At 38.0% G+C, this 144,179-nt stretch overlaps 1 protein-coding gene across 1 annotated transcript; it reads left to right on the forward strand.

The window, feature by feature from the left end:
* Window positions 1-41,726: 41,726 nt before the first annotated feature.
* Window positions 41,727-93,805, forward strand: HNMT (histamine N-methyltransferase). Its single transcript, XM_030326791.1, has 6 exons — window positions 41,727-41,976; window positions 54,613-54,665; window positions 81,905-82,012; window positions 83,055-83,185; window positions 85,626-85,719; window positions 93,083-93,805. The coding sequence occupies exons 1-6, from the start codon at window positions 41,840-41,842 to the stop codon at window positions 93,436-93,438; spliced, it is 879 nt and encodes a 292-aa protein (XP_030182651.1). The 5' UTR covers window positions 41,727-41,839; the 3' UTR covers window positions 93,439-93,805.
* Window positions 93,806-144,179: the final 50,374 nt, after the last annotated feature.

Consider the following 144,179-nt stretch of genomic DNA (forward strand, 5'->3'; position numbering starts at 1 on the left):
CCCCTGTACTGAATAGAAACATAAACTGAGTTGGGGTAGGCTGTGCAGAAGCAGGTTTGGTGAGGTGGGGATGAATATTGGAAGTCTGGTTCTAGACTTGCTGAGTTTGAGAAAGCTACTGAATATCCAAGAAGAAAAAAAGAAGTGGTCAGCTGGAACCCTGATTCTGCATCTCAGGGAAGAATTCTAGAGTAAAGTTATACATTAGGGGGTATCACAAGACTAGATAAACTCATGAAGTCAGTGAGGATGGGTGGATGGATGGATAGATAGATAGATAGATAGAAGAGGTTTAAGGGCTGAGCCAGGAATTTTTTTTTTTTTTTTTTTTTTTTTTTTTGGTCAGAATGGAGAGGAACCAGAAAAGGACCTTGAAAAGGATCCCAGGAGAGAAGAAAAACTAGGATTGTGGAGTCCGGGAGGACAAGAGAAAATGCTTCAAGGGGCAGGAAGTAATCAGTTGTATCATGTATCAGTACATGTATCATGTATCAGTAATCAGCTGCTGTATCCATTCTAGATTAGGACTGAGATTGGAACATTGGCATCCATTGCATCGGAGGTCATTGAAGTTGACTAAAAAGGGTTTTGGTGGAGATATGGGAACAAAAGTTTAAATAGAGTGCACTGAACAGGAAGAAGGAGAGGGAGAGGGGAAGGGCATTCAGCAAACATAAACAACTCTTTCAAGCAAAGGGAGAGGGAGAAGCTGAAGAGGGAGAGAGAAGCTGCAAGGGTAATAAAGGTCCAGAATTTAGGACTCTCCCAGTTTCTCAACCTTGCATCCCAACCTCTCATCTTTGGATTTAGCAACGGGTCCTCTGAGTTCCTGATTTTTCGCCAGGCAGGGATTTGAAATAACAACTATTCTGATGGGTGAGAAAAGTTCTAGAAGAGCTTTTTTTCTACCGAGACACATGTCAAAGGAAATGGCAACATGTGGCAGTTCAACTAGGATCAGCAAGTTTTCCTCTGAATTTGTTGATTTGGAAATCATTTGTCTGGCTCTGCAACTGAATCATCATTTGCTCTACCAGTTTTTCTAAACTCTCACATGCTGATGCTGGTTCAGAATAATACATTTTACTCTGTCAACTTTTGCTTACCACTGAGGATCTAAAAGTGTGTTCAGAGGTAATTTGAACAGACTCTTTCAAGATAGTGCATCTTTTAGTAGATCCACAGCACAGTAAATATAACCTGATAATCATGCCAAACATTTCTTTGCTTTGTAAAATTGAATTGGCAGCTTTGCATAATAAAGGGCTAAAATTATGAACCACATAAGATTTGCCTGAAACTTGATTGTTCAGGCTCAAAATTCTCTGCTGAATACTCTTATGCTTGCTTTTGTATTTATCCATTTTCATGTGACTGCTTACAGCATACATTTTATTTTTTAGCTATTTTCCTAAAAATAAATTTTAATAAATATGCCAAAGCCACTCCAATAGAATCCATCATATCACATGTACTATATAGATACATATTTTACCATCACAATTGACATACCAACATTTACGAACTTGGTTCTTTGCAGATGCATTAGAAGTATCCCTTTATACAATGTAATATTTTGCTATCTTTTGTTCCTTTATCCCTTGCTATGCTTTACAAAGTGTTTATAAAATAAGGTGCTGTTTTGGATGCAAAATGGGTAATCATCAGGAAAAAGTCATAAGGAAAGCAAAAGTAGAGTGAGGATCATGGGACATTTCTATCTCTGTCTAAGGTGTGGCTAAATTTAGTCCCATGGAAACTCTTGAGGAATAATCCAGCAAGAGTGAGATCATGGAGTGTTAGCTTTCCCAAAGTAGAAATTATAAACAGAATTATAAAATTGCCACTTACAAATTTAATCCTCTATCTTCTAATTGAAATTAGGGACTTAAGAAAGGACCAAGAGGGACTTCTGAATTAATCTAAGCTGTTTTCATAGTGCAGATGAGAAAACTGAGCAGTGCTATTCTGCAAGTCCCCCTAATGTGGTCTAGAAAATATCGGAATCTAGGTTTCTGTTATTGTTCCAGATATCCATCTATTACAACATACCTTTATGAAGAAACTAGTATGAACAAAGGATCATTCAAACCTCATGTGGAACATACAAGCTTGTGGAAAATACTCCACAAAATCCATAGTCTATTATCAAAGGATGAGATAGAAATTTCAATATCTAAAATATAAGATTCAATTTATTAAAAGCCATGAGGATGATATAAAGGTTTAAGAAAAAAGACAAAATGGAGTTTGGGCAAACAAGTGCAAGTTTCTCAAAGGAATAGCACTTAATTTGTGATGTGAAGGTGAGATTTCAATAAAGAGAGATGGGGAAGAGGACGGTAAGCCTGGCAGAGGGGTGTCATTAGCAAGGACAGGAAAGTACACAGTAATGAAGAAGAGAAAGTCATCTAACATGACTGGATTAAAACTTACATTCACATTTCTTTGTCATGCTACTTCCTGCCCATCAGGTATGGCCACATTTTCAATGAGCTTTATTATCAGATGGAGTAGTCTTATCTTAAATAGTAACTCAGCAGTCCCTAAGCAGAAAATAACTTGATCACCATTCTCTGGATTTTGAGAACAAAATCAAATTGTACATCCTTTACCAAAGTTTGTAAGGCATTTTTATAGGAAAGAGGAAAAGACAACTGATGTCCCCTAACCATTTGTGTTCTTCATTTGTTTTGTTTGCTTTCAAAGATCTCCCTACCCTTCTCCTGCTCTGCTGTGAATTGCAGAGTCTCACCTTCACAAACCAAATTCCCCAGTCTCCCTTTGCCAAATGGTTACTAGGTAGATTCAACTAATGGGGGGAAGAGCACTGGAATCAAAGGATGGAAGGAAATGAAAAGTCGTCTTCTTACTGAGAAGAAGTATTGTCAGTTTCTTCTATTCTGTGCTGAAGGCAGTATCTCCATAGTAGTCACATCTCCTCTCTGGCTTCAGCTCTGGTAGTGCTCGCTCTGCCATGGTTCCAGTCTGGCAGACTCCACATTTTCTGGGCAGCTCCTTCTCCATGGTTTCAGGTCCTGCTGGGAATCTAGTAGTGCCAAAGCATTCCTTTGGGCCCCAATTTGGGCATGGCAGAGACTTCCTACTGATGCCAACCTGTGGATGCTTCATTCCTCCTTGTTTGCCTTTTCAACTCTTCGAACACAGAAAATTAAAGATGTATATTACTGGGATGTTAAAAAAAAGTGAAACTGTCTTCAGCCTCAAACAAACTCATCATGGATCCATCTCTTTTTCCTCATCTCCAGACTCCTCCGTGTTCTCTCTGCATTGTTTTCATTGTCAGGCCAATATGTATTATATGTTATAAGTATTATGTATATAAAATAATATAATATAAATGGGCTATGTAGCCAGGAAGATGATTGTTGGTTGGAATAAATCTACATGCTTGAAGTTCATAATCCAAATGAAAAAGAGGCTCTCTTTTCCAGAAGCCCTGTGTTAAATGCCAAGGTTTATTCTGATTGATTTACTGGAGTTCAGGAGAATGTAATTCTCTGATTGGTCATGGTCATGTGTATTACACATGGTCGTGGTATTACGGGCTTATCATAATGAGTCTCATCAATTTATTGAGGGTGAAGTAGTGGTTACTTACTCAAAAGAAGAGACACTGTCCAGAGACCCTGGACAAACAACAAGCATCTAATATTGGGAGGTGCTGAAAATTTTCCACTTGCCCCTCCACATCTACTCTTCATCACTTTTTTTCTTCTCTTCAACATTTTCTGACCAGAGTTTGTGTCAAGGAACCTGACTTCTTTGACCTCTATTCCCTGTCCTCTTTTGTCTTCTGACTTTTTGCTGAATGCAGCCAATGGAGCACACTGCCAGATGATTGATGAGAAGGCAGAAGGAAAGAGCCTTAGGAACATATATTCCACCTCTCCACCATGCCAGGCAGTGACTTGGCAATGGAAGCATCGCTCACTAATGGTTCTTTGCTGTGCAGTCTTTCCTATTTACAAGTTTCCCTAGTAAGATCTGCCTTCTCCCCTGCCTTCACAGGCCTGAGGAATAATAGCTTTCACCACTGTTAGTCCCTGGGTGCCTCACTACTCCTGGTGGGTTCCTTTAACTCTGTCCACACCCTAAATGAATTCTTCTTTAAAGTCTCTTCAATTGCTCTTTAAAAAAAAAAAAAAAAAGGCTTTATTTTCTTAGAGCAGGTTTAGATTTACAGAAAAATAAAGAGGATCGCACAGAGATTTCCCATACACCCCCTGCTCCCACACATACATAGCCTTCTACATTATCAACATCCCCTCCAGAATGGTGCATTTGTTATAATTGATAGGCCTGCACTGATACATCATCATCACCCCAAATCTACAGTTTACATTAGGGTTCACTTTTGTGTCATATAGTCCATGGGTTTGGACAAATGTATAATTTCATAGCCATCATTATGGTATTATACAGAGTTTTTTCACTGCCCTAAAATCCTATGTCCCCTCCCTATTCATCCCTCCTTCCACTCCCCACCTCTGGCAAGTGCTGTTTTTTTTTTTTTTTTTTAACTATCTTCACAGTTTTGCTTTTTCCAGAATGTCATATAGTTGGAATCATACAATATATAGCCTATTTATACTGGCCTTTTTCACTTGCATTCAACTTCCCTCCATGTCTTTTCACAGCTTGATAGCTCATTTATTTTAAACACTGAATAATATTCCATTGTCTGTACCACAGTTGATTTATCCATTCACCTACTAACGGACATCTAGTCACTTTCAAGTTTTAACAATTATGAATAAGCTACTGTAAATATCCATGTGCAGGTTTTTGGGTAGACATGCATTTTTCAACTTTTTGGGTAAATACCAAGGAATGTGGTTGCTGAATTACATGGTTTTGTAAGAAAGCACCAAATGGTCTTCCAAAGTGGCCATACCATTTTGCATTTCCGCTCGCAATGATGAGTTTGCTCCACACCCTCACCAGCATTTGGTGTTGTCAGTGTTCCAGGTTTTGGACATTCTAATAGGTAGGTAGTGGTATCTCACTGTTGTTTTAATTTGCATTTCCCTGATGACATATGATGTGGAACATCTTTTCATGTGCTTATTTATGATCTGTATATCTTCTCCAGCAAATTATCTGTTAAGCCCATTTTTAATTCAGGCTGTTTGTTTTCTTATTGTTCATTCTTAAGCAGTTACTCTCTTTAGTGTGCTGTCCCCATCAGGACCTGGAACTTGCTGGTAAAATGATTATTTTTACTTTGTAGCTTACCAAGCCAAACCTTCAGCATTTTCAGAAACTTCCTGAAGATCATATAGCTATGTGGGTCTGGGATTGAATTTAACGCTCGGGTTTGTCTGCCTTCAAAGTTTGGATTCTGAAGTGACAATTTCTCTCCTGGAAGATACACTAACCCTATAGGCATATTCCATTGTCATTGGCCTTGTCATCTGATGACTATATACTACCAAATATGGTGGACCAAGCGACAGAGATTTTGGCTCCTACAGTCAAAATGGCTCCTATGTTAAAGAGCAAAGGGGAATAAAACAGAGAATCCAGTCCCATCCAACCCTCACATTGGTGGATAAATCCAGTTTGTTTATTGATAATGCACATACTCAATTTCTCATAGTCTGTGAGGAAATGGGCCCTTCATTAGTAGACCCAATGAGTAAGCTTTGCCATTGTAATCTTCACCCCTCTCCTTGTATCTTTCTTAGAGTGAATACATGAGAGAGTAAATTCTTGGTCTATTTCTTTAGAAATATGTAGTTTTGCATGGAGGAAAATAGGGGGAAAATAGTGGTCTAATGGAAGCTTGAATAAACTTTAGTCATCTGAGGAAGGTCAGCAACAGGGACAGGATTTATGAGAGGCACCCTCTGTGGTCTTCAGCTATAATTGTAAACAGATTTTTTAAGTGGCCTAATTACTGTTGATTCTTTACCACAAAACTTGCTTTAACACCACATTCATGGAAGTATAATTCATCAATGTAAGTACATAACAGCTTGTTGTTTAGGGCTCATAGGTACAAAAATGTAGTATCTGAAAGGCACAAAAAACAAATGTGTAATGGTAAACAAATAAGACCTGACCCAGAGTGCTAAAGTTCATTTCCTTCTCACTTCATTTCCATGATATCTCCTTACCAATACGATGTCCAAAAATACATCATGAAACTAAGAAGCCTAAGAAGTTAAATGAAAAATAATAGCTGGAATAAAGTGCAATTAAAGGCATAGGCAGGAAAGACAAATCCTCTGATGCATCTGAGATTTGACATATTGGAATCCAATTCAACACAGCAAGAAGGAAAATTAGACCAGCGAAGTCCTGCTGAGAGAGAAAGCTCTCTGTGCTTCAGTGTCCTTTTATGTGGAGAATCATACAACGTCCAAGGTCCAATATGCAAGGGAAATGAGCACTGTGGTTTATGGGAAGAATCCAACACAACAAGGCATTTGCATGCACTGACTTTGAAGGGCCAAGGAAAACAGTGGCATTGTTTAATGATACGATAACAAAAATGAAAGAAATTGTACAAAACTATTAAAATCTTGTTTCTTACATATTGGCATGGCCCCAAACTGGGGATATGTCTCTCCAAATGTACAGATTCACAAAGGGTGTAATTTATTTTGAGGAAAGCTTAGAGCCGAGAAGAATAAACAAAGACTCTTTGTGGTCAGAGTCTGCTCTGAGAGGAGATCCTTGTTTCCTGTGGTTGTGGGAAGACATATTGTGGTTCTGGGAAGACACATGGGTACAACAGCAATGACCTCCTTGCATTTTCTTCTACAAAATTCCAACTGCCCCAGAACTTTCCCTATTGATGAAAATGGAAGACCTTTGTAGAGCGAAACATTCCCCATGACTTGTGTTTATTTGTCTTACTATAAAGTTGTATTCTCTTTTGTAGCCTATGAGAAGCTTAAGAGCAGAAACAGCGTCTACTCATCCTTTCTTATTTGTTAGCTCCATGCCTGGACAAATAGCAGGTATTTAATAAAGTCAGTTCTGTTGACCTAATTTTTCAATTTTGGTATTTTTTTCTCTCTAGGAAAAAGACTTACACACACACACACACACACACACACACACCCACACCAGTGGGTGCAAATAAATAAATAAATAAATAAAATAATAATAATACCATTAAAGCATAGTTAACTTACACTAAAAGTAAAAAGTAAGATATGAAAAAAGCTCAAAGATCAAAATATATAGAAGCTACAGAAAAACATAGACCCACAAAGCATATTTCATGTCTTCATGTCTTAATCTTTTCTTCTCTAACATGAGGAATGAGGAAGGGTTTCTATTGGCTGATGCTTTCTGTTGGCTGCTGATGGCTACATTATCTTTTCTAATAAGAAACTCAGTAATTAGCCATAGATGTTCTTGTCCCTAAATAGACCTTAAGCATTATTAATCAAATAGAAATTAGTTAAACAGTAAGGAGGTGTAGTGAGTTGAATAGTGCCCCACCCCCCGCCAAAATTCATGTGTACCCTGATGCACATCACTTGACCTTATTTGAAAATAGAAAATAAAAAGAATCTTGAGATAAAATCATCCTAGATTTGGAGTGGGCCCTAAAATCCAATGACTGATTTCCTTATAAGAAGAGAGAAGGGCACAGAGAAACAGAACAGAAGGCCGTGTGGAGACAGAGGCAGAGATTGGAGTTAGGCTGTCATGAGCCAAGAAACACAAGGAACCACCAGAAACTGGAAAAGGCAAGGGAAGATTCTCCCCTACAGCCTCCCAAGGGAGAGTGGCCCTGCCAGCTCTTTTGTGTTCTTTTTATTTTGGACTTCTGACCACAAGTGTGAGAGAAGAAAATTCTGTTGTTTTATGCCACCTAAAGTCTGCAGTACTTTGTTACAGTTGCCTGAGGAAACTGACACAGGAGTTTTATACTTGGCATTGATTTAAGTAGGAAGGCAGATTCCACACACAGTTTGGTAAATTCTGCATATTAACACCGTATTGAAAATAAACTCTCTAAGTGGGAAATCAGCACTCCCAACAAAAGCAAATATCACATTCCAACTGTATTTATGGTAGTTGAGTCTATGCCCCTTATTCCAAGAGATTCCTTTAAAAACTACTGTAGGTGATGGATAATGCTTTGCCTCTTTTATAGACAGATTTTATAGACACTATATAAATGTTAATTTAATAATTAATAAAAACTATGTTGAACCAATTCCTAAAAATCTGTATTATTAGTCACCTCCTTTAGGTCCTTAATAAAATAATGATATGTATTCACAGCCCTCAGTTTTATAGGATTTCATCTTGATACCTCATTATTTTATCAAACTACAGGTTGAGGAAGACACATTCTACAGCTTTCATTTAGGAGACAAGTTTTGAATCTACCTTTCCAGAAAGGTATTTCAAGGTTTCTGTCTCTAGAATTACTCCTTGCTATTATCCAGGGATAAAAACCATCAGCTACATTAACTGAGGCCTTGAAACAAAAGCTTGGGTCATTACTGGAAGGTATGTAGGCTCTTAAACTTCATTTTACAGACATTGTTTATTATTAATGTAATCATTTACACAGAAGGAAAATGAAGATGAAGGAAGTTAAGTGAATTGCTTAGGGTCACACAGATAGTAAATAGCAGAATCAGGAATTGAACCCAGTGTTTCTAAAATGTCTAGTTCCAGGGCCGTGTACCATATAGCTTCCTTAAAAATGTGCTTAAACCTGTTTGCTTGATTACTCCCCTTCCTGAGTTCAGGAAGGGTGAACACCATGTTCCTCTTGAAAACAAAACAATTACTGAGTACCTATTTTTTGCCAGGCACTGTGAGAGTAAACCGTGGCTTATAATCCAGGCTCCGATAGTACACAGGCTGACTAAAATTTAATAACTCTTTAACTCATTTATATAGTCTAATGGAATAACAGGAGGTAACTTTTCTAAGTTTCTGCTCTTATGTTTGAGAAGTAGTTTGGTCCCGGGAGATGGGAGGGAGTGGAAAGGATGTGGCACAGCTTTTATAACTCTTCTCAAGGTCAGACTTAATGGGCTTACCTTTTTAGAGCAGACCCTGTAAGTGACTTATGCTTCCAAGCTCCCTCATTTTAGTCATCTTTCAGTAGGAAAACAAACCCATGATGCAATAAAATATGACTAAGTAAATAACCTAAAATTCTGCAGTGAAACCCCAAACACTGGCAGTGGGAAGCCATGATTAGCAATACATTTTTATCTGCCATTTTCTTTTACTAATCTTTAAAACTGTAGTAAAATACACATAAAATTTGCCATCTTAACCACTTCTAAGTGTACCATTCACAGGTGTTAAGTGTATTCACATTATTGTGCAATGAATCTCCAAAACCTTTTAACCTTCAAACATGAAACTTTACATCCATGGAATGCCTCCTCCTTTTCCCCCATCCCACAGCCCTTGGCAACCACCAAGGGCTTCTTTCTGTTCCTATGAATTCGACTACTTTAAGCTACCTCAAATGAGTGGAATTATGTACTTTGTCTTTTTCTGACTGGTTTATCATTTAGCATAATGTCTTCAAGTTTCGTCCGTGCTGTAGCATGTGTCATTCCATTTCTTCTAATGGCTGAGTAATATTCCATTGTATACAAATTCCACATTTTCTTTATCTAGCCATTCATGGATGGACACTTGGGTTGCTTCTACCTCTTGACTTCACTGCTATGAACATGAGTATATACTCTGCCTACTATTTTTCTTTCTTTTTTTTCTTTTTTTGTCTACTATTTTTCATCACAGTTTAAGCACTTCTATTTTTTTAAGGTTCTAAATTAATAGAACGTGTTGTATTTGGAATCTAAATCAGTGTTTTATTCTTTTTTTTTTTTTTTCAACGTTTTTTATTTATTTTTGGGACAGAGAGAGACAGAGCATGAACGGGGGAGGGGCAGAGAGAGAGGGAGACACAGAATCGGAAACAGGCTCCAGGCTCCGAGCCATCAGCCCAGAGCCTGACGCGGGGCTCGAACTCACGGACCGCGAGATCGTGACCTGGCTGAAGTCGGACGCTTAACCGACTGCGCCACCCAGGCGCCCCTAGTGTTTTATTCTTAATGCAGCAACAAAAACAAACTATTTCTTCTTCATAGTTCAGAAAGTGCCATTGCATGATTTATGTCTATGTAAAAATACTTCCTGCCCAAGAAATTTCCCATCATCCTCCCCAACTGCCACCAATATCTTTTCATTTTTTCTTCAGATTTTTCAACTCTTTAGAAGTGTTGGATAAAATTTCAGAGTTTAAAAGTTCAGAGCTGCTTTGAATGGAGTTGTGAGCTGGGCAGTATCAATTTCCCCAGAAGGGAAAGAAGAGCTCATGGAGCATGCACACTTCCAAATCTATATGGCCCAGAGATTAATGTTCTGGATTTTTCTGATATGTTTCTTGATGGTGAAAATGCTAAATGTGTCTCATGGGGTCATTACTCATTTCTAAATTAACCAGCTTCATTATGTCTTGGGAATCAAAATTTCTGATTGAGTCTACCCTCTGTTGTTGTTGAATTATGATAACTTTAGAATGACTGCTCCTCTTTGGGATGATTTAATGATCTGATTCTCACTGTGGTAGTGGAGGCTTTAGGCTGGGAATACTGCATACTTATGTTGTGTCTTACTCTTCTAGACAATAAGAAGATAAAATTAATGTTCAGAAAATTTGGTCTTTCAAAAGACATGACTGTCAGCTATAGCTAATCATACAAACTGATTCTTCTTTTTTTTTTTCTTTATATTGAAAGGCAAATACAAAAAGTGTTTCTAGTTAGGTGCTATTGTTTTTGAGACAAAAGATCTATGCTTTAGAAACTGGAGATGATATTGCACTAAGACCAGAGTTACCTGATGGGATGAGCAAATTGTCATGAAAATAAAATGTTTCACTTTTTTTATTTTATTACAACTGTACCACAACTAAGAAATCTTGATTTTTGGAAATATAAGTTCCTGTTGCTCATAAACACACATACACATATCTTATGCATAAATTATATATATAATATATATATAATTATATATATATATAATATATATATATTCATTTTACAGATGAGCAAACTGAAGCCCAGGCAGTTTATGGGACTTACCCAAAGCCACACAGTCTATTAACATCAGTAGTGTAATAACTTAAACTCTTGTTTCTCAGGCTATTTTAACTCATACTTCCTTTTGATAAACATAAAAGTTTTGTGAAGTTGCAAGGAGTTTTTGGGAGATAAACCTTCTCCACTTCCCCATCTTTCAGCCCCTGTAAAATCACTCATATGCTTAGAAGATAGTTTATTATGTACATTTCTACACACTGATTAGGTTGAGCTTTTATTTTTCTGTGGTCAAAAAATATATATTTTTTAAATTCATATATTTTCCCCTGAGCCTCCTTCCATTACTCTCCAAACACCAGTTGGGAACCATTTATTTTTAATTAGAAATTTCTCTGACTACATTTAAAACATGATATTTATGTATTAATATTGAGATGATGGCTCCAACTTGTACAGACCACCTCTGAAGAATGTTACAAACGTGTGAACTATATAAGTATCCCAGCTGCACTTTTTGTTTCCTCATTCATATCTGTCCCTCATCCAGCCTTGTGCTGGAAGTCTCTTCGGACTAAGACAAGTTAACATTAGGCCTTTATGTCAGTGTTCAGAAGTCTGTTGTTTAATTTCACCTATTTTTGAATTTCCCCATCTTCCTCCTATTATTGATTTCTAGTTTTATACCATTATGGTTAGAAAATACACTTGATATGATCTCAATCTGCTCAAATTTGGTTAAGACTAGTTTTGTGAACTATCATATGATCTAATCCTGGAGAATGTTCAGTGTGGTGTGAGAAGAATGTGTATTCTGCCATTGTTGAATAGAATGTTCTGTACATGTCCATTAGGTCCATTTGGTCTACAGTGTTATTCAAGAACACTATTTCCTCATTTATTTTCTGTGTGGACGATCTGTCCATTGTTGAAAGTGTGGTATTAAAGTCCTTTACTATTATTGTACTGCTGTCTATGTCTCCCTTCAGTTCTGCTAGCATTTGGTTTATATATTCCAGTGCTTCAATGTTGGGTGCATATTATATTTACCCAATATATAATCCTCTAAATGAGGATATTATATCCTCTTAATGAATTAGAAGGATATAATCCTCTTAATGAATTAACCCCTATATTATTAAAGGGGTTATATCCTCTTAATGACATATCCTCTTAATGAATTATATCCTCTTAATGAATTATATTCATTAATCTCTTATATCCTCTTAATGAATTAACCCCTTTATCATTATACAGTGATCTTCTTTGTCTCTTGACTCCCTGATTTCAAATTATGTCACAAAACTATAATAATCAAAACAGTATGACCCTGGCATAAAAATATATAAAAATATACACATAGGCCAATGGAACAGACTAGAGAGCCCAGAAATAAACCCTCCTATATATATGGTCAACTAATATTTGAAAAGGGTATCAAAAATACACAATGAGGAAAGGAATGTCTTCAATAAATAGTATTGAGACAACTGGATATATACATGCAAATGAATGAAATTGGATTCTTATACTAAAAAAAAAAAAAAAATAACTCAAAATTGATTAAAGACTTAAATGCAAGACCTGAGACTGTAAAACCCCTGTAATAAAACAGAGAAAAAGTTCCTTGATATTGGTCTTGGCAATGATTTTTTTGGTTATGATACCAATAGTACAGGCAACAAAAACAAAAGTAAACATACGGGACTACATTAAACAAAAGCTTATGTGCAGCAAAGAAAACAACAAAATGAAAAAGTCAGCTTATGGAATGGTAGAAAATACATGCAAGCCATCTACTTGATAAAGTGTTAATATTTTGTTTTTCAAAGAAGGCAAATAGCCAAGTAAAAGAAAAAGTGATTAACATCACTAATTATCAGAGAAATAAAAATCAAAACCACAAAGAGATATAATCTCACACCTATTAGGATGGCTATTATCAAAAAGATAAGAGATAACAAATATTGGTAAGGGTGTGGAGGAAAAAAGAACCCTTGTGAACTACTGGTGGGAATGTAAATTCATACAGCCATTATGGAAAACGGTATGGAGGGCCTCAAAAAAATAAAAATAGAACTACCATATGGTCCAACTATCCCACATCTGGGTATATACCCAAAGGAAATAAAATCAGTATCTCAAAGAGACATCTGTACTCCATGTCCACTGCAACATTACTCACAGTAGCCAAGATATAGAGAAACAAGCTGACTTTCTGTCAACAACTGAATGAGTAAAGAAAAGGTACGTGTACGCACATACACACACATATATATACACAACAGAATGTTATTCAGCCTTAAAAAGGAAGGAAATCCAGCCATTTGTGACAACCTGGATGAACCTGGAGGAGATTATGCTAAGTGAAATAAGCCAGATATGGAAAGACAAATACTGTACAATCTCATTTATATGTGGGATCTAAAAATGTCATATTCATGGAATCAGAGAATAGAATGGTAGGGGTTAGGGGGTGAAAATGGGGAGATGTTGACTTAAGGATACAAGGTTTCAGTTATAAAATGAAAGCTTTTGAGGATTTAATGTACAGCATAGTGACCATAGTTAATAATACTGTGATGTACACTTGAAATTTGCTAAGAGAGTAGATCTTAAGTGATCTCACCAACCAAAAAAAAAAAAAAAAAAACAACAAAAAAAACCCAATAGTAACTGTGAGGTGATAGATGTGTTAATTGTGGCAATCATTTCACAATGTGTGTATAATATTTAACCATCATGTTGTACGCTGTAAACAAAACAAAACAAAAATAAATATTATGCTTTGCTTTTTTTAAAAGCTTTTCTTATTCTTTTTAATAATCTGTGGAGCTGACCCCAAGGGACGTTTTGCACTGAGGTAAAGCTTACATAAATTCCAGACTATGCATTTTGAGAACTGGGATATCAGAAACTTGATTAGCTCTGCTTGGTCTTTGCATCAGAAAAGTAAACACTCGCTGTTGTTGAGAGATAAAGCCTGAAATCTCAGTGGCTTAACACATTGGTTTCATTTTGTAAAACCAACCCACAGCAGGTGTGGAGATGAGAGTGGAATCTATGTTTGTATTTGTCAGCTTGGGCTACCATAACAAACACCACAGATTGGGTGGCATCAACAACAGAAATTTATTTGCCCAAAGTTCTGGAGGCGGGAAGCCCATGATCAAGGTGCCCACGCGTTGGTTTCTGGTGGCGGCCTCTGTCTGCTCTGTAAAAGGTGGACTTCCTGCTGCCTCCTCACATGGCCTTTTCTCTGTGCATGCTCAAAAGAGAAAGAGTGCAAGCAAGCTCTGGTGTCCTTTCCTCTTCTTATAAGGACACCAAGCCTATCAACTTCATTTAACTTTAATTATCTCCTTAAAGGCCCTATTTCCAAATATAGACACATTGGACAAAATATGTCAAAATATGTATTTTCAGAGAAGGACAATAATTGAGTCCATAACCATGGTACACACAGTCTTTCAGAGATCTAGGCTAAATGAAGATTCACTGTCTTCAGCATGGACCTTCCAAGGTCTCCCTGAGTGTCAACATTCAGCAGCAACAAGAAAAGAGAAAGAGTACTGGCACAAGAGGGTAAGGGGGGACACTCATCATTTCTACAGAGGTCTGACTGGTGACGCAATCATATGTCACCTAACTGCAAGAGGGATTGGGAAATGTCTAGAGTGTGGCCAGTGTAAAATAAATGGGTTTGGTGAATAGCTCTCCAATCTGTACCATAGCCCTTGATGCTCCTAGACATGGTAAAAAAAAAAAAAAAAAAAAAAAAGTACCTTTTCTGAGCTCTTCCAGAATGTTCTCTAGCTCACGTTAATTTCAAATTCTTCCCCAAATTCTCCTACTTGCTTTCACCTATGGAGCTATACATAACTCCATAATTGCATGAATAAATAATGCATTCATATACGGAAGAGAGAGTATAAGGCCACATTCAGCATATGTTTTAGATATAAAGAATGAAGGAATAGCCAGTGTGGATCAGTTTGAGAACGTTTGTGCGGTGAATGGGAAGAGCTTCAATCACTTTAAATCTGAGAAGTCTTGAAGCCCTCACACTGCACATGCAGAGTCATGTGATTTGTGTGCAGTATCTCTGTGCGTACAAGAAAAGAGAAGAAGTTCTGTATGTATTTCATGTTTTCTATAATGGTAAGAATGGATAGCAAGAGAAGTAGGATAAAACCCTAGAAAAAGAAGCAATCCAAAGCACAGACGTTTCCTTTCACTTCCTCTACCATCTTTCCAAGAAATCCCATGTAAACCTTAAGCACACTTCAAAACCATGGTTTAGACAGGTTTATCTCCCAAGCACTAAAACCCTATACCATTCCCCCATGCTACTGCACTGGGGTCCTTTTAGGGCACTATTCTCAGCATAAGATATTGAGTGGGTCAAGTGTGTAGGGGACCTCCCAGGGCCACTATGATGAGGTGAGAATCCCAGTCTCCTGGACAAGAAAGCAAGCCAATCTTGATGTGGAAGCAGGATGGGCTGGGTGGGGCATTCATTCCTTGGTGAGAAATTCCTAAGAACACATTTCTCCCTTTTAATTAATTCTCCTAGTAGAATTAAACTCAGTACTTTTTTGCTCTTTGTAAAGGTACAAATGAAGGTCCAATGTTTTTAAAGCAATCTGGGTTTAATAAACTAAAAATTAATTTTTTTAATTTCTTGAAAACAGTAAAATCTCATTGCCATTCTTTTTTCTTTTTTCCACACACTCCTCCTTACTGTACTTTCAAAGTAAGCCTTTTTCATTACTCTGAAGTGCTTTTGTCTTTAGGTTGTCAGTAAAAACAAGCTGGCCTCTTTGACTCAGTTCATTGAGATATGAGTGCACTGAAACGCGTCCAACGGGCCATTGCCAAAGTTGCTGTTTTACAATTTATATCTGAGCCAGAAGAGTCCAAGGAGAATTCCACTTGTGTAGGTTGCATAAGAGCTGGCAAACAAAGCTGAACTGGATAAGAGTTTAAAGAAAATAAGACAAGCATAATATGCGATCGAGGCCACAGATACTGTAGTACAGAGAGTGAGATCGTGACAAGGTGAAAAGAGGCTGCAAATTTATTAAGTGGTTCAATCCTTCCTGAGAGCTCTCTGCCATATCTCCTTCACACAGGTGCAGATTTTGCCTTTATTTTTATAAAGATTAGAGCAAGAAAGAAGCTGCTTTGAAAACAGGAGGAAAAGCCAGTTTCAGAGCACTGGTTTTAGTATAATCTATGGTACCGGTTATGGAATATGCATCATCTTATTCTCACGTTGTGCCATGTATATAGTAGAAGCTTAAAAATGTCTACTGCATTGAATTGTTAAGCTCTGTTCCCTTCTAAGTAAACCAATACCACATGCTGCTTGCTACCTCTTGAGTAATCAATATTTTTGTGGTTTCTTCATTTCAAAAAAGCTCAAACATTAACTCATTTGTGGGGGTACTGCCTACACTCATCTGGTTATGCCACAGTAAACTTCAGAACTACTAGAAGGCAACTGTTCTTCCTTTATGTCTCCCCTCAGGTCCCAATAAGAGTCCCCAAAGACAAAAGTCACATGGAATCCCCACCATTTATTATAGTTATTTTCCTTCAAGTAGAAAGCATCAGATGTTTCTATATTCAGAAAAAAAAAAAAAAAAAAGAAAGAAAGAAAAGAAAATCATGAGTCATCATGAGAAGACCATGGATTTTGGATTCAGACCAATCTATATTCCATTCTACACTCACTCGTAGCTATGAAACTATGAATAAGTAGCATGATCTTTCCCAGTCTGTTTTATCATCTGAACAATAGTGATTCTTACTTAAAGGAATGTTCTAGGAATTCAGTGACAAAACACATGTACAGTAGGGTTGCAAATGTACTCCTAGTCAAACACAGGTGAAGAAATGTAGCTTCCTGTTGTTCTGTAGTTGGTCTACTCTTTGTAAATTCACACTCCAGTTGATAGTGAAGGCGATCATGTGATCTTTGTCTGATCCAGGAACTGAAAGTTATTTCAGTCATAGAATCTGTTCTAGACGCTGCTCAGACTTTTAGATTCCCCTTTCCCTAATCTTCCCTGAGAAGTCACTGGGCATATAAGGGGGTGTACTCTGTCCTTTTGGTGGAAGGAACGGGGGGCAGGCTTAGTTCAGGCAGGGTCCCCTATGCTTTCTGTTGCTTGCTATGGACAGATTGGCCTACCTTCCCCAATACTGGCAATTGCTGGGCTGTGACTAGTTCTCTCTATTTTTTTTATACATTTTTTAAGTTTATTTATTTATTTTAAGAGATGGAGAGAGAATGAGAACATGAGTGGAGGAGGGGCAGAGAGAGAGGGAGACAGAAAATCCTAAGGAGGATCTGCACTGTTAGTGCAGAGTCTGATGCCGGGTTTGAACCCATGAATCATGAGATCATGACCTGAGCCAAAATCAAGAGTCCAATTCTCAACTGATGGAGCCACCCAGGTGCCCCTCCCTATTCTTTTTGGAATAAAACATTGGCACCCACCGCTGGAGTCCATGGCTCCAGGCATTCAAGTGCTCCCCAATTCTATTATCACTTTCTCCTGTTCACTGTGACCCTGTCTTTGCAAAGTTGCTCTACTCCTTTCTCAACACTTCCTCCCCATCTAGGGCACATGGGGACTTCTGGATTCTTGTCATACCAAATGCAGACAAAGAGGAACCAGGCCCATATCTCAGGCTCGTGCATCTGAATCTACCCTGCAGTATCCCCCAGCCCCACAGGATTTCTTCAGTGCTACACGGGGTCTGGCTTTGGCTGAAGTACAAGCCATTTTAGGGGTCTGCAGCCTCCCCAACAGTCTGTCCTGGAAAATAAGCTATTCCTTTGATATTTACATGCTGTCTCACACTCATTTCTATGTTCCTAAAAGACTTCTGCATTTGATGTATAGGATTCTTAGGTGGGGAATTAGAAGTAAGAGCCTTTTTGCTTTACTGCTATATTTTTTCTTCTCCTTTTAGGATCCCTTAAGGCAAGAAGGGGTGAGCTTTTTCCTTTTTTTTTTTTTTTTTTTACTTTTCCTTTCTGAAAAGAACTTGTCCTGTATCATTTTCTCCTCATTCCTAATTTGCTTTAAGACTCCAGTGTCACAGTGTCATGTTCAGTCCAAATGGTGGGAGCGGGTGCAAGAAATCAGTCCACCTACAAGAGAAACTAAGTAGGAAAGGATCTCCAAAGCCTTAAAATTGTTACAGATAAAAAAACACTTGGGGCAAAGCCTGGAATCTTCTTGAATTCACATTAGGTAAATAATCCATACTATATCGTCATTTCTGTGCATAATTTAAGTTATTATGCTTTGGATTGGTGAATCCTAAACACCAGACTCGATAATACCACTCTACATCTCTAGGCATCTTTATGATGGTTGCACCACAACCCTAAGTAACTAATCCTAGTATTAACCAGCAGCTACTCTTAGGAAAGTTCTCCAGAAATTCACCTGGATTCCAAACACCTAATGCCAAAGACAAAGTGTGTGCTTCTCTCATCCTGTTTATTTGTGGATGGTTTTCAGTGATTAGGGAAAGAACCAAACTGTAAATGCAGCTTGTCAACCCCAACAATGTGGCTTTTCAACTTTTGGCTGATCAAAACATGAAAAGGTAACAATTTGACTACTTTTTGTATAAATATAAGTGCATATTTTCACAGCTTTGCTTCCAGACTTAAGCTCCCCCAGCTGATTATTAATTGCCAGGAAATGTCTGCCCAGTCTATCACAGGGTCTTAATTAAGCAAATTCATAGAAATTATAAGGGGGCGGAGGCCCATGGAATTCAGCAGGTGTAATGAATTCTAAAGAAGCAGTAGTTAGAGATTTCCCAGGGTGTGCTAATAATACACACAAGTTGGAGGACAATAGAATTAAGAATTCTTTTTTCTCCTTTCTACCAATCTCCTCCCTTTTTAAAAGATACTAACTACTCAATCTTTAACCCTCAATTCAGTGCCTCTTCTTTCCAGGGAATTTCTTAGTCTCCCTCTTCTGCACTCGATTAGGCTGCATTAAGTGACCCTTCTCCGCACTCCGACTGGTAAACAGCATTGCTATTGTTCTAACCACACTCTGCTTTATCTGTTACGTGTTTGTCTCCCCACAAAAGTCTGTGGCTTTGCCTGTTCCATGCCTTATTCATCAAAATACCTCCTGAATGATATCAAATGTCCAGTCCACAGCTAACTCTCAAAACTTGTGTTGGTTAAATAGAACGTACAAAAATCACCATTTTGAGCTATCCAGAGCACTTTAGAGAGCAAGAGAGCAGAAGGAGTTATTTATTTTTACATTTTAAATATTATGCTTATGAGTGGAGCCCACAGTGAGCAAACCTTTAGTTAATTTACTACCTATTTTTGCCAAGCTGGGAGAGAAAACATTTTTGGATCATATTCCCTGTGAGCTGCTGTGTTTTCCATAATTCATTCCTCCGAGGGCTTTACCAGGGGGCGGGGGCAGGGAGGGGCCCACCAGTAAACAGCAGATGCCCAGCAGGCCCAAGGCATGTCTGACACACGGATGATGAAGGGGAAGGGAGAACGGGAGCAGCAGCTCCTGGGATGACATATTTAGGAGCCTGAGGAGGTGTATTGCTTTAAAATTACTGATCATAAGAAATAGTCCCTGCAAATGGTGTGTGGTATGTGCCCTTCTGTCCACACTAATTCAGGTGGTAAGCACAGGGAAACAGAATTCTTCTTGTTGAAGCTCATAGAAATGTCAAGAGTGAAAAGGATAGGGCCGTTAGAATTCCTTTGCAATCTGAAGCTCTCGCTTGAAGATGAGACAGGAGGAAGGAGCTAAGAGTGAACAGAGGGGCAACACGCAGGAATAATATGTGGTTCAATACTTGCTTAAAGTAAGGGGGATGAAATATTCCCTACCTTAGAAAAAGTCAAGTGATCACTTTTCTGAGGTCGTGCCCTTCCCAGAAGAGAGATTTCTGGGCAGTAGATGAGCACTTTCTCCAAGAAACTGAGGGTTTGACTTTCTTAATCCTGCAAAAGAAGAAAAGTAAAATGCAGTCACTGATGTTTAAAGACGGAAAGGGGAGTCAGCAGTCACTGACTGCAGAACTGTTCATTACAATGACGTTCCTGGATTACATCCTAAGGAAAGGCACTGGCCCTGTTCAAGGGGGACCCATTTGGTTAATAATTATTGAATTTCCATTCACTTTGGAATTCAAAACAGCAAAGTGTAATAGCCACACACTATGAGCAAGGTAGTTAGGGGGTACAAGAAGCAAGAGACATTCTCTGTCCCAAATGACTTTAAGGGCTTGTTGTGAAGATTGTATAAATACATATAAGTGACCAAACAACAGAATATATGCTTGGCATAGAGTGGGCAACAGGTTAATACTGGCATGGATTTCTGTTGAGTGATGAAGTTTGTGGTCTATGTACTAGATACTACTAGATTTTAAGTACATAATATTATCCCAGCTATGCTCATCCCAGACAAATAGTGAGGCCTGGGCTTGGCAATGCCCCCTCCTCAGGCCTGCACACTGAGCCCCTGTGTTTGCTCTTCTCAGGGACTGCTGCCCTTTGGTCTCCTGGGGCTTTTTTCAGGCCCGACCCCCTCACTCTGCCCTTCTCTGCTAGCCTGTGTGACTGTGAAAGTACATACTAATGTACATGAGGGGAATATGGGATGATTTTTGTATTTAGATTTTGTATTTAGACAAGAGATGGATTAGCTCTAACACAGAAGATGCTGCACTTGGAGTCAGAGGTGCAAAGTGTGACCCACGTCTGTCTCTTACAAGCATGTCCCCTTGGGTAGCTCACTGACATACCCAGCCCAAATATCCTCATCTTCACAGGGATCCCAACTGTAGAGAAGGTCACAGTGTGGGCCCACCAGGAATGGAAAGTATTGAGTCCATTAAATGCCTGGAAATACACATGTTCCTGGAAGTCCTTCATGGGTGAGTATAAGAAAAAGTAAGTAAAACATAGGTTATAGCCAATTTTTTAACCTCATTTATGAGTCCTGTGAAAACTGGGAAAATTCAGACTACATATAACAGGAAAGTATGTCATTTTCCTTATAAGGTTTTATGAGAGTCAGCCACCAACTACAGTATCCAAAAGTGTCTAATTGCACTGCCCAAACATTTCTTGAAGCTGCTACTTTGCAACTGAAATTATTTAGTAAAAAAAAAGAGGGGGGGAGCACCTGGGTGGCTCAGTCGGTTAAGCGTCGGACTTTGGCTTGAACTCGTGGTTTGTGAGTTCAAGCCCCGCATCAGGCTCTGTGCTGACACCTTGGAGCCTGTTTCGGATTCTGTGTCTCCCTCTGTCTCTGCCCCTCCCCTGCTCATGCTCTATCTCTCTCTCCCTCTCAAAAATAAGTAAAATATTAAAAAAAATAATAAAAAAATGTTGATAGTAAAACTAGAAGGCTTAGGTCAGAGGCAAGCAATTCAGGGGTTGTATTCTTGTTTTTTTTTTTATTTTTTTTAAGTTTTATTTATTTATTTTGAGAGAGAGAGAGAGAGAGAGAGAGAGAGAGAGAGAATGAGCAGAGGAGGGACAGACAGAGGAGAGACAGAATCTCAAGCAGGCTCCACACTGTCAGTGCAGAGCCTGATGTGGGTCTCGAACTCACAAACTGTTAGATCATGACCTGAGCTGAAATCAAGAATCGGGCACTTAACCAACTGAGCCACCCAGGTGCCCCGGGGGGTTGTATTCTTAATACGAAGGCAATAGTCACACATTCTGTATTTCCTCTGGGGTCACTCCAGCTGCCAGCTTTCAGTACCTTGAGCCACTGACTCCAGCTCATTGATCTCCATGTCCTCCACAACAGCTAATAAAGTGGCTTATTGCACCAGAAGTTCAATATAGATGTGCCAAATAAAAGATGAATAAAATTATAATTAGAAGTTCATGACAGCAAGGAGCCGCAACGCTAATGCAGGCGATACTGTGTTTACCGAGGAATTGTTGAGGAGCCCACCATTGGGAAATGCTATGCTCATGGGGTACACCGTTAATTAATGAACAGCCAAGTGCTGAGTTCAGGAACGAGAAGAGACAATTATAGCTCTGCTGCTGGCAAAGCAGCTCTTTCACTGACATGTAAGCCCTGCATAAAGCCTTGGAAATTTCCATGTTAATAAAAACAACCCTGGAGAATCACAGGAGACAGGGGAATCTGCTTTTTATCCCTGACAGTGTGGTTGTCTCCTAAAATGAGGTTTTGCCAGCCTAATGCAAAATTCTGGTTGCAGGTTTCGTTTACATTTGCAGGCCACCTCTTAGTGCTCTGTAAAGGAGATCAGAGAGAGGTTGTGGATATTAAACTCCTACCAGGCCTCCTCTCATGCTGAGTATAATTAGATTTTAGTCTGAGGTCAGAGGGAAATGGGTAATTGGGGCAAATTGCTATCAAGCCAGGCACTTTCTCATATGACTTAGATTCTGAACTCAAATGAACTTGACCTGTCTTGCACAGTCCTGCCTCTGCTGGGTCTCTCCTGTCACTCCTGGCATCTTCCTCATTACTAACGGCCCTCTGCACACAGCAGGCCTCTTTGGGATCTCTCAGTCATTATTTATGTTCTTGATAGACCCTCTTACTCTTTCCCCCTTAGATCTCTGGCTAAAGATTCCCGTTTTCAGTAGTCCGCAATACTTTGCAACTCTAAGAGAAACGCCCTTACTTAATAGTTCTTTGTGGATTGGCAAGAACTGGACCCCAGCAGGATAGTTTTTCTGGTTGACATCAAGGATTCAGTCAGAGCCGAGCTGGGTAATTGAAAGCATTTTTGTTTAAAAATTGTGCATGGAGAGTTCAATCGAGATAACTATGATTCATCCATGTGCTGAAAACAGTCACCTAAGTGCGTTTGAAAGCTGAAGGGGGAAAAGAAGATACAGTATGCAACCCTCTTTGTCTCTATACAATGTCAAAGATTCTCAGGAGGTTTGGTGTCCTTGTCGATACCCTTTTCCAGGGGCTAACGGTGAGTGTGAGGGAGGACAGCCAGAGCTAACTCAGTGACACTCTGCAGTCCTGGGACTCCAAGCCAATAAGAAGCCAGGACTGGTCCACGTGCAGTATGGAGAGGTGACTGGGTGTTCTAGCAAAGCAGAGGACATATCCTGTAGGAAGAGGGAACCACTCCTGGGAACCAGGGATTAGGGACAAGGACAACAAGACCAGAGTAAATGTCCTAAACTAAAGCAACCAAGCAAGAGGACTTAATAATCAATACAATGTTGTCTTTTTTAGTTTCCATTACTGCTGTAACAAATTACTACAAATTTAGGGGCTTAAAACAATGTGCATTTATTATCTCACAGTTCTGGAGGCCAGAAGTACAAAATGCATCTCGCTGGGCTAAAAATCAAAGTGTTGGCGGGTTGCCTTCCTTTCTGGAGGATCTAGGGTGGCATCCACGCTCTTGCCTTTTCCAGCTTCTAGAAGCTTCTTTGACTCGCCCTTCAATCAAATGTTTCTCATGATGTCGTTTCTTTGGTTCTGCCTCTTCTGCTTCCTTCTCCCACTGTTTTGAAATATTCTGGACATCCTGTGTTGCCTTACTTCCAGAACACTGACTAGCAGTCAGAAGCTATACCCCATGGCAACAGTGAAGTCCTCTCTAGAGAGATGGAAAAGTCCCAGAAAATCTGTCTACATGTTGTCAGTAAAGGAAGGCTCGGTGAAAAAGCCAAACTTGGTAGCAAACTCTACCTATGCACCCCAAGCGAAACCCAAAGAAACTCAGTATTAGGAGCTCAGTATCCATGGGTGTTACAAACATGCAGACGTTTATATAAACTGTTTTCATTCCCTAACCCTCAGAGAACCTGGTGTCTAGATCCATCACACTCTTACTCATTTCCTCCCAGAGTTATCCTCCTGAGATGTGAGAAAGCGGCATTATGTACTCTAGCAGCTGTCAACCAATAGAATATCCAGAACACATAACTGAAACGTAAAGTGTCTGATCTGAAGGCCAAAGTATGGTGACACTCACATGCACTTAAACAGATATAATACACATTATTTTAACAGGAGTAAAATGAGGAGTTGGTGAGAACACAGGAAAACGGAATGCAGAGTGGTGACACAGAGGAGAGAAACACTGTCTCTCTCGGGGAGAGTTTTAGAAGCCTTCCCAAAAGGAGGAACCTTTGAACAAGGAATTTCTGAAAGAAACATGTAGATAGTATGGTTGAATTCCCAAGTAGAAAGAGGCATCAAGTAAGGTATCAGGAAATCGTAAAATCGTCTGTTGTTCTCAGGAAATAAAAAGAAGTTATGAGCGATGGAATGTTGGCCCTGAGAAGAAATATTTCTTCACCCTCAGAATCAAGATGCACAGCAGCTATGCACCTAGACCATGATGTTGTTTCAGAAAAATACAGTTGTTTACTTACTCCTTAAAATGTTTTAGGCTGTCCATTTTCATTGTCTTCCTCACTGTGACTCTGTCTGCCCACCTGTTACTTCCTCTTTCCTTAACTACTTTGGTTCCTGTATGTCTTCCATTACTCAGTAATTCAGTAGAGATACGAGGCTTACTGAATCAAAAGGAAACAGGAGTGATGTAAACATATGTGATGGGAGCTGCAGTTTTAATCCATATCTACTGCTATCAGAAATCTTGGTGGGTTTCAGCTTTGGCTGTGAGTTTTGTAAGAAATCATTAAAATGTAGATATTTATAGCTAGATGACTCTATCTATCTATCTAGATATCTAGATATGTTATAACATTGAACAAGGTTACATGGCTCTTAACCCTTGCACTCCAAAAACTTAGATCTCAGGTACACCATGTCAGCGTTCCTTTTATTCTGCTTCAGCCCTGCCGAAATCAAGAATCAAGTTTCTCGCTTCAGTGGAAACAGGGTCACAAGCCACCAGGTGGCAGTGGTTGTTAAAAGTGGTTACAAATCAAGAATATTCTGTACTCACTGCACCTCTTTTCATTCTGGCCATATGTGAAGAACTTTTACATGTTCTAAAGGTTCATCTAAAACACCATCCAGACATTCTTTTCTATGGGCAAGGCCATTCTCTCGATTTCCTAAGTTTGGAATTTTAAATTATATTATACCCTTCTAATTCCTTAATAGTTATTATCCATTAATCTTTACTTCTTGAGAAAACACTTTTTATTTTATAAAGCATCTCAAATACTCCCAATGGATTCTTTTTTTTTTTTTTTTTAGTGTTTATTATTTTTGAGAGAGAGTTGGGGAGGGGACAGAGAGAGAGAGGAAGACAGAGAATCTGAAGCAAACTCCTCGCTGAGAGTGGAAAGCCCAATGGGGGGCTCAAACTCATGAACCCTAGGATTAAGACCTGAGATGAAGTCAGACGCTCAATCGACTGAGCCACTCGGGCAACCCCCTCACAACAGCTTCTTAACTACTGAGCAGAATCCAAGCATTTCAGGCTAATAATCAGGACTCGAACAATCCATGCCAATCTACTTTTTATATGACCATGGAATCATATGGTATAGTGTTTAGAAGATGCTTAATAGAATTTGTCCTTTGATTGATATTTGTATATAATGATAAATACACAAGTTTATACAAATGAAAATATAAGAGATATTGTCCTTCAACCATTTTAATTACTGCTGGCTCTCTGCAAATAATATACCCAAAGCAAGAAGTCATTCAAAGAATACAAGCCACTGAAGTATAAATATTATTTAAGATTTCATTATCACCTCAAAGTGTAACCACAGACCCATGCTAGAAGACTGTACATCCCCCTGTGATAAGAACTAGCCCTTTCTTCCATCAGATAAACTAGTTCAGTTCATTCATATCAGGAAACAAGCTTAACAACTGATTTAAAATTTCATGGACAGTATTGATAATAATAATTTCATCTTGCATGCACAGAGTGATTTATAAGTACATAAGATGATTTTATTTATTATACCACTTGAATTTATTATATCATTTGAGATATCACATGTGGTTGACAGAAAAGTATTGGTTGTTCTATCTTACAGAAAAGGGAATTTAATTTTAGTGGAAATAATGTATTTGCCTTGTCCTTGTCCTGGTGACAAGGACAAGAAGTGGCAGAAATACAACTTACACTGGGTCTCTAGACCCCTGGTTACAAATATGAACTGAATGGACTTGGAATTCTGGAGGAGAAGCAGGCAGTCACTCTGGCTCACTTTACTACTAGAATTTCCCACCCACGTCTGGAAGAATAGTTCTGTCTTGGTATCTAGGGGAAATCCAGAAAAATTAATGGAATTTGATACACTAAAGAACTTCTCTGCCACCCAAATGTAATTTCTAAACTTTTTTTTTTTTTCTTTCAGAAACACTTTTTCATAAGAAAATGTTAAATTGAGCTGCTCTGGTTGAAGGGGACAAAGACCCCAGGAAACTGCAAGTCTGGCTTACTCTGTTGCTCCTGAGATACTTGCAGAACCAGAAGATTCTAAGAAATAGAGAGAGAGAGAGAGAGAGAGAGAGAGAGAGAGAGAGAGAAACACTTGCAGTATTCAGGGTCTTTCTTTACAAGCAGCACAAACTGGGTCTAGTTAATGTGGGGGGAAAAGACATTACTTTAATACTCTTGAGGACTTTGCTGGTCTCACAGGGAGGCCTGGAGAAGACAGACCAGAACCATGTCTGAGATGATGCACTGGGGTTGACATGGTGAGGTGGCTGCAGCTGCCCCAGAGACATACTACAGTAGACCTGATTTGACTGCTGCCCCAAAGTCATTCTTGGTGTCACAGCCACTGCCAGCAAAGACAAGTCTCGGTGACTCTTGCATCCTGGGGTCTCCAGTTCCCACTCAGAGTCCAGGACTGTGTCTGATTGAAGGCCCTGATGGCTTGGTCCTAGCTTCGAGGGAAGCTGGTGAACCTGGCGGGGGGGGGGGGGAGGGAAGGGGGGAAGTCCTGAACACAGAGGGCGTCACATGTTGGGTGGCCGAAACAAGTGACCAATGCATATTATACGTCTGGTTCATGTTTGTCATTCTCAAACCCAGCCATCCAGATTAATCACCTGGAGAGCTTCAAGGATAAATTAAGTGACAAAATACCACAGAGACCAATTGGATCCGAATCCCTAGCAGCGAGGCCCAGGCATCCATACATTTATATCAGTCTCTACTGGGGAATCTAATACACGGTGAACATTGAAAACCACTGGCTGTGCTGGTCTCTAAAGTAGTTCCAGCTCTGTTTTTAGGATTTGATTACAACAAGCCCAGTGCTCTTTCCACAATGTTTTGCACATTTTACTTTTAGGAAACTGAGTATCTCACACCAAAATAGAGCAGACCCCAGGAATAATCATCCTAAATCTTTTGCCTTCCAGCCTGTCCAAGTTTCACAAGACAAAACCTTTTATCCCTGTTCTTAAGGCATAAAGAGTGACTTTACATTGTCCCAATGCTACTCTTGGGGGGCTGCCCATGTACCCAGAATTAACTGACATGAAGTCCATTCTTCCTACTGACCAAAATGAGGAATGAAAGAGAGACAGGAAAAGTCTTTCTCTGACTTACAAAGGAAAGGAAGCACAGCTGTTCTGAAATATAGTGATGGACACTCCCTTGCAATCCATTCCATCTATTAGTTTAACTTATTATCATGTTCCAGGAACCGTGAGAGGCATTGGGGATCCAATCATGGCTCAAACACATGCTTCCTTGCCCCCGTGGCATGTCAGCCTAATGAGGGAGAGTTTTACAAACACTTTGAAGGAAAAGATCTAAGTTCTATCAGAGAGTAATAGGCTGTAGGAGGCCAGCGAGGGGACTGGATTATGGGGGGTGAGGACCATCCCTCTGATGAAATGACTCCGGTGCTGCTTGATGAGTTACTAGGACCAGGTCAGGTCTCAAATGGAGCCACCAACACTCTTCTACGTTTTTTCTCAAGTCAAAGACAATTTCTTTTTCTCCATTTAAAGAAGAGATCAGACAACCAGATGGGCATTTGCTCAACTGGTTTGCTATTTATACTCTGAAACATATTGAGAAATACTGAATCCACTACAGAAGGCAAAACATACAACATTTGGCAAAACCAGTCTCTTGAGGAAATTTCTCAGGAAGTGCTGGGGCCCATCTTTCTTGAACTATATCTGGTTAATAGGACCAGATTTGTGCTTTCCTAGACAGCTCTCTCCAACCATTTGTGAAACAAGGCACAGAATAAATAAAGATATTTATCTCTAGTTTACCACCTCCTGCCTCATAAGAGAAAGCCTGTCTTACGTGTTCATCCTTGAATTGGTCAAATTTCTCTCCTTCAGCACATGGGAGATGAGATCTCAGGCACTATTTCCTGTGTTTCGATTTTCAGTTTGATGATGCCTACTCTGGAGGTGGTCTTTCACTTAAACAACACTGTCCCACTGGAGCTACCTATTTCTGTGGCTTTTCTACACCCAGTTGAAAGGGTAAGAGTGAGCCCATCAACCCGGAATTAGCTGCAGTGCCATCCCTAAAAGACAAGCCCAAAGTGGAGATCATTGATTCACTTCCTACCCATGTCCTTTGGGCAGCAGACCTCAAGGACCTCAAGGATTTCACTGGGTGTGACACTGCTATCAGGAGCTCTGGACAGCAGGGGCTACCTGTGGTTGGTTGTAGCCTGACACCAGTGCTTAGAACCAGGAATCCCAGCTCAAGTATAAGCTTTTTCATGTACTAGCCTTGTGACCATGGAAAATTCATTTTTCTAGGCCACAGTTTTCTCATCTATAAAATGGCGGCAATGACTCCACCTACATTAGCAAGGTGTCAGAATATTAAAGGAGCCAGTTTCAGATTATCATAAACCATGACACACTTTACAAATAGAAGGCAGGGTTATCATGATAGCCTTCTATTTATTTCTTCCCTATTCCCCACCCTTTGGTTTTGCAATTTGCCCCCGTCAGACCAACCTGTCTAGACGCCCTGTCCCTGCCAACGTTCTATAAATTTTTTCCCAGAAGCACATTTTCTCCACTATCAGATTTCTCTTGCCCAGGTCTGAATTCTTTTCATCATCATTAATTTGAGGACTTGGTCCGCAAAGGTTTTGTTTTGTTTTGAAAAGAAGAGAAATCAGGAAATCATAGCAAACCCTGGGAAAGAGGTGAAACTAAGGAGAGGTGGAAGGGAAGAGTCTTTGAAATAGTAATTAGGGAGGCAAAGAAGTACTGGGTAAATGTCAAGTCGACTGGTGCACACATATAACATAAAACCAAACTGATGCACTTTTAAAAAATGTCAAAGTTGACCATGTTTGCTTGTTTGTTTAATTTTTAATTTACAAAGAGTAAAATCCCTCTTCCTGGCATACAGTTAGTTCCAAGGGTTTTGATACATGCACTACCATGGCACCCAGAGTACAGAGTTCATCACTCCAAAAGGAGTCTCTCTTGCTTCTCCTTTACAGTCTGCTCCTCCCCTGACCTTTAACCCCTGTCAACCACTGAGCCAGCTCTATGTTGCTACTAGAATTTTAAAACGGGAAATGAAAATCTCCCATCTGGTCGGTAAATGTAGTTTCCTTCCTATCTCAGCATCGCCCTTGGTCTGGAGTTTTGTTGTACTGTAGCTCATAGTAATAAAGTTCAAAGAAGAGCTATTGTTTTCTAAGCATCCCTATCATTGTTTTGGCAAATGCTCTCCTGTCTGGGTGCCAGAGAAAGGTCCTGGGGGTGGGGATATATTGTGTTTGCAAAAATGAACACGATCTCATAGAAAGGCCATTTTCAGCACAGAAATTGCAACCCTGGTATAAAATTAGAATTGCTTCTCAAGGAGAAACAGCCTTTATTAAAGTAAGTACAAATTCTTTCTGGAGAATCCCAGGTTTGATATAACTTTTAATTAAGTTTCTCAAAAGCTGGAGCTCATTTATTCTTCCCTCTGTCTGCCACCTAGCAGCAGTATGCAGGGCCCCGTATTCACTGAGACCTTGCTTTGAATTCTAATTCCAATTTGAGTTTTCATATATAATTTTGGCTCATTCCATGAGTTTTCTAAAATCATTTGTTTGAATATCATCAATATCTCCCTCCACTTTCACTATGGAAATCTCTCTGGATTTGGCTATTAAGGAGTTTGAGCTATCTGTTCTCAATACTGGATTGCCATGAGTGTTTTAGAGCCAAATTAAACAAAATGAATTCCCTAAACAAATTAAATTCCAATATGCATTCATTTCTTATCCCGACTAGAGATAAAAAGGTGATAAAATGAACTTCAGAAAAATGATTCTAACAGCAATATTATGAAGAACAGGTGAGCTTTTTGTTGTTTATCTGAGGAGTGAAAGGGCCAAATACTGCAAATACTGTGAAGTTTTAACCAAATTTGAAATTCCAAAGAGAGCTTCCTTTGGCATCCAAAGTTAAAAGCAGACTATGTAATACACAGCAGGCATGTGTGGGAGGCAAAACTCACTCTGCCTTTTTTTTTTTTTTTTTTTTTTGGTGGCATGACATTCCAGAGGCAAGAGAGCTCACATACATATTCAGAATTCCCAAAAGCAAATTTTCAAAACTTAACAAGTCAATGCCACATACCTTCACCATCCTTGACCCAATCTGCATTTCATTTCTGCTAGAACTGGATCAATGGAAGTATTTATTTGCACTAGGCAAATAGAGAAGTTTTGTAGGCACTTTGTACATATCATGCCTCCTTCTTTAACCCTGTGTTTATTGGCTGCAAGTTTCACTTGACTGCACAAAATGGATTCACAATTAATAACTCTGAAATGTAAGGGCAATTGTGTTTATGGAAGACCATCTTCTAGCTACTGAAACTGGCTGACACCCCCTGTATAATGTCTGATTATAGAACATGCTGGGAAAGGAGCTTATTCTTCAGGTCCTATAGGTATCCATGAAAACTCTTAGAGGCCTAAATAGGAAATAATAAAACAAACATTGACACATATGCTTTTTGTTTTTAATTAGCCATACTGATAAACAGATCTTAATTATTTTCCACTGCCTGAGAGCATATGGGTAATTAGAATGATTTCCTTCTGTTTTCCAAAGAGTGCATTCTGATGGTATAATCTGTGCTTAAAAATGGAAAATAGCTTTGGATTTAGAGAAGGGGTGGTACCATAGAATCAGAGAATGAGGTATACAGAGTGCCAAATTTCTGAGAAGAGGCATCCTGCTTCCAACCGGAAATACTAGCCACATCTCTGAATACCAGGTTTAAACTCAAGTATCCTTAGAATTTTAGAACTGGAAGTGAGATGATGGGATCTAGTTCTTCACATTTGAAGAAACTGAACTCCCACTGACTTAAGTACTTACCCAAAGTCACACAGGGAGCTGGGGAGTAGAACTGAAGAAGAACCAGGGCATCACACACTACTCCACTTAGTAACTTCCTCCGACTGTCTGAGACAGGGACCTCCTGACTTTGCCGTGGCTAACTCTGCAACTTTCAGAGGCTAGAGGAGTCCCAGGTGCCCACTGATGGTTCTTCCTCATGAATTTAATGAACTTCGATGAATTCCGAAGAGATAATTTCCCAGCAAATACCTTCCTCATAAACAAAGCCAATCTTCCTGATGCCTAAGGGAGTTAATGATCATAGTCAATCGTTTCCACTCTTTAAGATTTCATTAATACCAGCCTTCTTTTGACCCTATAGCTATCATATTAACTATAATAATATCATATAATATGCAACATGCAATAATATCATAATAGCTATAATAATAACATAATACAGTGAAAATACCTTTATTTTCACTATTTTACTGTGATTACCTGGCATTCATTGAGCATTTAATATGTTCTAGGTGTTTTGCTTTACACTTTTATACTTTTTTAATTTAATTCTCACAACAAATCAGCATGGTAAGCACTTGTGCTGGTCACTAGCTGCTATCAGATCCACTTTTGGTCCTTCTCCTGCTCTGTTCAGTATTACAGGGGGCTGAATCTTGCAAGTTACATCACTCATGCTTTCTTGCCAACTTAGTTTTCACTCAGCTTTAGTAAAGAGGGACACTGGCAAAGATGAGAGCATAAGAAGAGGGAAGATGCTGGGTATTTCTGTCCATTTCCTTTGGTTTCAGGCAGCATCTCCAAGAGTAGCTGTGTCTCGTCCATTGTTCTAGCTCTTACTGGGTAGCCCAGGCTCCAGAGCTTTGGTAACACATGTCCTCCCTTTATTCCTCCAGCCCTACAGGTGGTGGGAGCTTCCTGATAGGTTGCCTCAACATCTCTGTTTGCCTTTTCAGCTCTTTCAAGACCTTTTAAATTGGTTGACAGTATTAAAAATTCCCTCTGAACCACCTCACAAGAATTCTGCAATTTGGACTGAAACCTGGCTAATAGAGTATTATTGTCCTCATCCTATAAATGAAGAAACTGAAGGTTAGAGAAATCTGTCTCACTCCAGAGAGATTACTATGGATTAAATACTATGCCGGACATTTTATACACATTATTCCATTTAATCCTCACAAAAATATTATGAGGTAATATTATTATTCCTATTTCACAGATTAAAAAAATGAGGCTCAAGGAACATAAATTACCTATCCAATTTCATACTAGTTAGTGGCAGACCCAGGAGTAATGCTGAGATCAGTTTCTAGATCATAGTAAGAGAATAACCAATTAATTAAGAGATGCTGGAATAGGGTACCACTTCTTCCAGAATTTGAGTGGTCAAACTCTTTAGCAAGGTCATGCTAGAAAGTTGAAAAAGGAGGCCTCTGTCACATTGCCATAGCTCAGCTGTTTTACCAGAAGGCTCAGGGCCACCCAGCAGCTTTGCAAATAATCACAGGGCTAAAAGCATCTGTGTACTGCTGTTTAACAATCTGCCCTCCAGGAAAAATTAAAAAGTCCTGATTCATAGTGTTTGCCCATCTCCATAGTGTAAATATTCTCACCACAGCTGATTTCAAGCTATTGATATGATATCCACCAGCTCCCAGAATTCCTGAAACTCCACCATACTACTGGCTAAAGGTCTAAAAGGCACATGATTGGGGTGCCTGGGTGGCTCAGTCAGTTAACTGTCCGACTTTGGCTCAGGTCCTGAACTTGCAGTTTATGAGTTTGAGCCCTGCGTTGGGTTCCATACAGACAGCTCAGAGTCTGGAGCCTGCTTTGCATTCTGTGTCTCCCTCTCTCTCTGCCCCTCCCCCACTCACGCTGTCTGTCTCTCTGTCTCTCTCTCTCAAAAATAAACAAAGATTTTCAAAAAAAGGCACATGGTTAGTTTTTGTTGACCTGATTATATTAAATAAATACACTTTTAGATTAAGGATTTAAAAACTGTAAGTTGATGAATTTCTGTTTTTCAAAAGACATCATCAAAAACTGAACAGCATGCCACAACGTGGAAGATATTACATATGTGTATGTATATATATGTATATAATGTGTACATATGTATACATACTCACACGTATATGACAGGACTCATCTAGAATATATAAAGAAATCTTATATAAATCAATAAGAAAAGAAGCAAACAATACAGGCTTTTAAAATGGACAAAAGACTTTAACAGACCCCTCACGAAAGACTACACACTTTTTATGGCCCACAAGTATTTGAAAAAACACTCAAAGTCACTAATCAGTTGAAAATGAAAATTGAAACTACAAAGACATACTGCCATATATGCCCAGAAGGGATGAAACAAAAGTGATTGGCAGTATCAAGAATTGATGAGGATGTGGCACCTAATATCTTTATATTTTGCTAGTGATTGTGGACATTTGCAGATCTTGTTTGCAATATCTTCTAAAGCTAGATATTTGTTTATCCTATGACATAATTTCACTCATGGCAACAAAAACGAGTGTGGCAAAAGACATGTATAAGAATGTTTCCATCAGGTTTATTTATAATAGCCCCAAACAGAAATGGCCCAAGTGTCCATTAGGAGAAAAATAGATAAAAAAAATAATACATTATAATAATATTCAACAATAAAAAGAATTAACTGCTGATGCCCCACCCCACCCCCAAAATTATGGGAATATCTCAAAAATATTATGAAGAGAAAAGAAGCCAGACACAAAATTATACATTCTGTATGCCCCTTTTATAGGAAGTTAAGAACAGGAAAAAGTAATCTATGGGGATAAAAATCAGAATGGTCATTATCTGAAGGGGGGGGCTGTATTATTAATTGCAGACATAAATTAGTCTTCTAGGGTTCTAGGGTGTATCACATATAAACCTTCCTCAAGCTGTACACTTGAGATTTGTGTACTTTATTATATATAAATTGTGCTTTGATTCTTTTTAAGTAATATCCGAGCCTCATAGGCATGTGCATCCTTTTAGTCTCTGGATCATGTACAAGCAAGGCTTCTCAGATGGGAGAATGTTTTAACCCATCATATACTTGAACAAATGCCTCTGTACCAAATCCCAGAGTAGTCTGTTTACCATTAACACTCTCTTTATAAAAATTTTCTTACATGAACCCTTAAACTTCACAGACCCCTAATTCAACACTAGACTTATAGTCACTGAGACAGTATCTGTCTTATACACTGATCTGTATAATGGACTTAGGCAAAGGTTGTTTGATGAATTGCATTCTTTTATGTTTGTTTTGTTTTCATAATTTCCCAGTTCCTGATAATATATCAGGTTCTAAATATTTACTGTCTTCTATCTTTGGAAGGGGATCTAGACCTTTCCAGTTTACTTTAAATTTTTGGATTATTAAATAGGAACTAAGTTCTCTGTTTCTTTTTTGTCTTGTCTCATTACTTATTCCTACCCTTAAACATTTCTTAAGTCTCTAGAATATCATTGGTTACTCTTCTATATTTTTTATTTTCTGTCTACTCATCCACCCTCTTACCTCCCAAGTAATTATTCCCCAAATATTTATTCTGCATTATTTCATTTGGTTTGTCTTCTCTCTTATTGGGTATTTTGGACCTTTTTAATTTTTCTGTTCTAAGTTAATTAAAACAAAAGCATAAACTCCAGGCTAAAAAAGAGCAATTGAGGGGCGCCTGGGTGGCGCAGTCGGTTAAGCGTCCGACTTCAGCCGGGTCACGATCTCACAGTCCGTGAGTTCGAGCCCCGCGTCGGGCTCTGGGCTGATGGCTCAGAGCCTGGAGCCTGTTTCCGATTCTGTGTCTCCCTCTCTCTCTGCCCCTCCCCCGTTCATGCTCTGTCTCTCTCTGTCCCAAAAATAAATAAACGTTGAAAAAAAAAAATTTAAAAAGAGCAATTGAAACAACTATGCCATTAAAAACAAGACATAATGGCATTATTACCAGTTGTGTGAGTTTAAGAAACTTCCATTGATAAAATGTGGCCAGGGATATTTCACATAAAGTCAAGGGGCTGCTTACCCAGAGATTATCTTCAGGTTATCATTTATGATTCATTGATAGTCTTTATAGACGGTGGCTCTGCTAGCTATGAATACATCTAACTTTAGTTTCATAAGCCCAAAGTAATTTATCTTTTTTAAAAGATGAAGACTAATCAGAACTTCAAGGAACCTTAAAGGTCATCTAGTCTACCTTCTTTCCCCATATTTATATATAGTAGGGGTGGTAGGGGATGGGGGAGGAAGTTTAAAGCAGTTACATCATTTACCTGATGTTATTTACCTAGTAAGAGGCTAAGCTTGTATATAGTGCTCAAGTTTCTCGCTTCTTAGCTTGTTTCTACACTTACGAGAAACTTAGCTAAATGTCCTGTTAAAAGTAGGATTCTGATATCTATCATCTGTGCCTGATGTTACCAATCAAATTGAGCTCTAATATTTTATGTACTATGATTTCAAACCTCCCTTCAAGACCACAGTTGGGCTAAACTGCTTGTTAAATTTCAAGTAAACTAGCACATCAAATAAGCCAACCAATTTGTATAAAATACCTTCCTCCTCCATGTTTGTCAAGAGAAAATAAAGTGGGACTCTTGTAACTATTTGATTAAGATAATTTAATAATATTGTCATTATCATTTACATATATGTTATGCTATGGGGCATATAGCTAAGGATAAGAATAAGGCCAATAAAAACAGTGTTCAAAAGACTACAGACCAGAGTGGAGACTGCTGAAGAATGTTAAGTACCATGAAATGGGTCCTTGGGATTTTGCTATCGTTTATTCCTCTTTTGTTCATTTGTTTGTTTTTTGGCATAGCACATTCAAAGCAATAAGAATAAAAGGAAATTTAAAAAAAAAAGCAGAATCATACCTATAAATAGAGAATAAATTGATGATTGCCAGAAGGGAGCGGGGTGGAGGTTGAAAAAAGTGGGTGAAGGGGAGGGGAGATACAGACTTCCAGTTATGGCAAGAATAAGTCACGGGAATAAAATGCACATTGTTAAGAATATAGTCAATAATACTGTAATAGTGATATATCAGGACAGACGGCAGCTACACTTGTGGTGAACACAGCGTAATGTATAAACTTTTCAATTCACTATGTTGTACACCTAAAACTAATGAGACATTGTGTGTCAACTATACTCAAATAAAAAATAAAAAATAAATTAAAAAAAAAGAATAGGGGTGCCTGGTAGTTCAGTCAATTGAGTGTCCGACTCTTGATTTCTGTTCAGGTCATGATCTCATGGTTCGTGAGTTTGAGTCCTGACTCAGGCTCTATGCTGACGGTGCAGAGACTGCTCGGGATTCTCTCTTTCTCCCTCTTTCTTTTTCTGCCCCTTCCTCACATGCACTCTCTCTCTCTCTCTCTTTCTCTCTCAAAATAAACAAATAAATTTTGTTTGTTAAGAATAAACAAGAGAAACCCTTTCCTTTATGACCTAGCATGGACATTATTATATTAATAGGTGATAGGAAGAATACAGAATTGCTCCACTTTTTGTTGGTTCCAGAGTTTTCTAATATGGAAAATAATCTTCATGTTGATAAGGTATAGAGTGGTAAGAAGTAGTATGATATAATTTTTAAAAATAGTCCATGGAGTTAAACAACAGGAATTTGAATCCAGATTCTTCTCTCATGAGATATATGATCTTGTACAATGTATTTGTTCTGAGTCTTGCTTGATGATATCAATAGTTCCATTCCCAGAGGATTAGGAGTATAATGAGATAATGTGTGAAAGGTACTTTGACACAGAAACAGCTTAATATATGGTAAGTAATAGAGGACAGAAACCCCAATAGGTAAGAGAACATCTAAGAATTCTAATTAAGACAATCTTTCACAGCCTAGAAGAATCACATTGGAATATACCAAAATAATTTATAAGAGCAATGATGTTATTGCCAGTAAACTTTGAGAAGTCATGGCAAATGACAGATGTGCCAGACAGTTGCTCCCATTTTCAAAAAAGAGGGGGAAAGAGGGCTCTTAAAATTTAGTTAATTCCTACCAGCCAGCTAAATGTTTAATCCCCAGGGACATTCCAGATGCATTTTGGATTATGAAACAGATATTCTATTTGCAATTTTATTTTTTTAATGTTTATTCACTTTTGAGAAAGAGAGAGAGAGACAGTGTGTGTGTGTGTGTGTGTGTGTGTGTGTGTGTGTGTGTGTGTATGCGTGGGGGAGGGGCAGAAAGAGAGGAGGACAGAGGATCCAAGCAGGCTCTGAGCTGTCAGCACAGAGCCCAACGTGGGGCTCAAACTCCGTGAGATCATGACTTGAGCAGAAGTCGGAAGCTTAACTGACTGAGCCACCCAGGCACCCCTCTATTTGCAATTTTAAAAGGAAGTTGTGATTGCTAAAACCAGCATTCAGTTAAGTGCAAGTCATGCTGAAAGCAACAAGATTTCCCTTTTTTGAAGAGGCTGAAAGATTAATCAGAGAAATGCCAAAATGCCATAGACATGGTGTATCTGCATTTTAACAGGGCATGTGGCAAAGGTTTTATAAACCTTTCTTATGTTAATGTGAATTATGACTGTCCAGAGGAATCTGTTGAACTCGGGGCTTTTTTTGTTTTTGGGGTTTTTTTTTTTTGGAAAGCAGTAGTAACATCTGAAAGAACTTGGATTGGACAGAACATGGTTGGGAAATATTAATCTGTACTGCTTAGGCAACTTTTGGGAGACTGTGTTTATTTCCAAACACCATTTTTTAAAAAAATATTTATTGGGGGGGGGAGGGGCAGAGACAGAGAAAGAGGATTTAAAGAAGGATCTGCGCTGACAGCCCGGTGCAGGGCTTGAACTCACGAACCCTGAGACCATGACAGAAGTCAAATGCTTAACCTCTTAACTAACTGAGCTACCCAGGCGCCCCCACAACACCAATTTTTTAAAGAAAACCTGACAAATTCGTTTGTCCAAAGGGGGAAACTAGCATAATGGATTATATAAAGCTATACTGGAAAGGAATGATTAGTAACTGTTACGGACCAAGTATTTGTGTACCCATCAAATCACATGTTGAAAGCTTAAGCCCCAATGTTATAGTATTAGGAGGTGGGGGTCTTTGAAAAGTGATTAGTTCATGAGTGTAGGGCCCTCATGAGTAGGATTAGTGCTCTTAGAAAAGAGATTCCAGGGAGCTTTCTTGTCCCTTTTAACATGTGAAAAGGCAGTGAGAAGATGACTACGCAAAGAAATGGGTCCTCCCCAGACACCCAATCTGCCAGCACCTTGATCTTGGCCTTCCCAGGCTGTAGAATTCTGAGAAACAAATGCTCCTTGTTTAAGCCACTTAGTGTATGGCATTTTTGTGATAGCAGCCCAAATGGACTAAGAATTACGGAACTACGAAACAGACACCTTTGAGAGTAGGGCTATCCTATGAACCGATTTCAAATTTTTCAATAAGTGTTATATGGGGAAGAAACTAGAATCCTTCCATTCAGTTTAAGCAGTACCCTGTATAAGTTACAGGGAGGCAGATTTGGGCTGAACATAGTTTGTGAGAGCACTGGTTAGGGATTTGAAATATTAGAATTACATTCCCAGTCCTGCCCCTTCCTTGCTAAGCATGCTTGAGCAAAGGACCCAACCTCTCAGAATCTCAGTTTTCTCATCTGTAAGATAGGCAAGCCCACAGAGGTGCTTCAAAGTGAAAAATCCTCTACTAAGTTAGAAAAGATCCATATAATTCCTGGCACATAATAAGAACTCGATAAATGGAATCATAGTTGTATATTAACAGAGTCCCCCAATAATGTAAAGGATGAAGAGTATCTGACGGTGGAGAGTAGCTCAATAGTGAAAATGATAAAGTACAATTTTAGTCATTTAAAATAACTGAAAGCCTACTGTGGGCAGCACACATCATGGAGAGTTGTGATTCAATTCCTGTCTCTATTAGCTAGCAATCACATAGAGACTAGCAGGGGGGACAAGGCAAGTATGTTAGTAAACCCTAACATAAGGACAAAGGCCATCAAAGTTGTAAGAGGCTGAAAGTTAAGAGCACAAGTGCTAATCCTTTTGGGGGGAATATGGAAGGCTTAATGGAAGTGGTAGCCTATGAAGAGTAGGAATATTTTCAGTGGGTGGGGTAAGAGGAGGAACTGAAGGAGGGGCCGTTATGTGGAGAGGGGTAGGAAGGAAAGCACAGGGATACATCCAGAGAAGCAGCACAGTTGGAAGGGACACACTGGCAAGTTCAAAGGAAAATGAAACAGAAGTCTGGATGATTTGGGGCAGGGGGAGAGGGTGGTGGGCAAAGAGTGAGTCTTGGACTTAACTTGGGGTATGGTGGAGAGACAGTACACATTTTGCAGGGAGAGGAGTGACTTTATCATTACTGTGCTTTAAAAAACTGAATTTGGCAGTGGCAATAAAATTGGCGAGGATCTGTGTGACTCCTAAGGCACGAAGGCCAGGAAGAAAATAGCAGAGTAGGTCAACAACAACAGCAACCAGAATCTCAAGGATAGAGGCCCTGAGAACGGGGAGGAAATCCTTAATGAAACATAAATGAAGGGCTGACTCTTGGAGAAAATTTGACAAGGGACGCAGGTGATGGTCTCAGGTGAAGAATGAGTTTTAATTAAAAGCAGGTTTTAGTAGGCACTTTTGAAGTTAAGGTCAATGACATTTCTTCACAGCTGAATATACCCTTACTAAATATTTGTTTAGTAGATGAATATGTAAATGAATGATTTGGATTGAGTGCTTAAGAAAAGAGCAGAGGTGGTAATGAAGAACCAGAAGCTTGTGAGAGTCAGTTTGAGGAAGACAGGGCTGGTTGGATAGACATGGCAGTTGAGTAGCCTATATTTGTATGTGTGTAGCCCTAGGGGCTAAGTTAGCGCCTGGTGGTCAAATCCAGCCCGGCAACTTGTTTTTGTGCAGCCCATGAGCTAAGAATAACTTACATCTTTCCATGACTGGAAAAAATCCAAAGAAGAGTAATATTTCATGACATGTGAAAATGACATGAAACTCAATTTCAGTGTTTTTGTTTGTTTGTTTGTTTTGTTTCTCATCCAGAAGGGACCAGCTTGCATTTTATGGGAGCAGTAACAATGTGCTAAGCGTAAGGTACTTGTTATCCACATAATTCTCACTAAAACCCTATCAGATTTTAATTCATTGTTCCCAGTTTACTGATGAGCAAACAGAAACTTGTCTTTCAGCCAAGGACACATAGTTACACACTACACCCACATGTATCTGCTTTTCCGGGTTTCCCATTTTCTCCTAGGATAAAAGCACAGTTCTAAGAGTAGTGGGACCATGAGTGCTTAATAAAAAGGGTTTGTTGAATGCTTGAAGGGCAGTTTTGGAGCTGAATCAGAGCAGAGGAATGGCTTAGGCAGATACATTTCTAAGAGAGGCATATGAATTCACTCATTAATTCTTACAACTCTTCCATGAGTTGGATACTATTATTAACATCCTGTGCTGGAGAAGGAGTGGTCTTCTTCAACACCACTTCCCAAGTAAAAGCTCTGGCACATGAACACTCTAACACTGTGGGTCTCTGATAGGTGACACCACTAGGCTGCCAGAGGTTCATCCAACCCTAAGTATCTAAAATCTCATGTTCAGAAGAATTTGGGGAATGATTTTTAGGGACTTGGCTTTTACCCCTTCTCCTGCATTTTGTGCCCTAAGACTACTCTCATTCCCCTGATTCTTCCCCATACTCCAGCAGGCTTCTCACACCTTCCAATTAATAGTTTCCAGGTCCCTCCAGGATGGTTTCTGCTAAGGAGACTTCCTGAATCACAACAAACCAGCATTTGAAGAAACGCAGCGGAGGAGTGTAAAAAGTTCATCTTCTGAGAAGGGTGAAGGCAAGAAATTCTCCTGTAGAAAGCATGGAGGCGGACATCCATCTTCTGTCAAAGATTTCAGCAGGGGTATATTTCTGAAAGTGGTTTGTAGCCTTGTAACTGGCTGTTTACCCTGTGTTTGTCGCCTTTGGCCCTTAAAGCAGCCACTGTCCCACTTGGAATTCACTCCTGGCAAAGGCTGACAAAACAGGAAGTGATTAGAATGGGATCAGTTTTTATGACTTTCTGAACTTCAGACGTTTAAAAACAAGTTATAACAGTGGATTTATTGCTTTGCTTTACCACCTCCATTTCTTATAAAGGAACACTGCAGGGGTTAAAGTATCAGCTCAAAGTCCTGCACAAATAACTGACGTAAGAATGTGATTTACACCAGCCTTCGTTGCATGTTAAAACTCAAAGCAGGCTTTTCTGGCATGGGGGGTGGAGGGGGACTGGTGCGAGAAGTGGGGATAGGAATTGGTGGGGGTGAGTAGAGAGAAAAGGAACTGGGAAGAGGAGGGGAAGCTAAAGCTTCCCCTCCTTCTCTGCCTTCCATCAGAAACCAAACATGGCATCTTCCATGAGGAGCCTGTTTTCTGACCACAGCAGATACGTTGAATCTTTCCGGAGGTTTCTCAGCAGTTCCACGGAACACCAGTGCATGCAGGAATTCATGGACCAGAAGCTGCCAGGCATAATAGCAAGGTAACAAAAAAAGGACGTTTTTGTCAGAGCCAAGCCTCGGGCTCTTTCTATGCGGTGATAGATGGGTCGAGCCCAGCCCTGCAGGCTGGGCGAGGGGATAAGAAGGAGCTACTGATAGCAGCTGCCGCCTGGCGCTCCTCGCCCCCCTGGCGCCCCTTCTCCTGCGGCGCTTTAGTTAGACGCTCGCTTTCAACGTTCACAGGCTCTGATTTGTGCAGTGTTTCCAGCCGCGCCGAGATAAGCGTTAACCATTTGAAGGCACACATCCATATGTTCATTTGGGAAAAGATACAGATCTTTGAGCTCAGATTTTTCAGCCCTCCTCCAGATTTTACGTGTCTCAAAAAAAATCCCAAACAGAGAGTCTAGTATTCTTTTCATTAGAATCAAATATAAATAATTACCAACTCCTGTTTGCCCCTGAGGATTGAGTGAGTGCTTCTCAGTTCTCCTAATGTCCATTTAAATTCACTTCTGTACTCATTATTATAGTTATCACTCCAAAAAAAAATTGTCTTTTCCTTTCAACTTAATATTAGCAATGTGGTTCTTAAAAAAAAAAGCATTTTTCCATTATCAGTGAAACTCACTAGCTCCTATCCTTCTTGCAGACTTCTTTTTTTGGTGATTAATGTGTTCAATTTGTGCCAGAGCTGATAAGCATTACGAGAGTAAAAGATTCCACATGCTAAAGATAATCAAATCACCTATCTGGAGGTGGATTGCTGTAACTTACTCTGCTTCAGGAAATAATGATAGAAAACTGGGAAGAAATGACTGACTATGGATCCAATTTACAACAGCAACAGAAACTGATATTTTATCTTTTGCTGGATTTCTCTATTGTAGGCCTGACATTCTTTCACCAGGACAGTACCTCTGCCTGATCAGAGCAGGCATTGCTGGATGTGTAGGGGATTCCATTCCCCTATTTTTCTTTTTACTGTTAAAATTTTTTTTAATGTTTATTTATTTTTAAGAGAGAGAGACAGCCTGACAGAGTGTGAGTGGGGGAGGGGCAGAGAGAGAAGGGAACACAGAATCCGAAGCAATGTCCAGGCTCCAAGCTGTCAGCACAGACAGTCATGGGGCTCAAACTCATGAACCTCAAGATCATGACCTAAGCTGAAATAGGATGCTTAGCCCACTGAGTCACCCAGGCGGCCCTCCCTTTCTGTTTTTTTGTGGTTCAGTTTTTACTTTTTTTTTTACGTTTCTTTATTTATTTTGAGAGAGGGAGAGAGTGCATGCTCAAGTAAGCAGGGGAGGGGCAGAGAGTGAGGGAGAGAACCCCATGCAGGCTTTGCACTGTCACTGCGGAGCCCAACACCTGGCTCAAACTCACAAACTGTGAGATCATGACCTGAGCCAAAACCAAGAGTCAGACACTTAACCTACTGAGTCACCCAGGTGCCCCATGGTTCAGTTTTTAAATGTTTTTTTTAATAGAGTATTATATAATTTATTACTAATTAATAAGTAATAGATCATGATGCCAAAATCAAAGCATACAGTACATTCAGATAACTTCTTCTCTAGGAACTAATAATTTACTTTTTTGGGTCTTTTTGCTCATTTATAAAATTAAAGATAATGACTTAATTTCCGAATTCTTTTGTAGTACTAAAGGTCTGTGTTCATGTCTGTAGTTTATCCAGATCCTTGGTTTTGTTAGGTCATCAGTGGCTTGAATAGGTACCATGGATGGTTATAACATAATGAATGATGACCCCTATCTTCACAGGGTATACAATCTAGTTGGAAATCTTGAATATAGAATTTCTGAAAGACTGTAGAACTTTCAAAGGCATAATTAAATTTGCATTGCAGTGGTAAAAATACTGAAAATATTGCAGAGGTAAAAATGCCTAGCCCTACTCACTCCCATCTGACTCCCACTCTCCAGAAGCAACCACCTTCAACACTTTGAAATATTTCAGTTGTTTCTTATGAAATTTTCTTTCCTAATTCTAAATAACATGTTATTCTTGTCTTTCTTAATTTTACTGCATTAAAATAGCTAAATACGCACATTTCCTCCCCTATCATGTCAGTATATTTATTTTTTTAATTTAAAAAAAAAATTTAATGTTTATTTATTTCTGAGACAGAGAGAGACAGAGCATGAGTGGGGGAGGGACAGAGAGAGAGAGAGACACAGAATCCGAAGCAGGCTCCAGTCTCTGAGCTGTTAGCACAGAGCCTGACGCAGGGCTCGAACTCACAGAGCGTGAGATCATGACCTGAGCCAAAGTCGGTCGCTCAACTGACTGAGCCACCCAGGCACCCCTCATGTCAGTATATTTATGTCAAAATTTTTGGTTAAATAATTTGAATGTTTATATCATTTTGCCTATGTACATATTATTCATAATTGAATGATGAGTTATACTACAATCACATTTCCTTTCAGGTATTTTTTTGTTTTTCCTAGAGATAACTATTGTTTTTATTTTAGTTTCTTTTCTTAGTTTTCCATATATCTACTGATGTGAAAATGTTGGGGTTTGGGAAGGAACAGATAAGAAAGAATTCTTGAGACGTCTTTGGTGCAAAAGGTGTTTTTTAAATTTTTAGTTATTTAATTTTTCATATTTACTTATTTTGAGAGAGAGAAAGAGGGGTGGGGAGGGGCAGAGAGAGGCGAGAGAGACTCCAGAGCAGGTTCCGTGCTGTCAGTGCAAAGTCCTACACAGGGCTTGATCTCACAAACCATGAGATCATGACCTGAGCCAAAATCAAGAGTCAGACACTTAACCAACAGAACCACTCAGGTGCCCCAAAGAAGGTGGTTTTATTAAAGCACAGGGACAGGACCCATGGGCAGAAAGAGCTGTACAGGGGTTATGAGGAGTGGCTGATTATATACTTTTGAATTGGAAAGGGGTTAGAGATAGCATTAAGTGTCTAAAAATTTGGAAGCAATGTTTCCAGGACCTTGAGGAACTAGCTTTTGTTAGGAAAAGGTCATTTACTACTATTTAGTTAAACCTTAGTCAAGAGACCCTTCAGATGTATATCAAAGGACCATCTGCTTGGAGGATGATTGCTAACATATATCTGGGGAGAGTAGAGAGAAAGGAAGCTTCCAAAGCAATTTTTACATGTTAAAGGAGACTTCTAGAATCCTGAAGTTCAGGCTAATGTTAAGCCAAGGCTGCCTTTTGCCCTTAGCAAAATATTAACATCGAGGTAGCTAAGCTCCTTGAGGAAGGTCACTCTGTCTCAAGGACATGTCAATGGGCTGTAAGTTGTAAGGAAATTTAACTTTTTTCTTTTGTTTCGTTCTCCACATCACTATCACTACTTATACCGCAAGCAGAAGTATTAATCCTCTCAATACAGTCCAGCAGATCAAGACATCTGTTAACTTTTCCCCATGGGAACATCTATTCTGGAGCTCTGTTCATTTTTTCAGTCTGTGGTGATTTGCTCTCCGTCTGCTATACAATTATTAAGATAATTTATTTCACCTTCTAGATATTCTCTTCCCTTCTCTGCAATATTGGATTCCCTAATTCTAGATCTCATGCCATTCTTTTCTTGATTTCTTTTGGATTGGAAACAATCCCCTATCTGTAGGTGAAGCATGGCGTGGGGAGAATTCCAGTATAGTTGTAAATAATAAAGTTTTTTGTTCTTGCTATATGTAATGCATTTAGAGCCTTGACACTAAAGTCAAGTAGTAAGTAGTAAGTGGTAAGTTTTCAATAATTATTAATCATTACAATATATGAAATGGGATAATAATAGTGTCTAACTCATAGAAGAGTTGTGAAGTTTCAGAGTGAAATCACTTAGCTGTGCCTGGAATAATAATAATTGCTAATATTTTGTTGAGTGCTTGTCACGTACAGACATATTTCTAAGAGATTTACATGAATTAAATAATATAATACAACTCCTCCTTAAGCCAGCTACTATTATTACAGTCCTACACAGTAGATGGTATTATTATCCTATTTCATAGGTAATAAAGATGCAGAGAAATTAGGCAATTTGCTCAAGGTAACATATCAGTAAGCTGGGATTTTGACCTTGGTACTCTGCTTCATAGCTTCCCTGTGCTATCTACAATATAAAACAGTTTTAAGAATTAACCAAGAGCATAGATAGAGATGGGTGTATCAGGACTATGATTATGAATGGGAAGATAATTAGAACTAAGAAAGGCAACTCATTCATATGTGCTCTTGACTCTATCCTTTCCAGTTTTCTTAAAAACCTTGCTTCAATCTCTGTTTTTGTCATACTACTCTGTGTAGGCTCTTTCACTTCAGGGGGAAAAAAAATCTAAAGTGCAAAGAAACAAGCACTACTCTTTCAGTTCCTGCTTCCTTTTCCCATTCTTACTCTTTCGTCCTATGTCAACAATCTCTAGCTTCTTCCTCTTTATTTAGTTTGCTTTTAATCTCACTGCCATCAGACTTGTGCCCTCAACCTTCTTTTAAAACTATTATCAAAGATATTCATATTGCCAAATTCATTGGAGATGATTCCTCCTTTATTTTTTGGTAGTACACTCGGCTACTGTTGACACTACCTATGGCTTTCTCAGAGTTTCTCTAATTCTATCCTCTATGAGCTTTATTGTTTTCCTCTTTATCCCCTTTGTGGGTTCCCCATAATGCAGTGACTTTTAAAAGTTGACATTGCATATCATCCCACTGATCATCTAATTCTTTGTAATATGCTTGGGTGATAAAATCTAGTCTCCTAGTTTTGACCATTAGCTTTATGATGCTAATTCTCCAGAATAAATCATCGACCCTGATCTCTCTCCCACTCAGCTTAAATCTTGCATATCCAAATGTTTGTAGATACATATTTATTAAAAACATTCTTGAGGGTTTTTATCAAGAAAGGATGCTGTATTTCGTCAAAGGCTTTTTCTGCATCTATTGAGAGGATCATATGGTTTTTATCCTTTCTTTTATTAATGTGATGTATCACGTTGATTTATTTGTGGATATTGAACCAGCCCTATAGCCCAGGAATAAATCCCACTCGATTGTGGTGAATAATTCTTTTAATGTATTGTTGGATTCAGTTTGCTAGTAGCTCGTTGAGAATTTTTGCGTCCATGTTCACCACGGAAATTGGTGTGTAGTTCTCCTTTTTAGTGGGGTCTTTGTTTGGTTTTGGAATCAAGGTAATGCTGGCCTCATAGAATGAGTTTGGAAATTTTCCTTCCATTTCAATTTTTTGGAACAGTTTCAAAAGAATAGGTGTTAACTCTTCTTTAAATGTTTGGTAGAATTCTCCTGGAAAGCCACTCAGCCCTGGACTCAAGAAAGTAGGGAAAGAAACACCTCATGATAATAAAGGCCATATACAAGACCCACAGCTAATATTATCCTCAATGGGGAAAAACTGAGAGCTTTCCCCCTAAGGTCAGGAACACAACAGGGATGTCCACTCTCACAATTGTTGTTCCATATAGTAATGCAAGTCCTAGCCTCAGCAATCAGACAACAAAAAGAAATAAAAGGCATTCAAATCAGCAAGGAAGAAGTTAAATTTTCACTCTTTGTAGACGATATTATACTCTACATGGAAAACCCAAAAGACTCCACCAAAAAACTTCTAGAACTGATAAATAAATCCAAAAAAGTCACAGGATATAAAATCAAGGTACTGAAACCTGTGGGCATTTCTATACACCAATAATGAAGCAGGAGAAAGAGAAATGAAGGAATCAATGTAATTTACAATTGCATCAAATACCACAAAAAACCTAGGAATAAACTTAAGCAAAGAGGTAAAAGATCTATACGTTAAAAACTACAGAAAGCTTATGAAAGAAATTATGGAAGACACAAAGAAATGGAAAAACAATCCATGCTCATGGATTTGAAGAACAAACATTTTTAAAATGTTGATACTGCCCAAAGCAATCTACATATCCAATGCAATCCCTATCAAAATAATACCAGCATTCTTCACAGAGCTAAAACAAACAATTCTAAAATTTGTATGGAACCAGAAAAGACCCCAAATAGACAAAGTAGTGTTAAAAAAAGAAAAAGAAAGCTGGAGGCATCAGAATTCCAGGCTTCAAGCTGTATTACAAAGCTGTAATCATGAAGACAGTATGGTACTGGCACAAAAACAGATACATAGGTCAATGGAACAGAACAGAAAACCCAGAAATGGACTCACAAACGCATGGAAAACTAATCTTTGACAAAGCAGGAGAGTATCCAATGGGAAAAAGACAGTCTCTTCAGCAAGTGGTGTTAGGAAAACTGGACAGCGACATGCAGAATGAACCGGGGTACTTCCTTACACTATACACAAAAATAAACTCAAAATGGTTGAAAGACCTAAATGTAAGACAGGAAACCATCAAAATCCTAGAGGAGAAAACAAGCAACAATCTCTTTGACCTCGGCCACAGCAACTTCTGAGTATACCTGTCTGCAGAGGGAAGGGAAACAAAAGCAAAAATGAACTATTAAGATCTCATCAAGATAAGAAAGCTTCTGCACAGCAAAGGAAACAATCAACAAAACTAAAAAGCAACTAACTGAATGGGAGAAGGTATTTGCAAATGACATGTTGGGTAAAGGGTTAGTATCAGAAAATCTATAAAGAATTTATCAAAATCAACACCCAGAAAACAAATCATCTAGTGAAGAAATGGGCAAAAGACAGGAACAGATACTTTTTGAAAGAAGACATCCAGATGGCTAACAGACACATGAAAAGATGCTCAACATCACTCATCATCAGGGAAATACAAATCAAAACCACAATGAAATGCCACCTCACACCTATCGGAATGGCTAAAATTAACAACTCAGGAAACAACAGATGTTGGCAAAGATTCAGAGAAAGGAGAACACTTTTGCAGTGCTGGTGGGAATGCAGATTGGTGCAGCCACTCTGGAAAACAGTATGGAGGTTCCTCCAAAGAGGAACTACCCTATGACCCAGCAATTGCACTACTATTTATCCAAAGGGTGCAGGTGTGCTGCTTCAAAGGGGCACATGCACCCCAATGTTTATAGAAGCACTATTAATAATAGCCAAATTATGGAAAGAGCCCAGATGTCCATCGACCAACAAATGGATAAAGAAGATGTGGTGTATATATATACAATGGAATATTAGCAATATAAAAGAATGAAATCTTGCCATTTGTAACAACATGGATGGAACTAGAGTGTATTATGCGAAGCAAAATAAGCCAAAGGAAGATAAATATCATATGATTTCACTCATATGCGGAATTTTTTAAATTTTTTTACTCATATGCAGAATTTAAGGAACAAAAGAGATGAACATATGGGAAGGGAAGGAAATATAAGATAAAAACAGAGGGAAGCACACCACAAGAGACTCTTAAATAAAGAGAACAAACTGAGGGTTGCTGGAGGGGTGTGAGGGAGGGATGGGCTAAACGGGTGATGGACATTAAGGTGGGCACTTTTTGGGATGAGCCCTGGGTTTTATACATAAGTGATGAATCACTAAATTCTACTCCTGAAATCATTTAAATGAAATCTTGGATTTAAATAAAATTAAAATGATTTTTTAATCATTTAAAATGCAAATGGATTGGATTTAATCCAAGTGCTGCAAGTATTTTATTCTTTTTAATGTGGTTGTAAATGGGATTGCTTTCTTGATTTTTCTTTCTGCTAGTTTGTTGTTAGTGTACAGAGATGGTATAGATTTCTGCAATTAATTTTGTATCCTAAAATTTTACTGAACTTATACTTTTAATAGTCTTTTAGTGGAGTCTTTAGGGTTTTCTATATATAGTGTCGTGTCCTCTGTAAATAGTGGCAGTTTAACTTTTTCCTTACCAACTTAAATGCCTTTATTTCTTTTTCTTGTCTGATTGCTGTGCCTAGGACTTCAGTATCGTGTTGAATAACAGTTGTAAGAGTGGAAATCTTTGTCTTATTGCCGACATTAGAGGGGAAGCTTTCAGCTTTTCACGAGAGTATGATGTTAACTGTGGGTTTTTCCTATTTGGCCTTTATCATGTTATGGTATGTTCCCTTTAAGCCCACTTTGTTGAAAATTTTTATCATGAATAAATGTTTAATTTTGTCAAATGTCTTTTTTTTGCATCTAATGAGATGATAATATGATTTTTATCCTTCATTTTGTTAATGTGGTATATCATGTTGATTGATTAGCAGATATTGAATCATCCTCATATCCCAGAATAAATCCTACTTGATTGTGGTGAATGATCCTTTTAATGTATTGTTGAATTCAGTTTGTTGATATTTTGCTGAGAATTTATGAATCTATTTTGGATCTTGGCCATTTTGTTTTGTCTTCTTTTGTTTTTGTAGTGTCTTTGTCTGATTTTTATTTTGGTATTAGGGTAATGCTGGTTCCGTAGCATGAATTTGGAAGCATTCCTTTCTCTTCCCTTTTTTGGAATAATTTGAGAAGTATAGGTATTAGCTCTTTAAATGTTTGGCAGAATTCCCCAGTGAATCCTTCTGGTCCTGGACTTTTGTTTGTTGGAAGTTTTTTGATTACTGATTCAGTTTTGTCGATAGTAATCTGCCTGTTCAGATTTTCTATTTCTTCCTGATTCAGTCTTAGAATCTTCTATTTCTTGGTGTATGATTTGTTGGTATATAATTTTTCATAGTAGTCTCTTATAATCTTTTGTATTTCTATGGTGTCAGTTGTAACTTCTCATTCATTTCTGTTTTTATTTGAGTCCTCGCTCCTTTTTTCTTAATGAATCTGGCTAAAGTTTTATGAATTCTGTTTATCTTTTCAAAGAATCAGCTCTTGGTTTCACTGATCTTTCCTATTGTTTTTTAAGTATTTAATTTATTTATTTCATCTCTGATCTTTATCATTTCCTTCCTTCTACTAATTTTGAATTTTGTTTATTCTTTTCCAAGTTCTTTTAGGTGTAAGATTAGATTGTTTGAGATTTTTCTTGTTTCTTAAGTAGACAAGTAGCACTATAAACTTCTTAGAATTGCATTTGCTGCATCCCAAACACTTTGCACTGTCGAGTTTCCATTTTTATTGTTTCCAGATATTTTTTTTATTTCCTCTTTGATTTCTTAGTTGATCCATAGGGTTTTTTAGTATCATACTGCTTAGCCTCCATGTTTTTTTTCCCCATTTTTTTCTTGTAATTGATTTCTAGTTTCATATGGCTATGATAAGAAAAGATGTTTGGTATGATTTCAGTTATCTTAAGTGTATTGATACAAGTTTTGTGGCCTACCATGTGCACTTGAAAAAAAAGGGTATTCTGCTGTTTTTGAATGGAATGTTCTGTATATATCTGTTAAGTCCATCTGATCTAATGTGTCCTTCTAAGCCATTGTTTGCTGATTAATTTTCTGCCAGGATGATCTATTCATTGATGTAAAGGTGTTGTAAAGTTCCCTATTATTATTGTATTACTGTTAATTCTTTATGTCTGATAATATTTGCTTTATATATTTAGGTGTTTCTATGTTGGGTGAATAAATATATATAGTTGTTAATTGTTTTTGTAGTTCTTTTTCTCTTGCTCTATTGCCATGTGATTTGATGACTTTCTTTAGTGTAAAGCTTGGATTCCTTTTTCTTTATTTTTTGTGTATTTATTACAAATTTTTGGTTTATGGTTACTATGAGACTCATATATAACATCTTATGTATATATCAGTCCATATTAAGTTTATGGTTGCTTAAGTTCAAACATATTCTAAAAGAAAAACATTTTTACACCCCCCTCCACATTTTATGTATATGATGTCATATTGTATATCTCTTTATTCTGTGTAATCCTTAACTAATTTTTGTAGATATAATTTATATATATATATAATTTATTTCACTACTTTTGTGTTTCATACTTCATTTTAGCTTTATTTGCTTTTACCAGTGATTTTTTTTCCTTTCATAATTTTCTTACTTCTAGTTATGGCTTTTTATTTTCCTTGTAAAGAAGTCCCTTTAACATTTCTTGTGTGTCTGGTTTAGTGGTAATAGACTCCTTTAATTTCGGTTTGTCTGGGAAATTCTATATCTCTTATTCAATTTTGAATGTTAACCTTGCAGCTAGAATATTCTTGGTTGTAGGTTTTTTCCTTCTGGCCTGGAAAGTTTCTGGTGAAAAATCAGCTTATAGCCTTATGAGATTTCCCTTTTACACAACTGTTTTCTTTTCTCTTGCTGCTTTTAATATTTTCATCTTATCTTTAATTTTTTTATATTGTAATTATTATGTATCTTGAGGTAGACCTCCTCTGGTACATCTTGTTTGGGGCTCTCTGTGACTCCTGGAGCTGTTTCCTCCCACAGGTTGGGGAAATTTTCAGTAATTATTTCTTCAAATAAGTTTTCTGCCTCTTCTTTTCCTTCTGGCACTCCTGTAATATGAATGTTAGTACACTTGATGTACAGAGGACCCTTAACTTATCCTCATTTTTTAAAAAATTATTTTTTCTTTTTGCTGTTCAGCATTGGGGCTTTTCACTATCCTGATTTCCAGATTGATCTGTTCTTCTGCATGCTCTAATGTGCTGTTGATTCCCTCAAGTATATTTTTCATTTCAGTTACTGTGTTTTCAAACTCTTATTGGTTCTTTTTTACATTTTCTGTCTCTTCACTGAGGTTCTCATGGAGTTCATCCACTCTTCTTCCAAATCTAGTGAGCATCATTATAAACATTACTCACATTTCTTCATCAGGTAGTTTATTTAGTTCTTTTTCTGATGTTTTGTCTTCTTCTTTTGTTTGGAACATATTCCTGTGTCTTCTAATTTTACCTGATTCTCTGTGTTTATTTCCACACATTAGGTAGATCAGCTATATCTCATAGTTTTGAAAGTAGTGGCCTTGTGTAGAAGGCATCCTGAGGGAGCCAGTAGTGCAATGCCCCCATTCACTAAGGGTACTCTAGGGGTATCCCCTCTGTGGGATACATATGTATTCCTGTTGTGACTAGGCTGAAACTACTATGGGCACACTGATGGGTGGAAATAGCCCATAGCCTGGCTGGCTGAGAGACCAAGCTATAGCTTCTGTGGGCTCACTGGTCAGTGGTATGAGCTCCCAACACAGCCCGCCGAGAGGCCCAGCCACAATTACTGCAGTCATACTGGCAGGTGAGGCTGCCCCCAGTATCCTTGGCACAGAAGTCACTTTGGAGGAGAACTGATATCAGCTGGGGTTGTCTTCTGGGTGTGGTGGGGTATGAGCCGCTTTGTAGGAGTATCTGATGGGGCAGGTCTGGTGGGGCATGCCGGGCAGTGCAAGCAGTAGATGGAGAGTGTCATCATTGGCCCCTACCAATATCCAGCAAGCTAGGCTGAAGAAGGGCAAGAAAAATGATGCCTTCCAGCATTTCCACTCCTGGAGAAAGCTTCTAAAGGTCCCTGCTCCTCCAACACAAATCCTAAAATTAGTCAAGAAACTTCCTTCCTATATGGTTCAGGCACTTTTCAAATTTCAGTCTCTGTACTGGGTCTCTGATTGAGTGATATTAGGAGCAGAGTCTTGGAGAGCCTGGGTGGTTCAGTCGGTTAAGCGTCCAACTTTTACTCAGGTCATGATCTCACAGTTTGTGAGTTTGAGCCCTGCATCAGGCTCTGTGCTGACAGCTCGGATTCTGGCGCTTGCTTTGGATTCTTTGTCTCCCTCTCTCTCTGCCCCTCCCCACTCACACTGTCTCTCTCTCTCTCTTTCTCTCTCTCAAAAATAAATAAACTTAAAAAAAAAAAAAAAGAGCAGAGTCTCAGGTTCCTATAGCCCTCCTGGCTCTCCTGGAGTTGAGTCCTACTGATTTGCAAAGCAAGATGCTATGACAGCTTGTCTTTTTGGTATAGGTTCCATGACGGGGGATGCCTCAGGTGGGGCTTGATCTCCTCACTCCTCAGGAAGGATCTCCATGCCTTTGATGTCCTTCCAGCCTGTAGTTGCCATGCTAGGGTGTTGGTTCCCTAACACATCTCTGCCCCTCCTACCCTTCTCCAAAGGGCTTCTTCTTTATGTCTTTAGCTGTAGAAAATATGTTTTGCTAGTTCTCAGGTTGTTTTCAGGGTGAGTTGTATTATATGTCATTGTGACCTCAGTGTCTCTGTGGGAGGAGATGAGCTTGGGGTCTTCCTACTCTGCCGTCTTTCCCTTCTCTTAATATTGGGCTTTATTATCTCACATTTCAACTTTAAAGCAAAGTAGTGTCTTATTCATTTTTATATCCTCAATGCTAAATATAGACACATAATAAATGTTTAATAAACATTTTTTCATTGAAAGGAAGTTAGCAAGGAAGAAGGAAGGCAGATATACAGTATGAATCTCCTTAGCCTTTTTCCCATCTATAATGAATGGCTTATTAGATCACTAGAATCAAAGGCCCGCTTTTTCTGTTCTTACTGTCCAAGCAATCTCTAAACAAATGGTGTTTCCTATTTCTGAGATGTTTATAGTAATGTTACTAAAAGTCTTCCAATCAAGATCATTAATGAGTGGGACATATTTTCTAAAGATTTCTAAAGACACTAGCGTAATCACTGATGTGAGTGTGACCTTTCATGTTGGCCTAGTTTTTGTTCACTATAAATTTTTCTCTTCCACTAGAGTTGATAATCAGATTTTACAAGGTACATGGAAATCTTTTTCTTAAACTATATAATTTTTTTTTTCAGGATTGGAGATACAAAATCAGAAATTAAGATTCTAAGCATTGGCGGAGGTGCAGGTATGAATAACACATTTTTAAAATTTGTATTTCACCCCAAACATCATGCTTTTTGATGGCATATTGTTCATTCTTTAAGAAAACTATTTTTCTTTGCTCCTGGAAGAGATTAGCTTATTAAAACTAGTAAGAACAGGATCACTTCAACTAAGATTAAGGCCCCCATCATTTTATAACACTTAGGACTTAAGCCTCCATTAGTATCCAGAATATGGATAAGATATGGCTTTTTAATTCTTTTTTATAAGTGGAAAACCACATAGGATGGCTTTGAGGATAACTTTTGTGCAAAATGATCTAACTGTTCACAGTAAAGGGAAATTTCATTAGACATTCCTTAAGCTTGTGCCACTTAAGTGAGGTCCATGGACCGCTTGCAGCTTTGCAAACTTACTGGACCAGGAGGAGGTAAGAATGCACTGGAATGAAAATCAGTGCACAGCTCCCTTCATTGACAAAGTATCACTATGGGGGAAAATATGTTTAATGACATAGTTAACTTATACTGTTGTGCCAACTCTGAGTTGCACTGGCTAAAACTATTTCCTTCCTCTGATTCAGTTCCAAAACTGCCCTCCAAACATTCAGCACACTCCCAAACCCACTTTTATAAGCACCTCATGGTCTCTCTACTCTTTGACCTGTGCTTTCATCCTAGGAGAAAATGGGAAATCCGGAAAAGCAGATTGATGTGGGTGTGGTATGAAATGTTGTGCCCTTGGCTGATACATAACTTCTATATAATCATCAGTAAAATGGAAACAATGAATTATATCTTATAAGGTTGTAGTGAGAATTATATAGATAACATTTATATCATGGTTAGCACATTGTTACTACACTTGTAAGGTACAGGCTGGTCCTTCAAAAATAAAACAAAACATTTCACGTGCAGACTTCGCCTCATATCAAACTCCTGAGTAGCATTTGTTTTATTTTTAACTTGCTAGTCATCTGGAGATCTGATTTAATATATCAATATATAAAATAGAGTTACATATATTATTCACATATTTATATCTTTCTTTATTTTCTTTTGACTGAGCAATGGCTTAGTATTGGTTACTTCTTGGTAACAAGTCAACAGTACACTAAACTTTTTATATAGTGCCAAGTGTTAATCTCTTTAGTTTCGTAAGTACTCTAGTGACACATGAATGAGTTAAATTGTGGCCCATGTTTACACAAAGATAACCAGGAGCCCTCTAATGGAATAGAATTACTAGTTTTATGTAATCATTTGTTCATTTTTTTTCATAAAATATACTGTGTGTGACATAATGTAATGAGGGCTAACTCTTAAAATAATTTTTCTTTATTATCATCTTTCACCAAGAAAATAAAAACCAACAAGGACAAATAATGAAAGATATTATCATGAATGATATTATAGAGATTGTTTAAGCTAAAGTACCCTCTCGTTGCCTACTGATATTCTAAGTCCTAAGGATTATAAAAGGGAATTCATTTCACCAAGACAGTCCTTTCCAGTGAGTTTTGCATATTAGTTTCAGGCATCCAACAGTCACTGAAACTATCGTTTGATAGTGTCACTTGTGCTTGGACAAGAAGTGAAGCCCCACAAGGAAAAGTAATTAAAAACAATCTCTATCATGGCCAAGTTAATTGACCTTTTAATATAAAGTTAATTGAATTTCTAATGTAAATTTATCCAGATGCTTATAAGCTATCTAGAGAAAGGAACATTTGGCCCGCACAGTGATTCCTTACATAAAGGTGCACATGGAGCTAATATAGAGAACTTACCAAAACAAAGGTAGCAACACTTGGAGTTTTTCTGACTGAGCGCTAACACTGTATTAGTAACAGGCTCTGCCTTGGATAGAATATGGGTGCCTTTTAAGGTTATTCTTCCTAAGAAGCTGATCAGAAATATAAGAAGAACTCCAAGGGAAATTCAAATTACAGATAACTTAGTTTTCTCTGCTCCAGTAAATAAGCTACATGAAATTAAAATTGATTTATTTAAAATTCCTAGGTCTACATGTTCCTGGCATGAAAGAAGCAGTGTGTTGTAGGGAAAGGACCCGGTTAAGTTAGTTTGAGTGCTCACATAGAACAGGGAGATGCTCATCTGATAACCTGTCATTGCCTAACTGCAAGCACTGTGCAAAAGAACAGTGTATCACTTTACAATGAGATACCTTCTGTCTTTGCCTTAGAGAAATGGTCTCCCCACATGTTCTGCAATCTATAGCATGCCTGAGAGTTTTGCATTGTCCTGTGGCTTCAATATCCTTTCAAGTCAGTCACTGAATTCCAATCCATGGCAAACAAGATCATTGGCCCTATCTAGTACTTGTGCTCAACAATGTATCTTTTTTTTTTTTTTTAGTTTATTTATTTTGAGAGAGAAAGAGAGAGAGAGAGAGAGAGTAGGGGAGGGGCAGGGAGAGAGAGAGAATCCCAGGCAGGCTCCACAGTATCAGCACTGTTAGTGCAGAGCCCTATGTGGGGCTCGAGCTCGTGAATCATGAGATCATGGCCTGAGCTGAAGCCAGATGCTTAACTGACTAAGCCACCTAGGGGCCCCTCCCATAACATATCTTACAAGGTTCTACTTCGTTTTTAGCTTAGGGACCTCTCTGGTTTCAGTGTTTAAATGTTCTCTTCCTGGTTGTCCAGATACCTGCAGATCATTTTCTGTATATCTTTGGTGCAAATATTTCCTCTGCATTCATAATGGTGCTACCACTTGTTCCCATCACAACAGAAAAACAAATCAAAAGCAAACAAACTAAAAACCTCTCTAAATGAAATTGATGCTTTTATATCACTTAAGGCTCATGTTCTTTGACAGCCTATCTTTATTTTTCAGAAACATGAGCAGGGGGTACATATGCACCCTTTCTGTCTTCTGCCTCTCTTCTGTAGAGGTTGGTGATTGTGTAGAGAGAGATTCCATAGTTTAAGAGAATGTAACATTTTTGAAAAAGGTGTTTGGTTATTCATTTCAGAAGCTGAGAAATTATTAGGGCTCTGAGCACTTCAAAAGAGAGGAAATTCATGGCAAACTTTTTAATGCCATTTTTAATCTTCCACATCAATTAAATACAATTGATAAATCGCACTGCTAGCCATAGATTATATATTTAATATTAGGAAAATGTATGAAATACGTATGTGAACCTAAAAATAAAGAGAGAAAATCTGGAGAAAAACATCATGAAAGGAAATACAGACCATGTAGCTTTTACAGAGCCCAAATGGGAAGTATAAAGTTGTGTTGTGTACATTGCATGAGTTTGTGCTTTAATGAAACACGAGGTATCTGCAATTGCTTTATTCAAGGTCTTGAAGTACTCACACTATGTTCACTTCAGCAGTTGTTTTTAGATATTGAGAACAACTGCACTGTATTCTAAATCTCGTAGAATATGCTTTTTGGTTCATCCTCAATATTGATAGTTCTTGAAATTAACCACCCAATGCAGCTTCATTATTATTTGTTTTTTAATGAATATTGTGTCTTTATGTTACATAGTACATGGAGAAAAAGAAACCCATATTCTTTTTTGGTAAAGGAGAATGCTAGTTATTTATAGTGCATGCATTTATTCCTGGAAAAATGTTCCAAAAGGCAGTAATGGGCAATGTATTCTCCTTGCCCTGGGCTCTGCTTAAAGGAGAATCTGTGTTCAGTTCCTATGTTCAAACACCAGAAAGTTTTATAAGGATTAGACAAAATGATAACTCAAATAATCTAATTTTACCTAGCTTTCTACTTCTATTTTTATTAACCTTTTGTGTACTAACTCAATTGCCATAACATGTATAATAGTATATATGTTAATAGATAATTTTCAATCAAGGTAAAACTCACATATGAAATACAGGTAGTATGAATGCTCTCATAACAGTTTTTTTGGTAATAATTTTGATGACATATATTGAGAGCAGTTAGGTAGTTTTATTGTTCTGCCACATACAGACATTGGCATTCCTACAGAGGTTAAAAAAGAGAAAGTTTGGAGACCATCAACATCTAATTTTAAAGATGTTGAAACCTGAGAAGCACCAAGGCAGAACAAAATCCAAGTCTCTTGACTTTAGTCCAGGTCAACAAATTATATTAAACAGATATAAAAGTTAATTATTGACTTGAAAAAGGAGATATTAGGTACTTAGTAATAACCAGCTATTTGAAAGTTTAATCTTTTCAGATTATTGATTTTGCCTCTGTTCATAAATGACATGTTAAGGTGACACAGAAGTTTAATTTTTTAAGCTAGTTGGATAGAAGTGAAACAAATATAATTAGGGCAGGAACTAAACAATCCACTGTGTCAGGTTAGAAGCCAGGAGGTGGCAAGAAGCAAAAATTAATGTTTTCCGGTGATTCGGAGTAAGCCAACAGTCTGTATTAGCAAATTAGGAATAACTGGGGAAATGCAGAGAATCAGGGATTTTTTTTTTTCTTGGCCCAGAGAATATTTTTTTTAATGTGCATATTCCCATCTTCATATATTTCCTGTTGATCAAACTACAGAATATTTGCTGCTAAAGAACCAATGATTGTAAGAGAGAAAGATTTCTTGATTCAATATGAGAATTTAGTAATGATCAAAACTGTCCATAAATGAAAGCACACATCTTGAGAGATAAGGTATTATCTGTGACTCTAGGCAGCAGCCTAGGCCAGAAAGTTACTTTTCAAACATGCTGTGGAAAGGACTTAAGCACTGATTTCTTGGATGGTGGGGCCATTAAAGGTGCTTTTGGTCCAGAAAATCTATGGTTTCATGAGTAACCTTCTAGAAAAAGGTAGGCATTTCTCCAGAGTGGAATGGCTAACACTGTGTTTGGCTATATTAAGGAGGTGGAATTTAACTGTGACTTGTAGATACCTAGATAATTTTTAATCTGTATTCTTATTGCTTATAACTTAAAATGAGTAAGTACTATTTTACTAATATGCAGCATGCTAGCAGTTAACTCGATAGAAGGATAGAGACTCTACTGATTGACTAGAGAATTTAGGACTGTCTACTTTGTGTAATCATAGTTTGGGGCCTCAGATATAAGGGCATTTTTTAAAGGCATCCATAACTATATCATTCAAAAATAAACTTTTCTCCATATATAATTTAAACAAAATAATTAACCCCATTGTATTGTATTTAAAACTTTCAGTGAACATAGAAGTATTGTTAACAACAGATACATTACCAATTTGAGAGAAGCAAACTAATGCTACAACATTGGAACCATTGGCATTGAAGCCAGAGTAAACAAGAGTGTTTTGACTAAGTCAATAAGGCTTGAAACAGGAAAACAGGATAATGAGCAGAGTGAAGACAAAACTACCATTATTTGCAGATTAAATGACTGTATACTCAGAAAAGCAAATAAACTCAGTTGGACAGCCTTAGAATTAAGAATTCAGTAATGGCTTGATACAGGTAAAATAGATAAAAAGAAGTATGGCAGATCCACATTCTTTTTTGTTAACACATGAATGTTTTCATTCAGAGTTTGGAGTATCTACAATGTACTTGGAAGTCCTTAGCATGTGCTTATCTGTAATTACCCTGAAGAAAAAATTTGTATCTTGCCAGTCCTTTTATTGACACTTTAGGACAATCTCTTAATTAGTGAATAGGCTTCCACTTGACATTTACTATTGAATAAAACTTTGTGATTTAATATACACCCTCATGCAACCCTGGTGCAGGGGGTCTGTTATCATCTTCATTTTATAGATGGTAAGCCTAAAATATAGAGAGACTGGGATCAATGCACAGGGTCTTCTGTAGCTTTGTCTCTATTATCAATAACAGACTGATAGAAATGATGAAAAAATGTTGGATTAGTTAGCTAATAATTATATTTAATACAAAAATAAGCAACCTATCTGGAGAAAAGTTCAAATTTTTTACTGAGAACAGTTTGAGAAGATTTAAAGAGCCAATATGTAATACCAACGAGATGATAGGGATATGGAAGCTTTCATGTACAAAAGGTAAAAACATGAAATGAAATGAAATTTTCCTGAAAGAAATGTGACATTATGTATCAAGAAGAGCTCTGATCTTCATCTAAAACACACAGGCCTGGTCATGCTGGTGGTGAAAATATTGACATACTTAATAAATAGCCACTCCCCTGCTGTCCTAACACACCCTAGCTGCTGCTTCAGCCCCTCCTCATGGACTCCTGGACATCCCTGCATCCATTCTGTACCCCTGCCCCCTTACCCCCCCATCTCCAAGTGCTCCAGCAATTAGATTGGTCTTATCCAATGAGAGGGCCTCTAAGAATGTGTGACAGGTCATCAGTCTGCATCCTTTCTCAGCATCTGGCACCTTTGTCCTTAAGTTTTTTTTTGTTTTATATTTTTATTTTTAATACCACCAAAGATAAAGGGTCTCATTCTAACCATTAATTCTGGTCCTTGGAATTAAACTGAAAAAATTAATATTTTTTTCACAAAAATCATGGTTTATTGTCAGGTTCTTCATAATAGTGAAAAATTTAAAACTAACTATATAGTAACTATATGTAAAAATATATTTACATATATAAATGTTTTATATATTTCCACAAATAAATTTATACATTTATATAAATTTATATTGTATTTATATTATAATATCAAAGACAATAATTAAATCAATCATTCCACATACCCATTTTAGAGGATATAGTGTTGCTGCCACAAATAATTACTCATTTAAACAAATTCTTGATATATTAGTGGTTTAACCCTCAAGTAAGAAAATCAAAATAACTCATATGCATAATAATCTCACCTGGGTAGAATAAAGAAAATTGTTTGTTTAAAAGTGAAAAAAAAAAAAAGGAAGAACTTACAAGGAAATAAACCAAAATGTTAACTTTTGTTTTCTCTGGTAGTGAGACATTTATTTTATTTTCTATTTTATACCTTTGTCTATTTCTCAAGTTTTCTACAGTAGTTGTTTATAGCTAGGTGCAGGAAAAAATAAACCTAGTTAAAACTATAATCTTATAGTTGATGAGACATGATGGTAAAGAGTAGACTGACTTCTGATAGCAACTTTAGCTATGTGGCTCATGTCCAAAGCACTGCTCCCACACATATGTTTTCAGGACAGTTTTCCTTTGGCCATTTTTTACCCACTGGCGATAGCATTATACCTGTATAAATATCTGAAGAACTATCTCATCTGTGTTGTAGGTTAGCAGATATTTTCTTCAGAGTACACAGATTCTATCATGCCTACTCAAAGTGCATGTTAGCCATGATGATGAGGTAAGGTTGGACAAAAAAGAAGGTGGCTGTCCACTGTCTCTTCCTTAAGATTCTGGATAATACTGATTGTTTCTTGCTTTTTATTCCATGAGGACAGCAGGTCCTCAGTCTCTACTCATAAAGGGTATAAATCACTGATAATTTTCCTCAACATTTGTGTTCTAACAATCATTAATGTTGCAGGCTCTTATGAGAGCTTATGAAAGTTATTTGAGAGAGAGAAGAAGAATGAGAAAGCATGCATGCGTGCCAATATCAATGAAATCACACCATCTACCTGATTATCTTGGACTGTCTTTGCCAGTCCAAGTACTTTCATCTTATAAATCCTGTCTTTGGGCTTGAGGAAGGTAGGAGAGAGTTGGCACTTCATTAAGGGTAACTCAGTATAACTTTTAAACATTATAATATTCTATAGATAGAACTTGCTACTTTCTATGTATGTGCTAAAGTAGCAGTCAAATATCTATATGTTTAAAATTTAAAAATTAAAAGGCAAAATTCAGTCTTTTATGTGAGCTGTCTATTAAATATCTCTACACTTCAATGTTCAACACCCTTTGGGAAATTTTCTCTACGTTTGTATTTCATGCAACATTTTGGTAGCATGGCTTTTCTTAGGCTTCCTGCAATTGCAAAACATCCAGGCAGTTTTATTCCTGGGCTAACAGCCAGAAGACACATGAAAGCAATGGCAATGCCCTTTTGACTCAGAATTTATGTTTATAATCCCCTTCCTGAGACCCTATGGCTATTTTAATATTCTACTCTCATATTTCCATACTGACAGAATTGTCTCAGTGGTGAATACTCAATACTTACCCAGGAAAGAGAGAAAGAGAGATTGAGAGAGAAGGGGAGAGAGATGAGGTGATCTTGTCAACAATCTTCTATCTTTCCCATTGCTGCTCAAAATCAGATTGTTCTTGCTCTGGTTGCAAACCCATAGCTGAAATTATTTTTCATCACTAAGCACAGAGTTATCTGGGCAATTTTTCTCCCTACAAACAATTTTATTTGTGCTCGATATTCTGGTAGAGAGAAAAGGAAGATAATAATCTTAATGCAACATATAATAGAATAAAATTTTTCCTACTGATAATCTAAAGAATTCACACGTATTTCGATATGAGAAATGAAGCAATAATAGACGGAAATCAAATGGCAAGAGATATCTCCACAGTTATTAATACTCCATTTTCTTGATCTGCAGATTTTCTCATTTGGGGAAGACCCAGGGTTCTCAGGCTGGGATCTGTGTTTCATTTGATGTAGGCTAAGATAGAAGAAAAAAGCAGACAATATGAATATGTGATGTGCACTCTTCCAAGTTGTCATTTTATTATGGGGCTGCCCATTTAGAAGACAAATCTTCATTCCCTCATTCCCAGCCTCCTTCAACTTTCTCTTAAGTGTCACTTTTTCCATGGAGCCTACTTGACCATGCAGTTGAAAATCACAAACTCCCCACTATGGCTTCCCCTCCTTCCTATTTGCCTTGGTTTTCGCCATGGGGCTTATCACTATCTGCAACAGTTGAATGTTTTCATCTGCATTATTCATTACTATATACCCATTGATTAGAACCTGGCAGTTAGTAGATGCTCAAAAATATTTGTTGAATTAATGTCTAATAGTTTCAATTTATTGAACAATTACTATATAATTATGAACTGAAGTAAATTACCTCCATATAGTGCCTTCAAACTTTACAATGACCCAGTAGCATAAACCACATTATCCCTAATTTACAGATATGTACTTTAAAGGGCAGAGATATTAATAAATTTGTATAAAGTAATTCTGGTAAATACTAAATTTGAGCCCAGTTTTGTCTGTCCATAACCTCTAACTTTTCTTTTCATTTTGTTTCCATTGTTAATCAGCTGACCTTGGGTTTAGAGCAAAAATACAACATTCCTCTGCTATCTCAATATATCATGGAAGTTTAGGGTGAGAAAAGATGTCTAGAAGATGAGATTCCTTCCTTTCCTTGTTTTTGAGCTTTTTATAAGTTCCACTGTCATAAGTTTCAAATATATATCCCTCTAAATATAGGCATGATTAATTTAAAATATGGCTCATGTGAAATCAAGATATTTGACTGTAAAATTAAGTAAAGCATTTAACATAGCCCAAAAGGAACCATGAGAAGTTATTTTATACTTATGGCTGATTTGAGGGACAGGGTGGTACAAAGGAAAGAGATTTGCAAGGAGGGGGATTTTAAGAAATGACTTTTCATTTAACTTTGTAAATCAAAATCAGCATGTTTTTTTGACAAAAAATAACACAGGAAGAAGAGAGAGAGAAGAGGGCAGAAAATTTATGTGAAGATATAATAGCTGAAAACTTCTGTAACCTGGGGAAGGATATTCATATCTAAAAGCACAGAGAACTCCCATCAAAATCAAGAAAGGCAGATCCAATACCAAGATATATTGTAATTAAACTGGCAAAATATAGTGATAAGGAATTTTTTTTTAAAGTAGAAAGACAAAAGAAGACAATAACATGCAAGGGAAAACCTATAAAGCTAGCAGGAGATTTTGCAGCAGAAAGTTTCTTAGCCAGAAGGGAGTGGCATGATATATTCACGGTGCTGAATGGGAAAAATCTGCAGTCAAGAATACTCTATCCAGCAAGGCTATCATTCTGAATACAGGAGAGATAAAGAGTCTCCCAAACAAACAAAAACTAAAGGAGTTCATGACCACTAAACCACATTGCAAGAAATATAAAAAGACTCTTTGAATAGAAAGAGGATACCAAAAGTAACCATATAGAGCTAGGAAACACAAAAGCAGTAATAATCAATATTTCTATAAAAAGTCAGTCAATGAAGTCACAAAATGAAAGGATGTAAAATATGGCAACATATACCTCAAACATGGGGAGGAGAAAAGTAAAGAATGGGTTCAAACTTAAATGGTTATCAACTTAATATAGACTGCTATATGCAGAAAAGGCTATATACAAACCTAATGGTAACCATATGTTAAAAACCACTAATAAATATCTAAAAAATAAAGAGAAAGAAATCCAAATATATCACTAAAGAAAATCATCAAATCATGAAAGAGAGAAAGACAAAAGTTCAGAGAAACTACACAGAAACAATCACAAAGCAAATAATAAAATGACAATACATATCTATCAGTAATTATTTTGAATGTAAATGGACTAAATGCTCCAGTAAAAATACTTAGGGTGACAAAATGTATAAAATTCCAAGACCCATCGATATGCTGCCTATTAGAAACTAGTTTCAGACCTAAAGACACATGCAGACTGAAAGTGAGGGGAGGGAGAAACATGGATGTCAAAAGAAAGCTAGAGTAGCAATACTTATATTGGACAAAACAGCCTTTTTAAAAATGTTTATTTATTTTTTTTTAAATTTATTTTTTTTTCAACGTTTATTTATTTTTGGGACAGAGAGAGACAGAGCATGAACGGGGGAGGGAGACACAGAATCGGAAACAGGCTCCAGGCTCTGAGCCATCAGCCCAGAGCCCGACGCGGGGCTCGAACTCACGGACCGCGAGATCGTGACCTGGCTGAAGTCGGACGCTTAACCGACTGCGCCACCCAGGCGCCCCTGTTTATTTATTTTTGAGAGAGACACAGAGTGCGAGTAGGGGAGGGGCAGAGAGAGAGGGAGACACAGAATCCGAGGCAGGATCTAGGTTCTGAGCTGTCAGCACAGAGCCTGACATGGGGCTCGAACGCATAAACTGCAAGATCATGACCTGAGCCAAAGTCACATGCTTAACCAACTGAGCCACCCAGCCACCCCCAAAACAGACTTTAAAACAAAGACTCTAACAAGAGATGAAGGACACTATATAATAATAAAGGGGAAAATCTAAGAAGAAGATATAACAAATTGTAAATATTTATGCACCCAACATAGTAGAACCCACATATATAACTGTTTTATATAACAGTTAATAACAAATATAAAGGGACTAATTGATAATAATATAAGAATAGTAGGGAACTTTGACACCCCACTGGCATCAATGCACAGATCATCTAAACAGAAAATCGACAAGGAAACAATGACTTTTAATGACATACTGGAACAAATGGATTTAACAGAGATATTCAGAACATTCCATCCTAGAACAGCAGAATACACATTCTTTTCAAGGGCACATGAAACATTCTCCAGAATAAATCACATAAAAGTCCAAAAAACAAGCCTCAAAAATTCAAGAAGATCGAAATCACATTCTGCATCTTTTCTGATTAACACACTATAAAACTAGAAGTGAACCGAAAGAAAAAATCTGGAAAGACCACAAATACATGGAGGTTAAATAACATGCTACCAAACAATAAATGGATCAACCAGATAATAAAAGAAGAAGTAAAAATGTACAGGGAAACAAATGAAAATGAAAACATAACAGTTCAAAACCTTTGGGATGCAGCAAAAGCAGTTCTAAGAAGGAAGTTTATGGCCATACAAGCTGACCTCAAGAAGCAAGAAAAATCTCAAATAAATAACCTAACCTTACACCTAAAGGTGCAAGAAAAAGAACAACAGACAAAACCTAAGAACAACAGAAGGAAGGAAATAATAAAGATTAGAGCAGAAATAAATTATATAGAAACTAAAACCACAACAGAATGTACCAATGAAACCAGGAGCTGGTTCTTTGAAAAACCTCAATAAAATTGATAACCCCCTAGCCAGACTTAGGAAGCAAAAAAGAGAATGACACATATATATAAAATCACAAGTAAGAGAAGAGAAATAACAACCAACACCCAGAAATACAAACAATTAGAAAAGAATATTATGAAAAACTATATGCCAACAAAATGGACAACCTAGAAGAAATGGATAAATTCCTAGAAACATATAAACTACTAAACCCCCCCCAAAAAAGAAGTAGAAAATTTGTAATAACCAGCAAAGAAATTGAATCAGTAATAAAAAAACTACCAATAAACAAAAGTCCAGGCCCAGATGGCTTCACAGACAAATTATAGCAAACATTTAAAGAAGAGCTAATACCTAGTCTTCTCAAGCTATTCCAAAAACAATAAAAATAAAAAAAGCAAAGAAAACTTTCTAATTCATTCTATGAAACAAGCACTACCCTGACACCAAAACCAGATAAAGACACCACTAAAAAGGAGAACTACAGGCCAAATGTCACTGATGAACATAGATGCAAAAACCTCAACAAAATGCTGGCAAACAGAATCCAACAATACAATAAAAAAAAAAAAATCAACACAATCAAGTGAAATTTATTCCCAGGATGCAAGGGTGGTTCAATATTCACAAATCAATCAGTGTGATGCATCAATCAAGAGAAATAATAAAAACCATAAAAACCATATGATCATTTCAGTAGATGCAGAAAAAGCATTTGGCAAACTACAACATCCATCCATGATAAAAATCCTCAACAAAGTAGGCTTAGAGGGAACAGACCTCAACATAATAAAGGGCATATATGAAAAACCCACAGCTAATATCATGCTCAATGGGGAAAAACTGAGAGCTTTTCCCGCTAAGGTCAGGAATAAGACAAGGATGTCCACTTTCACCACTTTTATTCAACATAGTACTGGAAGTCCTATCCACAGCCACCAGACAACAAAGAAACCTTAAAGGCATCCAAATCAATAGGGAGAAGTCAAACTTTCACTATTTGCAGATGACATGATACTTTGTACAGCAAACCCTAAAGATTTCACCAAAAATATAGCTAGAACTGATAAATGAATTCAGTAAATTCATAGATACAAAATCAATGTACAGAAATTGATTGCATTTCTATATGCTAATAATGAAAGAGCAGAAAGAGAAATTAAGAAAACAATACCACTTACAATCGCACCCAAAATAATAAGATATCTAGGAATAAACCTAACCAAAGAGGTGAAAAACCTTTACTCCAAAAAATATAAAACACTGATGAAAGAAATTGAAGACAACACAAAGAAATAGAAAGACATTCCATGCTGATGGATTGGAGGCAACAATATTGTTAAAATGTCTATACTACCCAAAGCAATCTACACATTTAATGCAATCCCTATCAAAATACCAAAAGCATTTTTCAAACAATTAGAAAAAAAATTCTAAAATTTAGATGGAACCACAAAAGACCCCAAATAGCCAAAGCAATCCTGAGAAAGAAAAGCAAAGCTGGAGGCATCACAACTCTGGACCTCAAGTTATATGACAAAGTGTAGTGATCAAAACAGTACAGTACTGGCACACAGTGCCACAAAATAGACACATAAATCGATAGAACAGAATAGAGATCCCAGAAATAAACCTACACTTATATGGTCAATTAGTTGACAACAAAGGAGGCAAGAATATACAATGGGGAAAAGAGTGTCTTAGGTAAATGGTGCTGGGAAACCTGGACTACATGCAAAAGACGAGCCCCTTATTACACCTACATAAAATTAAACTCAAATGGATTAAAGGTCTAAATGTGACACCTGAAATCCTAAAACTCCTAGAACAAAACATTGGTAATAATCTCTTTGACATTGGTCTTAGAAATATTTTTCTGGATCTGTATCCTCAGGCAAGGGAAACAAAAGTAAAAATAAACTATTGTGACTACACCAAAACAAAATCTTTTGCATGGTGATGGAAACAAAAAACCAAAAAGGCAACCTACTGAATGGGAGAAGAGATTTCCAAATCCTATATCCGATGAGGGGCTAATATCCAAAATATATAAAGAACTTTTACAACTCAACACCAAAACAAACAAACAAACAAACAAACAATTCAATTAAAAATGAGCAGAGGATCTGAATAGACATTACTCCAAAGAAGACACATAGATGACTAACAAACACATGCAAATATATTCAACATCACTAATCATCAAGTTAATGAAATTCAAGACCACAATGAGATATCACCTCACAGTAGTCAGAATAGAGAGTATCAAAAAGACCAGAGGTGGCTCAGTCGGTTAAGTTCTGACTTTGGCTCAGGTCATGGTCTCACAATTTGTGGTTTTGAGCACTGTGTCAGGCTCTGTGCTGACAGCTCAGAGCCTGGATCCTGCTTCAGATTCTGTGTCTCCCTCTCTCTTTGTCCCTCCCCTGCTTGCACTCTGTCTGCCTCTCTCTCTAAAATAAACATTAAAAAAAAAAAAAAAAGACAAGAAATAACAAGTGTGGGCAAGGATGTGGAGAAGAAAATGCACCTGGGTGGGAATGTAAATTGGTGCAGCCACTGTGGGGAACATTATGGAAGTTCCTCAAAAAATTAAAAATAGAAGTATACATACAATCCAATAATTCCACTTCTGAGGATTTACCCAAAGAAAACAAAAGCATTAACTTGGAAAGATATATGCACCCCTATGTTCATTGCAGCATTATTTACAATAGCCAAGATATGGAAGCAACCTAAGTGTCCATCAATTGATGAATGGATACAGAAGATGTGGCGCGCGCGCACACACACACACACACACACACACACACACATATTACTCAGCCATAAAGAAGAATGAAATCTAGCCATTTTGCAACAACATGGATAGACCTAGAGGGTATTATGCCAAGTGAAGCGAGTCAGTCAGCAAAAGACAAATACTACATGATTTCACTTATAAATGAAATCTAAAAAACAAAACAAACAACCATCGGGTGCCTGGGTGGCTCAGTCGGTTAAGCGTCCAACTTCAGCACAGGTCATGATCTTGCAGTTCGTGAGTTCAAGCCCTGCATTGGGCTCTGTGCTGACAGCTCAGAGCCTGGGGCCTGCTTCGGATTCTGTCTCCCTGTCTCTCTGCCCCTTCCCCGCTAGTGCTTGCTCTCTCTCTCTCTCTCTTTCTCCCATCTAAAAAATAAACATTACCAAAAAAATTTTAAAAATAACAAAACAAACAACCAAATGAAGTAGAAACAGACTCATATATACAGAGAACAAATTGGTGGTTGCCAGAGGGGAGAGGGTTGGGGGTATGGACAAAATGGGTAAAGGTGAGTGGGAGATACAGGCTTCCAATTCTGGAATGAATAAGTCACAAGAATAAAAGGTAAAAAGGGTAATAATGAAAAATAACCTATAATTCCATCACCCTGAAATAACCAATGATTGTAAATTGGTGTGTATGTTTCCAAACACTGTATATTGAAATGAAATACTCTGTAACATTTTGACATGTTTGGATTTTACCAATTTTGCTAAAATTTCACATATTAACCAACTGAGAAAATCAGTTACATCAGAATAACATGCACAGACTCCAAAGAAGGATGGTATGTTGAAATAGAGTTGTTTGATCATTATAATTTTTCCATTTGTCGCAGGAAACTGCAGATTTTCTTCCAAAACTTTAAGGGGAAACACATAATAAGGCTTTAGTTAATCCAAACAATTGTTGGCATTTATTTATCTAAAGGTTAGGATATTAAAAATAGTCTACTGGGGCACCTAGGTAGCTCAGTCGGTTGAGTGTCTGACTTTGGCTCAGGTCATGATCTCACGGTTTGTGGGTTTAAGTCCTGCATCAGGCTAATGTTGTCAGTGCAGAGCCTACTTCAGATGCTCTGTTCCCTGCTCTCTCTGCCTGTCCCCTACTTGCACTCTCTCTCTCTCGAAAATAAATAAACATTAAAAAAATAAGTAGCTTACTCTTGTCAGAACTATAATCAAGCAATGCCTAATGAGAGATCATATGTAAAAGGAAACTGACTTTGAGTTAGACATGCATGCCTTCTTCCCCTTAAATGCTGTGTTTTGGAACTCAAAGTTAAGATTCCCAGGAGGCTTTTCAATGCACAATACAAATAGGCTACTGGCTTCCACATTTCTTCTGTTTACCCCTGAATTTGCTGACAATTTCTGAATTATTTGATTGATTCGTTTCTAGTTTACTTTTGGCACATTAGTTTGGCTTGTGTGCTCTCTAAAAGCATTTATAGGGTGCTTAATGCCTGATACTGGAACACATTCATAATGTTACAGCTCCTACTCAGGAGAACTCAGTTAAGAAAGAACAAATGGTCTCCTTCTCTCTCTCTCTCTCTCTCTCTCTCTCTCTCTCTCTCTCTCTCTCTCTTTGCTTTTGTTTGTTTGTTTGTTTGTTTGTTTGAATCTCTTTACTGCTGGCTCATGATACTATAGGGTCTGATAATCTCTCACATGCTTTTCAGTGATTGATGATCAAACCTGCTCAGTTGTTCAATCTAGCATTTTAGAGTCCTTGATACTTTTTAACAAACTCATTGGAATCAAGCCTTTGCTAGTGAATAAAATAAGTGAAGTAAAGCAATAATTTATATCAGGGCACACAAGGTTTTATCTTTGTTGCCAACTCTAGTCAAATGATGGGTAGTTTCTGTCTGAAGGATTTTGATGCTATCCCAGACTCTGTGGGAAAGACCACCAAGGTAATTGGTCATGTGTAGAAGAGTTCAAGACACATAGGAGTTAGATGATATAAGGAAGTGAAGGGAGAGGATTCCTGGCAGAGAAGCAAACATGGGCAAAAGACTAAAGGCATGGAAGAGCATGGTGTATATGGAGGGCAGAGAGAAGGGTAAAAATGCAAGAAATTCAAAGTTCCTAGAGCTAAAAGTTTCAAAATATGAAGCTGTGAGAGATGAGAATAAGGAATCAGGCAGGGTGGTCCATGCTCAGTTAAGGAGCTTGGACTTTATCCAGTTGATTAGTCTTTAGGTTTTAAGCAGGGAAATGATGGGTTTGCTTAGCATAGAGTTTTGGATAATTGTTGTAGTGATGGCTTTGGAGGAACATAAAGTTCAGCAAAGATAGGGTGGATTTTTAGGGTATTTTTTGCAGTATTCCAAGACAGATAATTTTGGCCTGAACAAGGATTGCTAATAGGAGTAAAAAAAAAATAAAGTAACATTTGGCAGGAAAATTTACACATGGCTAGGGAAGGATGAAGCAAAGAGCAAAGCTCGAAAGACTCGATGGATAGTGAACAGCACTGGTGATTTGTTAAAAACATAAAGAATTGCTAAATGTTTAGGCTAGACTATAGGACATAATACTGTAGGTCATCTGTTACTCACTTTTTGTTGAAGATGTTCATATAAATCATTTTTTAAAATGCATGTCTCCTATTTCTGAGAGATACCAGAAAGCAAACTATGTAGGGTATGAGATCAAGGAATATTTTATATTTTGGGTGATCTCTATATCTATCTATCTATCTATCTATCTATCTATCTATCTATCTATCTTTTGCAGTAAGAAAAAAGAGTCCATTATAAATAATCAACATAGCACAGAAAGTAAGTGTCCCCATATCACCATAAGCATGATGGTATTACTTACTGTCAAACTCAGGATGCTTTTATTAATAAGAGTTGTAGTGAGTAAAGAATTAAAATTATAAAGCATAAGAGACTGTTAAAAACTGAGAACAGAGTGGGGAGGGAAGATGGCGGCGTAGGAGGACGCTGGGCTCACCGCGCGTCCTGCTGATCACTTAGATTCCACCTACACCTGCCTAAATAACCCAGAAAACAGCCAGAAGAGTAGCAGAACGGAGTCACCAGACCCAAGCGCAGACGAGAGGCCCACGGAAGAGGGTAGGAAGGGCGGCGAGGCGGTGCGCGCTCCACGGACTGGCAGGAGGGAGCCGGGGCGGAGGGGCGGCTCGCCGGCCAAGCAGAGCCCCCGAGTGTGGCTGGCAAAAGCGGAGGGGCCTGACGGACTGTGTTCCGACAGCAAGCGCGACTTAGCGTCTGGGAGGTCATAAGTTAACAGCTCTGCTCAGAAAGCGGGAAGGCTGGAGGACAAAGGGAGGGAGAGCTGCTGAGCCCCCGGACGACAGAGCTCAGTTTGGCGGGGAACAAAGGCGTTCGCCAGCGCCATCTCCCCCGCCCATCCCCCAGCCAAAATCCCAAAGGGAACCGGTTCCTGCCAGGGAAATTGCTCGCTCCGAGCAAACACCCAACTCTGTGCCTCTGCGGAGCCAAACCTCCGGCAGCGGATCTGACTCCCTCCGGCTGCCACAGGGCCCCTCCTGAAGTGGATCACCTAAGGAGAAGCGAGCTAAGTCTGCCCCCCTGCCGCCGTGCACCTTGCCTACCCACCCCAGCTAATACGCCAGATCCCCAGCATCACAAGCCTGGCAGTGTGCAAGTACCCCAGACGGGCCACACCACCCCACAGTGAATCCCGCCCCTAGGAGAGGGGAAGAGAAGGCACACACCAATCTGACTGTGGCCCCAGCGGTGGGCTGGGGGCAGACATCAGGTCGGACTGCGGCCCCGCCCACCAACTCCAGTTATACACCACAGCACAGGGGAAGTGCCCTGCAGGCCCTCACCACACCAGGGACTATCCAAAATGACCAAGCGGAAGAATTCCCCTCAGAAGAATCTCCAGGAAATAACAACAGCTAATGAGCTGATCAAAAAGGATTTAAATAATATAACAGAAAGTGAATTTAGAATAATAGTCATAAAATTAATCGCTGGGCTGGAAACCAGTATACAGGACAGCAGAGAATCTCTTGCTACAGAGATCAAGGGACTAAGGAACAGTCACGAGGAGCTGAAAAACGCTTTAAATGAAATGCAAAACAAAATGCAAACCACCACAGCTCGGATGGAAGAGGCAGAGGAGAGAATAGGTGAACTAGAAGATAAAGTTATGGAAAAAGAGGAAGCTGAGAAAAAGAGAGATAAAAAAATCCAGGAGTATGAGGGGAAAATTAGAGAACTAAGTGATACACTAAAAAGAAATAATATACGCATAATTGGTATCCCAGAGGAGGAAGAGAGAGGGAAAGGTGCTGAAGGGGTACTTGAAGAAATCATAGCTGAGAACTTCCCAGATCTGGGGAAGGAAAAAGGCATTGAAATCCAAGAGGCACAGAGAACTCCCTTCAGACGTAACTTGAATCGATCTTCTGCACGACATATCATAGTGAAACTGGCAAAATACAAGGATAAAGAGAAAATTCTGAAAGCAGCAAGGGGTAAACGTGCCCTCACATATAAAGGGAGACCTATAAGACTCGTGACTGATCTCTCTTTTGAAACTTGGCAGGCCAGAAAGACTTGGCACGAGATTTTCAGGGTGCTAGACAGCAAAAATATGCAGCCGAGAATCCTTTATCCAGCAAGTGTGTCATTTAGAATAGAAGGAGAGATAAAGGTCTTCCCAAACAAACAAAAACTGAAGGAATTTGTCACCACTAAACCAGCCCTACAAGAGATCCTAAGGGGAACCCTGTGAGACAAAGTACCAGAGACATCACTACAAGCATAAAACATACAGACACCACAATGACTCTAAACCCGTATCTTTCTATAATAACACTGAATGTAAATGGATTAAATGCAACAACCAAAAGACATAGGGTATCAGAATGGATAAAAAAAAAGACCCATCTATTTGCTGTCTACAAGAGACTCATTTTAGACCTGAGGACACCTTCAGATTGAGAGTGAGGGGATGGAGAACTATTTATCATGCTACTGGAAGCCAAAAGAAAGCTGGAGTAGCCATACTTATATCAGACAAACTAGACTTTAAATTAAAGGCTGTAACAAGAGATGAAGAAGGACATTATATAATAGTTACAGGGTCTATCCATCAGGAAGAGCTAACAATTATAAATGTCTATGCGCCGAATACCGGAGCCCCCAAGTATATAAAACAATTACTCATAAACATAAGCAACCTTATTGATAAGAATGTGGTAATTGCAGGGGACTTTAACACCCCACTTACAGAAATGGATAGATCATCTAGACACACGGTCAATAAAGAAACAAGGGCCCTGAATGAGACATTGGATCAGATGGACTTGACAGATATATTTAGAACTCTGCATCCCAAAGCAACAGAATATACTTTCTTCTCGAGTGCACATGGAACATTCTCCAAGATAGATCATATACTGGGTCACAAAACAGCCCTTCATAAGTTTACAAGAATTGAAATTATACCATGCATACTTTCTTTTTTTTTTTTTTTTTTTAATTTTTTTTTTCAACGTTTATTTATTTTTGAGACAGAGAGAGACAGAGCATGAACGGGGGAGGGGCAGAGAGAGAGGGAGACACAGAATCGGAAACAGGCTCCAGGCTCCGAGCCATCAGCCCAGAGCCTGACGCGGGGCTCGAACTCACGGACCGCGAGATCGTGACCTGGCTGAAGTCGGACGCTTAACCGACTGCGCCACCCAGGCGCCCCTACCATGCATACTTTCAGACCACAATGCTATGAAGCTTGAAATCAACCACAGGAAAAAGTCTGGAAAACCTCCAAAAGCATGGAGGTTAAAGAACACCCTACTAACGAATGAGTTGGTCAACCAGGCAATTAGAGAAGAAATTAAAAAATATATGGAAACAAACGAAAATGAAAATACAACAATCCAAACGCTTTGGGACGCAGCGAAGGCAGTCCTGGGAGGAAAATACATTGCAATCCAGGCCTATCTCAAGAAACAAGAAAAATCCCAAATACAAAATCTAACAGCACACCTAAAGGAAATAGAAGCAGAACAGCAAAGGCAGCCTAAACCCAGCAGAAGAAGAGAAATAATAAAGATCAGAGCAGAAATCAACAATATAGAATCTAAAAAAACTGTAGAGCAGATCAACGAAACCAAGAGTTGGTTTTTTGAAAAAATAAACAAAATTGACAAACCTCTAGCCAGACTTCTCAAAAAGAAAAGGGAGATGACCCAAATAGATAAAATCATGAATGAAAATGGAATTATTACAACCAATCCCTCAGAGATACAAACAATTATCAGGGAATACTATGAAAAATTATATGCCAACAAATTGGACAACCTGGAAGAAATGGACAAATTCCTGAACACCCACACTCTTCCAAAACTCAGTCAGGAGGAAATAGAAAGCTTGAACAGACCCATAACCAGCGAAGAAATTGAATCGGTTATCAAAAATCTCCCAACAAATAAGAGTCCAGGACCAGATGGCTTCCCAGGGGAGTTCTACCAGACGTTTAAAGCAGAGATAATACCTATCCTTCTCAAGCTATTCCAAGAAATAGAAAGGGAAGGAAAACTTCCAGACTCATTCTATGAAGCCAGTATTACTTTGATTCCTAAACCAGACAGAGACCCAGTAAAAAAAGAGAACTACAGGCCAATATCCCTGATGAATATGGATGCAAAAATTCTCAATAAGATACTAGCAAATCGAATTCAACGGCATATAAAAAAAATTATTCACCATGATCAAGTGGGATTCATTCCTGGGATGCAGGGCTGGTTCAACATTCGCAAATCAATCAACGTGATACATCACATTAACAAAAAAAAAGAGAAGAACCATATGATCCTGTCAATCGATGCAGAAAAGGCCTTTGACAAAATCCAGCACCCTTTCTTAATAAAAACCCTTGAGAAAGTTGGGATAGAAGGAACATACTTAAACATCATAAAAGCCATTTATGAAAAGCCCACAGCTAACATCATCCTCAACGGGGAAAAACTGAGAGCTTTTCCCCTGAGATCAGGAACACGACAGGGATGCCGACTCTCACCGCTGTTGTTTAACATAGGGCTGGAAGTTCTAGCATCAGCAATCAGACAACAAAAGGAAATCAAAGGCATCAAAATTGGCAAAGATGAAGTCAAGCTTTCGCTTTTTGCAGATGACATGATATTATACATGGAAAATCCGATAGACTCCACCAAAAGTCTGCTAGAACTGATACATGAATTCAGCAAAGTTGCAGGATACAAAATCAATGTACAGAAATCAGTTGCATTCTTATACACTAACAATGAAGCAACAGAAAGACAAATAAAGAAAATGATCCCATTCACAATTGCACCAAGAAGCATAAAATACCTAGGAATAAATCTAACCAAAGATGTAAAGGATCTGTATGCTGAAAACTATAGAAAGCTTATGAAGGTAATTGAAGAAGATTTAAAGAAATGGAAAGACATTCCCTGCTCATGGATTGGAAAAATAAATATTGTCAAAATGTCAATACTACCCAAAGCTATCTACACATTCAATGCAATCCCAATCAAAATTGCACCAGCATTCTTCTCAAAACTAGAACAAGCAATCCTAAAATTCATATGGAACCACAAAAGGCCCCGAATAGCCAAAGTAATTTTGAAGAAGAAGACCAAAGCAGGAGGCATCACAATCCCAGACTTTAGCCTCTACTACAAAGCTGTCGTCATCAAGACAGCATGGTATTGGCACAAAAACAGACACATAGACCAATGGAATAGAATAGAAACCCCAGAACTAGACCCACAAACGTATGGCCAACTCATCTTTGACAAAGCAGGAAAGAACATCCAATGGAAAAAAGACAGCCTCTTTAACAAATGGTGCTGGGAGAACTGGACAGCAACATGCAGAAGGTTGAAACTAGACCACTTTCTCACACCATTTACAAAAATAAACTCAAAATGGATAAAGGACCTAAATGTGAGACAGGAAAGCATCAAAACCTTAGAGGAGAAAGCAGGAAAAGACCTCTCTGACCTCAGCCGTAGCAATCTCTTACTCGACACATCTCCAAAGGCAAGGGAATTAAAAGCAAAAGTGAATTACTGGGACCTTATGAAGATAAAAAGCTTCTGCACAGCAAAGGAAACAACCAACAAAACTAAAAGGCAACCAACGGAATGGGAAAAGATATTTGCAAATGACATATCGGACAAAGGGCTAGTATCTAAAATCTATAAAGAGCTCACCAAACTCCACACCCGAAAAACAAATAACCCAGTGAAGAAATGGGCAGAAAACATGAATAGACACTTCTCTAAAGAAGACATCCAGATGGCCAACAGGCACATGAAAAGATGTTCAGCATCGCTCCTTATCAGGGAAATACAAATCAAAACCACACTCAGGTATCACCTCACGCCAGTCAGAGTGGCCAAAATGAACAAATCAGGAGACTATAGATGCTGGAGAAGATGTGGACAAACGGGAACCCTCTTGCACTGTTGGTGGGAATGCAAATTGGTGCAGCCGCTCTGGAAAGCAGTGTGGAGGTTCCTCAGAAAATTAAAAATAGACCTACCCTATGACCCAGCAATAGCACTGCTAGGAATTTACCCAAGGGATACAGGAGTACTGATGCATAGGGGCACTTGTACCCCAATGTTCATAGCAGCACTCTCAACAATAGCCAAATTATGGAAAGAGCCTAAATGTCCATCAACTGATGAATGGATAAAGAAATTGTGGTTTATATACACAATGGAATACTATGTAGCAATGAGAAAAAATGAAATATGGCCCTTTGTAGCAACGTGGATGGAACTGGAGAGTGTAATGCTAAGTGAAATAAGCCATACAGAGAAAGACAGATACCATATGGTTTCACTCTTATGTGGATCCTGAGAAACTCAACAGGAACCCATGGGGGAGGGGAAGAAAAAAAAAAAAAAGAGGTTAGAGTGGGAGAGAGCCAAAGCATAAGAGACTGTTAAAAACTGAGAACAAACTGAGGGTTGATGGGGGGTGGGAGGGAGGGGAGGGTGGGTGATGGGTATTGAGGAGGGCACCTTTTGGGATGAGCACTGGGTGTTGTATGGAAACCAATTTGTCAATAAATTTCATATATATATATTAAAAAAATAAATAAATAAATAAATAAATAAATAAATAAATAAATAAATAAATAAAATAAAATAAAAAATAAAAACTGAGAACAAACTGAGGGTTGATGGGGGGTGGGAGGGAGGGGAGGGTGGGTGATGGGTATTGAGGAGGGCACCTTTTGGGATGAGCACTGGGTGTTGTATGGAAACCAATTTGTCAATAAATTTCATATATATAAAAAATAAATAAATAAATAAATAAATTTAAGTTATCTTTCAATGGAAAAAAAATAAAAAAAAAATTGCAGCCATTAAAAAATAAAATAAAATAAAATAAAATAAAATAAAATAAAATAAAATAAAATAAAATAAAATTGTAAAAAAATATTTATTGATATTTTTATTATAAAACTTCTTTATAAAAAAGTTATGTATAAAATACTATAAGTACAATGAAATACTAAGAATACTATCACTATAAAATAGTTATTTAAAAAACTATTTACAAAAATAAAACTCTAACAATATTTGTTTAAAAATAATAATTAAAAAAATCTTAGAATAAGAAACAAAACCAGATGGAACACCAGCACAATAAGCATAAAATGGAACTGTCCCTGGCAAACGAGAAGTCTGGTTGCTCAACTTATGAAGTCAGAAATGGACTTTATGTGCTAATTCCTGATGTAATAGTTTCATTATCTCCTTTTGTTGTTCATTCATTTCTGCTAGGGATCCAGCAGTGAATGCACAAATGTTCATGGGCTCACATTCTAGAGGCTGTCATGTAAACCCATGCTTTCCATGTTTCAGTTGTAATTCTAGCATTGTCTCTTCCATCAGTGCCCTAAAAAGAGACATTGGCTGGCTCTGACTGTAGTAGAACATTCTGCTGGTTGGGAAAGTAACAATATAGGAATATACCGTGGATATATGCTGGATACATTCTGACATTTGGGCAGATCCAAAATGTTGGGGTCCATCTTAGGAGAAGCAGCTCATCAAGGCCCAAGAGGAAATTACTGCAACGTTCTGAGTTTCAAGGGATCCTCAGAATTGATGAATCCTCAGAATTTTTTTGTTTAAAATATATGGCTAGTTTGATAGAGGCAAGAATAGAATTTTGGGCCTCTGATTCTTTGGGGCAAGGTGGAATCTGTTTCTCATTAGTCCACAGGTTTTGCTCTAGTTATTATTATTTTTTATCTTTCAAAAATAGTTACTGGAAAGAAGGGAAAAAATTTCTTAAGCCCTTTTAGTATTTGGTGTCCTCCTATTTCTTAGTATGAAGTAGAAGAACTAACACTTCAGAGTCAGAAAAGTGTGCCTTAACTTTAGGCATATTAATATCCCCTGTGTGTCAAATTACTCAAATCACCTTATGTGGTTGGGAATAATATTTTGGAGTGATGACATTGTGTGCAGGATTAAGTGAGATGATGCAAGTAAATTGCCTAGCACAGTGTTTGACAAATAGTAGGTGGCCAGTAAGTGGGAGCTAGAAGAATTATTAAGGAAAGTATAAAAGGCTTCATGTTGGTGAGGCCAGGAAACTGTCACATAGGCTCCTTTATCCTCCATTTCAGCTTCCTTCCCGTTCCTTCCCCTCCCGACCCGCACCAGCTCCTATTACCAGTACTTGGGGCTTTCATGATATGGTTAAACTATCCTCTTTTCCTGGTCTAGCATCTTTTGTTCTTGATTTATCTTCCTCATTTCCCTCCTTCCAGATTTCCTAGTCTTATAACTTATGCTTCTGCTGCTGCCTGCTATATCTAACCTTGTAAAGGTTCTGTTAATGTCATTTATGCCAAAATGTTAAAGACTAACATCATTTTCATATGCTAGTCTTGCCAGCACATAGGTCTACTTTAGTAAAGGTCAACATCATAACCTTAGAGAACAAATGCAGAACATAAGTTGGAGGTATCAGCAATAGGGACAGAGGAGATATTTTCAAAGAGAGGAATGACACTCAAAGATAACAATAAAACTAATGAACAGCTAACATTTATTGGGTGTCTATTTTGCACTGAGTTTTTATATGCATTGCCTCACTGAACTCTCACAACTAATAAATTCTGTACTATTATCATTGCTATTTTTCTGATGAGGAAAATGCAGCTTGAAAGGGTAAAGCAAATTGATGAAAGTTATATACACCTAGTAAGTAGAGAAGACAGGTTTGGAATTCAAGTCCATCAAACATCACTATCTCTCTCATGCAATCACTTACAAGCTAAATTTTCATGAAGACAGATAGCTCTGTGCTCTTCCTATCATTTGCTAGAGCCTAGTGCAGTGCTTGACACATAATAAACAGTAATTGTTGGTGCATGAATTAATGAATAGGTATCTATTCTATCATAGCCTCCTCTTTATTTACCTCACTAGAATCACCTTTTGCTTGGAGGCTCTCCCTTGTCCAATATTCCAAAACTCTGAGCTTCCAGTAGTCCATGTACACCATTCTGTTTCCTGATTTCATATCTCTAACTTGCTGTCCTATCCACCTGCAATTCTTCCTTTCCCCAGAGGTCTCTCAGTTAACTTCCACCAAGCCTGTAACACAGAGCTCAGGAGTGGTCTACTTCCATAAATCTTTCCATTTCTCTGACCTCTCCTCCTATCCTCTTCCTCACTGTCTCCTTTCCTCTTGCCACCATGGCCCAACTTGACAGGGTTCCTTCCATGTCTGTGTCTTCCACTAGACCATGGTGTATTTGAAGGTAGATGTCTGGCATATTTCTGTATCATTTTTTTGCACCTAACATATTTTTCTTCTGACACTTCTCTAAAGTTTATTTATTTGTTTTGAGATGGGCGAGGGATAGAGAGAGGGAGAGAGAGAATCTCAAGTAGGCCCTATGGTGTCAGCACAGAGCCAGACGCGGAGCTCAAACTCATAAACCATGAGATAATACCTAAGCTAAAACCAAGAGTCAGACACTGAGCCACGCAGGTGCCCCTCTTCTGACATATTTTATATGGTTCTGGCTTAGCCAAGTGTATCAATTCTAAGGTGCTTTTTTTCATATTTTAACATCTTTGAAATTGGGATACATCTTTCAGTTGATGGAATCTTAAAATTACAATTGACAGTGTTTTTTTCTGACTTAGTAGAAAAAGAAGAGTTGATTGAGTCCTACAATCAATGGCAGCTTTGAGTTAACATAATGCAGTACTAGATAATAAATAAAGGTTATACGAATGAAGGAATGAATAGCAATCATAGCCCTCCTCAAATCATATTATTATTCCTACTTACAACCTAGCACCACAGACAGTGTGGCAGGGCCACAGTTGAGCATTGTTCTTTACTTATGCTGAACTTTCCTAGTACAAGTAAGACAGGCAATAAACTACCTCAAATTATTCCTAAGCATTTCTTTCTGGAATTACATGATTTGTTCCATATGCTTGTCTTTTAGGTGAAATTGATCTTCAAATTCTTTCCAAAGTGCAGGCTCAATATCCAGGAATTCATATCAACAATGAAGTTGTTGAGCCAAGTGGTGAGCAAATTGCCAAGTACAAAGGTACCTGTAACCCATGGTGTTGTATGTCAAATCCTATCCCAAATGGCTTATCATTCCAAATATGTCCCCTCAATCATTAACAACACAATTGCTGTGATATATTCTTTGTAAGCTTACTGGGAAAAGAACATATTTAATTTTTTTTCTTGACAGATATGACTAACACCTCAGAAATATGAACAGTGAATAATTAGACTTCCTTTTTTACCGACTTTTCATCTATTCCCTGGTTATCAGCTATTATCGTTGATGTTTTTTCTTAGAGACAGAGTCATTAATTCATTAATAAATATTTAAACAGAATCCTTGCTCTTAAAGAACTTGTGTTTAATGGATTATAACAGGAGTCAGCAAACTTCTCTGAAAAAACACACAGTCAACATCTTAGACATAGAAGGCCACATGATCTCTGTCACCACTAATCAACTCTACTAATCAACTCTGCACAAAGGCAGCCATAGATGATACTGATAAACTGAGTGTTCATATGTTCCAATAAAACTTTATTTATAAACATTAAAATTTGAATTTTATATCATTTTCACATATCATGAAGTATTATTCGTCCTTTGATTTTATTCAGCCATTTTAAAGTGTAACGACATGAGATATAAAAGATAGGCATAAAGTCAGGAAGTACAGTAGTATATATATTTTAGCTTGTAGTCCATTTAGAAATAGGTGGTGGACCAGATATAGTCCACGGACCATCGTCTGCTGACTCCTGGGTTACAGAATCATATCACTTGTTTTCCATTGATAAAATTCACCAGTTGATTCCTCATCAACACAGAGATAATGTAACCTATGTCTGATAAGTGTTCTCATTATTTCTTACTGACTCTTTCTTTCATCTCTAATTTCATTTAACACTAGAAAAAAAATCAGTATGAACTCTGGTCTTCCAGAGCTACATAAAAAAGAAAAATGTGCTTTATATCTGTTATGTATATAACATTGATTGCATTAAAATTCGAAATGGAAATGGATTCTGCATTTGCAATTAAAATTGATGGTGTGCCACCTCTTCCCTGTATTTTAGAGCTTGTAGCCAAGACATCAAACCTTGAGAACATAAAGTTTGTTTGGCATAAAGAGACATCATCTGAATATCAAAACAGAATCACAGGGAAAAAAGAAATTCAGAAGTGGGACTTTATTCATATGATTCAGGTAAGAAATATTTATTGTTGTATATTCTCAGAAAGGAGATTTTTCAGAAATATGTATGAAGAGTGCCTAATATTATACCTTTAGGAAGAAAAATGAAAATCTGATTTCTGATTTTACAAGTGAACATTATCTGTCCAAAATGAGGATAAAAATGTTTATAATACTAAGAGATTCACTCTAACACTCAAAAAGCTAGTTTTTTATACTTGAAATACTTTATAGTTTTTTTTTTCAATGTTGGTTTAATTAACTTTGTAGGATTGAAAGTTCATAGGTAGGTTTGAGGACAGTAGAGTGTAACATATCCTAGCATAGTTGTTCAGTAGTTCTAATGGTCTGGATGGGACTCTGATGTCCCAGAGTTTTTCTGAATCCTCTTGCTTTTGTCTTATGTTGGTGACCTGGCTAATGTGCATGTAACTGAAGGGGCATGTTAGATGATTTGTCATGTCAATAAAGTTTACTAATACAGTCAGCCATTCAGTAGGAATTTATTTCCATAATCCAGCACTGATAGCGTATTTCTTAGAAATACACTAGAGTATGTCTTGGAAAGGACATGACTATTCATTATATGGTATGGGGACACAATTACGAGAATCACTGATATTTCTGGATAGCATATGGGTGTATAATCTTTGGGTGTTGAATACCATTAGAAAATGTGTGTACTTTAGAAATACCAATATTAACAGCAAGAGACTTCTTTCTTTCTATAGTCCATAAGTTCAGTCATCCCAAGGGAATAAACTTATAAGAAACCCAAGGAAGAAATGACTCTAACATTGGCATATCCAAGCAGTCCTACACCTCTGCTCTCCTAGCTGACAAAATCTTTTACCTATAAGGGAGCACGTAAATTGTCCAGCAAGCGTACAATGTTTCTCTATCAGACTTACTTTCCTATTTCCTCATATATCTATTTCATACCTCCTTCTCGCTCCCTACACTTCCTGTAACCCCTCCCTCATGATTCATTCCTAACTGATGACCTTACTTCATACTGTATAGTGAAAAGTGAAATCATTAGATGGAAAGTCATCTTTTACCCTCCAAATTTACAAACATAGCTGCTCCTGTACCTACCATCTTTTTCTTTTATCTTATTATAAAAGTGTCTTTTTATCAAAAGCCAATCTCTCCACTTGTGCTATGGATTCAGTTCTTTACCTGTTATAAAATGTTACAGCTTTAGAGATCATTCTCCCATTTCTCTCAAAATTTGCACATGTCTTCTTTCTTAGAGCAATTCTGCTTGCTCTGCATTACTATACTATTCTATTTCTCTATCTTCTCTGTCTACTCTGCATTTTATGGGTTATATTTTTGTCTCTTCATTGCTCCCTATAGTCTTAACACTCTCATGACATTCTTTCAACTTAATACTCACAGTTAACTTCAGAGATCTTAGTGTCTATTAGATCAAATTTCAAAGAATCTGTTATGGGCCACCTCCTCTTTTTTAGCCAGGTCACATCATAGACTGTTAGGCATCTTATGGATTAGATTATGTATCTGGGTATCTCTCCCCCTGTGAACAGCATGGAATGACATGAGACTAACTATGGCCCCGAAGCAACATTGGCCATGTGCAGGTCCATTTTATCTCATTAATTCATGTGAGAGGGACACAGTTTAAGTTGTATTTGCTTTATGCAGTAAATTCTGTCATGGGCATCTACATAATATATTGAATTCTTGTCCAAGAGAGATGGAGATGAGATATAAGAAGTAAGTGTCTGTGGGAGTAGATTCCCAGGATGCAAGCTCTGGGGAAAATTTTCCACCGTCAGTGTATTCCAAGCTCTACCTGTATTGAATAAAAAGGCCTCTCCCTGTGCTTCACCAGATATATTCCAGAGTTATTTAAAAGTGGTGGGTTGACCCCTAGCACCTTGTGACCAAGCATGTAACCTCATGCTTTATTCAGTCCATTTTCCTAGAGAATCTGTCAACATCAGAGCCTGCCATATTTTCTGTGATTTTAAAAAAGCATTTGTGAGCATATGGTGAAGCTAGTGCAAAGGGCTTAATTTTAAAGCAACGTTCCATGAAATGGGGTCTGTTTTTATGGTGCCAGCACTATCTTCTCCCATAAGAACTATAATTCACAAAATATAGAGTACGCATAGAATCAATGCCCCCATGTGGAGAGGAGACTAAGTATCTCCAGCTATAAATGTCTGTGTTATTGAAGCCAGAAAGAGTAAATTTAAAGCAACTTGACTGTAATTGAGCAAATAGCATAGTTTTCCCTTTTCCCTAATATTTTATCACATTATTACTCTCTCTTTCCATATAACCTCTTTAATATTTAAAGTGTTTTGTTGAGTAAAAATCTACTCAATTTGAAAATCAAACTTTCTAGTGAATATCTAGCCCAAGTAACAAAGACATTGATATAGAAAAGTGTCTAATTTCTCTTTTCCTTCATTTCTAGATGCTGTATTATGTAAAAGATATCCCAGCTACCCTGAAATTCTTCCATAGTCTCTTAGCTACCAATGCTAAGATTCTCATTATTCTTGTGTCAGGTAAATTTTTTACATTCATCCTGAATTTTTAAACAGCAAAAGTGCATATGTGCTTGGATATATGTATTTGAAGGCAGCTGCTATATTTTGTCTTTATTATGAAATTCTTGACTTGGCTTCTGATCATAGTCAATTAATACAGTATTCAGAAAGTCCTTCACGATGGTTCTCAATATAGGGAGTTTAATGGAATTAAATGTCTATTTACACCTTTCTCTTGGGGAAAATTTGTCTTTATTGTCTCTATATAAATTCTTTATATAACATGGAGCAAATAGCACTAATAGGAATTTTTTTAATGAGACCGAAAATAGTAAATATTTCTGTTTACCTCCTTTTTGTTTCTTGAATATCTCTTTTCCTTCTATGGTGTTTATTAATACATAAATACAGGCTTAAATATTTGGGATGCTTTCATATTTGATTAATTTGCATTTCTAGAGCTATTGCCAATATTGTTCATGATAGATTTTCTCAAATAACCAAAAATTGTTCACTTATTTTGTGTTATTATTTTCCAAAGAAGGCATTTGATCATGTCATGTTGCTCCCACTATATAATAAGTACCACACAGAAAATGTAAGCAAACTTGTTAATAAATGAAACACTGACACTGTCGAGTTCATTATTTCACTACTTATTTCATTCAGCATTCTTTGTGGATTGTGCACACAGTGGGAGTCAGGTTGATTCTACATATACAAGAGTCTTTATCTTCCTAAACTTATATCAGACCCCATACTCAAAACCATAACTCACAAAATTCATCTACTCTTAAATATGAGGAATGACTTTAAAGATGGCAAGCTTGCCTGTTGCTTGTAACCCTAGGCTTGAACTCATGTGGCAGTTTTGCAAATGAGAGCTCCGCCATACAATCTCTTCCCCAAAGGAACATTTTGATAAACTATTTTTATCTCTGGTTGGTTAAAAATACCCATTTATGTGGGAGAGTTCTATCTTCCCATTTAGAAGGGCTTATGTAAACCGGATGCTTCCTACTAACCTCTCTCCAAATTAAGACACTTGGATAAAACCTTTATAGTACATTTAGGAAATGTAAAAATTAGTTGTCACCATTGAGGGCAGTCTATTCTTGATAATCTGTGTCAATAGTGAAGAGAAAGTGTTACAGACAGAAACAGCAATTTATCCAGAAGTCATGTATGTTTGATTTTAGGATATATTTCATATCAATAGCATATCCACTCTTATTTATATTTTGTTTACTCTTAAATATTTTCAGAAGTGAAGTATTTTAACGTCAGAAAGCAGTTTTCTATGAGTCTATTTCTACCAATAGGAAAAAAACAGACTAAGGTTTAGAAAGTGGCATGAGTAGTCTACAAGCAACTGAGAATTGACTAAGTGCCCTTACAAATACAGTATTCTGCTCACTATCTCATGAACATATTAATACAATCCATGGCTTGTTGGCATCAAGAAATATGCAAACCAAAACAGCCACAGTGAAATGTATGACGACACATGCAGCAAGAATGCTGAGGCACTTCCTAGCTGTGTGAACTTGGTCTGTTAGCCTTCGTTTATTCCACGGCTATTTCTGGATAATCATACCTACATTACATTGCATCTATGTATATATGTGGTTCATATGTACTATGTGTATGTACATTAATGGGGAAAAAATCAAAGAAAGGGAGTAAAGACTCAACTATCAGTGAGCTTTTTCTTAAAAAAGTATTTTGAATCAAAAGTTACTCAGTCTGTGTAGTTTGATTTTACTAAGTTTGTATTTTACTACCTTTGTCTTTATGCAGTAAACAACTCTTCATTACTGTACCAAGCATGGGAGACAGGTATCCCAAAGAAGAAAAAAATTGTTCACAGATACTGTTCCTAAACATAAGAATGTAACAAATAACAAATGTCCAACTATTAAGGGACTCTAAAGACCCCTACCTCTATCACATACACTTTTTTTTCTTTTTTTCTTTTTTTGTGGCTAGCAGCTAGGTTTGAGAATGCTCAACGGGTCATATGAGGTGACTGAGCAACTTACCCCTCATCCCTGTATAAAAACCATTGCTCTAAACTGCCCTTCTCAGTCCCAAACTATGATTCTTGAAGCCCCACTCTCCATATTTGCCTTATGAAAACATTCATTAAATTTGAATATTGCCCTAAAACTTGGAACACACGCACATCAAAATGGTTCACATTAAGTTCTGTTCTTATCTAGCTTCTTGCAGTCACTTTCTAAGTAGACTTTGCTTCATAATTACCTGGAAGTGAAAAAGCCTGTTTGCGTATTATCTTTGTTTCAGGGCAGTACTATAGCTGTCCATAGTATATCCATAGCTACAGCTCAATGCAGAAAATTGATTGCTCATTATAGACAGATTCAGACAAGCCTGGAACTAGTCACTAAATTAAATTTCTAAGAATACTCATCTAGATAATATCTAGGCAGATAATGGTATGTCTGGATTATTATCTTGCTCCAAAGGGTTGTCTTAAATATGCTACATAACTAAGGCTTTTTCCTGTCTATTTCAGTCAGACAACTGACCTGTTACTAAATTGACAATGTATTTCTCTGAATAGACTGAATTACTGTTTTCTGAGTACCATAGACACCCACCTTTGCAATTTATTAGATCATAAGATAATGAAATATGGTGTCAGTTTCTAGATTTAATTATACAGAGACCTAGGATGGCTATATGCACCATGTGTACCAAGGTGTTATGTGCGTTCAGCCATATTCAAAACAGTACATAGCCTGTGTTCTCAGTTCCTTGTTGGCTGCACAGTATAGCTGTTGTGTAGATTTGGTTCATGCAGCTTGTATTGAGTTCTTACAGTCAGTCACTGGTAGGCTATGAAGGATGCAGATGACTATTACTTTTTTTCTGCCTTTGAATGGCTCCTAACTAATGGAGGATTGAGACATGGAAATACTTGGAGCAGTATGCTAAGTGTGTTATCAGAGACATATGGGGAGTTTCCGGAGAGCTCCTTGAGAGCAGGAGTTCTGTCTCTTTGGCACCTAGAAGACAGACACTCAATAAATATCTGAATTGAACTGAATAAATTATTTTTTTAATGTTTTTATTTTTATTTTTTGAGACAGAGAGAGACAGAGCATGAGCAGGGGAGGGGCAGAGAGAAAGGGAGACACAGAATCCGAAGCAGGCTCCAGGCCCTGAGCTGTCAGCACAGAGCCTGACGCAGGGCTCGAACTCACAGACTGTGAGATCATGACCTGAGCTGAAGTTGGACGCTTAACCGACTGAGCCACCCAGGCGCCCCCTGAATAAATTATTTAATAACAATTTATTAGAGCTGCCTTATAATATTCTAAACTACTAGTTCTGAATGTCTTTCTACAAAAGAGAGTATGTTTTAGCTAAAACCTACTACATGACGGACATGGAATCAGAGGATATATTAAGTTCTGGAGATCTAAACATATGTTTAATAAACAGGAATAAAAGACTCAACAAAAAAGCTACACATACACACATACTCTCACACATACTACAGTGTATGCTGAAACATAAGTGATGAAGGGTAGGCAAGTGAAACTCATTAGGAAAAGAAAGAGAAATTGATATCGTAATTAAATGACAGAGTTTACTGGTCACCCTGTTAGAATACATGTTGCTTGAGGGAAGAGAGGCTTTCCTCTGTGTTCCTTAGTAGCCCAGCTCAATAAATATTCATTTAATTATAAGAAGCAGAAGTTCCTGGTTATACAAAGATAAAATATTTGATTTGGGTATGAAAAGGAAGAGAAATAAGGACAAAGTGGATTTTTAAAGTGAGTATCTCACACTAAAATGATATCGGGGGCACTTGGGTGGCTCAGTCAGTTGAGCATCTGACTTCAGCTCAGGTCATGATCTCACAGCTCAAAGGCTCCTGCGTTCGGGGCCCCCATAGGGCTCTGTGCTGACAGCTCAGAGCCTGGAGCCTGCTTCAGATTCTGTGTCCCTTTCTTGCTCTGCCCCTCCCCCACTCACACATGCACTCTCTCTCTCTCTCTTTCTCAAGAATAAATAATCGTTCAAAAAAAATTTTAATGATATCAGTAGCACAGTTTTCTTCAAATATAGTAGCCAGGCATTAGTTGAGAGAGTTGCTAATTAAAACGCAACTTTTCTGGTTAAGGAGTATTAGCCAGAAGGAGACAGTTTTGGGTTTTGTTTGCTTGTTGTCCTTCCCTCTCCATACCTGACTAAGGAAGGAGGCAAATCATGGTATGTTATTTTTAATACAATGGGGAAAAAAGAATCTCATTTATATCATGTTGGAGACAAAAGTAACACCATATGTTGTGCCCACCAAGAGCCATTATGATAACTCATCAGTTAGAAACTGTATAATTGCTCAGCTCAGAAATGGCATCAACTCACACAACACTGACACCAGCAAATTTTCTGCAATCAGTGTTTGGATTGTTTTGTTTTTTTTTTTTCCTCTGGCAGGTTAAAAATAAAAAATAATGATATAGAGCCTCTCCTCAACCACTGAAATATTTACTTTTCTTGTGAAGTCTTATTGGTAGGCAAATTCTTATTTGGGCAGATGATCATCTCTTTGGAATGAAAGAATTTAATACATAATTGTAACCCTAATTTTTTCCCCACTGGACTGAGGTTTTCTTTTTTTTTTCCTGCTTAATTCCAGTTGTACCCTTGTAGTAGATACCCTGCAATTATTGCTCCCTCTTCTGAAGTATAGTAGAATGTCAACTATCTATGACTATTTAAATTTTACCATTTCCTGCCTTGGATAGTCTCTTTTGTTGAAGTCAGTAGGAGACTTTAGACTAGTCCATTGATGAAGGCAAGGGTCTTTGAGCATCCAATAATTTTATGCAGAATATGCATATATATGTTTGTGTACTTTTCTGGAGAGTTACTATTTCTTAGACCACAAAAGAGGGTTTGGGAACCAAATACCTTAAGCCTTTGAAATCTTCACTAATAATCCTGGAAGCTCACAGAAATTAGGCTTTCCCTTACATTGCTTTGGCCAGGTCCAACTTAAGTTTCCAAACCTTCAGCGATGTTTATTTATGTTATGTTATGTTATGTGCCTGTCATGGTTCTCAGTATCTTTACTTATTCTTGCCCCAATTCTATAAATAAATTCTATTATTATCCCTATTTTGCAGATAATAAAACTGAGGCAAAGTTTCATAAAGCTACTCAGAGGAAGAGCCAGGCTTCATATTTAGGCAGTTGGGCTTTAGAGACCTTCTTAATTACTATACACTGTATCAACTGTGTATATAACATATAATATAACTGTGTATATAACTGTGTATATAACATTACAATGCATGTATTAGAGGCTCCATAAATAGATGCTCATTTGTGTTAATTTATTAGTAGTATAGATTTCCAAAGAGCAAGCTTGCTTTTTCAAGATTACAACCAGTGAAAATACATTATCAAACTAATTCCATATAATATTCATTTATTTGTAAGTACTTATTACTCATCTGCCACGTGCTTAATGTTGTGCAGCAATTCACTTCAATTATCTCATTTAATAACTGTAGTTCCATGTGAAGTAAGTATGGTTATCCCCACTTTACAGATGAGAAAACTAAGGTTCTGAGAGACTAAATAATGAATCATCTTATTCATGAAGTGTCAAAAGTACATTCCAACCTGTGTTTCTCTTTCAGAGGCTGCATCTTTTAGCTTCTACAGTGGGCTGGGTTTTCAATTAAACATAATAGACATTGCTAAAACATCTTCTAAAGCTGGCAACAAAATTTCTAAGAATCAGCCTCATTTTTCACAGTCCAAGGCAGCATCTTAGAAGTGGAGACATGAGAGGCTACCTCATCTTCCTTTTGAGAAAATCATGATTGTATTTATTGTGCTCTTTCTTTCTATTTCAGTTATTAACCTTAGATCCTCTCCTCTGAATGCAAGACTCACATAAACAACTGCCTTCCTCCAATCACCAATGGAATATCCAATAGAGATATCAATAGATATCTCATATTTACATTTCCAAAACCAGACCCTGATGATACATTTTAGACTGCTCCTACTTCAATCTTCCCATTTCCAACAATGATAGTTCTCTCTTTTCAGGTGCTTGGGTCAAAATCATTGGGGTCATCACTGACTCTTTGTTTTCACTCACACCCAGTATCCAAATTGTTGGCAAATCTCACTGGATCTAGGAGCATAATAATAAAAAAAATCGAACCACTTCTCATCGCCTCCAACTTACTATCATCTGTCACCAGATTATTGCCATAGCCTCCTTAACTGTTCTCCCAGTTTCTGCCCATATTCCCCCTATAATCTATTCTCATGTGTGTGACCAGTGAACTTATTAAAATGTAAAATCAGGTTAAGTCACTCTATAGTTGTGTTGTCCAATATGAAAGCCACATTTGGCTATTGACATTGGTATTTAAGTGAGCTGGCAATGCAATAAAACTTAAAATCATTTCCTTGAATCACACTAGCTGCAGTTCAAATGCTCCTTAGCCACAGATGGTTGGTGGCTACCATACTGGACAACACAGATATAGAACATGTTCATCAACACAGAAAGTTCTATCAAACAAGCACTACAATGGCTTCACATCTCGCCCACATGATTTGGCCACTTATCTACTCCCCCGACCACTCATCCCAACCTGTCCTCCTTCTACTCTCCCCCTTGCTCACCTCAATTCCAATCTCACTGGTTCCCTGACTAGTGTTTAACATGCCAAGCATGCTCCTGTCTCAGGTCCTTTGTAGTTGCTCTTCTCTCTAACCTAAAAGTAGAGAGATTATTCCCTCTGATATCTACATGGTTTGTTGTCATGGGGTGCCTGGGTGGCTCAGTCGGTTAAGCATCCAACTTTGGCTTAGGTCATGATCTCACAGTTCATGAGTTCAAGCCCCGCATCAGGCTCTGTGCTGACAGGTCAGAGCCTGGAACCTGCTTTGATTCTGCGTCTCCCTCTCTCTCTGCCCCTTCTTGCTCATGCTTTTCTTTTCTCTCTCAAAATAAACATTTAAAAAATAATATAATACATGGTTAGTTGTCATGTCTCTGCCCAAATGTCACATTATACAGAGACTTTTCTGTGACCACCTATATAAAACAGCAATCCAGCCAACTCTTTGACCTTCCTTATTCCTTGCTCTAATTTGTTTTTTATTAGCACTTAGCAGCATCTGATATGTGATTTATTTACTTGTGTATTTAACTTTCTTTCTCCCTGCTGTGTACTCCTTAAATTAAACTACCCAAAGGAAAGAATATTTGTTTATTTGACTGATTTATTCTAAACATCTACTATACTGCCTGCTAAAGTAGGTAAATGAAAATAAGAATAAATGAAAGCATGAACTTTGTTCTGTCACACAGGAACCAGTGGCTGGGACAAGCTGTGGAAAAAGTACCGATCCCGCTTACCCCAATATGACCTCTGCCAATATGTGACATCGTCTGACCTCTCTCAGATGCTGGACAAATTGGGGATTAAGTATGAATGTTATGACCTTATGTCCACCATGGACATATCTGATTGTTTTATTGATGGCAATGAAAATGGTGACCTGCTTTGGGATTTTTTGACAGAAACCTGCAACTTTAATACAACAGCACCACCTGATCTCAAAGCAGAAATTATGAAAGATCTGCAAGAGTCTGAATTCAGTATAAAGAAAGAGGGAAAGGTTCTTTTTAATAACAGTCTGAGTTTCATAGTGGTTGAAGCATAAATATCAATTATGAAACTGTATTCAAAAAGTTGTATTTCGAATAATGTTGATCACTTATTTCTATATTAAAATTACAAACACATCTTCTAATATAAATAGACAATTTTGTCTTATATATAAAACTTAGAGAGTTCCATGAAATTCTCAGATTTCCATGAAGAATCATATATGATACTGTTGGTCTTACCCCATTCCTTCTCCAGGTCAAGAGGCCACATTCAGGCTAAATATAGGATAAGCTGGAAAAATGAGCCAACTAAGTTTCACTGGCCTATTGACCAGAAAATTCTTTCCATTTGTTGATTGTACTGGAATTTACCAAAATTTTAATAAAACATGTGCTCTGGATTCTTTATATACTAAGAAAGTATATATATTGATATATAAGAAAAAGTATATGTTTATTGATTTTTCCTCTTTTGTGAAGAATTGTCTGTGCACATTCCTCTAGTAGTTTCTATCTTGTTGTTATTGATTACTAAAAGTTAGTACCTTAGGATATTACAAAATTAATTCTTTTTCATGTGTTCTGTTTCCTTCCATTTTGTTTTCTCTTTTATCTTTATTGTTTACCTTTTTATCTTTGATTTTATAGTGTTTTGTTTTTTGAAAAGCTGAAGTTTTTCTATTTTATTCAGTCAGCTTTCAGAGTTTTTTCCTTTCTTATTTTCTGGGTTTCTGACACGTTTTAAAAGGCCTTCTTAAAGCAAGCTTTTGGAATATTAACATATTTAATTACAAAAAATTACAATTTCACTTTTTTTTCTAAAACTAAATCTTTGTGTAGGAAGCTGGGAAGATTGCAGAACAGAAGGACCCTAAGCTCCTGTCATCCCATGGATACAACTAGGTAACATTCAGATTAGCATAAATAACCCAGAAAATGACCCAAAAACTGGTAGAACAAACTCCACAACTAAAGGTAGAGATGAACCCATATCAAGGAGAGTAGGAAGGGTGAATGCAGTGGAGAGCTCAAAGGTCCCTGGCTGTCTGAAGTTTGGAGGGAATCAGGAAAAAAAAAATCAGGAAAAAAAGGTGAGAAATACACTGTCACACTGGGGAACCTGCATGGGAAAGGTGAATCCTCATAACATTTGGCTTTGAAAGTAAGAGGGGCCAAATTTCATGAGTGCTTATAAGCAGAAGGACTTAAAGCCTGGAATTTTAAAAATTAACAAGCTCTGCTCTGGGAGAGCCCAGTGAGCTATAGGAAACTGAGTCCTCACCCCTGAAAAGATAGCACAACAAATAGCCCATGGAAATACAGCATTGAAGCAGCAGTTTGAAATGCACCTGGCCTATGGGAGGGAGAGTTATTTACTAATCATAGAGCATGTCCCAGAGAAACAGATTTCCCTGGGAAACTCCTCCAGAAACAAAGAAGCTGGCAGGCACTATTTCCTCCCCCATGCCTCAGCATAAACACTTGGCCACCTTCAGAAACTAGCAGAGTTCACACTCCTTACCTAACTTGCTTACACCAAGCACCTCTCCATATGTCAGCAGATCCGCCCTTCCCAGTCACTTGCATGCACTGCATGCCCTTCCCTAGAAGACTGGCATAAACCTTGCTAACACCGAGTCTCCCAATCTGCATGTTTTATGGGGCTTGTTCCTGGCAGTGGGTCATCTCTGCACAACCTTGTCCACATGCGCTTGCAGAGCAGCACTGGCCAGTCCTGTACTGGCCAGCTGCTGTACGTACCCTACGGAAGATGACCAGCACCAACTTATTAAAAGTGTATGCCCTGCCCACTACTTTAAAGAGCAGGAGATGTATCTGACTTTCCCAACACAAAGAAAAAGACAGAGAGACAAACTGAAGAGACAGAGAACATGTCCCAAGTGAAAAGAACAGAACAAAACCACAGTAAGAGACCTAAGCAAAATGGATGTAAGTAATATGCCTGATAGAGAAGTCAAAGTAATGATCATAAAGATAGTCACTGTACTATCCTATGTCCTTATAAGTGAAGGACATCGGTGAGACCTTTAACAAAGAGATAAAAAAGAACTAATCAGAGATGAAGAACACAATAAATGAAATTAAAAATACACCAGATGAAATAAATATCAGGCTAGAGGAAACAGAGGAACAAATTAATGACAATGAAGACAGTAATGGAAAAGAATCAAGCTGAGCAGATGAAAGAAAACAAACATACAAAATGAGACTAGACTTAGAGAAATCAATGACTCCATCAAGCATAATAACATTTGCATTACAGGGATCCTTGAAGAAGAGACAGAAAAGAAGAAGGCAGAAAATTTATTTGAGGAACAAATAGCTGAAACTTCCTGAATCTGGGGAAGAAATAGAAATCCAGATCCAGGAGATATGGAGATTCTCCAACAAAATCAATCCAAGGAGGTCCACACAAAGACACATAGTAATTAAAATGGGAAAAGAAGTAATAAGGAAAATATTTTTAAAGCAGCAACAGAGGACATTTACTTATAAGGGAAACCACATAAGGCTATCAGTGGATTTGTCAGCAGAAACTTTGTAGGCCAGAAAGGAGGGCATATATGCAAAGTGCTGAATGGGAAAATTTTACAGCCAAGAATATTCTATCGAGCAAAGGGTAGCATTCAGAAAAGAAGGAGGAATAAGAATTTCTCAGACAAAAACTAAAGTACTTTATGACCACTAAGCAGCCCTACAGGAAATGTTAAAAGGGACTCTATGTACAAAGGAAAGACCATAAGAGTATGAAAAGTAGGAAACACAAAGCAGTAAAAAATATATTTGTAAAATCTAGTCAAAGGATTCACAAGATAAAAGGATGCAAAATGTGATACTATATAACAAAAGTACTAGGGAGAAAGGAATTAAGAATAGGTTTAAGTTTAAGTGACCATCAATTTAATACAGACTGCTATATACAGATGTTATGTACAACCTAATGGTAACCACAAATCAAAAACCACTAATACATATGCAAAGAATAAAGAGAAAGAAATCCAAGTGTCCTCACTAAAGAAAGCCAGAAACTGTGAAAGAGAGCAAGAGAAGGATCAGACAATAAAAAAAAACTACAAAACAAACACAAAACAAGTAACAAATTGGCAATAAATGCATATATATAATAATATTTTGAATGTAAATGTATGAATGCTCCAGTCGAAAGATTCAGGGTGAAAGAGTGGATAAAGAAAACAAGATCAATTTATATGTTGCCTACAGAAGACTAATTTCAGACCTAAAGACACCTATGGATTGAAAATGAGGGATGAAGAAACATTTATCATGCAAATGGATGTCAAAAGAAAATCAGGGTAGCAATACTTATATTGGACAAATAGACTTTAAAAGAGACTGTAACAAGAGACAAAGAAGGGCCTTTATAATAATATTAAAGGGAACAATCTAACAAAAAGATATAACCATTGTAAATATTTATGCCCCCAAGATGAAGGTACCCAAATACATAAAACAGTTAATAACAAACATAAAAGAAGCAATTAATAGTAATATAAATATAGAAAAGGACTTTATCAATCCTTAACAACACTTTAACAATCCTCCTTAATCAATGATGGACAAATCATCTAAACAGAAAAACAACAAGGAAACAGTGGCTTTGAATGCTACAGTGAAATATATGTATTTAACAGATACATTCAGAATGTTCCATATGAGGAGGCCATAAAGCAAGCCTCAACACATTGAAGAAGATCAAAGTCATACTATGCAACCTTTCTGACCATGACCCCATGAAACTGGGATTCGACCACAAGAAAAAATCTGGAAAGACCACAAATACATGGAGGTTAAATAACGTGCTACTAAACAATGAATAGGTAAACCAGGAAATTGAAAAAAGAAAAAGTTCATGGAAACAAATGAAAATGAAAACATAACAGTCCAAACCTTTGGGATGCAGCAAAAAGCAGATCGAAGAGAGGAGTTTACAGCAATACAGGTCCACCTCAAGAACAAGAAAAATCTCAAATAAAAAACCTAACCTTACATCTAAAGGAGCTAGGAAAATAACAACATATAAACTCAAACTCAGCAGATGGAAGGGAATAACAAATATTACAGCAGAAATAAAGAATATAGTAACTAAAACAAAACAAAATGAAACAAAAACAAAACCACCACCACCACCACCAACAACAACAACAGAAAACCCTAATAGAACAGATCAAAGAAGCCAGGAGCTGAATCTTTGAAAAGATCAAAAAAATTGATAAATTTCTGGCCAGACTCATCAAAAAAAGAGTTGGGGGGGGGGGAACCAAATAAACAAAATCACAAATGAAATGGGAGAAGTAACAACTAATACCACAGAAACACAAACAATTGTAAGAGAATATATGAAAAAATTATGTGCCAACAGATTGGACAACCTAGAAGAAAGGGATGAGTTCCTAGAAATATATAACCTACCAAAACTGAGGCAAAAAGAAATAGAAAATTTGAATAGACAGATTACCAGTAATTAAATGGAATCAGTAATCAAAAAACTCCAACAAACAAAAGTCCACCCAAGATCAGATGGCTTCACAGGCAAATTCTACCAAACATTTAAAGATGCATTAATATCAATTGTTCTCATGCTATTCCAAAAAATAGAAGAAAGAAAACTTTGAAATTCATTTTATGTAGCCAGTATCACCCTGATACCAAAATCAGATAAGACACCACCAAAAAAGAGAAGTATAAGTCAATATCTCTGATGAACATAGATGAAAAACCCTCAACAACATACTAGCAAAACAGAATCCAACAATACATTAAAAAAAACATTCAACTCAATCAAGTGAGATTTATTCCCAGGATACAAGCGTGGCTCAATACTCACACAATCAATGTGATACATCACATCAATCAGAGAAACGATAAAAACCATATGATCATTTCAATAGATGCAGAATTAACAACTGCAACATCCATCATGATAAAATCCTCAACAAAGTAGGCTTAGAGGAACAGACTTCAACATAATAAAGGCCATATATGAAAAACCCACAGCTAACATCGTGCTCAATGGGGAAAACTGAGATCTTTTCCCTTAAGTTCAGGAATAAGACAAGAATGCCCGTTCCATTCTCACCATTTTTATTCAACATAGTACTGGAAGTCCTAGCAACAGCAATCAGACAACAAAAAGAAAAGAATTCAACTTGGTAAGGAAGAACTTTCACTATTTTCAGATGACATGATAATTTGTATAGAAAACATTAAAGCCTCAATAAAAAAAACTATTAACTAGAAGTGATAAATGAATTCGGTGAACCCACGGTTACAAAATCAATGTACAGAAATCTGTTTGCACTTCTATACATTAATAATGAAGCAGCAGAAAGAGAAATTAAGAAAAATCCCATTTACAAACATACTAAAAACAATAAAATATTTGGGAATAAACCTAACCAAAGATGTGAAAGACCTGTACTCTGAAAACTATAAAACACTGATGAAAGAAACTGAAGATGACACAAAGAAATAGAAAGACATTCCATGCACATGAGCTGGAAGAACAAATACTGTTAAAATCTCTGTACCATTGAAAGAAATCTTCAGATGTAATGCAATCCCTATCCAAATATCAATAGCATTTTTCAAAGAACTAGAACAAACAATTCTAAAATTGTATGGAGCTAGAAAGGACCATAAATACCCAAAGCAATCTCAAAAAAGAAAAAAAATCAGAAGTATCACAATTCCAGACTTCACATTACATTACAAAACTGTAGTAATCAAAACAGTATAGTACTATCACAAAAACAGACACATAGACAAATGGTACAGAACTGACAAACCAGAAATCAACCCATAATTATATGGTCAATTAATCTTCAACAAAGGTGGCAAGAATATGCAATGGAAGAAAGACAGCCTCTTCAACAAATGGTGTTGGGAAATGTGGACAGCAACATACAAAAGAATGAAACTTGACCACTTTATTACACCATACGTAAAAATAAACTCAAACTGGATTAAGGACCTAAATGTGAGACCTGAAACCACAAAAATCCTAAAAGAGAGCACAGGTAGTAATTTATCTGACATCAGCCATAGCAACATTTTTCAAGATATGTCTCCTGAGGCAAGAAAAATAAAAGCACAAATAAACTATTGGGATTACATCAAAATAAAAAGCTTCTGAACAGCAAAACTGGTTGGAAACAACCAACAAGACTAAAATATACCCTACTGAATGGGAGAAGATATTTGCAAATGACATATCTGGTAAAGGGGTAGTATCCAAATATATAAAGAATGTATACAATTCCACACCAAGAAAACAAAAACAAAAACAAAACAAACAAAATCCAATTAAAAAATGACCAGAAGACATGAACAGATATTTCTCCAAAGAAGACTTACAGATGGCTAACAGACACATGAAAAGATACTCAACATCAATCATCATCAGGGAAATGCAACTCAAAACTACAATGAGATATCGCTTCACACACATATTTAGAGAAAAAGGAATCTCGGTTGCACTGTTGGTGGGGATGCAAACTAGTGTAGCTACTGTGTAAGACAGTATAGAGGTTCCCCCAAAACTTAAAAATAGAACTAACCTGAAATCTAGTAATTGCACTATAGGGTATTTACCCCCAGATACAAAAACACTAATCCAAAGAGATACATGTACCCCTATTTTTATAGCATTATTTGCAATAGCTAAGATATGGAAGTAGCTCAAGTTTCATTAATTGATGAATGGGTAAAGTAGAGGTGATGTGTGTGTGTGTGTGTGTGTGTGTGTGTGTGTGTATAACACACAATGGAATATTACTTAGCCATCAAAAATAATGAAATCTTGCCATTTGCAACAACATGGATGGATCCAGAGATTATCATGCTAAGTAAAATAAGTCAGAGAAAGACAAATACCATATGATTTCACTCATATATGTAATTTAAGAAACAAAAGAAATGAACAAAGAAAAAAAAAAGTAAGAGAGAGACAAACCAAGAAACAAACTCTTAACTATAGAAAACACACCGATGGTTGCCAGAGGGGAGGTGGATGGGTGGGTGAAATGGGTTAAGGGGATTAAGAGTGCATTTACCACGATGAGCACCGAGTGATGCAGAGCATTGCTCAATCACTATATTGTACACCTGAAACTAATATTACACTGTTTGTTAACTAACTTGAATTTAAATTAAAAAATTAATTAAAAAAGGAATGTACATAAGTATAAAATGAGAGTGAAAATGAGAACAAACTTTTTACCCTCAAAAGATAGGTAGCTATAGCAGCATGATTTACTTGGGGAAAAAGAAAAAACTCTGCCGACTTAAAATGCACCTTGTGTTATTTATTAAATTTCCAGAAAAACTTGAATCTATTTCAATACTCTAGAGTCTCTTACATTCCTCTAGTATCTCCTCTGAGACCAAGAGCCATCCTTTGACAGTAAGATTTCAGGGGATTTTTGGAAACTTATTTAATGTTTTAAATTTTATCTTTAATGGTAAACATCCATCATTCTTATATAAAAAGCATGTCTCTTTAAATAAGCAAATAATTCAGTAATTTATAAGAAATCAAAATATATTTAAAGTAAGTGAATAATACTAGTCTATTAGATATAGAACAAAAGTTAGGTTTTACTGAAGGGCTCATTACCCTCATTCTTCCAGCAATGAAGCCTTCAACATAGTGTGGTATTCACTCTTTCATATTACAGAGCCACCACTTAATGCTGCATGATAGTCAGTTAAAAGAGTTAATATCCCTCCCTAATATACTGAAGTGCATAGCCCTTTTTTGCTAACAAAAGACCAACTTTGTTGTTCATTATAAGTAAAACTGACTTGCCCTGTCCTTTTTTCTTGGACAACTTCATCAATGTTTTCTGAATTATCAGTGACAACAAATGAAACGACAGTTATCCAATCAGGTTTCTCATATGAACCCTGAACCATTAATCATACTGATATGTACTACTGACAAAGGAAGTCTGTGAAGCAGGCATAATTGATGGATATGGGCCATGACGACCTTGAACAATTTCCCCAAAAGGAGAGAAATCAAAACTCTACTGAGCAAATTATGGCCTTCTCTGAAAATCACACATGCAAAACAAAACAAGAATAGAATTAACATCCTACTTATAGACAGAGAAGAATAGCACTCCTGTAGATGGATATTTATTAAAATGCATCTCATCTCTCACCCCTATAAACAGGCCTTGCTATAAATAAATAAATAAATAAATAAATAAATAAATAAATAAATAAATAAATTTTCACTTGCTTAAATTTATTAATGTCATGGAAATATTTGAGCCTTAAAAAAATAATCCTCATTACTACCTACCATATAGTGGTTGCAAATTTATTTAGGTACAAGGGGTGAAATTTTGGCTTCTGCCTAAGCTGCATGATACTACAAGGATTTAGGGGCAGTCATATATTAACTTCTCAAGTGTGTTCTTGTGGTTCAGAAAAAAGTCTGCGACATGAATTAGGAATATTGTTTTTTACAAAATTATACATTTCCCAGTGGTTAATATGGTGCCATGCATATGGATACTAAATAACAGGTATTTAGTGAGTTCTTTCTTTCTCAAGCATCCATCTTGTACCTATGTGTTTATATTCTTTTTCTTTGACCTATGTGTTTATATTGTTACTGTAAACATAACTCAAGAACCCATTAAAAGTGTTTGTCGCTCTTAGTATAAACCTTAATTTATTTAAACTAGTTCTGACACATTTTTATTTTGTTGTTAGGGAGTATTGCCAAAATCCAGAGAAAACATTAAGTGGGGCACAGTATTACAGGGCCTTGGTAGTTGCTTATTATAGAAATTGGCAACTTTCTTAGTAAAAAAATTCTGCCAGTCTGGGGGAAAAAAAAGTAATAATTTCTGGTGTATATCCATAAAAACAGATAAAAACGTCACACGGAATACTACATCTTCAGTCAGTGAAACTGCACAGACTTAAATGTATATTTAATGTATTTTAAGTGTTTGCTTAATAAGGATAGCTTACACAGAATATTTTGTCATTTTACATGCATATTTACAAGTGTTTAGCCCATCAGAATGTTATTTCTAAGAAAACAAGGACCTCTTGCTAAGCCCCACAGGGGAATTAATGCATAAAATAAATAGTCTTGATAGATGGAGAGGCAGAACCAGACTTCTGTGTAAATCCCGGCTCTGTTAGTTAGTCACTAAGTGATCTCAGGTAACTTACTTTCTCTCGATTCTCATACTTTTTCACCTTCAAAATGAAGATAATCATAGTTTCTACCTCAGAGGATGGTCATGAGGATTCCAGGAGTTAAGCTACATAAATATGCTCATAAAGTGGCAGACTCAGGTAATTTCAAAATATTAGCAGTGATTATTATTAATTGCTCATAAAAATTCAATATAAAATGCACAGCAGATAAAAAATTAGGAAAATTATGACTGAGGCTAGAGAGCTAGTACCTAGAGAAGACAACCTAATTCTTGACCTTGACTAGAGCTGAGCTGGTACTTCATGAAGTCTACAGTGCCATCAGGGCTGGACCACTCTAGCCCCACTTTGGGATGTCTGCCTGTCTGATGCGTAAGTACCTGTGCTTTGTACCTGTGTAAGTACCTGTGCTTCCATCTGAAGTGGTCCCATCTCAACCCTGTCTGGGGTAGACCCAATGGGTGGACAGCTGACACAAAAAGGCAACTCACCAGTTGGCCAAGAAATTGATTGGAGTGGTTTCTCTTAAAAAATATGAAATTGATCCTCTATAATTCTTCTCTTAAAAATTTTTGAAATTATAAATTTGAGATTTATTATGTCACTCACTCATGAAATATACATTCAACCAATATTTTTTGTGTAAGGCATTGTTTTAAGCAAGAGGAGTACTGCAGTGAAGAAAAGAAAGTGCCCAATGCCACTAGCTTGATTTCTAGTGGGACGGCAGACAGAAAAATAGATACATGTCAGATAGGGATAGGCACTATTAGAAAATAAAAGTCAATAAGGAGAAAAGACTGCCAGAAAGTACAATATTAGCTGGAGTGGTCAGGGAAGGTCTCCTTAAGGGGTGGTGAGATTTGAAGAGAAGTTTAAATGAAGTGCAAGGGCCAGCCATACAAAGAGCTGGAAGAAGCCGCATTCAGAAAGAAGGAACATGTGAGTACAAAGGCCCTGATGTGGGAATGAGCTTGACATATTCAAAGGACTGTCAGGAGGGTAGGTGGCTTTCTGTAGTAGCTGAGATGAAAGGTCTTGAGACAGAGTCAATCCAGAGTAGCCACTTGTGGGCCATGTGGGCTCACAGGCCCTCATAGGATGTTGGTTAGAAAGACAGGAATGGGGCACACACAGGAAATGAGAGATGCCAGGAAGGTAAAATCACATGGCATTTGAACAGGAAATGAGCTTTGTTTTGTCTCAAGTAATGTTCCTTGCCATTTCCAATCCTGTCCATGTCTTCCTGAAAACAAATACCCTTTCCCTCATAGTATCTTGGTGGGTGTCTGCTTCTTGCTGCCCAGATGTCCTAGACAGAACAGCATATAACATCTCATGTGATTCTCACTTAATTGGAAAGATTGGTGAATATTATCCCATTTTGAAGATGAGAAGGCTGAGATACTAATAAGTTAATTTAGCCCACTTCTCAAAGCAAGTTTGTAGCAGGGGGTAAGCTAGACTCTATACCTTCTAACTTCACACTATGTGTCTATACCGTGGACAAATTAAGTTAATGATGTTCTTTTATCTTAGATGCAGTTTGTCATAAAAGGTAAGACTTCATGGAACTAAATTGCCTCTGCTCCCAAATGTCCATCTGAAAATTGAAGGGGATCTTATTGCAGAAAGGAAGAAGCATCAGAGATTCAGAGGGTAGTATAAAAAATAATAACCTCCTTGAATGGTAAAACAGCACTCTTTCTAAACAGTATGCTTCACTAATAAATTTGTTTTAATCAAGTCCCAAACACCTGGGTTCTCCCAACCATTTGCCTTGATTTTTGCCTTCATTTCTCTACCTCTATTCCTACCAGGTCCCAGGCATCACCAATTTCATGTTTAAATTATCCGTCACCCATATCCTAGCTCCCCTATGATTCATACACCATACAATACACATCCATAGTACACAATCAACTAATGCAGGGTAGTTAAAGCTACGGGTTGTGTAATCCATTTCTCAATGTGATATACACCGTGAAGAGGCAACTGCAGTAAAGGGGTAAGGTTGATTTAAGAGGCTCCGTGGGCTACGACAGTCACAGTTTCCAAATGTGCCAAAAATTCATTAGGGCTCCATGTCAGATTGCTGTAATCTCTACAGCAATGGATTAATAAATACAGTGATGCGTTGTTCTGGAGGCTGCAATGACACATTGTGGATATTCTGTATAAGCAGTGTCTTACCCATGATCATATTCTTCTCTTGAAGAATTATCTGTTTTCTGATTCATCTTAATGATACTTGAAGGACTTGCAAACAACCTGCCTAGGGTAGAAAATGTTGAAATAAATCATAGGGGCATCAACTACAGTCCAAGCTGGCGAGTTCTCCAAAGATATGTGATACAGAAGATGCAGGAAATGTCAGTACCTCTATTTATGTCCTACAGCGAACTAATTGTCTAGCTAATTTCATTTCAATACTGTGATTCCTCTTTCTACAAGTGTTGATAGATGGATTTCATGAGTTAATTCTCTAGTTTCCGATGCAGGCAGACTGGACATAAATCCCAGGGTTTTTTAGAAGAGCGGTTTCCATGCTACTTATTATCAGCACAAGCACATTGCAGCCTTGGCTTATTAATCAATATTGCGACCATTCTGCACGCTGTCCCAAGAGGCTTAATCTACTCCACGATAGCTTTTAATGGGAGGTTGCTTACAGTCTTTGTGGTTTGTTTATTATTATTTTATTAGGTTTTATATTTCTCTAGGTCTGATTGGGAGATTTTGGACTTCTTTCTCATTTTATAAAAAAAATCCCCAGAAAGTGAGACAAGGAAATTAGCCAGGGCTTCTGCTTCAGAAGAAACCTCAGGGGATGGATTTGTTTGGGCAAGGTTGGCAACCCATGGGTTTCCCATCTGTGTGTCCTAGGAATGGTGGAGTAACATTGGCTCCCAGGCTTAGCTGCTTCCTGTGTTTTCTTTGGTCTAATTTATAGATTTCCAACTTGAAAAAAGAGTTGATCATGCAGAAAGGATTGTGCTAAATAAACAGACCTTAAAGAGTTTTAAGGACTCCATATTAATAATAGTTAATATTTATTGAGGGGTTACTATGTATTAGACACGGTGTTACATTATTTAATCTAATCCTTCTAACAACTTGATGAGTTAGTTACTATTTTTATCACAATTTCACAAAGGAAGCTGAGGTGTAAATTGCTTGTATCACTTCCCCCACATTCTCACAGCTGGTGGGACCAGAATTCCAAGCACATAGATGAACCCCAGAGAGCATGTTCTTAACCACCAGATCCTAGTTGTTCTTAATGTTGATACTTGTGGATTCTCTGTTCCTGTCTCTCTTAACCCTCCGAACTTCATGATATGAATTAACTCCTAGCTTCTAAATGTTCACTATTATTTCCTGGGGACTGTTCTCACTTGGTATAAAGTGAGTATAAAGGGACTCTGGTATAAAGACAGCACTTGTTGGACTTAGCCAACTTTGAGGCTACAATGTATTACCTTCACAAGGCAAGTCCTATATAACTGTGGCCTGCCCTCTGGGGCAGAGGAGGACAATCCCAGTGAATTGATCTAGTATTCTGGTCTTGTGTAACATGTTATCAGTTCTTGAGTATCCATCACAAAAGAGACTTAGTAATGGCAAATGATAAGGCCCTATGTAACTCCAGCTGAGTGGAGAATTGTAAGGTAATGTGGCAGAGACTATTTCCTAATAGCAGTCCTCCCCTTCTTCTCTGGTAACATAATGCCTAATTTTTAATGAGGTACATGGCTCCCCAGATGAAGACTGTATCTCCTACCCTCCCTGTGAGCTACGTATAGTCATATGACTAAATTCTAGCCAATGGGATGTGAGAAGAAGTAACAGTTTGTGGATTATGCTGACAAAGTAAGACGTATGTTCTCCTCTTCTGCTTCTCCTCCTTCTGGATGACTGGAATGTGGATATGATAATGAGCTATCTAGACTGTTCAGAAAGAGCAGCAATGCCATAGGGAATTCAGAGCAACAGGTAGAAGGAGCTGAATCTTGATGGAGTTACCATAACAGGGTGTACTGTTTATCCTCACACTATTACATGAGATAGGAACAATATTTGACCTTTCGTGTACAATGTTAACTTATTTGGAGTAAGTTAACACCCTAACTACCACAAATAGGTTAATCTAACCAAAGTCTTTCCCATGTTTCTCAGAATCATTTTTCTAATCTGTAAAAGACCAAGAAGAAAATAAGACAAAAAAAATTGAAAAATACAACACAGGGTATATTTTTGAAGAAAAAACATTTTCCCCCAAATAGGCCAAAAAATTAAGGTGAGAAGTGTACCTATTTTATCAATCACCTGGATTCTAGATGTTTAATCAGCACAATGTCAAATCTCACCTACTAGATGATTTAGTCATTCATCATGGTATTTTAGTTCTGTTTCAACAAGTTACAGAGATGTGAACATCAACAAAATCTGTAAGCTATACCTATGCATTGCTTTTAAAATTTCAGTTGGCAGAAGAATCATCTGGGAGGCTTGTTGGATATGCAAATTTATTGGTCCTATCCTAGATCTGAACCACATGTGAGTACCAGAAATCTATTATTTTATGGAATCAACCAGGTGATTTTCTGGCTTACCAGAGCCTCAAAACCTACAAGATCTGGAAACTTGTAAGGAATATTAATAATAATGATGATAGTAATAATTATAGAAATATTAAATCATTCACTGACATATCTAGAACACTATTTCTCTAAATGCTGCAAATAAAATAATATCTAAAATGAATTATGCACTCATTATGTGTCACACACTATGCAAATTTTTTGACATTATTTAATTTTCAAAATCAAAAGGCATTCTTTACTAATTATTCTCATTTTTCAGGTGAAAACTCTGATATTTGATAGGTTTAGATAGACTTGCACACAGTCCAAGCTAAGAAGTGGCAAAGCTAGGTCTCTTCTCCAGAAGCCAAGAACTTAACTCTTGACATGAAGGCCACTCATCATTCTTAGCACAGTCATGGGTCAGAGAGAAAAAACAGTTCAAACTTTATTCAAGTAAGGACAGTAGCGAGTGCAAATGTATTCATTACATGTGTACCTGCCATTTGCAAGATATCACAGAGGACCTATGGAAAAATGATTTCAGGGATTAAAAGAAAAGGTAGAACATTAAAAATATGTTTTCTGAATTTAAGGACCAAGCTTTTTGAAATTCATCTTTTTAAAAACATCTTAGCTTTTACACACACATGCACATCTTATAGATGTAAAACGTTTTCGGTAGGTTCCCAAGACTGTGCCTGCTCTATGTTCATAATTTTATTTTTTTAATTTTTAATGCCTATTATTTCTTTTTATTTATTGTTAACATACAGAAAGAGACGGAAGGCACAAGAGGGAGGAGAGGCAGAGAGAGAGAGGGAGACACAGAATCTGAAGCAGGCTCCAGGCTCCAAGCTTTCAGCACAGAGCCCAATGTGGGGCTGGAACCCACAAACCTGTGAGATCATGACCTGAGCCGAAGTCAGATGCTTAACTGACTGAGCCACCTAGGCACCCCTCTACATTCGTAATTTTAAACTCATTATCATGTAACTCAAAGTCTTTTGGTGAATTGTTTCATTTTTTATTGTTTAATTTTATTGAATTATTTTTGGTCTATACTTGACTAAACTAGCAAGTAGCAGTAGTTCACATTTTTCAATTTTGTCTGTTTCTGTCAAGGCTTATATGTATATAGACTGTATATGTATGTGTCTGTGTGTTTATCCCACACACACGTGCAAACATAAATCATTTATATATGTAGTTCCACACTTATTATCACAACTGTCAATCTCCCTAGTGAGAGGAATCATGATGTGGATTATAAATTCATGTTAACTTAACATGAATACTTGTGGGTTTTCTTAATTTAAAATAATACTTACATAAGAAAGACACCAGCATATATCAAATCTTAACTGGGTCCTTCATTACAGCAGGAAGTTAAACAAAGAAATTAACATACAAAATGTTACATTTAACTCAAATACATCAATATATCTCATATTTTTGTTTTATAGCAAGAATTTTTACCCAACAGTACTACTCAGGAGAGAAAATAGTCTCCATTTTTAATAAAAATAAAAATGCTAAAATTAAATAGATTAATATCTAATTTTATACTTTCATTTATATTATGTGGCAAAATTATCTTGAATATTTGTTATGGATGAAGTGGCTTTCTACCAAATTGGGCCTTTTCATAGCAGAAAATGTTAACATAAATTGTAGCATAAATCATTGCCTTGTAGAATACCAGAAGGCGCATATAAAAACCCATATCTTTACTGCACATATTTCGCATTAACCATAATCTATTAGTAATTGAAGTTCATTACAAATTCTTGTAGACTTTATTGCTATCATGCTGCATGACATACCGAACCTGGCTTGCATAACAAGAAGTCCTTGCTGGGAAATATCCTATTAACAATGACAGTGCATTTGTCATTGTGATAATAAACCCAAGAGCTGCCTGTAGACTATAAATTATCAAGGCGCCATTTGTGCTGCCCTGGCTTGAAGGTTTGTCAGTGCTTCCATTTTAAACCCCTGATTTTCAGTGAGTTGTAACTCAACTATCAGAATCTGCAGTGAGCTGCAACTTTGTGTCCAAGGACTCAGCTCAAGACTCTGTTTTGGAACAATTTTTAAATATGATTTACATTTTCCAATCAAAAAGAATAGAGATCTGCTGGCTTATGCACGATAGTATTGAAGGGAACTGTAAGACATAATCATTTCCCACGAAGAACAATATGTTTAAGTCTGGCCCAGACACAGATGAATATTTAAAATCAGAGTTTTTAGCAGTCCCAGTTTTGTGCCCTAAAAAGACGTTATTTAATTTTTAGGAGGGTAACAAGTAAACTGAAATGTCAGGTTTTCAGGATAATCATATATGTCAATTGACTGGTCCTTTCATGCAATATCCCCCACTACTACCCTCTTCAGATCAGTAATTTGATAAATAAAAGAATTTCCATAGAGCAGTGAGAAAACATTGAGAAGGGAGAAGAGCATTGGAGAAGGAAAAGTAATATTGAAATAAATAGCCACAACTATGTAAATGGGTGTGCCTTTGGCTTGGAAACAAGCTTTACAAGTCTATGCCATTTCTCAGCCAAGGAGCTGGAAGACAGCAGGATCAGAAAGGCCTTTCTGCATTACAGGGTGACTGCACAACCTTTCTTGCCTCAAAATGGGGTTTTAGATCATTACAGTTACCTGAAAAATCTTTCCAATTCCCAAATTAAGCATTTCCATGGATATAATCACAGTACCCAAGGCCCTCAAGGCCTGGGGTTACTGCAGAGAGGGAGTCATTGACAGGGGCTGACTTTGTTCGGACACCTGTGCACAGGACTGGATGCTAGGTACAATGGAAAAGTTGTGGTGAATGAGAAGACAGACTAGCTCTCATAGCAGTTACAGACAGCTAAAAGAGACTGGTAAGAAAATAAACATAATACAGGATAAAGAAAGACATAAGTAAAAAATCAAACAGTAGAAATCACTTGATGAAACATAAAACAATTAATTCTTACTAGATGATTAAAGATTTCTTGGACAGGACACATTTGAGCAAGATCATCAAGAGTGCCATCCTTTTTTTTTTTTTTCTATTTTCTTTCAAGGCTCCTCCCCCACCCCCACCCGCACTGTCCAGTGCAATATCCTTTTTTGTAATACATCACAACATGAGGGGGATAATAGACTCCTATTTCAGGAATGACCATTGGCTTGCAGTGGGATAGACTAATTTATACTTGTCCAACTTCTAATAATGACAAATACAAATCACAGCCAAAACATATCAATTGCTTAGAGACACAGGCAGCAGCAAAAGCATAGCCAGAAGGAATAAATCTGCTTTCTATTTAAGGAAAACTAATACTTAGGTCTTTCTAGCCTTCTTCCCATGGGACTCTAGGCATTAAGTTTTACTCAGTCATTAAGAGGGGAAAAAGCAGAGCAAACGGGCTTCTCTTATTAAATTTATTCTCAAATATCTTTTAAAGAAACATTGAAAAGTTCAGGTGATATCAGTGCAATCTGTTGCACAGCAAATTTACTGGGAGGGACGAGATGCAAAATCCTCAATCTACGTTCCAGACACTATGCTAAGTGATGTATGTATTTTACCTCAGTTCTGCAAATCATGAAGTATATTTTAGTATTTCCATTTTACAGAAGGAGAAACTGATACTTAGGCAGTGGTACAATGGGAGATCAGATTCAGGTCTGATGGTATAGGCTGTGGCACACTCTACCCTTGACACACGACTACTGTCTTTGAGTTAATCTCAAGTAATAAACTAGAACTTTGAGTGAGCCACTTCCCACTCTCTAAAATTTAGTTCATATTACTCATTAAATATGCTTCAATATTTTTCTTTCTTTATTTTTGGTCCAAGTAATTTGATTGATGTTCTTCAGTCATATATCATTTAGCTTTACTTTTATTCTCAAGAGCTATTCCAAAATACAGTCATGTCATATTTAACTAAAGTTTTTAAAAATGTCATTTACTTACAAATATTATTGGTTCCATCAAGACTGCACAATATTCTCTTTGACTTATAATTCAAAATACTCCTGGTCTCTACGACAATGGAGCACATAGAGTTTGCACATTTTGCACACACCTAGATAAAAGCTCTACCACCTTAACTTCAAATTCCACAATGTTCTCAGAATCTTTTCTTTCTCTGTTAGCATCTTTGCCATTTGGTGATGGATATCTGTTCCTTCACTTGCTTTCTTTTCAAACTTCATCCCAGTACTCTAATAAATCACAAATTTTTTTTCCTAGCAAGTTTTATGTCCTTTTATAATGGTGAACATGACTTGCATAGTACACAGAGTACTGAAATATTCTGAACAAATGGAGTAGGGTCATTTTGATTCCAAATATTTGCCCAGGCAATAGTTTACCATTTGGAACCAACCTGAAAACCAATGAAAGCATGACGAGCCATCTGCTCATTCTTTCTTTCTCAGTCTCAAAAATTTAAAACAATTATTTCCATTTCCATAGCACCTTTCTTCCAAAAAGTTCGGCTATTGCTATACATATTATTTCACTTATCAACCCAAGCTTTTCACTAAAGTAAAAATAGATAATCCAGGAGAACATAAAAACTTACTATGTATCTTATCCAGTCATAGCCCTCAAGGCTTCTCTTCATGGGGAACCACACAGTACAAGGGTATCAAGTGTCTTACTACAGGGATAAAGCCTATGACTTCAGTAAGTAATGATTTCCTCTCCCTGCCCTGACCAAGTTCCCATGTCTTCATGAACTAAAGGTGGTTTGAATTCAGAATAGTAAATACAATTATTAGAATAACAGGAATGTTAGACATAAAAGAGAATTCTTCTCATTGTTGAGCACTGGGGAAGAAACACACATGTCCAACTCTATAGCAAATATGTGGGGTAACACAAAAAAAATCCACTTAAATTTGGAGATATGAAAATACAGGGCATCTGGGTCTTCTGTCCTAAGTCAAGCCCAGGGAGAGCAAACCTCTTGGAGAAATCTTTATGCAGTCACAGGTAGCTACTGCAAAGTAAAACTATCACTTCTAGTATAGCATGGCTATGCCTGTAAGGGCAAAGAGAAAAACAAAGGACACCACACCTCAAGATGTGTTCTCATAGACCTATGAGTGGAATGAGCAAACATTTTCAAGATCCCTATCCACCTGCCCACTACCACACAAATGAATGTGTAAAAGCCAAAAGATGGCCACTAGTCCTCATCAGATCTCATGTTTATGACAAGGAGATGTAATCACAGAGGGCAGCTTTGGGCAAGGGGATTAGAAGCCAGTGAGAGCACAGCAGATGTCAGTGATCACACTGCATTGCTGACAGAGACTGTGCCACCATGTTTGATCACCTTCTGTCATGTTACAGATTAAATGTAAGCACTGACCTTCCCCTGAATGAAGATGAATTTCTCTCTACCCTAGACTTACAGTGTTGACACTGGAGAGAAGAATGGGTAGAGAAAAAGTATGAATTTGAGCTTTTACTTGAAAGGACAAAGTGAACCATTATTTATCTGAATTTACCTAAAAGTGAATGGATTATACTCTCCACCATTAGGTGGGAATGAGGTTGAAAGCAACAAAGAGTAAGTCCAATTGATGAAAAAGTACAATAAAAATTTACTTTTGTGGATTTCAAGATATGTATCAATCATTCATGTAAGGTTCAAAATCTATGTCAGTCAGTTTCTTCCTCTTCCCACCCTTGAAATCTATATTACCAATAGCAGGGCATGACATATTGCCTGTAGCATGATAGAGGAAGGAGCATCCCATAATAGTAAGTCAGGGTTGATTTAACATTCTAACAACTCCTTCTTCCCACTTCCATTCAGTTTTTTCTTAATCTGTAGTTATCTCACCATCCTGACCCAAACTCTGGTTTTCACCCAATTTCCATACATTATCTCAAGTATAGTGCATCATAGCACATGGAAGATTATCTCTTAAACACAATCCAGTTCATATGTATTCAAGTCTGTGCACCTTGCCCCATGAGAAGAAATTAGTCCTTCCATAATTAAGCAAAACTATAGGTCAATAGTTTTAAAAAGCTAGTTTCAACAAAAGAAATCCATGTTAAGAAGTCCCAAATCTCCATCATTATAAATATCATATAGAATCCTTCATTGTCTATACTCTCCATATACTTATCACCATGGAATCCTTTTCTGATCACATCTTCCAACTGTATGTAGCCAGTTCCTAAAACTCTTAGGGTATGACTTATAGAACTGCTGGTCCCATATAATGAAAGACATCTTATGTTCTAGTCCCTGACTCTTTCTTGAGAGTGCCACTTCCCCAATAGCCCTTTAATAATAGCTATTGGTCCCTCTGTATTCTCAGACACTGGGCTTGCAGGAGGGAGAGGTGTCCTCTTACCTCTTCACTGCTCCTTCCTTCTCCATGAAAACACTCAGTTTTGAATCTCAAATGATCAGGTGCTTCTACATACCAGTCCTCTTCGTTATAGTTATCAACTCATACTTTGAAGATTTTTGATCCTGGTTCATTGCCATTTTCTTTTATACCACTATTGCTTCTTGCTGATTTCAATGTCTTTCTAATCTAATATGATCCTGATATCCTGGCTTCTCAGTCCCTGACCTCCCCGCTTCCTATGATCTTCTCTTTCTGTGATTATACCATAGATTTTGTTATTACCTGAATTACATCCCCCCCCCCATATTCTCTATTTCCAGCATCCTACTCTTTGACCACCACCTGCCATTTTCCCTTCCATGATCTTCTCTCTAACCTCCCTTTAGACCTGTCAGGACCTAAAATTCATCCATGATGTTTTACTTTTTCTGACCCATCTTGGATTCACTCCCCTTCTTATCCAGCCTTAATTCTGTAACCAATAATTGTAATCCCTCCTTTGCATTTATTAATGACTTATGTGTCCTTCTGTAGCTTCATCATAGGCTAAAACACATCCCTACTTAAATCCAACTCTGTCAACTCTATGCCTGCAACTGTGTAACTGAACTGGACAAAAGAAAAACCTTAAAACCATGATAAAGGCCCTCAATTTAAATTCATGACCACTAATCTCAAGTGGGGTCTTAACACTAACTGGAAATTGAATTTCCACATCTATTTCTCTTCTACTCTTCTAGTGGACTATTTCATACTTGAAACCTCCAATACCTCTTCCCCCAGACTCCTTTCCTAGTTGATGATTTGATTCCTACTCCTCAGCTTCATACTTGACTGAGAAAATAAAAGCAACCAGAAGAGAACTTTACAAACTCCTACCACAACTACTCACCTACCTCCATCTGTGCCCATACACTCTGCCTTCTCTCCTGGTACTATGGATGCACTGTCCATGTTCTTAACTAACTTGTGCCCTAGGCACCAACTCCTCCAGTCTGATCAAAGACTACATAGCAGAAATTATCCCTTTTTTCCCTGAACCGTGATTTTTTCTTCTCTACTACATCTTCCTTGTCAACAAATTAACTAACTGTTTATTCTCCTACCTAAAAAAATTTCTTCCTAACTACCTCTACTTCCTTCTCTAGCTACCATTTATTTCTGTCTTTCCCTTTACAGAAACTCTCCAGGTATTTTCTACTATATACCTCTCCTCTTATTTTCTAATCTGTCCTTCCCTGCCATGTCATTTCATTCTCCCTTGAGCCTACTCTGTGTTGTATCCAGTGATACTACTCCTTTCAGCATCACCAGTGACCTCCAGATGGCTAGATCCAATGGTAAGTCCCTAGTCCTCACTGTATTCTATCCATTAGTAGCATTTGGCACATTCTATCTTCAAACATATCCTTCACTTGCCTTGCACCTCATTTGCCACTACTTCTAAGTCTCTTCTTATGGTTAGTTTTAGTGCCAACTTAATCAGGCTGAAAGATGCACAGATAAATGGTAAAAAATCATTTCTAAGAGTGTCTGTCAGGGTGTTAGCTTCCATAATTGGGGGTGCCAGCCCCTTATAATAAATCCCTTTCAATGTATCTTGTATCTGTATATAAATCCTATTGGTTGTTTTTCTCTGGAGAACCCTAATACAGCTTCTTTTTGATCTCCTCCTCATCTCCCTGACCTCGTAATTTTGGAGTGATGAGGACTCGATCTTCAGCCTTTTATTTTCCTATCTATGTTTATTCTCATTTCCTTGGGGCCTTAAATTTAATTTAAGTACTCTTGATATGCTGACGACTCTGAAATTTCTCTCTGAATTCTAGATTTACAGATGCAACTGCCTATGTGGCATCTCTTCTTTAATGTGCAATAGGCTTATCGTATTTAATATATCTAAATATTAAGCTCCTAATCTCCCCAAACTCAACCCAACCTCCCCCATCTCATTTTTGCTCTGTTCGATTAATAAAAATGCTGTCCTTCCACAGGCTCTGATCAGAAACCTTGAATTCCTCCTTGAGTCTCTCCTATTACTCCCACCTCATCCAAATATGATGCTGTAAGTCCTTTCCCTCTCTCGGCCCATATACTCTTTACTCACAAGATCCATGACTATTTCTTTTACCTCCTCAGGTCTTTACTTAAATAACATTCTATGTGAGGCCCTCCTTGACCTTCCTATTTAAAATTCTAACCCTCTACTCCCAAAACTTACTATTTATTTCCCTGCATTATTTTACTCTATAAAATATATTACATTTTTTACATATTACTTATATATTTTGTTTATGGTCTACCTCCTCTGTCCCTCACCTCTATATTATACACTCCATAAAGACAGAGTATTTTTTTGTTTGTTCACTTACTGCTCTATCCCCAGTACCTAAAATAGCATGGAACATGGTAGTCATTCACTAATAGTAATAGAATGACTGAACAAAACAGCTATCCTTAATGCTTTACTGGATGAACACTGTCACCCTATCATCCTTTCAAGTAAGTATTTTGAATTTTGCACCCCCACCAGCTATCCTGAGTATCAGAAGTTTTCTTATGCACTGCCTTAGTGGCAGGAGTCTATTACTTCCCTGATGATTACAAAGGAATTTTCAGAGGAAAAGCCCAGAACTGTATTCTTGTATGAAAGAAAGCTGTGGTTTTGATGGGTTAAGGTCTGAGTATGATTGTTGTATGGTAGTTTGGTGAGTACGAACCTCCTTTCTTCCTGCAACATAGCATTTACAAGCCAGCAACATCTTATTTTTAATCTGAATCATTTCCCACAACATATGCATTCCTCATAGCATAATCTTTGTTCTGCATACCATATTCATGAATTTATGCTTGATTCTACCTCACCACAACCACCTTTTCTAAAATCAGCCTTTATCAGTCAGGGCCCAACCAGAAAAGCAGAAACCACTCCAAGCATGTAAAACAAACACAGAGAATTGATTCCAAAGCTATACAGGGGACAGGGAACATGCTATAAGGCTATTTGGTACAGAGGAAGCAACCCAGAGATGATCAAGAACAGGAGACCCCTATAATCCCAAATTTGAAGGGACAAGAGAAGAGTGTTGCCACTGGAGCCCTGGGAAGGGGGTGACCCAGTGTGAGCTGGAGCCAAGATGGGTCATTGCAAAGTTTGCTGGAGACACAGAGGAGAAGCAGCTGATATTGGAAATCCTACCACAGGCAGAGAAATGGCAGCTTCTCCCTTCTTCCCACCAATGTCCAGTCTTCCATCAGTGCCTTCCCATCCAAATCCAACCATAAGTGTGTGCCTGCAGAATAGGAGTTGAAAACACAGCCTATGGGGATTAGTCAGCCTTCCCCCGTCAATGCCTCCCCACCCTTCGTGCTGCAGAGCAGAGCAAGGAAAAAGCAGAGAAACAAATCTGAGGCTCCATGAACCTCCAGCTCCATGAACAGCCACACAAGATGGGATTTTGCTCATTCCAAGCTATCAGAAATTGGGGAAGTTAATTTCTCCAAAAGATCTGAAGATGCATATGGGGGCCTTCAGGATACGAACTACAGCCAAGCTTGCTTATGTTTAACAGGCTGGAAGGAGGTGGGGGGTTTTTATTATAGGGGGAGCTGGCAGGGGCATAGTGCACAGGAAGAGTGAGAAGGGAAGATTCTCCCATGTTCTAAGGCTGTTTCAGGTCCCACAGAGGCAATCTCCTATGTCTCTAAGGGGAACATGAAATGAGAAAGAGGTCTGGTCTAGAACATGGACACCAGTTTCCCATCCCATCCCAGGGTTCATAGCTGTTTGCAAACTTTTTTCCCATGACCAGGGCTCTGATTTTCATGAATCCATAAACCCTCAAAAGGGCATAGTTCTAAAAGATTTTATTTTAAAGGCTATAATTACATTAAGTCCCAGATTAGTACACATAACAAAGGATACTCTTTACAAGAAGTTAGGTAACAGAAAGGAAGTGCATACCAAGCAGAATCACATGATTTTCTGAAGGAAACTATTTACATTTTTAAAATTTAAATACAAACAATAGAATGTATGTCTATGCCATTCCTACCAGTAACAGATTATTGCACAGCTACTTTCCATTTGGTTAAGAGTCAATGTTGATGAAGCAAAGCTTTTGATGTTTGACAACAGAACACATGCCCGACCCAGGAGATGTCATGAATCAGGGGCAAGAAGATGAGTGCTGGGGGAGAGAAACCAGACCCAATTCATATCCCAGTTTTTCCTTTTACTATTTGGATATCCTTGGGGAAGCTGTCTAATCAAAGTATATTTTTTCATCAGTAATAATGATTATAATTTATATTTACTGAATGTTTCCTATTTGCCAAGTACCTAAGTACTTTATATGCATTAACTAATTTAGTCCCCAGAAACCTATTATTGGCTTCACTTTACAGAAATAGAGAGAGGTTAAATAATTGCACAAGCTCACAGAGCTAAAAAGGAGCAGAACTAAGGTGGTTTTTATATGTTGTATACCACAAAAGGTGTCCCACCTAAGGGTTTGCCATTCTGATTATAGTCATGGTAGATTTGTGTATTGATAGGGCAATTTTCCGGAAGATGGCAGTACAGTGTTTTATCCTAACAAAATCAGTACATTATGACAGTTTTGACAGATGGAAGTAAAGCATTTTTTAAAAAGTGCACCTTTTTCAAGCCTGCACAAATTTGCCATATGGGCAGCCAGCAAAGGCATTGAGTAGAACCAGGATACAGATATGGGCAGTCAGACTCCAGGGAAATGCTAGAAGTATGTTAGAAAGATGTGTGACTTCAAGTTAAATTGTGAAAACAAAATAAGGTACCATATGTAAAGGATAAACATTTGTTGTTGCCACATATTTTTCAGGGAAGAAGAAACTATCTCTGTACTAATGCAGAACTATAGTGCTCCTTTATTTCTAGATATTTTACCAGAACTCACAGAATTTAATTTTTATGGCCTGGGCACTCCATTTGTTATGGAAGAGTGGTGATTTCCTACCCTTATTTCAGATCTTGCTTGTCCCCCCCTAAAAAAGGCCTAACATTCACTTATGTTGATAATAAACTTGACAGTCTCCACAGATGTCTCTTGAAATAATGTTCCCCTCATTCCTCTTTGAAATAATTCTCCCCTCATTCCTCTTTTTCTTTCCAATAGTTCTGGAGAAACTTGGGGAAAAAGTTCAGAGCTGGGCTTTGTCCTTGTCTTACGTGTGTTGTGTTTAAGTTATTAAACTGTCCACATACTTTTTCCTCTTGACCTTTTCCAAAGCATACAATCACATCACTTTCACCTGCACTGACCTGGCAAAATCATTACTAACACATAAGGAGCCCCTCAGGGAAGCTAGATGTCTTCTCATTAGGTGGCTGACCTTCCAGAGTAGAATCCTCAGTTCTTCTGGACAGACACCCTTCCTTTCATTTCCTTTGCAAAACTTAATTGTTCACTATAACCATGCAAATACACACTAGTTTGCTTAATTAGTTGGAGAAATAAAATGTGTTGACAAAGTGGTGATGACAGGAGGTTCACTAATTGTACTACATAAAACATCCTGGTAGGGTGGCCTGCTAATACATCCTAATGATAGTGACAATTCTTATAATAAGTAGGATGTGTTGATCACCCAATAACAGAAAATTCTCCAGGTATTTCTCTTTTTTCTGCCTCATGTGAAGTCAGAGCTATTACTGAGGCTCTCTGAAGTCCCAGGGGGAGGCGGAGTAGGTGAAGCAAGACAATGTTGGTAAGACCAATACCTGTCTGGTGAGAGCCAGGGCTCTTACCTTTTAGAACTATGCAGGCCATTTTATGTTGAATAGCTCTTCTGGGGAGAGCAAGTGGGGTGATGAGTGACTTGGAAATAATTTACCAAGAACTGAAATAGAAAAAAAAAAAGTACTAGACAGTTTAAATACTGCATTTTAAACAAAAGACCCATGGGCTAACAGTGGGAATTTGTAAATCCCTGATAGTGACTGGTTTCTTAGACGCTTCAAATTCTAAATAAAGGTTATAATCTACATAACAGTCCCCGATTCTTTTCTCTGTATGCTACATATTTTTTCTCTTGTGTCCCTCATGCTGAAAGTTAAGTTGGAAACAAATGTTATAGATAAAGGAACTAAACAACTAAAAAAATGTATATACATAGCAAAGATTAATTTCCTCTGCTAATACTTACTAAGCACAGATTATGGGCCAGGAACTGGGCTAAGAGCTAGGAATTCATCAAAGAACCAGATGGACAAGATCCCAGCTTTCATTGTGTATATTCTAGTGAGGGTTACAGAAAAAAAGCGGGAAAAAATAACAGGGTATTAAATGGGGCTCTCACCATCTGGGAGTTTTAACTGAGTTCCTAAGACTAAGAACAGTAGGTGTAATATACTCCAAATTCTAAATTGAAGTGTTAGATCTTTGAGGTTGCCTATGTAAGAGGATTGGTTGGATAGAATTGGTTCCACCATATATTGCCAAAACTCACCTCCTGGCTATAAAGAGCAACAAGGAATAGAGGCCTGAAATTAACCAGTGATGGACAGGGTGTTGTTAGCAAGCAGCTCAGGGTATAAGGGAGCAGATTATTTCATCCTCAGAAAGTTTAATTCTCATAAAGCAGAAGTCTGGGAGACATAGGGTCTGATATCTTACTAGTCATGGCTGAAAGCCTCCAGCTAACTTTCAGTAACATCTGGTAGCAGGTTTCACTGGAAAGTATTTTCTATGATCTAAATGTGTCTACCTCTTCAAATTCATATGTTAAAACCTAATCCACAATGTGATGGTATTTGGAGGTAGAGATCTTGCGAGGTGATTAGGTCATGAGGGTAGAGCCCTCATGAATAGTATTAATGCCCTTATAAAAGAGCTCCCAGAGAGCTCCCTTGCCCCTTCCATCATGTGAGATAACACTGAGTAGGTGGCCATCAATAAGGAAGAGGGCTCTAGCCAGACACCAAATCGGCCAGCACCATCATCTTGGGACTTCTCAGCTTCCAAATCTGTGAAAAAGAAATATTTGGTGCTTATAAGCCACCCAATTTATGATATTTTTGTTATAGCAGCCTGAATGGACTGAGACCATCCTGTATACCCTCACTTTGGCAATACAAAGCTGAATTATTGTCCCTGCTCCAGATATAGCCTCTGCAAAAGGGATCCGTGTATCATGTTATCTCAAAAGGAGACTGCTCAAAGGATTGAGGCTACCCTAAAATGGTTGTTTGGGGGAGGAAGCCACAAGAAGCCAGGAGTGTAATCAACCAGTATCAAAAGTATTAACTGTGTGAGAAAACTGCAGATGGGGAATCTGCAACTTGAGAAAGAATCAGTAGTTAGGCCTACAACGCAGAAGGCCTGATGCCAGGTTACAATGATTCAAGTGAATTAAGTCTTTTTATATCTCTCCTAGCTCTGCCCTTGTTCCAGTTCCGAAGACTCAGAGAGCCTACACAGTTGGGTGGGAAGAGGAAGGAAATGCAAGTTAAGGGGAATAGTAAAGAAGCTGATGTCCCCCTCTTTGTCCAATGCAGTCTTCCCAGCCTGAGGCAGGCCCAATCTGGGAGAGCTAAAAAGCTTTCAACAGTATAAGTCAAAGAAACTAAAGTGTAGATGCTTCACTGGATTGGAATTTTAATATTTGACAGGAATAGAAGAAGCTATGGGATTATCCATTGTGGAGGATAATGAGTCAAGGGATCGAGGTTAATAGAAAGTTGTTTTCTGCTTATATATACCAAATCCGGCTCATTCAATAGTCAGGATTTTAGAGAACAAATAACTGCAGATTGTGATCAGTGCTGTCAATGAGCTAAGCAGGTCAGGAGAGGCCTCTCTCAGGAAGTGTCTTTGAATCTGAGGCCTGAGTGATGAGAAGGAGCCAACCAAACAAAGAGATCTGGAAGAGCATTCTCACTAGAGAAAACAATGAGAATGAAGGCCATGAGGCAGAAGCTTAAATAATCCAGGCATGGACCAAAGGACAGCATCAAAAACATCAGAGAGAAGAGGCTTGATAGTGTTGGCACTGGAGGCAGAAGCCTAATTCTGAAGTGCCTTTTAGATCTTGGTTTTGAGTTTGAAATTAATAATTAAGGCAATAAGAAGCTATTAAAGGATTTGAAGGTGATCATGTTGGTATTCAAGGAACAACAACAAAGAAAGAAAACAACTCTGGTTTCTGTGAGGACAATGTATGCTGTTGGGTCAAGTTTGACATAGGGGCACCCGTTGGAAGCATTTTACCAGTTTAGTTACGACATGATGGGACCTTGGCCTAGGTATAAGTGGAGTTGAAGTGATGTGGAGAGATTTCAGATATAAGCTGTAGGAAGAACTTAGGCCACGCATTGAGGGGGTCAACTAATCTTTAGTGGCTGCTATTGGTGCCCTGCGATTACCTACTTTATTGATAGATATAGCCATTCCCCAGCTGCCATGAGTGTTAGCCACTAATTGCTCACAGCTACCATCTTCTCCAGAGAATTTTCACAAGTTAAACAGTAGCTGTAGTACTCAGAAAATTATGTCCTCTAACCTCCCATTCGTGGGGATCCAGAAACCTGCCATGTACTTATAAAAAGCCAGCCTCCTTGCCTCAAGATGAAAACAAGTTAGTGTACAATTTGCACTCCAGAGCTTCCCTGTGGGACTGTGCTGAAGCTACTCTCACTGAGCTCTTTTACCCAGCCCTCCCTTGTTTTCCTCCCCTTTTCCTGAGGGCACTCACTAAATAAGTCACTGGACTATCACTAAATCAATACCAATATAATAAATCACCCGAGAATCCCTGTCTGAGGCTCTTCTTCTAGGGAACCAACTTGAGGGAGGATTTAATTTGGAACATGTTACTTTTGATATGAATTTGAGGCATCCCAGTAGTAATGCTAAGTGGGCAGGTTGATACATGACTCAACCTTGGAGAGATGGCGTATTTGGACATCAGTAGCATATGAATGGTATTAACAGCCAGAGCAACGGATGAAATTTCCCAACAGGTATAATTATATAAGAGAGTCTAGGATTGCGCCCTGAGATCAACAACATTTAGAGGCAGAAAATGAAGATCCTGCAAAGAGAAAACATGATATCTTGGAATCTGAAGAAACCGTAACTTTATAATAGGGTTCTAATAGGGTTCAACAATATAATATAATGGAAAGTATCAGACTCCCTAGTGACCACTGACTGTCTCCTTTGCTATACAACATGGAGAAAATTCAAGAAATGTGATTTTCTGTTACAGAATCTTTTAATCATTGGTACCTGCAAACTGATGCTTTTAGAGTCTTCATAATGCTAGGTAAGGTTATTTCATGTTAACTGCACAATTAACTCATGTCATCAATGAAGCTTTTTTCATTTGAATTAAGTCCCAAGTCCCTATAAAATTGGAATTTTCCTCATTTGCTGAAGTCTTCCAATTACTTTCTAAGTTGAATTAGTAGTGCACTAAACTTTTATTTCCAGAGAAATGAGTTCAAGTAGAGGTCATCCATGCAAATGAGTTGAGTGATCTCAAACTGGCATTTTAGTGTGTCAGAAAGTTCTATCTATATTGGTATATTTTTAAAGGCAAATGAAAGATAAAAATATGGATTTTGTGTATTTATTTAAAGACAGATTTTTGAAAGTGACAGTATTTTCATCTAAATCTTCAGCACCCATTAAGTAACTTATCAGGGAGCAAAGTTTATGGCAGGTCAGAGAATCACAAAATGAAGAGACAACAAGCCAAAGAGGTAGGTCTAGTAACAAAGATGCTCTGAGTTAAAGATGTCATGGACAGTTAATCTATAAATAATTAAATTTTATACTAAGTTATAAGGAAATGAATTCTTATGAAAAAGCTCAAAGCTCTCAATTCTCATTTAATCTTTACTGCAATACTTTGAGCTAAGTGGTGTTTTCTTCAACTTAATGATGGCCCAAATAATCAAAAAAGCTAAGCAACTTGTTTAAGGAAGCAAAGCTAGTAAATGGTATATTAAGACTCCAATCTAGGTCCCTCTGCTTCCAAGGTTCATACTTCTCACATACCAAGATCAATCATGATCAATACATGTTCCAAGTTTCTTCAGTGTTGCAACAGAAATGAAATCCAGAGATAACATTCAGTGGAAAAGTGAATTCTACATGCCTAGTCTTTGACTCTCTCCCCATGGTAACACCTCACAGCAAGTCATGATTCACTGGTCCTTGTACTTCTTTTTGTCCCTATAATGTAAAGATGGACTCTTCTTTGTCTAAGCATGGTTTACTGAGACATATATTTTTCCAAGGAATTCACAAGAGGTGCCGGGGATGTGGGTAGGGAATGATACCAAGTGAAGGCATATAACTTTTTTTATGTCTATTTGTATTCCTCTTTTGCAAAGGGTTGAAACAGATCTGGACAAAGGGGAATGGAATTCTGACCTCCAACGCTTTATACCCAGAGATAATAACAGATTGCCTGAAAAGCAGGGAATGTGTTTAAATATTAAATTGCAGAAAAGGAAAACAGTACTCTTTGAGAGTAGGGAGGCTGGATATTTGCATGAGCTTCCCCACCAATACTGAAATTGTTGGAATTAGTAAGTGTGGAAAAAAAGTGTCCATTGATACCAGAACCTTATTACCAATATCTGGTCTGGTAAGCACTGAAGAGCTACAATCCTTGGAAGCTTGGGTTATCTAACTGAGGACCCAGCTGTGGATAACACAGGTGATGCACTCTTCTTCTGCCTTGTTCCAATACAGGAATACTTGCTTCTTTTCACTACAGAGGGGCAATGATGAGGACCCCTAGACCTAGGGTGCAGGGCAAAACAGATGACATTCTCCAATACTAGAACACTCACAAATGCTAGATGCAGTAGTGGTTTTCCCAAGGAACTAAAGTGGAGGCCAATATTTATGAGGTTCAGTTGCTAGCTGCCTGGGACTATTCCTATTAATATTAGTCTTAAGGGGCATCTGATTTCCTGTTTAACTAGCAGGTCTTCAAAATGTATAAGACTGATTCACTGTGTTAGTCAACTCACTGCCATGTCCCCATTCCTACTTGGGGATTTACAGAAATATTTGAGTCAGGATGGTTCTAGGAAGACTGTGCTCACTGCAGATAAGCGGGGGGAAAGTTCAGAGCTAGTCAGACGTGGAAATTAATATTAAAACAATCATATCTGTACTCAGAAAAAAGATTATTTTACATGGGGTTATAATCAATGTCTAGTAATAATCCCTTCACCCAAGCTTATTACAAACTAGGACAATCTTGCCTAAATTCATTCTCTACTATTTTCCTGACCAACTTCTCATTATTATCTCAGTGAATCCACTAACTTCTGTGCTTCCATTCGAGTGATGGTTTCCTTAAAGTTTTTGCCTTATCATCCCATGCTACTAAAGGAGTTTATCTTCTAGATAACTCACTATAATTTCAAAATATATCAGTGCACTGGGCTGAATGGTGGTCCCCACAAAGATAACACTTTACAGCAGGAGGAGACAAAGAGAAGAAGGCCATAGGAAGGCAAAGATTGGACTTAAGCGGACACTAGCTAAGGAACACACGGAGCCAGTAGAAATTGGAAAAGGAAAGGAAAGATTATTTTCTAGAGCCTTCAGAGAAGCCAGGAAAGCCAAGTGTTGTCAAAATCTTGATTTTAGACTTCTTGCCTCCAGAACTGTGAGATGATAAATTCTTACTGTTGAAAGCCACCAAATTCATGGAAATTTGTCACAGTGGCCACAGGAAATAAATAAAACTGGTAGCAACATTGAAACTATACAATAACTATAACACAAATGTAAAATATGGAATACAGACTCTGAGAGTCTGGTTACTGAACAAGAGGTAATGTTACTGAACACCTGCTAACATTTTGGAAGCATTTTGTGCCCAGAACTATCCACAATTTCTCTGTAATGTCAAACTTATAGAACCATATAAGGTGGGAAAGCCCATCCTGATTTTACAGTTGGTGAAACTGGGGTCAAAGAGGTTAAAATTTTTTCCCAAAGACCAGTGCAAGAAAGTAAGAGAGTAAGGGTTTGTGTCCAAGTCTGTCTAACTTCAAAACCTGTGCTCTAATATATCATTCAGCTTGTTCCACATGGGAATCATTGATTTTAGGCCATCTCAAAATTACAGTAAGCTGGTTGTATAGCTGCAGGTAGTCTAACACAAACACCAACCACCAGAGACTTAGTGTCATTAAAGGTACTATAATTTTCATCTTTCGGTTTTAAAATATTTCTTTGGGGAATCTTCATTCTCTTCCTAGAAAAAGGCTACAAATGAAGTATTGGTGAGTCAGAGTTACATCCTCCTTTGCTTAATGTCTTCTGCAAGATTTTTAGAAAGGTAAAAATTACTCATGAGACTGACAGGTCACTCCTAAGTAATTATCAAAAATTCGACAAAAATTATATTTGTTGAATATAAACTATGAGTATAGTAGGGTTAGAGTAAATTTGGCAAAGTCTGACGTTTTGAAAAATTTGGGGGAGGATTCCAAAAGTTTCCATGCGTCTCATGGTCAGAAGAAGGTTATATCTGCATGAGAAATTATGCCCCAAAAAACCTCTTAGAATAACTTTAAGAAAAAGAAAATCATATTGTAACCATCCTCTAGAAGTTATTCTTAAATTGCTAATACACTCCTGGTTCTTTCCTTGGACAAAGTGAACAAACTGCTGAGATTGTGAACATTTGTTATTGTCATAGCAGAAGGTAAACTATTTTCATAAATATGCAAATATCTCCTACTGGGCTTCTATAATATTTCCAGCAACTCTGCTGCAGCGTATGTCTATTTCAAATCTGATGATATTAAAAAAGAGGAGAAAGTGCAGAGCGTGCAGCTTGGAAATATTTCTGCCCAGGAAAGCTAGCAATTAGAGCAGGGGATAGGCGAGCAGCCTGGGATAATGAACAGTACCAAGACAACCTGCTTAATTTGATCTTCCTCCAAGCCTGAGGTCGTTGTAAAGGAATGGGCTTTGTTTCTGTCGGGGAATATAGTGAAACAAGGGCGATGTCTTTATGATCTCACTGCTTATGTACTCAGAGGTCTGTATTCTAGAGAAGAAAAGTAATACTTAATCTAAGACAAGGGCCCCTTATCACACTCTGTTTGCTTGTTGCAGTTTTGGGGACTTTCTCTTCGCCATTCTGTGAGCTTAGGGAAGTCAGGGACCCCTGAGAACAGAGCCTCAGAATGTCCACGTTCCCTGCCATGCTGTTGAAGCAAAGGAGGCTCTCCTTAAGTGTGGATTAAGTGAATGAGTGAATGAATAAGAGGCAAAGATAGACATAATAATAAGAATAAAGGTTTTGGAATCAAACAAGGCTAGGATTAAGTCCTTGCTCCACAAGCTACTTGATCCCAGAAAGGTTCATAACATGTCTGAGCCTCAATTTTCTCATCTGAAACACACCAAGCACTGGGCCTGGCTTATATTAGGCATTTAATTCATGGTAGCTGTTATTAAGTTCTCATGATGGTAAGCTCCATAGCTGACCTTGGGAGAGTAGGCCTAGCAAGGGATTTATTTTTTTCACAGAAAAGGTATTTTGAGCCCCCATAGTATGACAGATGCTATGCCTGGCTGTTGAGATACAGATGAAACACTAGAGTTTCTACTTTTACCACATAGTGGAGACATATATCCTTAAAATGTAAATAATAAGTATAAAATGTATTATCTATTATTATAAAAATGTTACTGTTGGTATTAAAATATGATAAATGTTTTAATAGCCATGCACAAGGATAAGTGGGAACACAGAAAAAATGTCAGAGAAGACAGGAAGACAGGGAAACAGGGATACTTTCATGGGGGGGGTAGTTAAACTTATTAGTGATACCTGAAATTACATAATAATAATAGGAATTTTTGGAAATGGACTGATTTGAAGGTCACAGAGTATTTCAGGGATAATAGCTAATCATTGCCATGACACAAAAGCAATTATCAGTGTTCCTAGAAGGGCTGTAAAAATCTCCTTGATCCCAAATCTTTTCCCAACAGACGGTTCCCTTTCTTTTGAACACTGCCCTATCCCCTGCAAATATCCCTGGAAAGGTAGAACACTAAGCGTCTGAGGCTGCAGTGTCCATGGGTAGTTCAGAAACAGTTTCCCGTGGAAGAGACCAACTCCATGACCCTCCAGGCAAGGCTACATAAGCATACAGCAAGGCAAGCTAGGTTCCGTAACACATTCCAATTTTCCATAAATTTGTCTAAAATAGGCCTACTGAATTTACAACATTTAGAGTAATACATGTTTAAGGGGAATATTCATAGCTTCCTAGAGCATTTCCAGTCTCAAAAGTCTTGGGTCTGGAGCTCTTTTAAAAGAGCTGCTGCCTTTTCTCTTTTACAGCCACATGTGGATTTGCAGGAGAGCTGGAGCAGGAGCTGGGACTTCCCAAGGCACATCTCTGTTACTTTGCACTCCCTAAACCCAACTGCCCCTTCTGATTCTGTAAATATTCAAAAGTCTCTTTTTTTATGTACAGATTTGTGAATAGCTCACCCTAAAACAGCTTCAGGGGTTATAGAAAACCTGAGCGTAAACATTAGTGGCAAAGTATCTTAACATGATGTGAATTGGGGCAGGTGCTTATTAACATAGCATGTCACCAATCCTTATCTGAATTGTATCTCCTGGGGTCCTAAAGGGTCCCTGGAAATGTTTTCAGGTGCTGCCATATGTCTTCAGGAACGAGTAGATCTCTAGGCTCCTCATCTCCATTTCAAGCAAAATGACTTGCACTTGCCTGTATCTATATTGAGCTTTTAGCCAAATTTTGTTTAAAGAAACTGTTTCTGCCACTTCAAAAATTTGAGAACCTTGATCTAGAGAAGTGGTTCTCAAATGAGCAAGTATCCAAGTTACCTGAAGGGACTTTTTAATACACAGATTGCTCTGCCCTACCCCCAATTTCTGATTCAGTAGCTGTGGAATGGGGCTGGAGGATATGCATTTCTAACAAGTTACAGATGACACTGACACTGCTGATCTGCTAATCGCACTTAAAGAATGAATGGTCTAGAGAGACAAAACTGGCTTGGGATGAAGGGACCCTAGGTTCCAAGCTTAGATATGTTACTAACTGGTAGTAAACATTTGAGAAATCATTCTCCCTCTCTGGGCTTCAGGTTCTAAAGTTGGTAGGGATGGGGGGGGTATACTTTTTCAGATGCTAGTGATAGAAGAACTCAGATTGGTTTACTAGCATAATGGAATTTAGTGGTTTGTGAACCTGGAAAGCCCACGTATAGTGTTTGACTTTATACATTGCTGGACACAGGTTCTCAAACAATGTTGTCAGGATTCTGTGCCTCTCCATGTCTGGGTCTGTCTTCATTCTCAGACAGGCTCTCCCTCATGAAGAGAACCCTCATGAAGAGAAGCAATGCCAGACATATATTCTACCAACTTAGTATCCTTAGACAGTATCTTTCTCAATAGTTTGAGCCAAAAGTATGAGGGCTGATGCTCATTTCTTGGAATAAGCCAATTTGGGGCTCTGTTGGCCAGACCAAGGACATGTGCAAATTCATGGAATTAAAGGATAGGATAGACACAGCTCAGGCCACAGGAATGGAAAGAAGGGGTGAGCTGATTTCATGAAGTTACACCTAGATGTTACAACCAGAAGAGCCAGGAATGGTCAGACAGTCAAGATAACTAAGGGGTGAGTAAATCAGATTGATCTTTCTCAACATCTTGTTTTAACCTATAGACAAGCAACCAAGAACACTTTGTAAAACTTTCTTTGAAGGGTTTTATTCTTTGAAAGTCATTGCAAGTTTTTTTTTTTCCTATTTTGTAACATAAAATTTTGTTGACTAGTTTATGTGCTTTTCAAGTATCACTCCCTCTTACATGGTTTAATTCCCTAGATGGGATCAGGTTAGGTGTTGCCAGTGAGGGAGTGGAGGTTTGGGAGTTAGCCACACCTGAGTTGAATACCAGCAATACCACTGACTATCTTTTCCTTCCCATCTCTGTGAATATCAATACCTATCTCCTAGGGTGATGGTGGGCACCAAATTAGGTGATGTCTGCAAAGTACCTGCCCCACTCAAGAGACTCAAAAGATAACTATTTTTATTATTACTGCTAAACTTAATGGAGCCTTTTTCGTCAAAATGGTCTAGATACCAGCTAGAAGCTTGGGGCTATTTTAGTCTACGGTCAAACAGACACAGACAGCCAATTAAAGTAATCAATTTGCCAGACTCAGGTTTGGCTTTTTTTTTTCCCCAACTCTCAGCAAGTCCTGACACCTTTTTAATAAGGTTTCTGGAGCATTTCTGGGAGTTTATAAAATAAGGTAGAAAGTAGCCTGGATGAGATGAGCATAAAAAGTGGAAAACAAAGAGAACCTGGAATCAGTGGGAAACTTCATTTTCTTTAATTAGCATATTTAAGTGAAGTTTAGAAGCTGCTCCTTCCCTGAAACACTGCATTTTATTAAAAGCTGTTTAGAGCTCATAACCATTCTGCTGATTTTCTCAAAACACGTTCTCCTTATAGGCCGGTGCTAAACTGTGCATATGAAATGAGCTCAGCTTAATGTTGTGTTAAAAGAATTTGGTCTCCAGAGCTGTCTCTCTTCTTAATAATATGTAATCATACTCCATCTATTTAGTTTTCATTTAACTTGCCCCATGCAGGCAATGAATCCAGTTTAATTAAATGTGCCTTTAAATAGTTGAACGGCACTCATTTGCACCTAGCAAGCCTCCCTTTCATCCTATTAAGACCCCCCTCAAGATATAAAACCCAATAAAGAAACCATGTAAGACGTGTGTCTGATAATGCAAAGGAAGTCTGACATTTCCTCTGTACTTTAGTGAAACTTGCAGTAGCTTTTAGGCACATTGTCACAGCTGAATGGAGCCAGTGTGGGGCCTCTTGGGATGTGGGGTGGTTATTTGGATCAATCGTCAGACACAGAACATTTGGAAATGAGCTAGTGATTCTCTGTGTTGGAACCAGCCATGCCCAAAGTGAGGCCCACTGAGACACCATATAGCCTCCTTTGGCGACTCTCAGAGAATTTTTGAAGAGGGCGTGGCTCTTGCATTTGGCCATATTCCCCAGGGAAAATGGGTGGGTGAGGCTGCAGTTTCTCCAATTAAAAGATTTGGTAAAAGGGCAGGGCAGTTTGTTCTGAAAATTGAGAGAGGTGAGTTAGTGGTATTTTCCAGTCAAGAATGCATAATATTAGAGAATTGTTAAAGGACCATTCTAAACAGACTCCCTCAGTTAAAGAATGGAATCAGTTCGAGAGGATACCGGAAGATGGCGGAGTAGGAGGACGCTGGGCTCACCGCGCGTCCTGCTGATCACTTAGATTCCACCTACACCTGCCTAACTAACCCAGAAAACCACCAGAAGACGAGCAGAACGAAGTCTCCAGAGCCAAGCGCAGACGAGAGGCCCACGGAAGAGGGTAGGAAGGGCGGCGAGGTGGTGTGCGCTCCACGGACTGGTGGGAGGGAGCCAGGGCGGAGGGGCGGCCCACCGGCCAAGCAGAGCCCCCGAGTCTGGCTGGCAAAAGCGGAGGGGCCGGATGGAGTGTGTTCCAACAGCAAGCGGGACTTAGCATCTGGGAGGTCATAGGTTAACAGCTCTGATCCGAAAGCGGGAAGGCTGGAGGACAACGGGAGGGAGAGTTGTTGAGCCCCGGATGACAGAGCTCAGTTTGGCGGGGAACAAAGGTGCTCGCCAGCGCCATCTCCCTCGCCCATCCCCCAGCCAAAATCCCAAAGGGAACCGGTTCCTGCCAGGGAACTTGCTCGCTCCGCGCAAACACCCAACTCTGTGCTTCTGCTGAGCCAAACCTCCGGCAGCGGATCTGACTCCCTCCCGCTGCCACAGGGCCCCTCCTGAAGTGGATCACCTAAGGAGAAGCGAGCTAAGCCTACCCCTCCTGCCCCCGTGCACCTTGCCTACCCACCCCAGCTAATACGCCAGATCCCCAGCATCACAAGCCTGGCAGTGTGCAAGTAGCCCAGACGGGCCACGCCACCCCACAGTGAATCCCGCCCCTAGGAGAGGGGAAGAGAAGGCACACACCAGTCTGACTGTGGCCCCAGTGGTGGGCTGGGGGCAGACATCAGGTCTGACTGCGGCTCCGCCCACCAACTCCAGTTATACACCACAGCACAGGGGAAGTGCCCTGCAGGTCCGCACCACTCTAAAGACTATCCAAAATGACCAAACAGAAGAATTCCCCTCAGAAGAATCTCCAGGAAATGACAACAGCCAATGAACTGATCAAAAAGGATTTAAATAATACAACAGAAAGTGAATTTAGAAAAATAGTCATAAAATTAATTGCTGGGCTGGAAAACAGTATAGAGGACAGCAGAGAATCTCTTGCTACATAGATCAAGGGACTAAGGAACAGTCAGGAGGAGCCGAAAAACGCTTTAAACGAAATGCAAAATAAAATGGAAACGATGACGGCTCAGATTGAAGAGGCAGAGGAGAGAATAGGTGAACTAGAAGATAAAGTTATGGAAAAAGAGGAAGCTGAGAAAAAGAGAGATAAAAAAATCCAGGAGTATGAGGGGAAAATTAGAGAACTAAGTGATACACTAAAAAGAAATAATATACGCATAATTGGTATCCCAGAGGAGGAAGAGAGAGGGAAAGGTGCTGAAGGGGTACTTGAAGAAATAATAGCTGAGAACTTCCCTGAACTGGGGAAGGAAAAAGGCATTGAAATCCAAGAGGCACAGAGAACTCCCTTCAGACGTAACTTGAATCGATCTTCTGCACGACATATCATAGTGAAACTGGCAAAATACAAGGATAAAGAGAAAATTCTGAAAGCAGCAAGGGGTAAACGTGCCCTCACATATAAAGGGAGACCTATAAGACTCGCGACTCCTGATTTGTTCATTTTGGCCACTCTGACTGGCGTGAGGTGATACCTGAGTGTGGTTTTGATTTGTATTTCCCTGATAAGGAGCGACGCTGAACACCTTTTCATGTGCCTGTTGGCCATCTGGATGTCTTCTTTAGAGAAGTGTCTATTCATGTTTTCTGCCCATTTCTTCACTGGGTTATTTGTTTTTCGGGTGTGGAGTTTGGTGAGCTCTTTATAGATTTTAGATACTAGCCCTTTGTCCGATATGTCATTTGCAAATATCTTTTCCCATTCCGTTGGTTGCCTTTTAGTTTTGTTGGTTGTTTCCTTTGCTGTGCAGAAGCTTTTTATCTTCATAAGGTCCCAGTAATTCACTTTTGCTTTTAATTCCCTTGCCTTTGGGGATGTGTCGAGTAAGAGATTGCTACGGCTGAGGTCAGAGAGGTCTTTTCCTGCTTTCTCCTCTAAGGTTTTGATGGTTTCCTGTCTCACATTTAGGTCCTTTATCCATTTTGAGTTTATTTTTGTAAATGGTGTGAGAAAGTGGTCTAGTTTCAACCTTCTGCATGTTGCTGTCCAGTTCTCCCAGCACCATTTGTTAAAGAGGCTGTCTTTTTTCCATTGGATGTTCTTTCCTGCTTTGTCAAAGATGAGTTGGCCATACGTTTGTGGGTCTAGATGCTGGAGAGGATGTGGAGAAACGGGAACCCTCTTGCACTGTTGGTGGGAATGCAAATTGGTGCAGCCGCTCTGGAAAGCAGTGTGGAGGTTCCTCAGAAAATTAAAAATAGACCTACCCTATGACCCAGCAATAGCACTGCTAGGAATTTACCCAAGGGATACAGGAGTACTGATGCATAGGGGCACTTGTACCCCAATGTTCATAGCAGCACTCTCAACAATAGCCAAATTATGGAAAGAGCCTAAATGTCCATCAACTGATGAATGGATAAAGAAATTGTGGTTTATATACACAATGGAATACTATGTGGCAATGAGAAAAAATGAAATATGGCCCTTTGTAGCAACGTGGATGGAACTGGAGAGTGTAATGCTAAGTGAAATAAGCCATACAGAGAAAGACAGATACCATATGGTTTCACTCTTATGTGGATCCTGAGAAACTTAACAGGAACCCATGGGGGAGGGGAAGGGAAAAAAAAAAAAAAAGAGGTTAGAGTGGGAGAGAGCCAAAGCATAAGAGACTGTTAAAAACTGAGAACAAACTGAGGGTTGATGGGGGGTGGGAGGGAGGGGAGGGTGGGTGATGGGTATTGAGGAGGGCACCTTTTGGGATGAGCACTGGGTGTTGTATGGAAACCAATTTGTCAATAAATTTCATAAAAAAAATAAAAAAAATAAAAAAAAAAAAAAGACTCGCGACTGATCTCTCTTTTGAAACTTGGCAGGCCAGAAAGGATTGGCAAGAGATCTTCAATGTATTGAACAGAAAAAATATGCAGCCGAGAATCCTTTATCCAGCAAGTCTGTCATTTAGAATAGAAGGAGAGATAAAGGTCTTCCCAAACAAACAAAAACTGAAGGAATTTGTCACCACTAAACCAGCCCTACAAGAGATCCTAAGGGGGATCCTGTGAGACAAAGTACCAGAGACATCGCTACAAGCGTGAAACCTACAGACATCACAATGACTCTAAACTCATATCTTTCTATAATAACACTGAATGTAAATGGACTAAATGCGCCAACCAAAAGCCATAGGGTATCAGAATGGATAAAAAAACAAGACCCATCTATTTGCTGTCTACAAGAGACTCATTTTAGATCTGAGAACACCTTTAGATTGAGAGTGAGGGGATGGAGAACTATTTATCATGCTACTGGAAGCCAAAAGAAAGCTGGAGTAGCCATACTTATATCAGACAAAGTAGACTTTAAATTAAAAGCTGTAACAAGAGATGAAGAAGGGCATTATATAATAGTTACAGGGTCTATCCATCAGGAAGAGCTAACAATTATAAATGTCTATGCGCCAAATACCGGAGCCCCCAAATATATAAAACAATTACAAACATAAGCAACCTTATTGATAAGAATGTGGTAATTGCAGAGGATTTTAACGCTCCACTTACAGAAATGGATAGATTATCTAGACACATGGTCAATAAAGAAACAAGGGCCCTGAATGACACATTGGATCAGATGGACTTGACAGATATATTTAGAACTCTGCATCCCAAAGCAACAGAATATACTTTCTTCTCGAGTGCACATGGAACATTCTCCAAGATAGATCATATACTGGGTCACAAAACAGCCCTTCATAAGTATACAAGAATTGAAATCATACCATGCATACTTTCAGACCACAATGTTATGAAGCTTGAAATCAACCACAGGAAAAAGTCTGGAAAACCTCCAGAAGCATGGAGGTTAAAGAACACCCTACTAAAGAATGAGTGGGTCAACCAGGCAATTAGAGAAGACATTAAAAAATATATGGAAACAAACGAAAATGAAAATACAACAATCCAAACGCTTTGGGACGCAGCGAAGGCAGTCCTGGGAGGAAAATACATTGCAATCCAGGCCTATCTCAAGAAACAAGAAAAATCCCAAATACAAAATCTAACAGCACACCTAAAGGAAATAGAAGCAGAACAGCAAAGGCAGCCTAAACCCAGCAGAAGAAGAGAAATAATAAAGATCAGAGCAGAAATAAACAGTATAGAATCTAAAAAAACTGTAGAGCACATCAACGAAACCAAGAGTTGGTTTTTTGAAAAAATAAACAAAATTGACAAACCTCTAGCCAGGCTTCTCAAAAAGAAAAGGGAGATGACCCAAATAGATAAAATCATGAATGAAAATGGAATTATTACCACCAATCCCTCAGAGATACAAACAATTATCAGGGAATACTATGAAAAATTATATGCCAACAAATTGGACAACCTGGAAGAAATGGACAAATTCCTAAACACCCACACTCTTCCAAAACTCAATCAGGAGGAAATAGAAAGCTTGAACAGACCCATAACCAGCGAAGAAATTGAATCGGTTATCAAAAATCTCCCAACAAATAAGAGTCCAGGACCAGATGGCTTCCCAGGGGAGTTCTACCAGACGTTTAAAGCAGAGATAATACCTATCCTTCTCAAGCTATTCCAAGAAATAGAAAGGGAAGGAAAACTTCCAGACTCATTCTATGAAGCCAGTATTACTTTGATTCCTAAACCAGACAGAGACCCAGTTTAAAAGAGAACTACAGGCCAATATCCCTGATGAATATGGATGCAAAAATCCTCAATAAGATACTAGCAAACCGAATTCAACAGCATATAAAAAGAATTATTCACCATGATCAAATGGGATTCATTCCTGGGATGCAGGGCTGGTTCAACATTCGCAAATCAATCAACGTAATACATCACATTAATAAAAGAAAAGAGAAGAACCATATGATCCTGTCAATCGATGCAGAAAAGGCCTTTGACAAAATCCAGCACCCTTTCTTAATAAAAAACCCTTGAGAAAGTCGGGATAGAAGGAACATACTTAAACATCATAAAAGCCATTTATGAAAAGCCTACAGCTAACATCATCCTCAATGGGGAAAAACTGAGAGCTTTTTCCCTGAGATCAGGAACACGACAGGGATGCCCACTCTCACCGCTGTTGTTTAACATAGTGCTGGAAGTTCTAGCATCAGCAATCAGACAACAAAAGGAAATCAAAGGCATCAAAATTGGCAAAGATGAAGTCAAGCTTTCGCTTTTTGCAGATGACATGATATTATACATGGAAAATCCGATAGACTCCACCAAAAGTCTGCTAGAACTGATACATGAATTCAGCAAAGTTGCAGGATACAAAATCAATGTACAGAAATCAGTTGCATTCTTATACACTAACAATGAAGCCACAGAAAGACAAATAAAGAAACTGATCCCATTCACAATTGCACCAAGAAGCATAAAATACCTAGGAATAAATCTAACCAAAGATGTAAAAGATCTGTAAGCTGAAAACTATAGAAAGCTTATGAAGGTAATTGAAGAAGATACAAAGAAATGGAAAGACATTCCCTGCTCATGGATTGGAAGAATAAATATTGTCAAAATGTCAATACTACCCAAAGCTATCTACACATTCAGTGCAATCCCAATCAAAATTGCACCAGCATTCTCCTCGAAGCTAGAACAAGCAATCCTAAAATTCATATGGAACCACAAAAGGCCCCGAATAGCCAAAGTAATTTTGAAGAAGAAGACCAAAGCAGGAGGCATCACAATCCCAGACTTTAGCCTCTACTACAAAGCTGTCATCATCAAGACAGCATGGTATTGGCACAAAAACAGACACATAGACCAATGGAATAGAATAGAGACTCCAGGTTTGGACCCACAAAAGTATGTCCCACTAATCTCTGTCAAAGCAGGAAAGACTATCCAATGGAAAAAAGATAGTCTCTTTAACAAATGATACTGGGAGAACTAGACAGCAACATGGAGAAGAATGAAACTAGACCACTTTCTTACACCATTCACAAAAATAAACTCACATTCTCTACTCTCTCACATTCTCTACTTCAGTTGCCAGCTACTCATGGGCTCATACTGGAACTCTATTGAATGTGTAACATTTTGACTTAGACTTAGCAGTAGGGAAAGATGAAGAAAGAAGTAAAGAGTGAACTTTTTTCCTTGCATTCACAGACTGAAAGATCATCTCAGTTCTGAATTTGGAATGACTGATGTGGCAATCAGGGGAGAGAATAAACACCTCATAGTAGGATCTTTGGATTGTTCTTGGAGTTAAAGGGTAAACTGGAAAGAGGAGAATAGTTTTTGGATATATCTGCATGATTGGTATGGAGACCATGTATGCTTTCTTGGAATCCGGTTCAAGAAACTGAGTTCTACAGATTTTGAACTTACTATCTGTAGTGCACATAGTTGTCTAAAATTGAGTCCCAGAGAAAGAAGGAGTGATAAGGAAATAGAAACAATTAAGTAAACTAAAGTGCAATTTTGACCCAAGGACCTTAAGAAGACCAATAGGTTACTCAAATATTCCTTACTCTGAATAAAGAAATGAAATGAGAGAAGGTAGGTGATTACTGGTCTTATCACCTCATGAAAACCTCATTAAGATGTATTTTAATAGACCATAAACTTAATATAAAATAGTACTATATGAAAGGTATTTTTAAGTCAAAATAAATAAAAAAAAGTCAAAGATCACTGATAAAATAATGGAGTAGATTAATAAGAATGTAACATTCAGATCACATTCTTGGACTAAGCATTTTCTTAGATATTTCTCACTTATACTAGTGATTCTGGAGCAGTAGCAATGGATCTAAGTATTCTAGGGTTCAAATTCTGACTCCAACACTTCATATGTGACTTTGGACAAGTTACTTAATCTACATTTCACCATATGTAAAATGGGAATAATGAGAACAGTGATCTCAGAGAGTCACCATGTTGATTACATATATAATATGGATTAAGTGCTTGGTACATGTCTGGCACAGAGTAAGTGCTTAACAAATAGTTTAAGTAAGTGTTAGTATAAGCGAAAGAAAGTGAACCTTAGTCATTGAGGTGATGTGTGAGTAGGATATAAACCAGGACAGAAGGTTATAGGGTCATATATGAATACAAATGGCCAAGGTGAAGTAAGGACTCTACAATATATGACACTCTCATTCAGAATAACAATGAAAATGTGAGATTCCTTGCTTAAAAAGCAGAAACAGTTTCATTAAAAGTACTAAAATATGATTTTTTTTACCTGTCTTCCATGTATGTCTTTTGCTCAAGTATATGCTCCATTGTACCATAGCACTTCATTTATAAAACACACAAAGATGAAATTACTAACTTTTAAGACAGCAACATAAAACATTAAACCAAGAGTGGGGTTCTTCTGAGGCCCTGCTCTCACTGTTCCATAGTAATCACTAAATTGTTGGAAATGGGGATCATTAAAAAGAATTAGGGCTTTTCAAATATAATTGGAAAGTGAGTCTCAGGCATTTTTTTTCCTGGAAAGACCATCTGGGGTATGTTTTTGGGGGGTAAGGTGTTTTTAGTTGAATATAGCTGGATTATCAACCCATCTCACTTATTGTGCTATGGAAAGCCTACTTACACATAGAAGTATCTAGAGAAAACTGCATACTAAGTTATTTAGTATATTTTGCCCAAAATACAACCTTAAAACTAGATCTAGATTCTCAAGAAGCACCCCAGGTCTAAGCTGTGCCCCCAAAATTAGATTAATAGAATGAACTCATAGGATATACTTGCCTAAGCCATATGGAGCCCCGATTGCTAATTTGGGAACTTTATTAAATAATGGATTAGGATTCATGGGGCGCCTGGGTGGCTCAGTCAGTTGAGCGTCCGACTTCCACTCAGTTCATGATTTCACAGTTCGTGGGTTTGAGCCCCGCATCAGGCTCTGTGCTGACAGCTTGGAGTCTGGAGCTTGCTTCCGATTCTGTGTCTCCCTCGCTTTCTGTCTCTCCCCCATTCACACTCTTTCTCTCAAAAACAAATAAACATTAAAAATTTTTATAAATAAATAAATAAATAAATAATTCAAAGGGAATGCTTCAGGGAATGGCTAGTGAAAGTTTCGTCAAATGAGACAATTAATACTGCACAGAGTTATCTATTGGGTCTCAGTGGGATTGCCACAGTTATGCCACTGCCCAACTCATAATCAGTAGGGCAAAGAAAAGAGGTCTACATAGACTAAATGGCCAAGAACAGATGAACAGCAACCTAATACTATAGTAATTAGGAACAAAGCCAATGCAGGCCCCACAGATGGCCAATGTTAAAGAGAGGCAAAGACAAGTGTTGGATTCTGAAAAATGGACTGATTGGAACAGGTTAGTTATCAGCATGTATTTTTATTTCTCACTTTTTAAATTTTTTAATGTTTCTTTTTTGAGAGAGAGAGAGAGAGAGAGAGAGAGAGAGAGAAAGCATAAGCGGGGGAGGGGCAGAGAGAGGGAGACACAGAATCCGAAGCAGGCTCCAGGCTCCAAGCTTTCAGCACAGAGTCCGACATGGAGCTCAAACTCATGAACCCGTGAGATCATGACCTGAGCCACAGTCAGATGCATAACCAACTGAACCACCCAGGCGCCCCATCAGCATGTATTTTTAAACTAGGATTGGGGGAAAAAGTAATAAAAAATAGTTTAGCCCCATAACTCAATTTACTTAGAGATATGATAAAATATTTGCAAAGTCCTCTTTCTCTTTTCATATAATAATTAACATTAGAATTTGTTGTTTTCTAACGAGGCTGTTAAGATTTGCAAAGTAATCATTTTGAAAAGTAGAGTTTGAAAGAAAGTCTGCCTAACGCTTAAAGGAAAAGCAAAGGATGCTGTCTTTGAGTAGATCCTTAGATGGTTTTTGATCAAGGCAAGGTGGTACCAGAAGAGACAGAATTCCAGTCTCACTTCTGCTGTTAGGTTTCACTTCCTCACTGGCCTTCAGGATATTTCTCTGTCAAATTGAATGACTAGACAATTTCCAAGTTTCTTCCAGGTCAAACATTTAGTGATTTTTCCCTCAAAAGGACCCTGTGAGACAGTGGAAGAATAAATAACCACTAGAACTTATTCCAAAGTGAGACTGTTATCTGTAAACATGTGAAATTACCTATGCTTATATTTTATATTGCTATGTATTTCCCCATTGTCGCTTTAGTCTTCCCCATGTCCTTTCCATATATATTGGCATGTGTGGCCAATTTCCATAACAATAAAAACATAATTACAGTTTTAAATATTGTAATCATCATATAAGTTTGATGACACCCTTTATTTCTTCAAATTAAAATAAAACCAGATCAACCCCCAGAGGAAGTTGAGAAGACAGCTGGCCATCCTAATCCGGTTGGATTTCCATGTCCAAAGAAAGAGAGGCTGGCTTTCTAATCAGTCTGTTGTACCTTCTGTACCCACAGTTTTTTACTACCAAAAGGTGTCACTGAAGAATTTTGCTGATGATGTCCAGCACTGCATGCTTTCATTGGGCCAGCTTCTATCAATGATCTTTCAAGGGAAGAAGAGATTAAAAGTAACTCCACTTTTTGGTGCTGAATTCAACTCAAATGTACCCTACTTGGTTCCTGACATCAGCTCTCTTAGCCCACTGTCATCCTTCTCTGAAGGATCAGGAACATTTTCTTTTTTTCTCTGTGAAACAGAGGATTATTCCACCTCTCTTCTGGACCATGAGGCCTTACTTGACAGCCCTTCTCAAGGGTAGTTATGTGTATTGCCTTAGGGAACCCAAACACCTAAGAGATTTGCAGTATAGTTTCAGAAACCCCTTATCAAAATAAATAAGTTACATGAGGACAAATTATTAAAATCCTTTATCCTCTATGCCTAATTAACAAAAATAATAATAAATGAGTAATATTTTCTGAGTATTTACTTGATAGTGTTGTTTTTTCTCATTCTTGGGAAGAAAACTTAACCAAAGTGTCTTATCTATGACATTTCAGAACCAAGGTTTGAAGGCATTTTTCATGTCAAGACCCGAATTTATACCTGGAGGCACAAATAGAATGATATATTTGAGCAAGGCCCACAGTGTCTAGTATGGTTACGGCATCCGGTGAGGGAAAGAATGTGATAAGAGATAAAGAGATAATTTAGTTCGTATTTCAGAAGGATTTGATGATCAGACAATATCTGACATTATCTTATTTGAAGAAGAGAACCACAACACTGTACTTTGGAGGAGAGAACTTTACCATGGCACACCGTTTTGAAATATCAAGACATATGGGTGCCCCAGGTAAGCTGATAACTTGATGTACTTTCAAAATAATTTTCTTTTAATACATACTCAACATTTTCTTTTTTTTTTCTCAGTAATTTTTTTTATTTTTTTTTATATATATGAAATATTGACAAATTGGTTTCCATACAACACCCAGTGCTCATCTCAAAAGGTGCCCTCCTCAATACCCATCACCCACCCTCCCCTCCCTCCCACCCCCCATCAACCCTCAGTTTGTTCTCAGTTTTTTTTTTTAATTTTATTTATTTATTTATTTTTTTATATATGAAATTTATTGACAAATTGGTTTCCATACAACACCCAGTGCCCATCCCAAAAGGTGCCCTCCTCAATACCCATCACCCACCCTCCCCTCCCTCCCACCCCCCATCAACCCTCAGTTTGTTCTGTTTTTAACAGTCTCTTATGCTTTGGCTCTCTCCCACTCTAACCTCTTTTTTTTTTTTTTCCCTTCCCCTCCCCCATGGGTTCCTGTTAAGTTTCTCAGGATCCACATAAGAGTGAAACCATATGGTATCTGTCTTTCTCTGTATGGCTTATTTCACTTAGCATTACACTCTCCAGTTCCATCCACGTTGCTACAAAGGGCCATATTTCATTTTTTCTCATTGCCACATAGTATTCCATTGTGTATATAAACCACAATTTCTTTATCCATTCATCAGTTGATGGACATTTAGGCTCTTTCCATAATTTGGCTATTGTTGAGAGTGCTGCTATGAACATTGGGGTACAAGTGCCCCTATGCATCAGTACTCCTGTATCCCTTGGGTAAATTCCTAGCAGTGCTATTGCTGGGTCATAGGGTAGGTCTATTTTTAATTTTCTGAGGAACCTCCACACTGCTTTCCAGAGCGGCTGCACCAATTTGCATTCCCACCAACAGTGCAAGAGGGTTCCCGTTTCTCCACATCCTCTCCAGCATCTATAGTCTCCTGATTTGTTCATTTTGGCCACTCTGACTGGCGTGAGGTGATACCTGAGTGTGGTTTTGATTTGTATTTCCCTGATAAGGAGCGACGCTGAACATCTTTTCATGTGCCTGTTGGCCATCTGGATGTCTTCTTTAGAGAAGTGTCTATTCATGTTTTCTGCCCATTTCTTCACTGGGTTATTTGTTTTTCGGGTGTGGAGTTTGGTGAGCTCTTTATAGATTTTAGATACTAGCCCTTTGTCCGATATGTCATTTGCAAATATCTTTTCCCATTCCGTTGGTTGCCTTTTAGTTTTGTTGGTTGTTTCCTTTGCTGTGCAGAAGCTTTTTATCTTCATAAGGTCCCAGTAATTCACTTTTGCTTTTAATTCCCTTGCCTTTGGGGATGTGTCGAGTAAGAGATTGCTACGGCTGAGGTCAGAGAGGTCTTTTCCTGCTTTCTCCTCTAAGGTTTTGATGGTTTCCTGTCTCACATTTAGGTCCTTTATCCATTTTGAGTTTATTTTTGTAAATGGTGTGAGAAAGTGGTCTAGTTTCAACCTTCTGCATGTTGCTGTCCAGTTCTGCCAGCACCATTTGTTAAAGAGGCTGTCTTTTTTCCATTGGATGTTCTTTCCTGCTTTGTCAAAGATGAGTTGGCCATACGTTTGTGGGTCTAGTGCTGGGGTTTCTATTCTATTCCATTGGTCTGTGTGTCTGTTTTTGTGCCAATACCATGCTGTCTTGATGATGACAGCTTTGTAGTAGAGGCTAAAGTCTGGGATTGTGATGCCTCCTGCTTTGGTCTTCTTCTTCAAAATTCCTTTGGCTATTCGGGGCCTTTTGTGGTTCCATATGAATTTTAGGATTGCTTGTTCTAGTTTCGAGAAGAATGCTGGTGCAATTTTGATTGGGATTGCATTGAATGTGTAGATAGCTTTGGGTAGTATTGACATTTTGACAATATTTATTTTTCCAATCCATGAGCAGGGAATGTCTTTCCATTTCTTTAAATCCTCTTCAATTACCTTCATAAGCTTTCTATAGTTTTCAGCATATAGATCCTTTACATCTTTGGTTAGATTTATTCCTAGGTATTTTATGCTTCTTGGTGCAATTGTGAATGGGATCAGGTTCTTTATTTGTCTTTCTGTGGCTTCATTGTTAGTGTATAAGAATGCAACTGATTTCTGTACATTGATTTTGTATCCTGCAACTTTGCTGAATTCATGTATCAGTTCTAGCAGACTTTTGGTGGTGTCTATCGGATTTTCCATGTATAGTATCATGTCATCTGCAAAAAGCGAAAGCTTGACTTCATCTTTGCCAATTTTGATGCCTTTGATTTCCTTTTGTTGTCTGATTGCTGATGCTAGAACTTCCAGCACTATGTTAAACAACAGCGGTGAGAGTGGGAATCCCTGTCGTGTTCCTGATCTCAGGGAAAAAGCTCTCAGTTTTTTCCCATTGAGGATGATGTTAGCTGTGGGCTTTTCATAAATGGCTTTTATGATCTTTAAGTATGTTCCTTCTATCCCAACTTTCTCAAGCGTTTTTATTAAGAAAGGGTGCTGGATTTTGTCAAAGGCCTTTTCTGCATCGATTGACAGGATCATATGGTTCTTCTCTTTTCTTTTATTAATGTGATGTATTACGTTGATTGATTTGCGAATGTTGAACCAGCCCTGCATCCCAGGAATGAATCCCACTTGATCATGGTGAATCATTCTTTTTATATGCTGTTGAATTCGATTTGCTAGTATCTTATTGAGAATTTTTGCATCCATATTCATCAGGGATATTGGCCTGTAGTTCTCTTTTTTTACTGGGTCTCTGTCTGGTTTAGGAATCAAAGTAATACTGGCTTCATAGAATGAGTCTGGAAGTTTTCCTTCCCTTTCTATTTCTTGGAATAGCTTGAGAAGGATAGGTATTATCTCTGCTTTAAACGTCTGGTAGAACTCCCCTGGGAAGCCATCTG

This window comes from Lynx canadensis, chromosome C1 (genome assembly GCF_007474595.2).
Source record: "Lynx canadensis isolate LIC74 chromosome C1, mLynCan4.pri.v2, whole genome shotgun sequence".
NCBI classification, from domain to species: Eukaryota; Metazoa; Chordata; class Mammalia; order Carnivora; family Felidae; genus Lynx; species Lynx canadensis.

Coding starts and splice junctions, on each gene's coding strand:
- HNMT (XM_030326791.1), top strand. CDS start 41,840: ATGGCATCTTCCATGAGGAGCCTGTTTTCTGACCACAGCAGATACGTT. Junction 41,977..54,612: donor CTGCCAGGCATAATAGCAAG/GTAACAAAAAAA, acceptor TTTTTTTTTCAG/GATTGGAGATACAAAATCAG. Junction 54,666..81,904: donor AAGCATTGGCGGAGGTGCAG/GTATGAATAACA, acceptor CTTGTCTTTTAG/GTGAAATTGATCTTCAAATT.